The sequence below is a fragment of the Eumetopias jubatus genome, unplaced genomic scaffold, assembly GCF_037043125.1.
Source record: "Eumetopias jubatus isolate StellerSeaLion01/CBP00866 unplaced genomic scaffold, mEumJub1_p1.0 scaffold_10, whole genome shotgun sequence".
Classification (NCBI taxonomy): Eukaryota; Metazoa; Chordata; class Mammalia; order Carnivora; family Otariidae; genus Eumetopias; species Eumetopias jubatus.
The window spans coordinates 13,503,210-13,642,908 of NW_028274816.1; the positions used below are offsets into that span (position 1 = coordinate 13,503,210).

Below are 139,699 nucleotides of genomic sequence, written 5' to 3' on the forward strand. Positions count from 1 at the left end.
ATGACGCCCTTGGGAAGTAAGAAGTGTCTCGGAGTCATTGTTACTTAGTCATTGTTTTCTTTAGTGTATAAAGCTGGAAGTGAACAAGGTGTGATTTATCTGATTGAAGCAGGACCACACAGAGAGACGAAATTCAGGACCGGTGTCAAGACGCCTCGTGAATCTCATTTTCTATTCTATATGCAGACCACCAAAGCATCTCTCTTACTAAACAGAAGCCCAACGAATCACTACGTAGCATTTTTAACAAAAAGATGTACCATACCTTAGAACTTTATGCTTGTGATATTTTCAGGCAGCCTTAAAAAAAAAAAAAAAAAAATCTATGGAGGTTCAGATGCAATTTTTCAAGTTTGTGAAAATTCGGTTAGGAAAGAAAAAAATCTAGGGGCACCTGGGTGGCTCAGTCTGTTAAGTGTCTGCCTTAGGCTCAGGTCATGATCTCAGGGTCCTGGGATTAAGCCCTTCATGGGAGGCACCCGGTCCCTGCTCAGCAGGGAGCCTGCTTCTCCCTCTCCCTTTTTCCCTACCCCCTAGCTTGTGCTCTCTCTCGCTATTGCTCTCAAATAAATAAATAAAATCTTAAAAAACAATCTAAAGAATTTAGATTCCCTGGAGGCAGTGATCTTAAACTTTGTTTTGTGTGAGGAAAACAGTCACATAAAATTAAGCTCTGTGAGAGAGGTTCTGTGATGATTTCATTTCGCTTTTTTCCCCTCGATGAAACATTAATCCCCAAATCCCAAATTGTTCTCCCCTTAGATGTCATGATAAGTAACCCACTTTTTATCTGCTTTGTAACAAGCAGAAAACAATAGTACTGAGTGATCAGATGGTACAAGGGATTAGCAGAGAGGTTAGCCATAAGCTTTAGAGGTTTATACCTGTAGCTCCATTAGTCTGAAATGGGGTCCCCTATCGGTGGAGACAGGAACCCTGTTAACCAATTAATTCAAGGCAACTACTGTGACATTTCCTTGGTAATTGGTGGTCCCAGCAGAAAGGATAAATTGTAAATAAGCACAGAAATGAAACCCAGTTTTCACTCATCAAGTGATTCCCTACAGATCAGTTTCATTGAGATAAATTGCCTTATAAATAACGACAATGCAAACTTACACCCGATCAACTGAGGTCAATTTCTGTGTGTATTTGTGAGGGCGTTGTCTTTTCGGTTACTGATGGAATTATTTTAAAGCACTTACTAACATGCTCAGTGGGTACATGGTGGTACTTCAAGAATCTGAAAGTCAGTATAGTCTTTTAAACTACAGTTACTACCCTTTGTTTTGTGAAGGACACAAAATTGATGCTTCTGGAATAGAAGATGCTGGGTAGAGGTGGGTAGAATGAGGTTTTCATGTTCCTTTACGGTCCGATGTTAAAATTCCAAGGATTTCCAATGGTTCACTCTTGTTTGTAACGGGAAATTTCTAAAGGGGGAAACTTCATTAAAGGAGAGAGAAATTTATTTTCCTCCTTCGCTTAGCAATGAAAATCTCTGAGTAAAACACCCTGGGAAAATACCAGGACACACCTGAGATTTGTGACTTCTTTTAAGAATGAGTCATCTGTTGTGCGGGCACTCAGCAAGGCATTTTTGATCTAGAAATTCATGTGCTTTGGTTTCGGGAAATTTCCTGTTATTTCTCTCTGATATTGTCCTTCCCTCCATTGTCTTGGTTCTCTCCGGAATTCCTTCGGATCGTTTTTTGGAATTCCTAATTTGATTCTCTTTCTTTTCTAGGTATCATTTCTATCTTTTTGTCTTTTTGTTCTGGCTCCTGAGAAATTTCCTCAACTGTACCTTCCAATCCCACCTATTGATTTCCCCCCTCACATTATATTTTTAATTCCCCAGAGATTTTTCTTGTTTTTGATATTTATTAAACAGCATTCCAAGCGTGCAATTGCATCTCATCTCTCTGGGACTACTAATTATAGGGTCTGGGTTTTTTTTCTTCCTTTCTTTTCTGCTGTCTGGAATTGCCTGTTTTCTCTTGCTTTTTCCCTGTTTGCTTTGTGTTGGTATCTATTTTTCAGCTAGAGACTTCCTATTAGATTATTCTTGACTTTCTGTTCATATTTAAGGATGGGGCACTACAAAGGCAATTGGAAATTGCTTGTGTGGGTGGAGCTTGTGGTGGAGGATTTCCTGCCCCGGGGATGGAGTGGGACCCGGACATTTCACTGGAAAGCCTTCACTGCAGGTTTTTTGTTTTGTTTTGTTTTGTTTTTCATTTGACAGAGAGAGAGAGGGAATACAGGCAGGGGGAGTGGGAGAGGGAGCAGGGAGCCTGATGCGGAGCTCGATCCCAGGACCCTGGGATCATGACCTGAGCCGAAGGCAGACGCTTAACGACTGAGCCACCCAGGCGCCCCTTCACTGCAGGTTTTACTAGGTCCTTTCTCTTGAACTGGTCAGTTTCCCCACAAGTGAATAGTCCTCTCTCCCACTAAGGTTGGGTATAATCCTGACTGTCAATATTTTGAGACCTACAAGAGAGAAAGAAGCCAGAGATCTCATTGCTCTGAGTCAGAGTTGCACTTAGTCCCCATTTGGGGTTCCGAGCCTCATCAGCCCACACCTCCGCGCCAGGTCTTTCTATGTCCAGATTTTTTGATGCCTTTTGTCTGATGTTTTTCCTCTTCTATTATTTTTATCCTTATCGGTTTTTACTTTTTAAACCCTTTACAGTCATTTCTTCCCCCCCCCCCCCCAAAGATTTTATTTATTTGATAGAGAGAGCCAGTGAGCGCAAGCGGGCGGAATGGCAGAGGGAGAAGGAGTAGCAAGCTCCTCGCGGAGCAGGGAGCCCGATGCGGGCTCGATCCCGTGTCCCTGGGATCCTGACCTGAGCCGAAGGCAGACGCTTAGCCGACTGAACCACCTAGGTGTCCCCTTTACAGTCATTTCATTCGGGTTCAGGAAGGGATGAAAATAAATGCGTATGCTTAAGACTTCATGCTTAACTAGAAGTCCGACGACACATTCCTATTTTACTTTGAGAGGATTAGTGCAAAGCACATATATTAGGAGCAATAATTGCTCCATCAGCTCCAGGGTGCCCAAGTGGGAAAAAGTAAAGAAAACACATGTGCCAAAAAGATGTCTACATTCCACTTGGAGTGGTGGAATATCGATTCTAAGTAGACTGCGCTAAGTTAGATACATATATTGTAGTCCCAGAGCAATTTTTAAAAAAATTTGTAGAATAGTTCCTTGAATAGAAAACTAGAACTTTTTTGTATAGAACTAAAACTAGTATGTCCTAGTATATAAACAAAAAAAATCTCTTTGTATACAAGAACTATACAAAGAAATATAATGAAACACCCAGTAGATAAATTGAAATAGTATATGAAAAGTATCTAAATAACCTAAAAGAAGGCAAGGAAGGGCAAATAAAGAAACAAAAAATGGAGAAGACAAACAGAATGCAGGTAATAAAATGGTAGACCTAAATTCAAAAATATTAATAATTATCTTAAATGTAAATAGTCTCAGCATACCAATTAAAAAACAGAAATTGCTAAATTGGAGTTTTAAAAAAGATCCAATGATATGCTGCCTATAGAAACCTACTTGATGTATGGTGGTATTAGGTATATTAAAAGCATCAAGATGGAAAAATATATACCATGCTAACAAAAAGCTGGAGTGGCTATAACCAGATCAGATAAAGCAAATTTCAGAGCAAGGAAATTACCAGGGATAAAGAAGATGGACATTACATAATGATAAGAGGGTCAACTCACCAAAAAGACATAACAATCCTAAATGTATAGGCACAAATTCACAATTATCGTTGGAGATTTCAACATGCCCCTCTCAGGAATTAGTAGAACAAGTAGGGCAGAAAATCATCAAAGATGTAGAAGTGAATATTACCATCATTCAAATGAACCTAATGAACATTTATAGAATATTCCACCCAGTAACAGTAGAACACATATTCTTTTCAAATGCGCATAGAACATTCACCATGATAGACCATATTCTGGGTCATAAAGCAAACCCTAATAATTGTAAAAGAATTTAAATCCCTTAAAGTATGTTCTCTGACCATATAGGAATTAAAGTAGAAATCAATAGAAAAATACCTGGAAGATCTCCAAATATTTGGAAACTAAACAACACATTTTTAAAAATTTTATTGTTATGTTAATCACCATACATTCCATCATTAGTTTTTGATGTAGTGTTCCGTGATTCATTGTTTGTGCATAACACCCAGTGCTCCACGCAGAACGTGCCCTCTTTAATACCCATCACCAGGCTAACCCATCCCCCCACACCCCTCCCCTCTAGAACCCTCAGTTTGTTTTTCAGATAAACAACACATTTCTAAATAATACATGAATCAAAATGGAAATCTCCACAGAAATTGGAAAATATTTTAAACTGAGTGAAAATGGAAATACAACAGGGGTGCCTGGGTGGCTCAGCCGGTTAAGCATCTGCTTTGGGCTCAGGTCATGATCTCAGGGTTGTGGGGTTGTGCCCTGCATCGTATTAGGCTCCCTGCTCAGTGGGGAGTCGGCTTCTCCCTCTCTCTCTGCCCCTTCCCCCATTCGTGCTCTGTCTCTCTCTCAAATAAATAAAATCTTAAAAAAAAAAAGAAAGAAAATGGAAATACAACATAGGAAAATTTTGTGGGATGGAAGAAAGAAGTGCTTGGGGGAAAATGTATAGCATTAAATCCTTCTATTAGAAAAGGTCTCAACCCAAAAAGCTAAGCTTCCACCTTAAGAAACTAGAATAAGAAAATAAATCCAAAGCAAGCAGAAGAAAATAGTAAATTAAGAGCAGAAATCAATACAATTTAAAATGGAGAAGTGATAGAGAAAGAACAATAAAACCAAAAGCTAGTTCTTTGAAAATCTCAATAAAACTGGTAAACCTCTAGCCAGATGGACAGAGAAAAAGAGAAGACAGAAATCACCAATATCTGAAACGAAAGAGTAAATATAATGAAAGACTTTTGCTGACATTTAAGGGATAATATTAAGGAAATATCTCAAACAACTCTACACACACGTTTGACAGCTTAGATGAAATGAACCAATTCCTTAAAGCCACAAACTACCAAAACTGACCCAAGAAGAAATGGACAGACTAAATAGTTCTACATCTGTTACAAGAAATTGAATTATAGGGGCACCTGAGTGACTCAGTTGAGTAAGTGTCCACCTCTTGGTTTCTAGGCAGGTCATGATCTCAGGGTTGTGGAATTGAGCCCCACATTGGGCTCTGCGCTCATCGCAGAGTCTGCTTGTCCCTCTCCCTCTGCTCCTCCTTCTGCTCCCCCTGCCCCGCTTTCTCAATCTCTCCCTCTCATAAATAAAGTCTTAAAAAAAAAAAAAAAAAGAAAGAAACTGAATTTATAGTCAAATCCTTCTGGAAAAACAAAACAAAACTCCAGGCCAAGAAGGTTTCACTGGTGAATTCCACCAAACATTTAGAGAAGTTATAACACCAGCTCTTCATAATCTCTTCCATAAAATAGACCAGAGATACCTCCCATTTCCTGTTATGAGACCAGCATCACTGATACCAATGAGCCCAAGATTATGGTATTAGTAATGCCAGTAAATTTTCATTTATCATAAAATCCATTTTCTAAAGATATGTCAAAGCTTTACTTAAAAGGTAGAGTGGCACAGGCCCACCCTCCCTCTGTACTGTGTATCTTTCTAAGGAACTCTAGAGGGAAGCACATATGATCCTTGGTTGTTGCCAACTTCCCCCACAAACAGAGTGAACTTGAAGTTCAGGCATCACCATCCCTAAGATGCCAACCCTCCCTCCTTGGGAAAGCTTCCTTCCTTCCTTCCTTTTCTTTCTCTCTTTCTATCTCTTTCTCTCTCTCTCTCTCTCTCTCTCTCTCCTTTCTTTCCTTATTTATTTTAGAGAGAGAGCGCATGAGCGGTGTGTGTGGGGGGTGCACAGAGAGAGAGGGAGAGAATCTCCAGCAGATTCCCTACTGAGTGTGGAGCCAGAGACTCTGGGGCTCGACCTCACAACCCTGAGATCATGACCTGAGCCAAAATCAAGAGTCCGACGCCCAACCAACTGAGCCAACCCAGGCTCCCGGGGAAAGCTTATTTCTGAACCTTGCTTCTGGTCCCCTGACTTCAGCCTGGCCTCCTGAGATTCTTCTCTCATTTTTCACTTCCCAGAATCTCCTAGGACCCCTTTCCCCCCAAACTTCCTTTCTCTCCCTTTTCAAATTTCCTAATACTTAACAAGCAGAGAAATTTAGTTTATTTGAATCTCAGAGCCTCATCGCACAACCTGAAGGTCCGTCAATAGAATGTCCCCAGGATGAAGAGCACTTTACCCCTTGGTGAAGCTTTCTTTTCCCCAGAATTCAGAAGCCGCTGAACAGGTTTTAGGTTTTTGTTTTTGTCTCATTTGTTTTTATTTTTCACTTCCTGTCCCACTTCAATAGTAGAAAGACATGCAATGTAAGTTTTGTGCACTACTCATTGAAAAATAAAGTGTGCAACATGACAGCCAGCCTTGTCTTTCTCTGGGGTTCTGCCGTTTATTTTCTATTGTTTACTAGTTCACAAGCACACCTTTTTTCTACCTCTCACTCCCTTGAAAATTTCAAGAAAAAAATATAATTGGATTCTCAAAACAGACTTAATGTCCATTTGTATCAAGACAGACAAATGCATTAAAAAATTTACGAAGTATTCTTTGGTTTTATGAAAAAGGCGATAACAAAAAGGCACTTTTACTTTGCGTTCTTACGGTTTTAAAACAATATATAGGACCATGACCACCTCCCAGTTAGAGTTCCTTCAAGCCATGGCTACACTACAGTTTTGTGCTGCGGCGGGCAGCAAAGATCCAAAGAGGAGAGACAAAGCCTTTCCAGAAAGGTCTTCACTGAAGACACTTACTTTCCACACACCCAAAATAGTTTACTAATGCATTCTCTCTGCTTATTTTCCCTGCTTCCACTTCCAAGTTTGAGAAAAGGCTTGCCCTCCCTTCCCTAAAAATTTAGTTTTGCAGTTAAAATGGCATGAATGATTTTAGCTGGGAGTAAAAAGGGTAGTAGTGAAAGAGGTACAAATTATCTTCTCACCAAGCTTTCAGAAACTCCACCAGAGGGCTCATCCCTCCCTACCAAGCTGCCATAGACCCCAAGATTATGTTGTCTACGCTGGCCTTAGAAATCCCCTCATCCAGTTCCCCTCCCACACCCCTTGAGTAATAGACAGCGATGATGGGAGGCAAGCTGTGTAGATAACTAAAAACCCCGAACTACTGGTTTCATTTCAAAACACATGACCCACAAAACAACAAACAAACCAGCCACGAGTGTGGCAGATGAGGGCTCCTCATGCCTTCCAAGAAAATTACATAAAGACAGAGGAAAGTGTAGAAAATCAAATTGGACATACCAATGAAATTAATTAGGCATTGGCACTCATCGCCATGATCAACCTTCTATCTCAATGCCCCTCCCTCTGATTCTATCACCATGAAACCTCCCACACTAGTTTGTCAGTCTCCTACATCACATGGGGTTGACCTGGCCTGGAAGCTCAAAGAACTGTGGACCAGGGAGTTGGCACTTCCCCAGTGGACACTGGTGACGCAGCGTTCACGTGGTCTGGAGGGGTGGGAGAGCAGAAGGGTGCCATGTGAGCAACCTAACCTTTTCCTACAGGTAAAATCGTCTCAAGCTCGGGGCTTTGGAGTCCTGGTCAGTGGTATGTACAGGCCATCAAAGAGTGAGGACGAGCTTCTTGGGTGCAAATCCTCACAGGTTGGGTTTTCTCAGAGGGCCTATGTCTGGGAGCTTTTCTGTTATTCCTTCTGTGTCACCTTCTCAGAGAGACCTTCCTTAACCTCTCTTTCTAAACTAAGAACTTAGTTAATGCACACAGGAATAAAGAAATAGAGCCCACACCTGAGCTGAGTTTCCTCCTTTGTCATGGGGAGAGCCAATGTTCTCCACAGACCTTCACTGAGCCCCCATGATGTGCTGAGAGAGGGGCTCTGGGGGTGCAGCGGGGAGCCAAAGAGGGGAGCCGAGGTGAACCTTCCTGGCAGGAGAGGATGCCAGAGGATGAGAGACAAAATACTAAAAATACCTGACATGGAATAAGCCCTCGATAAGATTAATAGGAGCCTTTATTACCTCTTAAAGGAAACCCTGAGCTTGGAAATCTACACAACTGAAACAGATTATCTTGTGCTTAGAACATCTCAAGGGTCCCCATTTTACCCTGTTTCTCCTCTTTCCACGCACAGCACCTCCCACCCCCATTCTCACCCCCTGGACACATTTGAAATACAATTCCGTTCACCAAACTTCTAATTTGGGGTGCCAAGTGAGGTTAATAGTAATAATATAATTAGTGCTGGAGGAGGGCCACAGGAAACCAGGACGGTTCTGGACAGGGAGATGCTCTTTTAAAAAAGAGTCTTTAAAAAGCCCCTCCGGGGGAAAGCAGCAGCTCAGAGCCTCCTCAGAGCAGTCCCCATCAATTGCCCCAAAAGTTCTGCCCCTCCAGCTATAGGGAAAGGCCCCGCGACCCACCAAGTGGGCCACTTCAGGCTGGTCTTGGTGGCAATGGGCCCAGGAGAGAGAAATAACGTCCTCAGCCATTGGTGGCGGTAGCCAGAAGAGAAACGCTTTGGTGGAAGCACAATTTGGACAACTAAAAGGAAAACATCAGTGGCATGTTCCAGAAGAGGAAGGAGAGGACAAAGGTGGCCTGGAGAAGTCTGTTTGTCCCTAATTCTAATCAGGCAGTGCTGGGAGGGGGGATGGGGTTCTTGATCCCTTTTATTGGGGGTGGGGGGACTCTCTACAGGAAGATTTTCTGTGCTTTAACTTGGAATGCCATTAAATTGTCTTTCAGGGGCACCTGGCTGGTTCAGTTGGAAAAGCATGTGACTCTTGATCTCAGGGTTGGGAGTTCAAGCCCCACGTTGGGTATATAGATTATTAAAAAAGAAAAATTAAAATTTTTAAATAAATTGTATTTTTAAAAAGATTTTATTTATTTGAGGAAGAGAGAGAGAGAGCATGAGCGGGGGGAGGGGTAGAAGGAGCGGCAGGAGCAGACTCCCTGCTGAGCAGGAAGCCTGCCCTTGCCCCCGTGGGGCTCAATCCCAGGACCCTGAGATCATGACCTGAGCCGAAGGCAGACCCTTAACCAACTGAGTCACCCAGGTGCCCCTAAATAAATTGCATTTTATAAAAATAATTTCAAAGATGTCATCTAAGTAGTACGTGCATTTAATTAAAACAATTTTGTCAATGCTTTGTAAGTAATTCAAGCACTAGACTTGTAACAACCCTCTAAGGATATTGGTTACAACCCGGATCACCGTTTTCCAAAGAGAAGACCGTGGGTTCCACGCCCAAGACCTCTCTCCAACATGCCTTCCCCTCCCATCCTCGCTGCGCTGTCCCCAGTCAGACCGCCACCTGGCACTGCCCTGTGACTCCGGGTTTCCTGGCCTCCGACCCCCCATGCAGCTGCCAGGGGGCTCCTTGTGAAAAGCAGATCTGTCCCAGCCATTCCCTGGACTATACTCCTTCCTGGGCTGTCCCGCCACCTCCAGCATCAAGGGCACATTCTAAGCATAACACCTGTGACAAGGCCTTCAGGGTGCGTCCCCTGCTTCCAGGATTGCCAGCCATTGCCCCATGCCCTCTGGGCTCAGCCACAACCTGCAGCTCTCCAGCAAGCCTCTCCACCTTCCCCCATGCTCTTCCCTGTCTGGAAGGTTCTGCCTCCCGTTTTCTCAGCCTACAAGCCCCCGTGTCCTTCAGCCTCAAAGGTAATGTCACCAAAATCTTCTTTTTTGTTTTTTTAAGAGTTTATTTACTTGAGAGAGAGATCATGAGCAGGCGGGAGGGGCAGAGGGGGAGGGAGAAGCAGACTCCCCGCTGAGCAGGGAGCACCCCCTACCCTCCATGGGGCTTGATCCCAGGACCCTGAGATCATGACCTGAGCTGAAGGCAGAGGCTTAACGGACTCAGCCACCCAGGCACCCCCCAAATCTTCCCTTTAAATTCCTCAAGCAGCTGGTTGCAAATTCCTCCAAGTGACCCAAGTGTACTACAATCCCCTCTATTATAGCATCTTTGATTTAGGATATGCTTTTTTTATTTCATTTCTGAATTTCCTAAGAGAATGTGAGTTCCTAGAAAGTTTTTTTTTTTTTTTTTTTTTTTTTTAATTCCCTGTGCCTAGCATTGCGCAAAGCAAAAGGTAAGTATGCAGTAGCTTCTTCCTGGATGAACGAGTGAGGGAGTGGATGGTACCCTGCAGGTGCCACAGTGCTCTTTCTGCAAAGCGAACCCGACCGCCTCTCTCTCTGAGCCCGAGCTCCTCCTCTGGTGATGAGTTTACAAGGGAGCTATTAACAAACAAGAAGCAAACAAAACAAACAAAAACGAAGTAGCCGCAGAAGTGGAGACGTCGAGGGGGCTCTGACAAATTACTTATTTGCACTGAGTTTCTGTTTCCTCATTTGTGAAACACAAGTGTTGCCCGGGTGAGCTCTGAAGGAATCTTCCAGTTCTCAAATTCCAGCTGGCGGAGCTCCAGGAACCACAGTTTCCCTGAGGCCTGGCAGCTATAACCCGAGTCTTAGCACCATCTAGTGATAAACAGGCCCAGTAGCAGCGGGGAGGAAGGCTGGGGAATGGGGACCATATAGGCACAAGAAGGAAACCCCGAGCTTAAATATTTTAGGAGGCAACAAGAAATTAGGTCAAATGTGGAGTTAAACCAAGAGGTCTAACTTTGAGTCCTTTCCCCTGGTGATGGGATAATCAATAAGCCTCGGAACATGTGAGCAGCAGCCAGTCAGGATCCTTAAAACATGAAAAAGGCAACAAAACAACTCCTGTGGGCTAGGGCCCTCTTGTTCTTTTTATTAAGTTACTGCTTGCTGTCCCAATTAAGTCTTTGCCTTGGCAGGAAAAGTACTTTTGAAGAACCTATGGTGTGGAACTCTAAAAACCCCAATAAAAATACAAATTATTCAATTAAGAGTTTGTATGTATTTTTCAAATGTCTTTTACCTTCATCAGAGTGTGATAAGAAATGTGAGGGGCGCCTGGGTGGCTCAGTTGGTTGGGCGTCTGCCTTCGGCTCAGGTCATGATCCCAGGGTCCTGGGATCGAGCCCGGCATCGGGCTTCCTGCTCGGTGGAGAGCCTGCTTCTCCCTCTGCCCCTCACCCCCTGCTTGTGTGTGCACGTGCACGCACGCGTTCTAACAAATAAATCTCAAAAAAAAAGTTAAAAATCCAAATATGGCCAACTAACATTATAGAAAATATTAAAGACAATTCTGAGAGAAGCAAAACAGTCACAAGAACAATAGTACCTACATCATGCTCGTGCACAAGTTCCCTTAGAACTCACCCCAACATTTCACCAACCTGATCTTTCTTTTCTAAATTACCTTCTGGTCATCAAGAGCAAGACTCAACCAACCAACTGAAGAAATAAACACAGTTTAAAAAAAAAAATAGAAACCTTACTGATGGAGGATGATGCTGAATCTTTGCCGTAGGCTGTGTCCCTGTGGGCCGGGCTCCCCAGACAGCCTTCCGGGCAAAGCAAACCGTGAAAAGCTGCTTTATAGACACGTGAGGGAAGCAGGGCCTTTGAGTGGGGAGCAAGACTCATCAGCCCTACATTTAAAACAGCTCTGAAGGCAGAGCCCATTGGAGGGCGTAATCACATTCGCAAAAAATAACCAACATCTGCCGAGCGCCTGATTCTAGAAGCCTGTTCTTACACATCTTCCCTCAATGGGGTTTGGTGAAAGCCCACTCGCCGCTTATTGACCGGTACCTACTTACCTCACTGATACGCAGTAATGAGTATTACCTGACCCCCAGAATCCATATCGTATGACGTTGAACCCAGGCCATTCCACCGTGGTGACCGTATTTTCCAGACCCAAACTGAGGCCACTAGCAAGGACAAGGACGTGTGTGCACACAGATGCAGAGGGGAAGCCGGGGCTGCCGGTACATCTCACCTCTGCATCCCTCCTTGGGAAATGTATCATCTAGACGTGTCTGGAAAAGGCAAAAATGGCACACAGAAAACCGAGTTGGCCTTCCGACAGGAATCAGGATGAAACGGGTAGGATTTGGAGGCAGCTTTGAAGAAAAGGGGTGAGTGGCTGGGCGCAGTTGGTTCAGGCATTAGCAACATAAAGGAATGTAACAGGAGTGATGGACTCAGGAGGCAGGTCTGGGCCTGACTTGTACATTCTACCTCCCATTGAACATAGGCCCTAACCTGTAAGCTTACTAGAGGTACCTCTTTTAATTCTAATACAGTTACATTAAAGATGATGTGTTCTACTTGGATCAGCTCAAGTTTACCTGACAAATTCAAAAAGAGTTTCACACATAGAGGCTTGGAAAACAGACTCCAAATAAATAAAAATTTTAAATTCTAATAGTGCCCAAATAGGTGCCCAGAGCATGGGAAGGAGGGAGGAAGGTCCATTAGCTCAGTGCCATCATCAGCTTCCTCATAAATTCCAAATACGGGAAACCCTTGCAATTAATTTCATGGGGATTTAACATATATTAGGTGATTGTGAACGTTACCTTCCCGACCGGCGGCCTTTGGAATGTAAATGTGTTCTTTATTCTCCAAACGCCCCCATTGTTTTCCTCCCGGTGTTCCATTTGGAAACAGTGTATATCGGCAGATGTCACGGTCGTTACCTCTTTGTTGATAAGCATGCTCTGCTAAGAGGTTTTTATAAGAGTCATCTTTCCTGTAATGAATACTCAGCGATTCAAGCCCGTCTTTTCAGCTTGCTGGATGTAAGTGTCCCTTGATTAATGGACCTGTCAGCTCAATCAGCGGCTATCATACCACAAAGCCTCAGCCTGAAAAATGTCACTTCTTATGCTGGTTGTCCAAGCACGTCTGGTGTACAGGCATTTGTGCACCAACCGGACGTACCTAGGATTTCATTTTGGGTTTGGTTAATCATAAGGGAAGGTACGTTAAAGTAGATAATTGAATTATTTAATGCAATCGGAAGAATTTCTTTTGTTCAAACAATGGGCTTCATAGGACGGCGGGGGGGGGGGTGTTTTTCTAGTTTTTCACTTCTGTCAGCTGAACTGCTACCTAACCATTTAAATCCATATATAGATCAATATAAACAACATTCGTTTTTCTTTTTTTATTTCCTCCATTCTGCCTGGAGTTAAAGTCTTGCAAGAACAGAGTTGCTTGGGAGGAAAAAGAAAATCAAGTCCTTAAATGAAATTATTCTGCTTAATAAGTCAAAAGACATGGAATCAGTTAAAATTAAGGCTGTATGCTTTGAAAGTCGATTTTTCCATATGCTTTTATGTTGTTGGATTCCATTTCAGTGTGGGAATCGGAGCTCTCGTATTATAAAGGAGCAGAAGTATGGGCAACTCCATTTCTAGATAGACAATATTATTTTTTTTCTAAAAGATTTTATTTTATTTTTTAAATATTTATTTATTTGACAGAGGGAGACACAACAAGAGGGGGAACACAAGCAGGGGGAGTGGGAGAGGGAGAAGCAGGCTTCCCGCGGGGCAGGGAGCCCGATGCGGGGCTCGATCCCAGGACCCTGGGATCATCACCTAAGCTGAAGGCAGATGCTTAACGACTGAGCCGCCCAGGAGCCCCCAAAAGATTTTATTTTCAAGTAATCTCTATACCCAACGTGATCAAGAGTCACATGCTCTAACGACTGAACCAGCCAGCACACCTAGATAGACAATATTCTTGAAAAATTATGTAACTGTCTGGGTAGAATAAATTTCAAGGGGATTATGAAGACCAGCAGTCCCAAAGTTATAAAACGGTGGACTAACTCAATGTTTTCCACACTATAAGTAAAGAAAAGTACCAGATGCCATGCTGGGGCCCCAGTGAAAGAAGGAAAGCAAAAAAACACTTTCTTTCAATGTCTGGGGGGATAGAAATATAAAATGTAGGTCTCAAAAGAAACAAGGACTAGAGTAGCGTACATAACTATAAAAATCTAAAATGGTCTTAAATAATAAGAAAGGGAATGTAAGCCTTGAGCCAGGATAGCTAGACACAGCATCTCATGGAAAGTAAACACAGGGCTGGCGGAGGCTGGATCAGCCCCGCCAAGCTCAAGGGCTAGAGGACAGGGATGCAGCAGGGACATCTAGGTCCTCCTATACATACCAAATTCGAGCAACATCAAGACTAATGGTCAAAAACCCAATAAAGAACTGAGGACAGCATAGGGGCGTCGAGGATGTCATTCACAGACATTCGAATGACTTCGAGTATAGCGGTTCTGCACTAAGTATAAGTAATAGGGCCCTCAACTGAATACAGTAGAAGAATGCTCATTGAAGATACTGCAAATACACAGCTTACCGGGGGTGTGAAGAGATTTACACATGCTTTCTGCAGCAACCAAAGTTTATGCTAAAATAAAACCTTAGAGAAATCCATAAAGTCTCTGTAGCTGACCACTTTGTTATTTTGTTACACTGTTCTAAAAGAGCAACTGTCTCTTCTGCTAGATATTCCACAAGCACCAAAAAGAAATTGCCAAGGAGAACAACTCCAAATCTACAAGCACACAGAGCACCGAGTACTGCTTGCATTCAGTGCCCTACCATTTGCTGACTAATTAAGAGGAATATTCTTATTTTCTTTCATATTAGGAACCTCATGCAGATACTGTTAGGCTCCTGCTGTTTCCAGTGCCCTTTGGTTTCCTGGCAAGCCAGTCTGAGAAATTCTGTGATTCAGCAAACCTTATTCCTGGTTTCAGTTTACTGTCTTTGGGGTCGTTACTCACATCTGGAAGAATTACCCCAGGTTGCAATGGATAATTCAAATCTGGATCGCACAAAGTTTCTAATCTCCTTGTTAGTCTTCAAAAATTTCTTCTCCACGGCTATCATGTAATGTTCCTGAGGGGTAATTTAAAAGGGGATCTAGCTGTATCCTCAGTTCAAGCCTTTCAAATAAATGTAGTTTCTGAGAGAATGCAAAGTATTATCTTTTGGTACAAACACTTGTGGCCCGTACTCCTTCCTGGCAGCTTTCTTCCCTGGTAAGTGCTGTTCATTATAAATTTGCCCAAAGTGATCAATATATTTTCCTCCATAGAACTGAGGTCAATCTGATTTTAAAACCTTTTAAACACTTTAGGCTTATCTGTGGAAGTTTCAGTCCTACCTGAATTATTCTTTTGGACCTATCTGGAAACACTTCAGGTTCTTTTTTCCCCCTTCTTTAATGAGCGAAACGTTTTGGTTTCAGAAATTTGGTGAAAGGTGGGGTTGACCAACGCAGTCTATATGCACATTTCTATATACATTGCCTATGGGGGAATTCAACTTCCCTGGATTTCTCCGGGCTCCGGTAAAAGCCCTCGCCTCCGGAGACCCTTCACACGGCATAATGATTAGATCTGTGGTCATTTATCTACCTAATTGCTCTTCTCTGAAAGGACATGAAGTTCGTCTTATCTCAGGGAGGGAGAGGGCCAAATGGCTCCAGCCGGACCTACAGCCCTAGGTGAAGCCCCAAGGTGCCGGAACTCTGCAGTGCTCTCTGTAGGTAGATATTCATATCAGAAGGAATGAAGTCCCTGAACTTGCAGACTCTAGGAGGGGGTAAAAGCAGAGACCCTGGGGGCCGTCTAGCTCTTGGAGAGACTATTTACATACCAAAAGGATGGAGTTAGGTTTCAAACCCATTTGGTATCCAAGCAGGCTTTCAAGAAGGAAAGGGACTATCTGCCTCCTTCCTCTTTATTAGCAAAGAAGCATTATTTTTTCCTTGCATAGGACATTTGACCCCTGGCCAGCAGTAAGATCTGGGGGACGTGGGGGTGGAGGTGATATACTTATTTCTATTTAAGGCAATTGATAAGAAATCTGTCTCCGATCCAGAACACCTTGTCTGTACATTCAAGATACAATTGGTAACAATGAACATGAAAAACCAAACACTGACAGACTGGGTGATCAGACTGGGGTGCGTCCTTTCCCTCCTTCCCCACCAATCACAAACAGCTGTGGAGGGAGGGAGTAAGGTGTCCAGTCAAAAGCCTAGTCCTGCCTTTCTAGGCTGGAGGGTGCCCTCTGGTGCATTTGGTCTGCACTGAGTGGATTGCCAGATAAGATAGAGGACCCGGTTAAATGGGAATTTTGGATAAATAACAAATAATAGCATAAGTATATCCCAAATACTGCATGGGCCATACTTATGGTTAAAAAAAAATCCTTCATTCATTCTTTATCTGAAATTGAAATTTAACTGGACATCCTGTACTTTTATTTGCTAAATTTTGCACTCTACCCTGATGACAGTGACCTCCTAGAGTTGCCAACAACTCATGTCCATTAAAAGAATAAATTTAAAAGGGCCCTTTTCACGAAGGGGGCCTTTCTCTTTGTTTCTGGAGGGATGTTAGAGGACATTGTGCTCAGATACAGAATCTGGTCAATGTTGACATCCAGAATTATGGGCTGAATGTGTCTCCCCACCAGTTCCTGTGAAGGCCTAACCCCACCCCGTGTGGCTGTGTTTGGAGATGAGGCCTCTGAGGACATAATTAAGGCCAAATGAGGCTGTAGGGGTGGCGCCCTGAGCCAATAGGAGGAGTGACCTTCGAAGAAGAGACAGCAGAGATCTCGAGCTCTCTCTCCACACGCACAGAAGAAAGGCCTCGCAAGGACGGCGGGAAAACAGCTACCTGCACACTAGAAAGACAGCTCTCACCAGAAACCAACCCTGTGATCTCAGACTTTCCAGCTGCCAGAGCTGTGAGAAAATAATGTCTGTCCTTCAAGCCGCCCAGTCCGCGTCTTGTTATGGCAGCCTGAGCCGACTAAGGCACCATGGGCACAGTTAGCTTCTCAAGTCTCCACGGAACCTTCCCACAGCCACCCTGGGCGGGGGGCGGGGGTGGTGCTGGTATTTCTCCTGGCTCAGAGATACGACTCCCACGGCCTGGAAAACGGTAGAACAGTGCTCAGCACATAGAAAGAAGTTTTAAAAATATTTAATGAGGGCGCCTGGGTGGCTCACTGTCAAAATAAGTAAATAAAATCTTAAAAAATATATATTTAATGAGGGAAAGTTACCCAGCTGGGGTGGCACCGTGCGTGCGTCTGAGGCCGAGGCGGGACAGTAGCCTTCGGGCTCCTCCCTCTTGGCTGTTTCTGTCTCTAACCCAGGGATGCCGAGTCCCTGAGGATAAGTCCCTTTGCCAGTGTAGGTTTGGATTTCCTCGTCTCTAATCTGGCTTTACTAATTCCCATCCTGATCAGCTCACAGCAGGATGGTGGATGCAACTAGTTGAATGCGGAAAGCTCTCGGAAAACCATAGAGCCCGATCACCTGTGTTCTGAGCCTTACCTGTAAAAGAAAGCAGTGAGAGGCAGACCAGTCTAGGGGATCATTCAAGAGGAGGGTCTGTCCCAGGGACATTTGCTGTTGTGTCCTTCTGCAGGACAGGGAAGGACGCTGGATGAGCCTGGGGGGAAATGCCCCTTGAGGCCCACATGCTCTTTGTGGGGTAAAAGCACTGCCTCCCACTGGGTTTCCCATCCCCAGAGAAGCATTTGAATTTGATCTTGGTCCAAACGGCCTCCTCTGTCCTCCATTCCTTCCTCTGAAGTTCTCTTCCTGATGTTTGAATTTAGAAACCACAGGTTCGGGGACCAAAGAATCACACCCAGAGTGGGTGGCCTAGATCTTGAATTTTAAACAACAGGGGAACTCCCAGAAGTACTTTTGTCTGCCTCAGTGAGCAACAGAAGCTAACTCGGGCCGACTTCAGGTGAATTTATTCAAAATACACAAGGTAGCCTGTGTAATTAAGGAAGAGCTGAAGAGCGGGCCAGAAAGCACAGGGCACGGACAGTCGCAAAGACCTGAGCGACAGGAATGAACGGTGCGTGTGGCCAGGGTGTTGGGGCTGTGATACACCTGCTCCCACTTTCTTTCTTTCCCTCCCCATCTCATCACCCTCCCAGCTGGTTGTTTTCAGCTGCAGGCAAGAGGTCGTGGCTAAAAATGCCTTAATAATAAAGGTATTTCAAGGGCACCTGGGTGGCTCAGTTGGTTAAGCATCCGCCTTTGGCTCAGGTCATGATCCCGGGGTCCTGGGATCGAGCCCCACATTGGGCTCCCTGCTCAGCAGGGAGCCTGCTTCTTCCTCTCCCTGTGTCTTGCTTCTCCCCTTGCTCATTCTCTCTCTCTGACAAATAAATAAAATCTTTTTTAAAAAAGATATTTCATTGTCTCACGGAACAAGTATTCTGGAGATGAGTGGTCTGGGGTTGATGTCACGGTCTACATCGCTGATTCTTTGGCTGTTCTATCTCAAAATGGCTGCTGCCTCTACAGATTATTCTCCCCCCGGTATTGCAAGCAGGAAGAAGATGGGTAGTAGAAATAGGGATGTCCCTTTTTATTAAGGAGGCCTCCCATCACCCTTCCCTTTATAATTGGTTGGAACTGGGTCCCACGGCCACCCCTAGCCACAAGGAATGCTGGGAATGTGAGCGTCTGGCATAAGTCATCAGAAGAGCAGTGACTGGCTTACACCAGGGCTTCATCTCCTGGGGTTGGGCATATTGGTGCACAAAACTAAATCAGGGCTCTGTTAGCCAGGAGGAAGGCGCAGGAGTTCTCATGATTCAGATTCCCTGGAAAGAGAGCCAATGTGCCTAGCTTGGGTCACCATGGCTGAGTCCCGATGCACGACTGAAAGGTACTACTCAAGAAGGAGCGGGATCCTGTGGCTAGAAGAAGGGAGATGAAAGCTGGGTGCCAAAAGCATGTGTCTCTACCTCCCTGTCGTTTGGATTTTCCAGATATCAGAGGGGATTCCAGCCTAGCAAGACTCTGTAATTTGTGGGACCCAGTACAAATAAAAATACAGGAATGCCTTATTCAGAAATTATTATGAATTTCAAGATGGTGGCAGCAGAGCGTGAAACACATATGGGACTCTTCTGACCACATGTGGTAAGCCTTAGGTAGGGTCTGTTTTTGTATGCAATTGGATGAAATACATTCGTGGATGGTGGGGAAGGCTGTGATCTATAGTTACAATTCATGTATGTCCAGGTGCTTGTGCAAACTCTGTTAAAGAGCAAAGAAAGGGGTGATCACACCTCTTCTGTGTGTATACTTGGCCAGAGGCAGAATTCAGGGCAGAGTTCTCAGGGAGCTTCCAATGTACCCCAATCGCGATCGTCACTGTGGCCATGTGCAGTACAGTGTATCATCTGTGTCTTCTAGATGAGGTTGTTGGGGCTCAGAGAGGTTCATGGTCATCTGTGGTCCATGGTCAAGCTAGAATTGGAAGCTGGGCAGTCTGAATCCAGAGTCCATGTTCATCAGCACATTCTATGATTGGACAAGTCTAACGGAGTTGGGTCATCATAAGCAGTTGGTTTGGTGAGACCAATAGGGTTTGACCAGACGTAAGGGGGCTGTTTTTGAGGGTCTTCGAGTCCTAGGGCCCATGGAGAGGTGTGTCACAAGGATGTCCTTCCAGCAACAGGAATGCAGGATGGATGACAGCCCCAAGGACGTCACTTGCAGATAAGAGGAGCCTGAACCAGGAAACAAACTTAGTTTTCCTCACCAAAGGGTCTGTCACACACGGTCAATTTCTGAAATGAATCCACAAGCCAGGAACATTTGTCTAAACACTTTAATTAAAATGCATTTGTAACAGGATGAAAGCCAGCATCTAAGTACAGTGTTCATGTTTGCTAAGAAAACAGATGAAAATATTCCCGGTAGCCAAACACATTTTGATAATGAAATTTTACACAGCTTCTTGGTTTTAATCTTATTTAAAATATTTATATAGTTAAAAAAATAGTTTGCTATTCATTTTCTACCACAGTACAGGAAACGTGGAGACATTTGAAATCGGTACAGATTCAAACACATAAGTAAAGATTCTCTTTCAGCGGCAAAATTATACTGTTCTGAGCTGCGCCACCCGTGCCTTGGTGACTAACCAGTCCAATTCTATTTGGAGAATAACGCTAGCCTCAAGTTCAATTTATCTGCAATCCAACTTTCGTGAAAGCATCAAGTTTAATGAAATATCACAGTGAAGTTAAGACACCGCTAATCTCATTTCAAAATCAATTTTCTTTCCGGGACAATTCTTGGGAACCTCAAGAATCTCTCGCTTCATATAATAAGCAGTATATATTCAAGGGTTGGTATCTAAAAGAATGAGTGTGTTCATATAGAAAAAAAAAAGATTCCTTATAAAATAGGCTCTCACAGCAAAGGGGCCTTTGAAATATTTTGCCATCTACTGCAGGGTAATACGTGAGCTTTATTGATATATCTGAAATCCTTGGCTAAAGATGGAAGCATTCTCTATGCTTGGATCTTAGAATACGTAGTGCAAATACGAGTATGCTAAATGGGGATGGTGAAGACAAAAATTAGCCCAAACTTCCAGACTTCCCCTATTTAAAAACAGTGCTTACTGCATGAAATTATGTATAAGATTTTTGTGTATTGCAGCATTTTTTTTTTTTAACAGCATGAGATTGGAAACATTGCAAACGCCTGTCCGTGGAGAGCAATTCAACATTATGGTCCTTGCATACAATGGACCAGATTGCAGGCATGAAAAATCAGCACGCCCTTGATGTACTAAGAAGGGAGGATCTTCTAAATCAAATGAAAAACAACAGCAGCTCTAGTATGTTACTATTTGTGTAAAGAAGAAAAAAGAAGAAGAAAAAAGGAAGGGTACAAGGAACTGATGTAGTGGTTTGCTTCCAGGAAGTGGACCACGGAGGTTGGGCACCAGGGGTAGGAGAGATCATTTTACCTGGGTAGCCTTTTGTACCCATGAAAATATGTTATTAGCTATTAAATTAATAAAAGCTTTTTAAACGGCTATAATCATGCCGCTCATCATTACATTCAATGTGGTGATTACTCAGATCATGTGGCATGTCATCAACTAGATAAATCTGTTACCCTGGGATTTGGAAATGTTTAGAGCAGCCTGGCAACTCTCATATTGCGTCATTTTTTCACAGGGGAAATGAATGTTCTGCTTTTAGTCTGATGGACAAATACACAACATTTGCAAGCCCTCAAAGGCCCCTGTTGCAGCGCGGCAAGGTCCTGTGATTTTATATAAAGTGGGCAGCATCTATTGGAATTCCGGGCCTTTTGTGTTCATTGTTGCTGGTGGAAACAAATAGCCCAACACTAGTGTTTGTTGTTAATCACCCACTGCCCCAAGAGCCATTAGGTATGCAAATAAAATCCTCCCAATATTCAGTGACTGAATGACTTCTCCCCACCCCACCCCCCTTTTATCTTGAATCATTACAGCAACATGACTTGATCTGGAGAAACTTCAGGAATGTCAGTGGTGTCAGCTGTGGTTTCTGTCTCCTAGGAGTAATGGAAGTTGCTGCCATCATCTTTATAGCAAGGGTGTCAAAAGCAAGCAAGCATGAACCCCTGCAGACCAGACCTGAGGGACGGGTAGGGGTGCCCAGAATCGCTCACAGTTACCGTGGCCAGTAAGCCCACTTCCATTTTATCTGTTCTGAGATACTGGCATCGGACTGGGAACTGAATCCAGCCTGGGGAAGATCCGTGCTAACCACCCTAACCAGCACAAGATCCCTAAAGTGACTGCCCAGCATGGATCATCAGGTCAGGTGAGCTGTAATTTAGTCAATTTAGTCAAATGTAATTTAGTCATTTAGTTAAATGAACAGCACAACTGTACTTTCTGCTCTCAAGGTTTTTTTTTTTTTTTAAAAGTAACCTCTACACCGAACGTGGGGCTTGCACTCAGGACCCTGAAATCAAGAGTCGTATTCCCCATGGGACTGAGCCAGCCAGGTGCCCCATCTGCTGGCAGGTTTTCTATCCTTGAAACGTGGGAGATGAAATTCAAACATTCAGTAATAACCCTTTAGCCGCCAACAGAGCTTCCCAGGTGTTGGAGCCTCGTTCTCTGCTCTGCCTACAAACTTTTAAAACAGAAAAGAATTTTGTTCTTAAAAATCATAGTTGGGAGAGGTAGGGTTCTCAGGTGACGGTGGGAAATTAGGGACACGAACACTACATTTGTTGACTTAAAGACCAGCCCTGGCAGAAGCCGATGCCCGGGCAGGAATGACGGACTCTCTGTGCCCGGGGAGTCTGGGCCTGCGCAAGCTGGGCGCGGGGCTGGGCACCGGCCTGGGGCGCGGGGAGGACGCGCCTGCACCCGCCCCGCCGGGGAGTGGCGCGCAGGGGGCCGACTCACTCGGCCTCCTTCTCCTCCGGGATCTCCACCGACAGGATCTGCTCACTGGGATCCGGGCCCGGGCTCATGCGGATCCGCACTGAGGGCTCCTCGGGCCTGGCCTCCCCCTCCCCGCCTTCCTCCGGCTTCCCAGGGGAGGCAGGTGGCGGAGAGCACGGGGTCGCAGGTGGCGGAGAGCACGGGGTCGCAGGCTCCGGCGTTGCGGGCTGCTCCGGGGCGGCCGGGCCAGCCCCTCCCGCAGCGTCTTGCGAGCTCTTGGCCTGAAATCCGGAAAGGGTGATTGGTGAGGCAAAGAACGTCTGAGAGTTCTTGGAGGGGTCTTGAACACCTTCCCATTCCCCTTCTCAGACCCCCAAGGAGGAGGATGGCAGAGGGCCCAGGGGTGCAATCTAATGGGTGGGAAGTGGGGGATGGGAGCGGCATCAGGATTATTCCGTAGAAACAGAGTATATTATGGAGAAGTTTAGGGATTAAAAGTCCCGGTTGGATTTGGTGGATATTTTCGGTCTCCGTTGATTGGCCAGGCTAGAAACCAAGTGAAGTTGCAGGTTCAAGCCTGCCCCTGAGCTATGGAGAGAGGAGAGGCTGTGACCAGAAGGGAGCGCCAGCGAGGACTTTGCAAAGCTGAGCCAGCTGCCGGGTCCCCCCGGGCTGCCCCGTCCACCCCGGATACCAGGGCTGGATGCTCCTGGGTGAATAGAAACATTCTAAGCAAACAAGATAAAGGCTGAGATGGCAGAAGCAGCCTGGCGCCCTTTCTGGAAGGTCTCAAAGGTGGAGACCCCCATGCCCACCCTCATGCCCCAGAAGAATGGGCAGGGTACCACTGGCATTCGGCTGGGCTGAGCCCCCATGTTTGTGGACTTGGTGGGGACTTCCAGCCTCCAGGCTTCTGGGTTCCTGTGGACACTGGCTGTAGTCTGTGCATCAGTAAAAACCCAAGCCTTTGTGGATACCCGTGGCCTCTCCTGCCCTGTCTGACCCACCTCTGCCTGGACATAAATGGGAGGGAGTGGCCCCCAGAGGGGGAGACCTGAATGGTCCATAGCTATCCGAGACCCACTTGAGATAGTGGTAGTGAATTTAAAATGAGAGCCGTCAGCATGCTTCTGAGGAAGAAAGATCCCCTGAAGTTTGCTCAAATCATAGGGTGTTGAAGGAAGGGAAGTGGGGTGGGGAACCCCACTCCTAGAACCCAGGGCAACTCTGGGGACCTGTCCCTCCCTCTGTTTCTGTGTTCCTGCATGTTCTGGTGCACCTGTTCTGCCTTTCCCTGTCTGTCCTAAACTCTGACAACACACTTCCAGGGCAGGTGCCCATTATGGGACTTCCAGAAGCATCCTGCTATGAACGGAACCAGAAGAATCATGGGGAGGTTGGTCAGGGGCTTTGCCAAGTTCAAAAGGCTTTTAAAAAGATATCCAAGGTATCCTGCTTCATCTCTACATCCCCATGGGGCAACCATGAGTAATCTGGGTCTCAGAATGCATGAGGAGCTTCCCCGGGTCACAGAGCTGGCCGTGACAGAGCTGGGATTTAGACCCGTGTCTTTGGATTGTTATTTCAGAGCTCCTTGCACTCTGCCATTCTGCCCTGATTATTCTGAAATTGCTTTTTATTAGAACCCTCATACAAATTTAATTCACCTCTCCAAGCTGCCTGGGTGGAGAGCTAATACTCAGGAGAAATAAGCCCCATTTCAGATAAAGCCTTTCACCGTCCTGAGAACAGTCTTGGAGTTCATGTACACTTATTTCCACGTAGGAGCCAGCACTAAAACCCCAACCTGCTGGCTCGACCTTGACCCTGGCACTTGGTGAGCCAGGCAATCCTGCCTGTCCTCTGTCTGGGGCCACGGGTGGCTGTATATTGAGAATATCTTGGAACCCTGGGTAGCTTTGATGTCACCTCCCGGACTCGAGATGTCAAACGATCTCCAGATGGGTCCCCTGGACTCTAACACCAGCCTGGATTGAGACTGAGTTCCCTGGGCTCCTTTGAATTCTGTCGTGTAGTCTGCAGCACCCTCCCTGCCACCGAGCTCCTGCCTACCCACCGCCCCCCTTCCTAGCAGGTTCCCTGAAGGACAGTCATGAATAGTCATAATTAGTGCAATCATTCTAATTGGCATTTTCAGCATTAGTCACAGAAAAGAGTCCCAGAACTAATTTTAAAATTCCCTTCAGATTTCCGAGGGCGGGGACAGTTGGCACTGTGCTGGCCGGCAGGGTTTTTTCTCTTCAAGTCTCCTAAATTGTCACAGACACAAAGATTAAATATGAGAACATCACGGCCATCCGGGGAGAGACCTTCCCTGCCCACTGCTCCCACCTCTGCAACAGCACAGACTCCCCTCGGGGAAATGGCCTCCCTCAGCCCAGGGACGGGCATGGGAGCCTGGCCTCCCCCAGGGCTCCACAGTGAATGGCTCTGGAAGTGACACGAGATCCGATTCTGTCCAATGACAGTGAGCCCTGGGACTTTTGCTGGAATCGCGGGGCAAGAGAGGCTTCCGGTGGGCATTGCTAAACCAGGAGGTGGCGGTCCTCGTGCTCTTGCGATCTGAAGCCATCCTCGAGGGAAGCGGACATGACAGGATGGCAAAACGAGTCCCACTGGCAATATCTGAGCTTTTGGATCCAGCCTTGCCTAGACTTTGCAGCTACTTGGCCCAGTCGATTCCCTGTTCCCTTGAGCTAACTTGAGCTGGCACGGTGACCTGCATTTGTCACTTGCCACCAAAGGCGTCCCGACCGATAGGAAGGAGGGGGAGACATTCCCTGCAATGAAAGGTGCACAGTCCAGGCTCTGGCATGAAGTTGAAATGGGGGGGCGGGTGGCCGGTTCCCCACTGTGTTACCTGTTCCAGCAATTGTTGCTGCCTCGAAGCTGACTCCAGCTCAGCGAGCTCCTTGAGCCGGGCCCTCAGGTGGGCAAGCTTGCCAGCTATGGCCCCCTTGCTGCCCATCTTTCCTGCTGCGGCCAGGGCGGCACTGAAGAGCTTGGGCGTGCCTGCCCGGGGAGGCAGGATGAGCACGCTCTTCGGCTCCTTGGGCTTGTTGTTATTTCTCAGCATGCACCTGAAAGAAAGCAGCACCCGCGCACATCACAAGTGTGCTCCGGGAAAGAAGAAAGGCCCGTCTGTGGAGGACTCTGCTGGAGCTGCGTGCTGGGGCCGGTCGTTCTGGCTAACAGTCTGTGAGCAAGCCCAGTGTTAGGTGCTTTATGCACAGCATCTCAGTGAAGGATCGGAACAACCCCAGTGACATGGGTCTTATTGTCTGGACCTTATAGGTCCACGCCGCAAGAACCAAGGGCAGCCACCAGTCAACAATTAGCTGGGAATGGAGGTCCCCAGTCCTACAACCACAGGGAACTGAATTCGGGTGACCACCATGTGACCTTGGAAGCAGGCCCTTCCCCAGGGGAGACTTGAGATGAGACTCAGCTCTGGCCAGCACCTTGATGATGGCCTTGGAGCAGACCCACCTAAGCCATTCCAGACTTCTGACCCATAGAAACTACCTAACATGTAGTAATATTATTATGCAACAGATAACCGATTCACACTTTGTCATTTAAATCCCACAGAATCCTTACAGGGAGGCCCCTATTTTTCTCCCTCATTTCAAATAAAGATACGGAAGACCAGAAGGGGTAAGTAATTTTCCCAAGGTTACACAGTTAGGAAGTGGTGGGTGCAGAATTAAAACTCAGATCTAAAGGCAGTATGCCACCCTGCTCTGTAAATAAGGCTAGAATCTTCCATCAAACAGAGCCCCAGCCTTTGATAGTGAATTGTTCATGCTACAGATATGTGATGCGTGGTTTGGCTCAAGAACAAATGAATTTTGTCTGCAGTCTAGTGGGCCTGGACTCCTAATTGGCAAATTCATTCATCAGGGCTCCAGCAAAACTTGTTTGTTTAAAAATGAGGACATTATTGGCTGCTTATCTAATCAGAGGCAATGGATTTAAATTGTGCATATTGATATTAATTGGCCAAGACTTGCATTTTCTGGCTGGGGCTCCCCCAGGAGAGCACAAACATGATAATTCATCAGAGGCCTCTTCATGCCTGGCACCATCACCTGTGTTATTCAGTCCATAATTCACAGCACGACAGTCTGTGGGAAAGCTCAGCGTGGTACAAAAATGACACAAAAGAACTCTCTGTGGGACCTGTGCTGATGGCCAATGGCCATCTCTCTTCTGAAACATTGTGCTGGCTTCTGGGACATTGGATTCCAGAGTCAGGAAATTCAGCCTCACTTTCAGATGACATGTTTTCCTATAAGCAGGATCGCACGTTCATCCCTGAAGAGAGTGGCATGCCCCATTTCTTGGAGTGGCCAAGACAGAGAAAGCTGAGCCCTTCACGTCTCTGGGGCCCCAGGTCCCCGATCTGTAAAGTGAGGAGTTGAGACAGAATCCCACACATGGCTTTCACCAGCTCAGACGTCCCCAGGCCCTGTGGTCCTCAGACCTTATCTTCCCTTTGATGGGCAGAGTTCCCGCATATTTCCCTGCCTCTGTCCTGAAGCTTGCTTATCCAGGGAACCTGGCTCTCTGATGAACCATGCTAGAGCGCTGGCCTCAGGGCCTCTGTGCTGCAGGACCCGGGGGCTCCTCCTCGTTCCTCACCTTCTCCAGCATCTGGCTGCCAGCTCACCGAGCATGGTCAGCAGCCTCGGCGGGATCCTAGCTGATTTGCCAACCCCTCACCTAGCCTAGCCAAAGGAGTGGGTGGTGGCTACAAGCGTGGCTTTCTTGGGCCTTGCTCCTCATGCAGGGGGAGGAAGGGAGGGCAGGGAAAACTGGCCCCTGCTCTCAGACAGAAACAGTCGATTCTCAGTATTCGTGGTAGTGTCGTTCTATAGAGTCCCTACAAATCCTGAATTAGCGAATACCGAAACCATTGCTTCTGGCGGAAATACAGTTAGGTTTCTGGTGAGCCTCTCATGACAACATTTCAGCAACTGATCAATACTTGTGTGTGTTTCTGTTTAAAGACATCTGATTTAATATACAGTTGATTCATTGACATCGAACTCACGACCCACAGCTCTATGAGTCATGCCTGAGCGAAGCTTATCTAAGCCACATGTCTTCTCTGTAAGGGACATTCCAGCCTCCTGGCCCTTGGGAACGTACACAGCACCTCAGCACCACACTTTGGGGCCATTTTAAATAGCAAATTTGCCAACGACAATCACAGAAATGTGAAAAATGCGGTACTAAATAGACCACGAACAGACTCTTGTTGTCAAGTGTTCAGATGCTTCTGGGCTGAAACGATAAAGCAGAGCGTCACCTTGGTCAACTTCTGCTGGGAATGTGCACTTAGGGCAACTCAAACTTCTCACTGCTGTCTCTATGCACGTCCGCGTATTACTGGGGATGCCCATGAGTGCTGATTTTGGGGTTCCAATACATTTTAGTGAGTAGGTGAATTGCAGATACAGAATCGCAACTATGTGAATCATGAGGATTGAGAATACTTCCCTGCTCCTCGGGAGAGTCAGGGGAAGTGGGCAGAGTTTGTGAGAGAAGTTCAGACAGATCAGTCTTTGGAAGGGCCCAGTAACTTCCTTAAGAGCAAACAGGTAGGTTGAGTTATGGGGCAGCTTCCTTCCTGTGTGTATTATGCTCTAACCTCAACACAGCATCCACTCACCTGGGGTTGCCAAAGGGATCCTGTGAAAACCTAAGTCACCTCAAGTCACCAGTCTGTGTAAAACCCTACATAGCTTCCATCTCCCTCAGAGCAAAACCCAAAGTCACTTGCAAGGCCTCACCTACAAGGCCCTGCCCAGTCTCATCCCCTAGATTTCTCCCATCCCGCATCAAGCTACACTTACTTTCTGGCTGGTCTGCACACACCCCGAGCCTGCTCCCCCACAGAGCCTTTCCACCTGTGGTTTGTTCCCTCTGGCTGGAATGCGCCTCCCTGCAAGCAGTCCCACCCACTCTTTCATTCTGTGCAGGTCTCAGCTGAAACGCCACGTCCTAAGAATGGCTTTTCCTGACGAACCGCTCTCAAGAAACTCCCTCCATCACCTCCGTCTCCTCAATGTGGCTTTTTGTTTCCCTGTAGCCCTGTCCCCAGCTGACACACCACAGAATCGTTCATTTCTCCACGGTCGGCCTCCCCTATTAGAATGCCAGCTTTATTTGGTCCCTGCTGTGTCCCCAGGGCCTAGAACTATGCACTCAATAAATGATTGTGCGCGATGAGTGAATGTTGTAAGTTTGTGCCCTTTATCATGACCTCTCTCGGTGCAGTTTATTTATGGTGTCATTTCATAGAATGTGGTAGAAGATAGGAATATGCGGAAAAGGCATGGAGGAAAATCCAGATATGTAGATTTGAAAGGCTTCAACCAATGGGAAAATTACAGAGAGGATTTAATGGATAAAGAGGAACAATTATGATTGTGAATATTCATTGAGCTCTCCCACCTGCTGGTACCCTGCTGGAGACATTCGCACACACGCTATTTTATTTAATTTTCCCAATAACAAAGTAAGGGGTTAAAATACCCTTATTTTACAGAATTGCAGAAAACCGAGACCAGAGAAGTTAAGTAACTTTTCCAAAGCCACACAGCCAGTACCTCACACAGATAGGGTGTGAGCCCCACCAGCTTCCCAAGCCTGCTGTGGATTTTCTACCACAACCAAACTGCCTCTGTCACTCAGCTTGAAACCTGATCCTAAGGGTCAGAAAGCAAAAGCCTGCTTCTCTAAAAAGTTACCCACTCTTCACTAGTACAAAATACAGATGGCACAAGGTTATTCGCTGTGGCACTGTTCATAATTGCAAAATATTAGAACTCTAACTGCCCATTTACAGGAACACTCTGCAACTGTCAGAGGAACAAGGAAACTGATGGGTCTATGGACTGAGAGAGAATGTTTTCCAGGATTGGTTGTCAGGTGAAAAAAAAGCGAAGTGCAAAAGAAAATCTACAGTATGCTACATTTTGTGTAAGACAGGGAAAATAAAATATTCACCGATCTGCCTATTTTTGCAAAAGGAAACACATTAAGGAAGCAGCAGAAACTAATGAGCCTGGGCTCTTGTAGAGCCAGGGGTAACAAGTGGGGGAAGCTGGGACACTTCTCCGGGCACACCATTCTGTTGCATTATGACTTTTGGTACCATGCTAATGCGTGACATAGTCAAAACAACAAAAAATCAACAAGGGTTGGGGCAGGAGGAATCATTAAAAAAAAAATGGAGTGCAAACCGAAACACACGAGCCTGGGTACATTTCAAATGAACAAACAACCACACCCAAGGGAGGCAAAAGAAAATGAATCCAATTAACTCTGAACACACACTTACCTCATAGGTACTTAGGCTAAAGACAAAAAGAACAGCACCAAATACTAAATTCTGCTGAGAAGGCTTCCCCACCACCCCAGTGCTTTGAGATAGCAATTCTGAAATCGCTTTGTCTGTATTGTAGGACTGAATAAATGAGTGAATGCAATGAGGGCAAATAGATCCAAATCTCTCAGTGTTGGAGAAGGAATTTACAAATAGGGAAAAGGAGAAGATTTGAAAGAACTCTGTGGTGTTAGACTGAAATTGTTAGATAGATACAGATGGAAAAAAATAGATGTTGAGATATATATACTTATATGAGTGTATATGTATATTTGCATTTGTATATATAGGGGGGCATGCAGGTGTGTTTCCCAGGTCTGTCCACTCGGAAGCCTAATAGCACCCTAGTAGCCATGAGCACACATAGTGCTCAGATGTTGGTTTCTAAAAACCATTCCCACCTGCAAGGAATTGGGCTCCTTGGAGAAATGGCCATTCCCAGGGATGTGGCAGGAAAGTCACAAGATGAGCCCGGAGCATCTTATTGTGCTTGTAAGCAAGGAAGTGCTAAACTGGTTTGGGTACATAACAAAGAGCCACAAGGGCCAGCCTAAAGAGGTCCCTGCTGGCTAAATCTGGAACAATTTGAGCATCAAAATAATGATTATAACATTATTATGGAACAAAAGAAATCCACATTGATATAGATAAATGAATAAACAAATACATGGGAGAGAAGAGAAACCTCTTCCTCACAGTAGAATGCTCCTAATAAATGTAGAACGCACGATGAAATCAGAAAAATCACCATTTTGCAACCATGATGGCAATCACTGATTTAGCAAGGAGCCCTCAGTGGATGCTGAACATAGAGAGTGAAGGTTTGATGGGAAACAGGAAGTCTAGATAGCCTCAGACTGACTCCCTGCTAATTACTTATTAATTACAAGTAGAAAAATGTTAACTTCGGCATGCAAAAACCTAAACCAAGTGATCAAAGGGAAAATCATCAATACTAGGAGAAGCCAGCATCCCGTGCCTCTCGGTATGCTGTACTAAGAAGAACACAACATCACTTTTTTTTTTTTAAAAAGTAGGCTCCATGCCCAACGTGGGTCTTGAACTCACAACCCTGAGATCAAGAGTCACATGCCCTACAGACGGAGCCAGCCAGGTGCCCCCCCAACATCACTTCTGAGAAATTCCTGCCCCCATGCAGAACCTGAAGGTAATCATGAGAAAACATCAGAACATCAGCTAACCCTAAGTGAAGGGACATTCTACAAAATAACTGGCCTGTCCTCTTCAAAGAAATCCAAGTCACTGAAGTTGGAAAAAGGTTGAGGTGCCATCCCAGATCCAAGGAGACTGAAGATAGGAGGCTATGTCATGAAACAGGGGGTCCTACACTGGATCCAGGAATGGAAAAGAAGACAGGAAAGGCTATAAAAGGCATGATTGGGACAACTGGCCAAATTTGAAGATGGATTGGGAATAACAGCATGATTTCCATACTGAATTTCCTGACCGTGACAAAGGTATTGTGCTCGGTAAGACAAAGGTTTAGTCCTTAAGAAATGTGCACTGAGGGGCGCCTGGGTGGCTCAGGTGTTAAGTGTCTGCCTTCGGCTCAGGTCATGATCCCAGGGTCCTGGGATCGAGCCCCACATCGGGCTCCCTGCTCGGCGGGAAGCCTGCTCCTCCCTCCCCCGCGCCCCCTGCTTGTGTTCCCTCTCTTGCTGTGTCTTTCTCTGTCAAATAAACGAATAAAATCTTAAAAAAAAAAAAAAAGAAATGTGCACTAACATATATGTGGATTTTTTTTTTTTTAATAAAAATACGTACCTGGCCTTCTTCCGGAGTAACTTCTGAGACTCGGGATAATGCACCAAAATTTCATTGAGGTCCTTCTTGTCCAGAATGAAGAGGTTGGTAAACCCGTGGGCGACCACATTGGCCGTGCGCCGATTCCCGCCCCCAACGGCCAGCAAGCTGGGACGGGGAAGGGAGGAGGTGAGGCCTGGCAGGCTGGGGTTGGGATCCCACTAAAATGTCCCTTTCCACCCCTTGCCCGGAGCACAGTGGCGGCCCCACACGGGCGAGAGCCGAGGCCCACCCTGCATATGTCAGCATCCACAGCGGCTTACTCAGACCCACCAAAGGGCCCTTGAGGATGAGGTTGTCCCCTCCCCCACTGGCACCCCTCCCCCCAGCTTGGGCCCAGGTCCGCTCATTTCACCCCAGCTCCCCAATGACCTTATTTCTCCAAACACGGATCCAGGCTTCAGTGTCACCAGCACAGCCTTCCCGTCGGGGCCACCCAAGACCTGCACCTGTCCTGCCTGGATGATGTACATTTCTCGGCCTATCTCCCCCTGAAACAGAGAAGGGGTGAGCCCCCTGCTGTCGCCAAAAGTGACCACAAAGGCGGCAGGGCTGGGCCCAGAGGCTGCTGGCACAGCACGGAGCAACCTGGGCTGGTGTCCAGCCCCACCACCGACTCGGTGTGTGGTGTGGAGCCAGTCACTTCCCCTCTGGGGCCTCAGTCTCCCCATCTGTGGCTTGGGGAGAGTGGCCACCCCTGGCCTGCCTAACTGACAGGATTCTGTGGGGAGTTAGTGGTGTGATGGAGAGGAAAGTACTAGGTAAGCTAGAAGGCACAGCTGTAATGGCATTTTGGAAATTCCCAATTATGCACGCCAATGGAGGGTCGGGGGCGTGGAAAAAATTAACAATGGTTCATACAATACATTGATACCTGTGCCTAGCACATGTCACTTCAGGAGCTCGGTAAGCGTTTGCTAGCTGAAACAGGAGTGGTGACAACATTGGTAATGAAGTCCAGCTGTTGTGCGACATTTTTCTGTGCGAGGCATTGCTCTAAGTGCTGGGCCTGCTTAATCCTCCACAGCTCTGGGGTAGGAACTCTTTGCCCCAGGTCGCAAAGCTAGGCCACGGGAGAGCAGGGATTTGAGCCCAGACAGTCTGGTTCCAGACCTCATGGTTGCTGTGGGTTGAACGCTGTCCCTCCCAAACCCATATGTTGAAGTCCTCATCCCCAGGTGCTCAGAATGTGACCTTCTTTGGAAATAGGGTCACTGCAGATGTCATTCGTTAAATTAAGATGAGGTTGTACTGGAGTTGGGTGAGCTCCTAATCCAATATGACTGGTGTCTCTATTAAAGGGACATTTGGACACAGAGATGGGCATAGCAAGAAGACGAGATAAAGTGACACAGGGAGAGGACAGCCATCCATATGCCAAGGAGAGAGGAGCAGATCCTTCCCTCACAGCCCCGAGAAGGAACCGACCCTACCGACACCTTGATCTTGGACTTCCAGCCTCCAGAACTGAGAGACAATGCATTTCTGTTGCTTAAGCTGCCCAGGCTCTGGTCCTTATTTAGAGCAGCTGTAGCAGACTAATGCAATGGTCTTAAATCCCAAGTTAAAGCAAACGAACGAATGAATGAATGCATGCATGAATAGCTTGCTTTGGACTGCAATCAGAAATACCCAGTCTGGGGCGCCTGGGTGGCTCAGTTGGTTAAGCATCTGCCTTCGGTTCAGGTCATGATCCCAGGGTCCTGGGACTGAGCCCCACATCTCACTCCTGCTCAACAGGGCGTCTGCTTCTCCCTCTCCTTCTGCTGCTTGCTCATGCCCTCTCTCTCACTCTTTCTTTTAAAAATAAATAAAATAAAATAAATAAAAATTTTTAAATAAATAAATGAGATCTTTTAAAAAAGAAAAAAAAATACCCAATCTGCCATGCACCTTCCAATCCTCATGCCCTCACAAGCCCCCGGCTCCCTGTCCATCACATCTGGCATGTTTATGTTTTTGTTTTTTTTAAGATTTTATTTATCTATTTGACACGGACTGAGAGATAGTGAGAGACAGAGCACAAGCAGGGGGAGTGGCAGGCAGAGGGAGAGGGAGAAGCAGGCTCCCCGCTAAGCAAAGAGCCCCAAGCAAGGATCCCGATGCAGGGACTGGATCCCAGGACCCTGGGATCATGACCTGAGCCAAAGGCAGCCGCTTAACCAACTGAGCCACCCAGGCGCCCCATATCTGGCATGTTTAAAAGGAGAAGAGCACGGATAGGTAAATTGATGACTCTGGATTCATTCAACAAACGTTTCCTGGGCACCTCACAGAGGCATGAGCTTCTTAACAGACAGGAAGAAAGTTCCATGCCCCTGTTTCTGTGTCCAATTTGACACGGGGCTGAAGGGTCTAGAGAACTCACCCTTGCCTCACTAACCAGCCTTGGGGTGGGCAGCGGGGGGCATCCCAAGGGTGTCTGAGCAAGACCATCGCTGCGCAAAACTGGACAGCAGAGGGCGCCATTCACACTTGCTCATCAAGGGCTCACTTCAACGTCCCCCTGCCAACTCCCACCATCTGGTTCAGTCTTCCTCATTTGCCAGCAAGTTCTACATACCCCCAGGGATAATAAGAGCAGCAATGGCACCTGACTCTGTAGGCACAGCTGATTCAGTTTTCACAACCACCCCATGAGGAAGTACCGGCAACATCCCTACTTTACCCATGAGAAGAGACTCAGAGAGGGCAAGCCACTGCCCCAAGGCTGCACAGCGAGGAAAGAGCCCCAGTGTCAGACAAATCATTCTATAGCTCCTAAACCCCTCTTGGCCTCTAGGACTGCAGCTTTAAGTTTTCAACCATCTGTAGCCTTGTTTCCCCATTTCTCTGGGCTCTCTGCTTCTAGAAACTTCACTGCTATATAGCATACAACTTGGAGATGGGGGCCTTCTTGGGCTGAACTTTCCTGAGTCTCACAGGGGTTGCTTGGGCATTATTTTCAGCCCTGTACACACACCCAGCCTCAACAGCTCAGTAACAAGGGGACTGAAATCTGAGTTCTTGACATTCTGCCCAAACTACTCACTCCAGGTGACCCTGGTCTCACCTTACATCCCAGGGAATGGGAGCAGAAAGGGCCCTCGACACTTTGTAGCCCCAGGTTCAAATGCAAATATTTTCCAGGATCAGACGGGCGGTTTAAGGACTGAAGGGAGCCTGGTATGGGGCACTGGGGAGGGGTGGGGCCTGCGGCATCAGGAGGGAGGGCGACGTCCCCCTTCAGGGGCAGCACCTTCTCCACCCCAGCTGACTCTTGCTATTTGGGAAAGTGGAGCTCTGTTTTCAACCAGAAATCTGGATTTTTATGTGAAACCTTCAAATTTTTAAAGGCTGGGGACTACTTCAACATTTTTTTTAAGATTAGGGGGAGAAAAAACCACCTAAAAAACCATGAAACAGTGTATGGGCTGGCCCCTATGCGAAGGCCATCGGTTTGCAACCTCTGACCTAACCCAGCCCTTCCTCTGCTCCATTTTCCTGATAGAAAGACCAAGACCCTGGAAACAGTTCCATCAACACAGTCAAGGCCCCACCTCTCGCGAGGCTCCTCACTTTCCTCTTCTGGAAAGTGGGGCTCCTCGCCCTGGCTCCCCTGGTCCTGTGTCAAGGGAACAAAGCCTGATGGCACACCGGAGTGCAATGCCTGGAGCTGGACAAAAGCTCCTTGTGCCAAACAAGCCGGGAGCCCTGGGGGCAACTCATGGGTGCAACATCTCCTCTCCCTCCGCAGCAAGTCTGCTCTCCCTGGGCTTGCCCTCCTGGGCCTTCAGAGGCACCCGCTTCAGCCCAGCTCCTGGCCGGCAGGTGCGCTGTAAATCCCAGATGGCCTTGCAGCTGCCTGGGGCTACCCACCTTCTTGCACACGTAGTCGTTGGGCAGGTAGACGACAGAACGGAGCCTCTTCAGCATGTCAAAGATCAACTGTCGGTCACAGCCCTGTCCCCAAGAGGAGGGGGAAAGAATGCCCGTTTAGAGGAGGGTGGGGGCTTGGGGCTCCCCAGAACCCCCGGGGGGCGGAGGTGCTGGGCGGGCTGTACCTGGAAGAGAGCCACTTTGCTGACGATGTTATAGTTGACGTCGATGGCAAGGTCCAAACGCATCTTGTCTGGAAGCTGCACCATCAGTTCTGACTCGTCTGCAAAGGAGACACTGACAATGATCAGAGGCACATCCCGGCCTCCATCCCCCGCCCCTACACATGCACACATGGGGCCCTGGCCACACCATTCCTCTGCCCCTCCAGAGCCACGCAGTATTGCGAGAGTCCCCCCATCTGGGCTTTTCGGATGCTATTCCCTCTGCCAGGGAAAACCCTCGTGTACGTCCCTGGTTAACTTCTACCCATTCTTCAGAACCCAGTACTAATGTCACCTCCTCCAGGAAGCCTTCCTTTGAGATCCCTGCACCAGCTATTAGGTTCAGCAGTCTCTGCACTATGTAGCGCTGATCACACCCCTTATGGCAATGGTCTGTCCGTGCTAGTCTGCGCTTCTCACACTCTAAGAATGTCAGCAGGGACTAGAGTATATCGAACACTGTTTTTACAGAGTGCTTTACAAAGATGATTGTATTAAATCCTCCCAACAACCCGACAGGTGCCCACTACTATCATGCCCACTTTACGGACAGGGAGGCTCGGGAGGGCAGGGACTTGCCCATAGCCTCGCAGCCCAAGGGGAATGGAGTCAGTACCCCACCCGGGCCGTGGGGCTCCAGGGCCTGTCCCTGAAGAGCAGGGGCTGAGTCTGTTTTGTCCATGACGGGGTCTGCAGTGCCCAGCAGAGAGCCTGGCATGGAACGAATGTCGGTACCAGGGACAGGAAATGCACTACCTTGACCCCCAATCCCAATGCCGCTCCCACTGCACCACAATCACTTATGGGCTCAAGAGTGGACCTGCATGACCCCGGGCAGGTGGAAGCCCTCTCTGGTCCTTCATGTGTGCCTCTGTGGACGGGGGCAGTGATTCAGATGTCACAGGGCTGTCCCTGGAATGGAACGAGGCGATGGCTGAGGGACCATGCCTTGTACAGAGTGAGTGAGCCAGCAAAGGATACCAAGGACGCCTCCACCCCTCGGCTGTCCACAGCTGTGACAACACCCTCAGCTCAGGAGAACTTGGAGCTGAAGTGTGGCTTCTTCAAGGCCAGAGGGAAGCCCGTGGAAGCAGGGGGGCCCTTGAATTAGCTGAGAGCATTGAGGGGCCCTAAGACACAGTGCCAGTGGCCCCCGGCTTGTCAGGGGCCCCCCGAATGATGTCTAAGTTCTGAAAACAAAAGTACTAGCTCCCAAAGATAAAAAAAGAGAGAGACTGGGGGCGGGGGGGGGGGTTGCGGCAGAAATCATGACTTAATTAACATATAAGTAGTATGTTCACATTTCATTAAGGGTTCCATTTAGAATTCAGGAAAACATCACTACATTTGAAAACAGTGCACAAGTAAGATTCTCCCACTTCACGGGAATCACTGAGCGCATCCCATCATTGACAAGGAAGCAGAAACAGTGGGGAGTTAAACGCATTGTTGCGGCCAAAGAATTTCAGAAGAAAAGCATAACATCGACAAATTTACAAAAAGTTTATGTGTATGGGCACGTGGGTGGCTCAGTCGGTTAAGCGTCTGCCTTCGGCTCAGGTCATGATCCCAGGGTCCCGGGATCGAGTCCCACATCGGGCTCCCTGCTCAGTGGGGAGTCTGCTTCTCCCTCTGCCTGCCACTCTCCTGCTTGTGTTCTCTCTCCCTCTCTCAAATAAATAAATAAATAAAATCTTTAAATATATGTGTGTGTGTATGTATGTTTACGGAAAGAGAAGGAGAGAGAGGGTCTTCCTTCTGTCCTGATTTCAGCCGTACTTCCATCTCTGATGGGGATGCATTTCAAGGGAGGGGAAGGGAGGGGAGGCAGGGAGTCCAGAAGACAAGGCTCTCAAGCCTTCAGGGGTCTCCTGACGGCCCAGCTTGGGGCACCGCATGGGCCTCCCTGGGTGCCCCTCACTTGAATATGTTGGGGCCACAGCCGAGAGGCCCCAGTGCTCAGGACCTCAGGGACATGGGTCAGAGGCAGGGCCCTGGGAGGAGGGGGCCAGGGGATAGCTGGTGGCAGCCGCAGCACCTGTCTTACCCAGCATGCCTTGGGACTGCCAGGTGTACTCGTACCAGGTCTTGACCCGGTTCTGCACGGAACTGGGGATCTTGTAGAAGTTCATGTACTTCACGGTGTTGTCCATGCAGCTGCGGTAGTAGGCCTGCCCAGCTGTGGCGGCCCCCACCACGTCTCTCATCTAGGCTCAAGGAGGAAGCATCAAAGGGCAGAGTGGGGCTTTGGGGGGGGGGGTTGTGTCACAAGCACGTGTACTCTATTCGGACTAGGGGTGTGCGAGGGAGGGGGATCAGGAGAGAGGGAGACCCACGTCCACACACAGAGAAGGTTGCCGATGGGAGAAAAATTCTGCCCCCAGGGTGGACGCGGGACGGAAGGAGTGAGGCTGCTGAGCGCAGCCGCCCACGAGGAGGAAGTGCCTCGCCGGGCTGGGCTGCCTCTGGTGCGGCCTGGCCCCTCGGTGCCAGAGGCCACTTTGACCTCACTGGAGGACGTGTGAACCCGGTAGCGCTCCTCGGGGCAGGACCCAATTCTGAGGCCACCTGACTGGCCTCGTGCATTGATTAGAATAGGAGATGCATCCCTGCACATTAGACACCCCCAGGGGTTTCTCTCTGAGGGAACAGCCCAAATCCCCAGCCTTTGCAGAAAGCCATTCAGCCCAGCTCTCCAAAGACATCCCAGGGGGACCCACTTTCCAGTGGAAGCAACCGTAGAGAAGAACAGGACCTAGACCTCCACCCCCATCCCCTTCACCCAGCAGGTCCCAGAGCTCCAGGCTCCTGAGTCCAGGTCCCATGGTGTTTCCTGGACTTAGTCCGAAACGAATGGCCACAGATGATGACATTTCTGGCAGCAGTGGGAGGGAGGGGGTCCTGCAGGCAGGTGGGTGGCAAGTCAGACTAGTGACACAGCTACCTGTCCGATCATCACAGAGAAAGCGAAGACACCCGTGAAATAGTTCAGCCCCTGGAAGACGATTTCAAAGAGCGTTCTGGGGTCAGGCAGCCCACCAATGGTGATGAGGGTCTTCACAGCCCAGTAGTAACAGCGAATGTAACTAGAGAGAGAATAGGAAAGAGACTTCGGTCAGCAAAGGCCCCCCCCCTTGCTGAGCCTGGGTGGCCTGGCTCTAACAGATGTGCAATATGCACATCTGTTTCTACATGCAAGGAAAACAGCCTCACCCCCACAGAGCATGCGGTTTGCAGAGTGTATTCATAGATGCAGAGGCACGTTGTCACCTCCATTTACAGATGTGGAAACTGAGGCTCCAGGAGATTGCTAGAAAGACTTGGCAGGAGGGAAGACCAGGGTTTTCTGACTTCTGATGTCTGGGATCCCTCAATATTCTTTCAATTTCCACTAACTTCCCTTTGTCATCCCGCCATGTTAGTTCACGGAAAGCAAGAGTGACACTGAACTTGGAAGATATCTCGAGGACTACGTTTTCTGACCCTCTCCCTTGCCCAGACCTTTTCCAGACAGGGAAACTGAGGCCCCAGAAGGCAAAGGGAACACTCATGGTCACCAGTGGGCCAGGTCCAGAGCTGGGATTAGAATTCAGTCTGTCATCTGCTTCTGTTGAGTTGTCACCCACAGTTGGTAACGTCGCTCCGCGGGCGCAGGAACCAGGGAAGGGAGGTATGGGCCCAGGAGGGGCCCCGAGCTCATCTCATTATCACAGAGAAGTAAGAGCCCCTCACACATCTGTTCGCTCCTTGAGGCTGGGCCCTCCCAGGGGTCGGCAATGAGTGAGGTCAGCAGGGCTCGACGACAGGACAATCCCGGCTGGCTTTCCTGTGCCTTCCTGTCTTCCTACCTGGGCATGCAGGAGGCGTCCAGAGCCTGCCCTGGCCCCAGTGTCCTGATGCACCCGCACTTCTGAGGTCCTTGCTCCGCTCCAAAATCAAGACCATCATCCGGCTGGCAGCTCATCTAGTCTGGGGGTGACCCCAAGCAGGCCCTCGCCTGGGCTCTGGCCACCGCTATTTATGCAGAGTCATAGTTAGCACACGTGATCTGGACCGGACTGCCTGGGCTCAAACCCAGCTCTGTCACTTCGTCACCGCCTAACGTGGACAAATTACTAATCTCAGCAAGCCTCGGCTTCTTTCTCCTAAAAGGGACCCGGCAGCAGCACATCCTTCACGGGGAATCACAAGGACAAAATGCGGCACTAGAAGAACGCCTGGGACATGACGGGCTCTCAGTCAATGTCAGCTACCAGAGCCTTCTCTGTCGCTGGTACCGGCCACGTGCCCCCAGTTAGGGAACAACAGGCTCACCCGTGTCCCCAAGAAGCTCACCGTCTAGTGGGAACAGGCAAGAAATCGTGCAGAGAGCACTGGGAGGGGGAGGCAGAGGTTGGTGGGGGCTCTGCCTCTAACTACTGGGGCTGGCCGCTGGACCACCCTGCACCGCATTCCCACCTGGTGCCTGGAAACCTCAGGACGGCGCGGGCCTCCCCCACAGAGCCCCCCATCATACTGTTCCTGGCCACCAGAGGGCGTGCAAAGCAGACTGAAGCGGGGACGGAGCTGAGCGCTGTCTGGGAGCGGAGTGGGTGCTCCTGGACTCCCAACAGAAAGGCGACAGGAACAATGACCCCAAACCTTCCCCCAAACTCCTTCTGATTGGAGATATTCTATTGGCATGGCATGTCTTAGGGGCCTCCCTGAAGTCCTCATGTCTTCCATGCTCCTGGGCCTGTGGGGACCCCCCGCACGCTCCAGGCCAGGAAGAAGCAGAACAGCGCGAGGGACCCAGGTACGTGGGAACTTGGGTCCTCAAGCCCCTGGGCCAGAGCAGACACTCAACAAATGGTCACTATTTTGAAAGTGATTATTACCCGTGATATTGGACTTCTGGGTGGATCCTTCACTCTTTGTGCTTTTTTGCACGTATTGGGGGTTCCCTGCAGGATCTTCGTCTGGAGAAGAATAAGACTGCTAAGACAGCATTCCCCCTTCCAAGTTGCTGCAGAAGGAAGTCCCTGCCCTCCCCTTCCCTGCTTGCCCTTCCACCGCGGGCCTGCCCGTGATGGGTGTGCCAGGCCCAGTCCTGGGACCTGGGTTCTCAGCTTCTTGGGGCACAAACCCCTTTGAGAACCTAAGGAAAGCTAGCAAACTTCCCCTTAGGGAGGCCAGTGTGTCCTCAAAATTTAGCTCCACTGGGGCGCCTGGGTGGCTCAGTCGTTAAGCGTCTGCCTTCGGCTCAGGTCAGGATCCCAGCGTCCTGGGATTGAGCCCCGCATCGGGCTCCCTGCTCCGCGGGAAGCCTGCTTCTCCCTCTGCCCCTCCCCCTGCTTGTGTTTCCTCTCTCGCTGTCTCTCCCTCTGTCAAATAAATAAATAAAATCTTAAAAAAAAAAATTTAGCTCCACTTTCCAGGAGGGTGGTGGTGGGACCCCCGTACGTCTCTGGATCCCGGCTTAGGAACCCCTCTGCTGGTACGCTGGCTTCCCCATAAGAATGACCATAGCTAGGACATGGTCACTGACTCCTGTCCACATGCTACACACAGGAGTTTCTCATTCCTCACAAGAAATCTGAATGTAATACTATGCTCAGGCTGTAGAGGAGAAACTAAGTCTCAGAAAGGGGAAGGGCCTCAGCCAAGGTCACAGAGCAAGTTTTAATGAATACCTTCTGTGCGTCCCTTCCCGGGATTCCTGTCCCTTAAGCCTGTGCCCTGGCTCTCCAGGCTCACAGCCCCGACCTGGACCCCAGGTGCTTCTGCTGCCCTTCCCGCACCGCCCTCCCTCCCCCGACCACACCAACCCTTCGTCTGTCGCTCCCCCAACTGGTTCCTTGGCTTCCCCCCATCCCTCCAACCCCTCCTTCCCTCAGCCATCACCAGCAGAGTCATCTTTCTGAGATCCCTCTAGGTCCTGTCATCTTCCTCCTTCCAAGGTTTCGAGGCAAGAGGTCAGAGGGGAGCTGGGTTATCTTTCCATACCCATCCGACCTTTAAAAGTATGGCAGCCTATGGGAATGCCCTGTAATTTCCCACCTACTCTTCTGGAAACCGAGAACTGCTCTAAAAAAAATAGTGTACTAATGACAATAATAATAATTTTTTTTTAAATCTTAAAAATGTTCAGATCCTTGGCCAGGCCATCGCCCTTTAGGAATTTATCGTGAGGAAACAATCAGGCCAGAGGACAAAGATTCAGATACAAAGATGTTCACTGCAGTGTCACGCGTCAGACTGAGGAACTGGAAACCCCTCAGTGCCCAGGGATGAGGCCATAATTAAATAAACACTGGCCTCTCTGCACGGGGAGGGCATCAGTATCGGGGGCTTTTTTAAAAAAAATTAATAATAGGCAAATATGCACGATATCATCTTATTCTATATCCCTGTGGGTGACATATTTTTCCACATTTTCACATTTCTAACATTGGGATGGATCTTACAATCTATGGGTCCACTTATTGTAATATTTCTTTTTTTTTCCCAAAAAGCTGCATTGACTCAATGCGTCATAGAAGGAACTGCATCTTAGAAGCGAAGAAATATAGTGAAGAATGTTTCTGATCCTTCTTCAGTAATCAGAATAAATAGATATGAAACAAAGAACAGCAAAAAAGAACCCTGTACTGGCTCCCCATTGCCTAGAACAATGCTGTTATCCCATAAAAATATGATGCGACCCACCTACATAATTTAAAATCTTCTAGTTGCTACATTTTCACAGTCAAAAGAAACGGGTGAAATTAATCTCAAAAACAATCATTTGTTTTAGTGACCCAAAATATCAACATTAATATCATTTCAACACATAACCAATATTTTAGGCGTCAGTAATAAGGCAGTTGGCATGTTTCTTCATATCTTCTGAACCTGTATTTCACAGCTCAGTCACGCTGCCTCTCAAGCACTTGGTGGCCCCCCCGTAGCTAGCGGCCACGTTATTGGATAGTCCCCGCCACCACCCAAGATGGCTCCCAGAGCCCTGACTCCGCCATTTTGCAACTCCGCACCTTTCTTCCGGCTGCTCCCTCCCCCAGAGCTTTCTCTGCCCCTTCTCTCCACCTACCAAGGCCAAAATCAAACGTGGCTTTTTGGAATTGACCTTCCAGTGCCACCTTCCCCACACCTCTCCAGCACCAGGCAGAGGTTATGCTGGTTAAGAATGCAGCCCCGGGTTCAAATCCCAGCTCCGGAACTTATGGGCCAACTGTGTGACCCTGGGAAGTGACTTCCCATCTGTTACCTCCTCTATACAATGGGAATGATGATAGTGCCTATCTCGAGTGATGACTGGAAGGATTAAGTTACTATGTTAAGTAGTTAAAGCAGGGCTAGTTACAGAATAAGCGTTCTCTAAGTGCTTGCTGCTATGATTAATAGTAGTACCACTGCCGTTGTCATTACTTGAGCCTGTCCACAACGTATGGCAGCTGTCTGGATTGGCCAGTAGGTTTCACCTCGTTTTCCAGCTCCCGCATGGCTAGTGATGCCCAGGGAGCTATGCTGAGAGTGTGCTCTGGCCTCCTTCCCACTTGGCCGTGTCCACGGGGTAGAGGAGTGGAGGCACATGGGAAACGAATGTGCCAACTCTACTAGGCTTTAGGAGGCTGAAAGGATCTTTCTAGCAAGTCTTGTTCCTGTCTGTGCCCCTCCGTGCCTGGTACACGGCGGGTGCTCAGGAAATGTTAGCTCAGTGAGGACACGGAGACACGGTCCTCAGCCTTCCTCATGTCAGGGGTTCCGTGGGAGCGAGGCAGCCTCAACAACATGCGGTGGCAATGGTATCTCTTTCTGGGACTCTCAGTGAATTATAGCCCCAGGAAGAGAGTGTGGCTCACCTGTTTCCTATGCCATCGTAAACCCAGTGAGTGGAGCCGATGCCCTGATAGGCTGACGCCCAGTAATACAGACATGAGTTCACATGTAGGCTGTAGAGCAGGTAAGCCGTGGTCCTGATCACCCTGCAGAAGAAGGAAACGCATGAACAGAGCGGCAGGGAGGGCGGCCATGACCTCTCACCCCAAGGGTTGGAACTGCAGGGAACAAGCCCACCTTCACCTCCCCTGACACCCGCCTTGGACATGCCCCTGGTGGAGCGTCACAGCCCTGCCCCGCTGCCTGGCAGGATGGACACCTGGCAGACACCTGGCAGGATGGACTGGGCCAACCGCATGCTCTGCGGAGACTTCACCAACTAGGGACGGTGGCGTGTGAACAGCGAGTTGTCCAGGCCAGGGGCTGGGAGGGCCCTGAGTTCCATGTGCAGACAGTGCTGGGGCAGTGAAGGACAGGAAAGGTCAGCAGAGGCTGTATCCTTGGAGAGGGCCGGGGAAGGGACGGACGCGTGCAGGGAAGGGTCCCTCTGTGAGTGACATGGGGAAGCTTTGTCCCTGCGTGTGGCCCGGCTGGGCTTGTGCCCCACTCTCCGACATCAAGAGATGGCCCACTGTCCTGACAAACACCCCCCCAACCGTGTTCGAGCTGGATTGAGGGGCCCAGTTCCCTGCGCTGAGATCAAAATGACACCCGGCTCCCTGGAAATAGCGGTGAGCCATGCATACGAACCTCTGTATGCCCTCCTCACAATTGGGGGAAATGGGACATTCCTGGCTCTCTAAAAAAACAACATCCCTTCAGAGGAGGGCCAGGAAGAGGCCTGGCTTCCGGTAGCACTGGGGCCCGCAGGGCCAGAGGAACTTGAAAGGGGAAGAAATATGAGTAGAGAACGCCTTGCTCCGTTGTTGCTGCGAACGGCCCATGGCGTGTGTGCGTGTGTGTCTCACCTGTAAATATAGGCTTTGCTGAGGATGGATTCCAGGCGGCTGTTAAACTCGAAGAAGGCCAGGTACTGGGAGGAAGAGCAAAGCATCAGGACAGCCCGCCGTCGGTGGGGTGGGGCGCCACCCTCCCCTGTCCCCCAGCGCGGAGGCCTCTTTCTGCAGCGCCCCCCAGAGGAGGCTGGACAGTGAGCATTCAACATCAGAGGTCCGGAGCCCTCTGAGGGGTGGGGGCCAGAAACTCCATTTACCAATCCACAGGAAACCGTGACCCCTCTTCCCACAGAAATTACACGTAGTCCTGTTCTCACAGTTTGCCGATGTGTAAGGCAACTCCTTAGACCTCTCGAAGCCTATCATGACATTTTCAGGGGTACACACATCTCAGGTTAAGGACCCTGTTTGCCACGTTTACTTATAAAGGAAACCATTTTATAAAGAAACAGCATCCTTACCACCCCTTACGTACATCCTTCAAAGGCTTGTCTATAATAATAAAAGTATAATAGTACCTGCTCTTCTTTACTGAACACCTTTGATGACCACACTTTATATTCATTACCTTCTTGCTTATTTACACGCGAGGTGCATGGTAGCATTCTCCTTTTACAGAGAGGACATTGGCACTTCGTGATGCTGAGTCACCCGCTCAAAGCACACAGCTGCTAAGTGCCTGAGGCAGGATTCGAACCCAGAGCATATTCAGAGCGGCAACACACCGCACACGTGTTGTTGGACATTGGAGAATGACTGTGAGGGAAGTTCCCCGAGCCATGGGCTGGTCGTCCTCCACGGGGTCCTTCTGAAGTCCCTCCAGGGTTTATATCGGATGCAGGGGGCTGTGGGCTTGGATCTCCCTCCCCTGAGGCTCAGAGTTGTGTCCTGAGTCGCGCTGAACACCAGATACGGATTCCATTGCTCTGGGGGGCGGGGGGAGGCTGTAAAACTCGGCTTGTGGGTCCACAATTGGTCTGCCAGGAAAACCCATTTGAGGGATCCCAAGTGCTCTGACTGGCTGTCGACCCTGGTCACATTACAAGGATCACTGCCTGGTCTCTCTTTTACCCTGTGTCACCTTCACGGGGACACCGGCTCTGCCCCAGCGGCAGGAAAGATAGCTGTCATGACACTGGGCAACAACCAACAATGAGAACAGGTATTGGGCTGCACGACCAAATCTATCCCGGGTACTTCCTGGCTCCTGTGACCTTGGGCAAGTCACCCAAGCTTTTCAAGCCTCCGCATCCCCATCTTTTATTTATTTATTTATTTTTAAAAAGTTCCTTCTTTTATTTTTTTTTAAAGATCTATTTATTTATTTTGAGAGAGTGAGAATGAGAGAGAGAGAGAGAGAGTACATGAGAGGGGGGACGGTCAGAGGGAGAAGCAGACTCCCCGCTGAGCAGGGAGCCCGATGCGGGACTCGATCCTGGGACTCCAGGGTCATGACCTGAGCCAAAGGCAGTTGCTTAACCAACTGAGCCACCCAGGCGCCCCGCGTCCCCATCTTTTAGACGCAGACCATCATAAAGCTGAAGTCCCTCTGTTGTGTTTCTGTAATTACTGAAAGCATAGACCGTGGAGGCAGACTGCTTGGGTTCCAACCCGGACTCTATTCTTTCCTACCTGTGTGACCTAAGGCAAGTTACTTAACCTCTCTGGTAAAATGCTGCTATTAACAACACTAATCTCTGTTAAACTGTGGGGTTGAGGAGTACGTACTTGTAAAGCTTCTGGAACAATCCCTAACACACAGCACAACGAAGAAGCTCTAACACTTTTAAGGAACTTCCCATCCCCCCTGGGGCCATCCTGATGCCCCACCCCCACCCCGCCCCCGCTCCCCAGTGCTGCTCAAGGCAGACATCAAGATGCTAGTGCAGAGCACGGGGGAGCTGAAGGCCCTGGATGGGAAGCCTACCTTCAAACAGCGGGGTAAGCGCAAGAGGGGATTCACACCGAACTTCAGGTAGAGCAAGTCCAAGGGCAGGAGGCAGAGCATGTCCATCTGAAATCCCAGTGGGACACCACAGTGTATAAAACAGGCAGCCCCCAGGGGGTTGGGAGGTAAGGGGAGTGACAGGGTCTCTACCTTCCCTGGAAGGGTGAGGTCAGAATGCCCCAGGAGCGGGCAGAGAGCTCCTTTTTACCCACAAGCCTCCGTTTGCCTACCCAATGTCATTCTGGTGGGAATGACATCGCACCGGCCCCAAAGCACCCAGGGCCCCCAGTAACACCACCTTCCAGGACCCGGCGGAAGCTTGCACCCTTGGCACACACCTTAAAGCGATGAGATTTCAGGTAGTTATTGCGCATCTCCTTCTTGTCCGTCTGAAAGAAATGGAATATTGACTGTGAAATGGCCCGAAAGCTTAAAACCTGACCCGGTGGGGAGCAGCATGGACATCCCTGCAGAGTTTCCACCTTCCTATCAGAGTAACAGCCCTGGGGACAGTGGAGCTTTGGTGAAAGAAAGCCTCAGGGTCTGCAGGCAGTGAAGCTGGACCTCTGGGAGAGGAGGCTGGACCTCCTGGGGGAGGGGGGGAGTTGTCCAAGCTCATCCGGCTAGATTCTGATTTCCTAGCTGGAAAGTCAATATTAGGCTCATTCTCTTAGCACGTGGGTCTTACCTGGACCATTTGCAACCTGGTTTACTGAGGAACCGCCTCCCGCTCTGATCAGGCTGGGGAAAGAAGCTGCCCAGGGAACTCTTTTTCCTCTAAATTGTATTAGAGACACAACCCCAGCCCGCCTGCACATAGAGGAGCAGGCCCCACCAGTGTGGCATTTTGGAAAGTGACCTGCACAGAGAGATAGGGACTGGGCCCTCTGCCTTCGCCAAGTCAAAGTCAGAACTCAGTTTCCTCCCCAGGAAGTGGGGCCTGCACCAGGGCACAGGGTCTGATGCTGATCCAAGCAGCGCACTCTTTGCAGGACCCCCCACCCCAGGAAATGCTGTTCGCCCACAGCTCCCATGCTGACCGCTCTGTGGACACCAACTCAATCCACCCTCACTGCAACGCTATGAGGTGGGAACAATGACTCCCCCCCTTTTATAGATGAGAAAACTGAGGCTCAGAGCGGGGATGCAGCTAGTGGTCGTAGAGCTGCGATTTGAACCGGGTCCACCTAAGGGTCATTCTCTGGTCCTCTTTCCATCTTTAATTCTGTCAGGTGCTACAGGAGCCATTTCACCCATGAGCAATATTCGTGGGTGTAATTTGAACAAGGACGGGCACACACGCCCGAGATCTTGCTCCCTTGTCTTGTCTATCAGAGCAGACTCCCGAAGGCCCTGCTGCAGGGCCTGCCGCCCACCCCCGGCCCTGCCACCCGCCCAGGACTCACAACGATGTCTCCGCCTCTGACAAACTGCAGGCGCAGCTGGAACACGGTGATGTCCAGGAGGTAGATGAGGTCACACAGGTAGTCCATCAGCAGCCAGAGGAGGATGTTGTCTGGCGTCTGGTAGGGGAAGGCCCAGCGCACGGGAATCAGCCAGCAGTTCCAGTTCCAGGCCAGCACCACGAAGAACAGCCACAGGACGTACATCAGGTCTGTGGGGAGGGAGCGAAGGGGCAGGAATGCGCTAGAACGGCCGTCGGAGGAGGGCTCCTCTCAGGAGCATCAGGGTAGGGCTTCCTTCTTTCCACTAGTCTCTTCCTAGATGTGGCACTTTTGTAACAGGAGTATGTGTGTGTGTGTGTGTGCCTGTGCGCTTGTGTGTGGGCATGTGCGTGTGCTTGTGTGTGTGCATGTGCCTGTGCATGTGTGCTTGTGTGTGTGTATGTGTAGGCATGTGCCTGTGTGCGTATGTGTGCATGTGCGTGTGTGCTTGTGTGTGTGTGCGTGTGTGTGCGCATGTGCGCTTGTGTGTGTGCGTGTGTGCATGTGCGTTTGCCTGTGTGTGCGTATGCATGTGCGTGTGCACGTGCGTTTGTGCGTGTGCGCGCGCATATGTGTGTGCATGTGTGTGTGCTTGTGCGTGTGTGCCTATGCGTGCGTGTGCCTGTGTGTGCGCGTATGTGCATGCATGTGCGTGTGTGCCTGTGTGTGCATATATGTGTGCATGTGCGCTTCTGTGTGTGCCTGTGTGTGCATATGCATGTGTGCCTGTGTGCGTATGTGTGCATGTGCGTGTGCATGTGTGTGCGTATGTGTGTGCATGTGCTTGTGTGCGTGTGTGCCCGTGTGGTGTGGATGTGTGTGCATGTGCGTGTGTGGTTGTGTGTGTGTGCGTGTGCCCGTGTGTGTATGTGTGCGTGTGTGCATGTGTGCCTGTTGTGTGTGTGAAACTATCTCTGATTTAAAAATAAATCCCTGCCAGGCCCTAATAAACCAGCGTACTCAGCAGGGGGGACGATGGGGGCATTATTAGATAATAGGTAGCTAACTAGAAAACACTTTGCTCTCATTCTTACTGAAAGAGTTCCAAAAATGTCTTTCCTACTTCAGTAAATACACAATAGTAAATAACGCCTAGAAGATGGACACACAGACGGGTGGAGGGATGGATGGGTGGATGTCGTGGGTCACGTGGTCATTTTAGAGGCCCAGTGGACAGCAGGGTTGGCATCTTGTCCCCGCAGGACTTGTGTGACCCCAGGAAGGTCTCTCTGTGGCGCCCACCCTGCCTCCCTGGGGAAGGCACAAGGAGAGGTCGGCTTAGAAAGGCTGGGAGGTCCTTCGTCAACTGTAAAGTGCCGTGCCCATAGGACGGGTCGTCATTCCCGAGGAATAGAACGTGTGAGGGGAATTCACTTTAGATGTCACAAGAATTTCTGCCCTTTTCTGCTCAGAGCAGCAGCTCCAGGAAGGGGCCCGCAAGAGCAGAGTAGAAGGCAGCCTTGGCCAAGAAGCAGGGCTCCCGGGTCTGCCACTAACTAGTCGTGCCTCAGTTTCCTTGTCTGTAAGGTGGGGGTGATGGTAGGTTCCTAGTCGGGGGCTTTTTGCTTGTTCGCTCCTGACGTGCCCTTGCACTCCCCCCACTTCTCCCGCTCGGTCTCCTGCCCTCGCAACAATACGTGGTGGGGGCAAGGCCCGGGCCCACCCAGGACTCACTGGTCAGCGGGTCGATGCTCTGGGGAAACCGGTACATCTTCCACGGGCGGCGCTTGAACTTGCAGCAGAGCATGTCACAATAGTGGTCCTCGCCCTCCTCCTCCTGCCCCGGCCCGGCCGGCTTCACTGCCGGGGCCGGCTCTGGGGCTTTCTTGGCCGGGGCTGCGGGATGACACCGGTGACCATCTGACCCAGCCCTGAGGCTCGGGCAGAGGCTACAGAGAGAGGCCAACCAACTACAGACTCTGGACCTGGAGCCGAGGGGACCCTGGCGCCACCCCCAAAGCTGCAGTCAGCTCTGCGTGCGGAAACCAGGGTGCTCTCCACAGCAAACCCCACGGCGCCCAGCCGGACACTCTCACCAGCTACTGGTCTGGAACTGCTTCTCAGGAGCTACCCAGAATGAAGTGTTTCTGGGCAAGTTAGGTGTTTCCAAAAGTCTGCTTGTGCGTCTGTGTTTGGACCCCCTTGGTTCTCTCGGGAGGGCTGGGGGCATTTCCTACCCCAGACCCCTGCCACCAAGGGCCAGAAACCAGGGAAACCTTGCTCTGGGTTTCTCAGAGCAGGAACCTGAGCTCCTTCATCTCTGAAACAAGACACTGAAGGGGACCACAGCCTCTCTGTGCATCAAAGGCGATGGTGTTGGTGACCTAGAGAGTGACTTTTGTAGGTTCGATACGTTTGCGTTTCTAGCTTTAGGACTGTGGATCCAGACCCTGCTAGGTCCGTTGTTGGCGCCCTGAACTCTGAGGCACAGTCCTCCTTTGGAAACCCTCCCTGGCAGGAGAGCACTTCTCTCATTTCCTCTTGGAATTTTGAAAGCAGGAAACTTTCAGGTAGCCCCATGAGATTATGGCAAATGAGGCCTCCGAAAAATAAGACTGAAAAAAAGTGGGGTGTGGACGCCATCTGTGTGTAAGTCCATGAGATGCCCCCCAGGCTGGACCACCTGCCTGCTAGTGGGAAAGGCCCAGAAGGGTCGAGGAGGGTACGTGCCCTGTGGGAGTGGGAGCCAGGTAAGATGGGATCATCGGTCAGAACTTTGGCCGTATTCCCTTCCCTGGTTCCATAGCTAAACCTGTACATACAGGACCCCAAAATCCAGACAGTGGGGAACTTGGCTTTTCCCAAGCACCCCAACCATTTCCTTGGGGGTACCCTCACCATGAGTTTACAAGGGGCTTTAGGGGACCCATTTCTGGCAGGGTGAATCTCTGGACTCACAGGGCTTAGGGCTCTCTTCATCAGAGGTGACGTCAGGGTCGATGAGCTTCTCCTTCACCTTCTCTGTGCGCTCCTTGAAAAGCTTCACCAGCTCCTGGAGCCGGTAGTTGATGAAGATGCTGTTCTGGCTGGCCGCAGACACTGCGCGGTCCTGGCCACTGTGGACACACCACCCGGCGCTGGGGCGGGCTGGATGGGGCGGGACCCCTGTGCCCCCCGGGCCAGAACCAAACGGCGTCCGTACCCCACCCAGCCCGAAGGAGGCAAAAGCTACCCCAGTTTCCTTCGGCCACCAGAAACATCAAACCCACTTTAATAGGTCCTAGGAGGAAATTCAGTCTGGGGCTCACACCTGGGGGCCCAGCTTTTAGAAAATGTACCACGCAGGATCTGATTCGGATGGGCAGTTCTGAGAAAACTTTGATCCCACTTGCGATTTAGGGGGAAACTCTTGGAACTCAGGTCAGGACTGTTAGCCCCAGTTTGGGGTTCCCATGAGATTCGTGTCTGGGACAGATCAAAGAGCAGACAGGGCTACGCTTCTGGCTCAGGAAATAGCTGATGGAAAAAAATAGTGCGGATACGTTCTATATCCTTTTAAATTATAGGAGTTTAAACTGTATGCACTCGCAGCGAGAAAGACAGATGGACAGAGAGACGGACAGAGAGAGAGAATGAATGTGAGTCTGCCCGGCGCTCCACTCACGGGGCAAGTGCCCTGGGTGGCCTGGGACAGGCTGTCCTCTGAGCAGCGTCACTCTGACCATCGTGCTGAGCTGAGTGCATACGAGTGTTTTCACACCTATTTGTTTTCAGACACGGGGGCACCGGAACTCAAGCCAGCTACTCCCCTGGTGCTCACTTGCTGAAGCAGGCTGGGGACAAGCCGTATGGGGGTCCCAACAAGAAAGGGCACACAGGTATGGTGGAGACGCTAGCTGCTCACCCACATCTGTTCCCTCCCGTGGGGAGTGGTCGCTGGGACGCAGACACCCAGCGAGGGTGGCCGGGCGGGCTCCCAGCAGGGGAACATGAGTGGACTTGCTACACGCATCTCTGGGCCCCTTGTCTGAGGTTCTGATCCAGCGGGTCTGGGCTGGCAGCTGGGAATCTGTACTGTTAACAAGCTCCCTGGGTTCAGATCCCTGGCGGTCCTTGTTTTCCTCACTCCTGACCCTCTCAGGGGTTTAGAGCCGGGAGCCAACCTCTGCCCGTGGGCCAGGAGCCTCTCCTTTACAGCAAAGCCCCTGTGCGTTCTGCAGACTGTACAGAACTCCTAGGCCAGCCAGAAGCAGCCTGGGCAGGAGACCCAGCCCCGTCTTAAAGCTCAGAGGCTGCTGGCAAAGTTGTGGTGGAGGGTTCTAGAAACGTCCATGCTCTCCCCCTCAACCCCAACCCCCTCCCCTTGCCTGCTCATCCCCACCCAGACTTCCAACTCTCTGAGACCCCAGAGGTGGTCCCTACTCACTCAGTGCCCTGTGGGCTGGACTGGTCCAACCAGGCAACCACGGGGGACTCAGCTGGTGACAGTGCCTTGAGCTCTTCAGCCTCATCATCTCGGGAGGGCAGGCTCTTCCTGCAAGGACACAGACATGGAGGGGCCTTCAGCGAGGGCAGAGGCCACAGGGGGAAGTGAGCCGACCTCGACCCCTGCAGATCAGTCAGAGCTGAACCCTGGCGGGGGCGGGGGCAATGAGACAGGGGGTGTTGGTGCTGCAAAGGGTCCTCACTTGCCCGCAGGGAGACTCAAAGGGAGAAGAGAGGGACACAGCCCTCTCTGGACCTCAGTCTCCACATCTGTTCAACGGCCTAGTGTAAAAGTAACAACACTGACTTGGTGTCAGGCAAACTTGAGTTTGCATCCCAGTCCTGCTTCCTACTAGTGTATGATCTTGGCAAGTGACTTAAACTCTCTGAGCCACCTCAGTTTTCCCATCTGTAAAATGGGACTAGATTTACTCAACTCATTGAGATACTCAGGACTCAGTGGGGCCTCAGCTTAAATGTTCTGCTTTCCCCTCCCAGTCCCCAGCACACCCTATCTGAGGAAGGAAGACCAAATCCTCCCCGGGCTCCCCTGTCATTCAGTGCATGTCTGCCCCAGGACTGTGCATTCGGAGCCATTGGAGTCCTGGCTGATGGTGTCTGGGTGGGAATCCACCTGTCATTCTTCCCATCCTCAGCTATCGCAACTCAGGATCCCAGAGGCTTCTAGAGGGATACAGATGGAGGGATGTGTAGCACTTGCCTTTATTCCAGAAGGCTCTGAAACTATCCTATGACCTTCTGCCTACTCACTGAGGACGGCAACACTCACGGATTCACCTCCTTCACACTCTAATTAAAATTCCCAGCCGCGAACACGGAGACCAGAATTTGCACAGGTGGAGGACCCAACTCGGTCCTCTTGCGCCCAGCCTGGTGCCCTCTCCTGAGTCAGGGTGCCATCTCCTGCCCAAGACACCAGAGTGTGGAACTCCATCAGCAGCTAGGCTCCCACAGCCCTGTTTTGCGTGCAGCCCTGTGCTGAGTGCCTTGCACGAATTAGTTCGTTGAATTCTTCCAGCGGTCTAGTAACAGGTGGTGTGTCTACCCCCATCTTACAGTATGAACATGGAGGACTAGGAGTGTGCATTGGCTTACGTCGAGCCTCCCATTGGTAAGTGGTGAGCTGGGATTCACCCCAAACCAAGGCTTTAAGCTTTTTAAGGTTTAAGCAAACCTAGCCCCTGTGCCCCTCTGTCAGGGTCTGTGGTTTCCATGGATTTCTGGTGCCTATCAGTTGCCCACAATGCTCATTCCATCCCTGACCATAGGCAGCCCCATTGGCTTCCCAAGTCAGGTATCAGAATTCTCCCCTCTCAGGGCCAAGGAGGCTTAGGTAGATGTTCCCCTGGTTTCTCGAAGTCATGTTCAACTTAGAGCTCTCTGGGACAGTCTTGTTTGTTTGTTTAATTCCTTGTTCATTGTCTATCTCAGCCCCGTGAGAACATCCGCTCCAAGCGAGTAGGCCCCTGTCAGACTTCTCCCAGCACCCAGAGCAGAGCCTGACACATAAAGGTGTTCAAGAACTGTTTGTGAATGAATGACTGAGTGAATGAGTGAGTGAGTGAGTGAGTGAGTGAATTAATGATAAGGACAAGAGGAGCCTTGCCCATAAACAGAAGGCAGAGGGCGTGGATTCTATCCCCAAGGGAGCCTACTCCCCCTCTCTGTGCCCAGATATCCACCCCCAACCCAGCCTGTATAAAGAGAACAGAGAGAGGTAGACCAGACGTCTGCAACAATATTGGCTCTGTTTTTTTCTGCTGTGTTCCGCATAGCTCGATGAATGAAACAAGAGGATTGATGGGACAGTGAGCTATGTTGCAAGGCTAGATGAGATTATGACTCTTTTCTTCACATTAAAATCAGAGAGCCTTCAGTTGGCCACATCTAGCTATCTCTGTTACAACAGGCTTTTTACCTTGGCTGAGAAAGTCCTCAGGGACACATGGATGAGAGCAAAGATTAATCAAGAAAAAGGAACTATCTCCTAATCCAACCACCGCAGGAGAAGCACTGGCAGCTCCCCTGCAGCTTAAATGCAGTCATTCACAAAGCAGTGTACCGCACTTCACAGTTTGCCTACAGCTGTATGCAAGACCTCTCTGTTACCTGGCTCAGGTTGTTCAAAACCAACTCTAATCATGTAACAAATTTATATCAAAAAGCATAAAAATGTGCACAGCCTTGACCAGGATTCCCACTTTTCAGAAAGGAGCCCAAGGGCAGAGAGAAGCCCAAAGAGATGTCCATAGCTCCATTATGGACAGTGCCCAACAAGAAAGTATTTGTTAAGTTCATTCTGGCACATGGAGCTGGAGGAATGTCAGATCTGGTCTCAAATGAAATGTGGTCCAAATCACCCATCCAGTTAAAAGCACACAAAAGCATGGGCCCATAGACAAGGTACAGAAGAGAAGGCAGTAAAATGAAATCACTACCTAGTGCAGTGGGACAAGGGATGCTTATTTTTCTAGTGTTTTTTGGTATCTCCATTCCATTATTTTAATAATAAAACAAGGGGGTGAAAATTAGCCTTGTCACATTTATTACCCCCCTCCTATAGTTGAGGGTACTTGGGAGAGGACTTCCTTGGAGAACTCTTTAGAGAGTCCTAAACCAGAGTTGAGGACTAGGAAGTGGGACCATAGTCCCAGTTCTGACACCAGGTCACCGAGTGACCTTGAGCCGGCTGCTTTCCCACCCTGGCCTCAGTCTCCCTTTCTAGCAAATGGACAGATGGCATGGTGCTGTGAAAAGCCCAAGAGAAGCATAAAAGGTGACCTTTCAGTCCCTGCGGCAGATCCCGGGACCGAGAGGGTGTCGGATTTGGCAGGAGAAGGTGGTGGCGGCTCAGGTGAGGGTGGATTCTCCACGATGAGGGGGTGGCTGTCCGCATCAGCATCTTCCACCTGCACTTCCGGATGCTCTTTTGTAGCAGGCACTTGGAGAGAGGAAGGAGAGGACAGTCAGAGAGAGAGAGAGAGAGAGAGAGAGGCCAGGTCCCAAGGGCCTTGCTCCGTTCTTGATAAAGCCACAGAAAGCATGTCTGGAGGGGTCTCTGGCAGCCCCACCTCCCAATGGGACCCACGGGAGAGCTCCATGCAGGGGGTGCAAGAATGCAGAGCCCGGGGGCCTCCGAGGGCCTTGGCTGCCCCAGACCCCAGCCCAGGGGCTGCAAAAGAAGCCATAACACCATTGAGGCCACAGAAGTTCCTGAGCATAGCCTGGAGTCCAGCTCTCCCAAGCTCTGGTCTTCTCGGGCCTAGTGAAGCCTCAAGGACTTGGGGTTTGGCGGGAGTGGGGGCGGGAGCGCGGCAGCACCCAGAGAGGGCCGGGGGAGGCTGGGAGAGCCCAAGTCTGAGGGCCTGGCCTAGCACAGCCTCAGCTGCTTCCCCTCGCTGGGCCTCAGTCTCCCCATCCCAAGGCAGGGGTGACAAAGGCACACAGCCTCACACTCTTGAAGGGCCTCAAATGGAGACATTGGGCAGTTTCTTGCAACCAAGGATAACAGCCTGTCCTTGGAGTGTGTGTCACCCCTGTTTGGGAATCTGTTTGGGTGTCTCCTTATTTCCAGACCCGCTGGGAGGCCCTCAAATCCATCAACCCAACGCCTCTCCTGACCTCTGAGAAGCCTGGTGCCGGGTCCCACGTCCCAAGGACCAGGTCCTCCCCGGCCAGTCTGGGGTGGCCCTGCCTCGGGCTTCATCACCCACCCCCGGGGCGGTGGGACAGGCCTGCCTGAGGCGACGCTCAGAGGATGCCGAGGGGCCAAGACAGGGCTCCCTCTCCCGGCCACACTGGGGTGGGACCACTCGCTAGCAGCCGGGCCCAACGCACCCAAAATGAGGAGAGGGAGCATTCTGAAGCCCTTGGAGATGCGACTTTCTTTTTAAATGGCCATCATGGGGAAAAAGCCAGCACTTCGCAGAATGTGGCAGAGGGAACCTAAGCGAGACCTTTGACCATTTGTTTTACCAAGCCTTAAGCCCGCAGAGGAAGAGCATGAACAGGAATGGAGAAATTTCTAAACATTTAAGGAACAAGTGTTGCCAGACTAACAAGAGAGATACCCCCAGGCTGTGGAAAGCAGGAGAGAGCGTGAGGCACCGGGGCCCTCACCCTGCTTCTCTGGGCAGGGTGAGCTCAGCGCCCCAGACTGCCCCCAGTGTGGCCCCCGGAGCCTCCGTGAGGCTGTGTCAGGGAGCCTGCGAGGGGGCAGGTGCTCCCCCACCCTGCCTCACCCTGAGCAAGACTCTGCAACCTCCATCGCCCCCAGGAAAGAAGGAAAACCCCTAAGCCTGGTGTTTCATTTTTATAGAATGAGAATAATATTATGAAAAATCAAAGAACACAGCATGACTACATTGGTTGAGAGAAGAGTCATATTTACGTAGAGCACGTCCTATGTGCCTGCCTGCCATTTGTTTCACCAAACTCTCAGTGCTTTATATAGATTAATTCTTCCCCCCTTCCCGGCCCTTCTAGAAGGCCACTGTTATCACTGTCCCCATTTTGTGGATAAACTGAAGCACAGAAAGACGAAGGAACCGGCCCACAGAGCCAGGATTTGGACCCAGGCAGCCCAGCTCTAGCACTTAGCCTCTTCCTTCGTCCTGAGGTTGGTGACCAGCTCGCAAAGAGGCCTCCATTTAAACAAAACCTCACTCGGGGCCAAGCAGCATCACTGAAATGGGGATGGTGTTCTTCTTACATGCTGCCCTGCCTTATCCGCAGCATCTCACATCACCGCCGGTCATACCACCATGGCTGGAGCAGCCCACTGTCCCAACATGGCCATGGGACTATTTCCCCAAGTGAGCATCACGGTCCCCATTATGGCCTGTGTGTGTGTGTGGGGGGGGGCTCCTGGGGACCTCGGCACAGACAAGGCAAAGGAAATGTGGGACGAGAACATTCCTCCCGTTTCAATTCTCTCTAGATCCTGAATGCACAGAGACGAAGTCACAGCCTGGTGCTCCCCGGGCCCTAATGCGTCTCAGACACAGCCTGATTCCCCTTTGGGGCTAAGACGGCAGGTCTCCGCTGGGAGCCTTCAGGAGGTCATCACCGTTCGCCGAAACAATCAGCACGACTTTGTTTTTAGTTCATTTGCAGTTGTTTCTATTTATGCCTTCTATTTATGGCAAGCGATGCTGCTTTCCCACTGGAATAGTATGGTAAAGCTTCCTGATTGAATAAACTTAATTAAATGTAAAAAATGAATCCACTGAAAGAAAAACGGCAAGCCAATAAAGGTAGAATTGGTATAGAATACAGCAAAACTTGAGAAGGGATCCATGGGGGGTGGCGACTGGGGGATGCTTGGGAGTGAGTAGATGCAGGGCTTGCCCAGAAGACCGGGCCTGGGGGTGTCAACCCTTGTGGTGGGGTCGATCACCCCCACTCTGTGCCTATTGCAAGCTGGGAAGAGAGGACGGCGGTGGATCTATTCTCATGACATGTTCAGTTCTGCCTGTCTACTGACCTCACAGGCAACCTTGCACACTATCCCCCCAAAACAAGCAAATGAAAAGGGAAAGCGAGTGGGTCTGGCTTGAGTTAAGGCAGAAAGGGATAGGGGCTAGTCCAGAGGCACTCCACTGTCCCCGAGCACTTGGTCATCAGGAAGCAAGCAGCAGGAACCCGAAGACTGTCACAGGGACCTTGTCACAACTAAATGGATCCAGACAGGCTCTCCTTCTTCACTGGCCCCTAAGGCTATCTCTCCTCCTGGTCTGCCTGCAGACACCTGGGGGCCTCTCCTTTCCTGAAATGGGATTTGCTGGGCAGATATCAACAATCCTCCCAAAGTCCAGCTCCCAGAAAATCCTCAAGGTCTAGGATTCTGTCTGAAATGGGTCCCCACATTCCTCTCTGCCCCATTCCCCTCAATTTATTCTCTTCCCCCACCCGAGTCTCTTGGCCTAGAGATCTTAGTAATTTGTTTAAGCGAGGGTGTGACTGACTAGCTGTAAAAAAAAAAAAATGATGATCTGCAGAATGCAATGTTTTACCCAAAGAAATTAATTGCTAATTGTGGGATTTTAGGCACAGAGATAAGCGGACTAATACCCCTTAAGCCAGCACAAAGCAAGATGAAGGCATTGACCAACAGAGGAAGGGGGTTGGTTTTCCAGGAGTTCAACTGGTAATCCCACACCTTGACCATGGCACCCATGCGAGGAACAGCCCAAGCCATGCAGAAGCCCACACCACAGGCGCGAGCATGCTGGGTGCACAAGATCACACTACCTAGACGACGGACGGAACTTCTGGTCTCCTTGGCGAAGCTGGAGTTGGACAAGGCCGTCCTCCGAGAGGTGAGGACAGGGATGCGGGTGATTGAGGGGCGGTAGCTGGGCACATTGGGGAGGTGCTCCGCCAGGGCTGGGGGAGCAAGCCCTGGGGCCACCTGGCCAGGTGGCTGGTCCTGGACCAGGCGATTCAGCTCCACATCCTGGCCTGGTTGAGCCATGCTGCTGGGGCCAGTGGGGGTCAGGCAGATGTGGGAGCCTGGGGACTGCAACCAGGAACAGAGGGTTGGGGGAGGCAGGGGAGGTGGGCTCCTCCCCACTACCACCAACTCAGACCAGCCCGGGGCCCGCCTGCCCTTGCAGCAGCTGCATCCAAAGCCCAAACATCATTCGTGTCCCTGGGGTCAACATCGAAAGCATCATCAGGTCATGTTGGCTGGTCTACGTGGTAGCTCTGAGGGACAGCCCCGGGTCCCCCAACTTCTTGTGCTTTCTCTGTTAACCAGCCACTGGTAGCATTTCCCACCTCAGACAGAAAAAGTTAGAATCAGGGGCGCCTGGGTGGCTCAGTCGGTTAAGCGTCTGCCTTTGGCTCAGGTCATGGTCCCGGGGTCCTGGGATCGAGCCCTGCATCGGGCTCCCTGCTCGGCGGGGAAGCCTGCCTCTCCCTCTGCCTGCCGTTCCCCGTGCTTGTGCGCTCTCTCTCTCTCTCTGACAAATAAATAAATAAAAATCTTTAAAAAAAAGGTGCTTCTCAAAGACCAGGTGGGGAGCAAGGTTGGGACACCTGGAGTCGGGACACCTGCATCCAGTCCCGTGTCAGTCGCCGGCTGGCTGGGACATGAGCACCATGGTCCCCATTATGGCGTCCTGCCTCAGGGCCACGCGGTGTTGGGTACCTTTGACACATTGTCCCCTCCTACTCTGCCCCATGCCCTGTGTGGCAGGTACGACTCTTGCCCTGTCTTTCTGGATTTGGGAGTCACAATTAAGAGAGGTCACACACCCGGCTCCAGGTCCCACAGGAAGGAGGAGGGAGGAACCAAGAATGAAATGCAGGTCTGCGCCCTTGACCGCTCAGCCACATCCTGCCCACTTGGAGCCTCAGGTTTCTCATCTATAAAACGGTCTGTCTGCCTCAGAGGGTGGCTTGAGGAACATGGAGGCCCAAAAGGTCAGGGCTCCATGTCTGTCTGTCTCAGGCTCCCCAGCCTGGCTGTGCTCGGCTCCCTAGCCTCTGCCACGCCAGCCCTGGAGCTCTCGGGTTTGCGGGTGGAGGTGGTAAATAATAGCAAAGTGCGTGTGCTGGGTACAGCCTGGGGGTCTGGGCAGTAAGGAAAAGCTCATTGAGACACGTGGGGTCTAGGACGGGCCCTTAGCAAGCTCGGGTTCCAGTTTTCATTCAGAGATGCTACATTTCAGCCAAACCGTCTCCAGATGGTAGTCCAGAGAAGAGCGGCAGGAGGGGCTGACCGGGAGTGGGGTTTCCACAGGCCTAATGGAGTCCCAGGAGCCTCCCGTAATTCCCCTGGGGCCCTGAAATACATCACCAAGCTCTGATCATGTGGCCCCAAGACGCAGAGGATGGGTTTCACCTGAGGATGAGACAGGTGTAGGGGAGTGGGGACGGTAGGGATGGAGGGAGAGGGGCTGAGTGCCCTTGTCCCCAGGCTGCCCCCAGCCCGAAAGTATCCTCAACGCTCTGACCCCGCCCCCCCCCCCCACCACACACCTACCTTCGGGGCTGGCAGTCACGGCCTCCTCCTGCAGCTCCTACAGACAGGAAGGGGGAAACAGAAGGTGGACCATCAGGGCTCCTCCTCGCCCCAGGCCAGCCCAGACCCTGCTGGGAGATCTGTCTTCAAGAGTCCTCTCGGGCCCCGAGTCTACTCCTTGCCCTGCCTGACTGGTCAGGCCCTGCCCCCCAACCTGCTGGGGCCTCCAGGGAGGCGGCCCCCACCGTGTAGAGGGAGGACACCCAGGAGCCCAGCGCCGGGACTTGATACAGATAAAGGGGGGGGGGTGTGTTCTCACGTAACTCTCCCCGCCTGGGCGCCGCACTCACAGTGCATAACTGTGTGGGACGCCCTGGGGAGGGGTTTTCAGCCGCATTTTCCAAAGGTGGCCACAGAGGCCCAGAGTGGGGAGGTGACTCGTCCAGGGCCACACAGCCACGTGAAGGCTGGCCTGCAGGACAAGCTGCTCCCCCCGCAATGGACGTGTCACCCCAGGCCCTCGCTGAGCCCACCTGACCCCGGGTATAAGCCAGGTCCTGCAGCACCCACCACCCTGCTCCCCTCTGTCCAGGGGGCATCTCACCAGCTGAAAATCCCCCTGTAAACAAAGTAGACAAAGCCTACCCAGGCCTCAGAGGTAATCTGCTCATACCTGGTCCGAGGCCCTCTGGGGCTGGGTCCTGTCTACTCCGCTCGAGTCCTTGCCAGCCTGTTCCACCAGACAGCTATCCAGCAGGACACTGTGACCCCAAGGGGGAGGAGGAAAAGGCCAGTGTCAAGGGTGTTAGACATTTCCCGAGCCCCGCCGGCCGAGAGCCAGCCCATGTGTTGGGAGCTGGTGCACAAAGGTGGCCAAGAATAAGGTCCTCACCCTCAGGAGGTTCCCTGCACGGGGCAGGCAGACCACGATTGTGTCTAGGAAGAAGGCCTGCCCATCATCAGGGACGGTGAGTTGACCATGAGGCATAGGTGAGGAACGGTGTCCAGGACAAGGGAACAGCATGTACAAAGGCAAGTGTGGTGGATGGTTCGAGGAACCGTCCTCTGGGGGGTGGGACCAAAGAGCACTGGATAGCGTTCAAAATGTACTCCCAGCATTTGCCCTCTGCAAGCCTCCAGGCGACATTGGTGACACAGTCAGGGCAGGGAGTATGAAAAAAGTGAGGCCCAGAGAGGTGATCTGACCTGGCTAAAGTCACACAGCAGATTGTCTGCCACCACACAGATCTCAAATGCAGGCCCTAGTTCTTTCCAGGCCACGAGACCAGAGCCACACTTTGGCTGCTGAAGATTTCAGGGGTCCCTGGCCCAGGCTGCAGACATACACGGGTGACAGGGACCAGGGGTGCAGAGAGGAGTATAGCCAATTAAAGAACGTGTACCCATCTGAGTCGGCAACCCCACTTGGCTTGGAAAAATCTGATTTTCAAGAGGAGCCTGAACTACATGTTTTAAAGGTAGAATCTCCAATCTTCAGATGCTGATAATTAATCCAAGTTAATAGACTCATAGCAATATGTAGATAATCAAAAGAGCCTGTCTGTAGGTTAAATTGGGCCCTTCGATGCCCGTGTGGCAGCCTCTGGGTTAAAATGGTGACTCAGAACCAGGGGCCGATGGGACTTACGTAGTTAGAATTGGATCCTGGGTCCTAGCGGCCCACACCGCCCCACAGACCTCTGTCAGCGAGGCTCACGGCAGTGTCTACCACCCAGAAAACCCGGATTCACCATCTCCTACCCAGAGGGCCAAGCTTCAGCGCTCCCAAGGTGGGTGAGGAGGTGGGGGACAGAATTGCAGCCCTGGTCAGTTTGGAGCCAGCGGCCTGGGAGCGGGACTCAGTCGGTGATCACATGGTCACAGCAGGCCCCATCCTCACCTAAACCACCCTGCGAGCCTGGGGCTGCGGCCGGTCCCGTTCCATCTCAGCAGTGGAAGGCATAGATGGCCCAGCCACAGTCACATGGCTGGTGTGAGGCAAGCCTGGATAAAATACGAGTGTCTCTGACCCCAAGGCCATGTCCGCAATACTTGGCTGCCTGTCTCCAAGCGGCCCCATGTGACACGGGGGAGTGAGACAAGTGTCTTGAGGACCCGAGCACCCAACCCTCTTCATTTCCCTTCATCATCACATAGCTATTTCCATCGTAAGGGGCCTCAGATGTCAGGGTCACAGTCCCCACCCTGCCCAGGAAGAAACAGATTTTCATAAAGAGATTCAAGTCACAAAAGCAAGGGCACATGATGACTTTCCGGGGGCCTGTGTGCTTTAGCCTTTGTAGGCCCCTTTGTCCTTAAAAATAAAAATTAGATTTTGTGACTGCATTTATAGAAGATTCAATATTACATATATTCTCTTCCATCGAAAAGTTCCCTTTGGGGTCTGACGTTAAAAGAAATTAAAATGTGCTTGAATGCCCTTCCCGGTTCTCAAAGCACAAAGGCCCAGGGCATGAACATCTGCAGCCCCATGCGGGGCTGCCTAGGGCCTTGCTCATTCCAGAATCAGGCCATGACATCTCTGGATGGCCCTGAGCACGTCACTGGGAAGCCCTCAGGCTGCCTCTGTTTGCCCATCTGTCAAATGGGTAGGACTTGCTCAGCCTGTCCAGCCGGACTTACTTGAGGGAGGTCAGAAGGGCCGGTGAGAATCTCATGAAAAAGTCAAAAAAGGCTTCCCATGTCTGGTGTCATTCCTGATCCTCCACCTCTCGACACTGAGAAGCAGTTCTCCTTGTGTGGGGCACCAAGGGTTTGCTTTCCTCCCAGCTCCGCGTGTGCCAGCAGCGCAGCCCTGGACGTTCAGGGGACCGTGTCTGAGCCCCAGTTCTCTCGTCTGTGAGACGGGATGAATAACCGGTGCCCAGAGGCTGGCATGGATACCGAGTGCTATGCAAATGGCCACTGTTGTCAAGATTGCTCTCGTCATTATTATTACTAATAGTAGAGGGGGAAGCATCCTGCCAGGTTATGAATCACCCACGTGGATTGGGGAACATCTTGCACAAACATCTCCAGCTATCAAGACACCTAGTGAGCCCTACCATGGCCCTGTCAGCAACCCCAGGGGCTGCTTTGGGAGCTGTGTACCCAACGTCATGTTGCCCCTGGTCGGCAATGTGCCCAAGGCCCCCTCTTGCCCAGCCCAGAAGTCGCAGGCCAGCCACTTCTAGAAACCTCCCCAATCCCAGGGATTTCCAAGCGGAGGATCAGACAGATGGGCTGAGGTGGGCATCCCGGAGGACCTCCCTAGCTGGTTATCCGAGTTAAAGGTGCAGGGAGTAGCCAAGAGTTGGCCATCGCGCTCTTTGTCCCCCAGGTCACCTGGCAGGCTACACCCCTAAGCTAAAGTCCTCAGCACACTCCTCACCAGGCACGCCAACCCTGCAAGAAAGAAGGGGAGCCCTTAGGAAGAAGCAGCCACCTACTTGGGTCTCGCTGTCTTTGCCGACAAGAATGCCCATGATGCAGGAGGTCAGCTGGGGGCGATGACATTCATCCCAAGCCCCGGGTCGGGTGCGCACAGGGAGACAATTGGGAGAGCCCCAGCCCAGCCCCAAGCCTGCCAGGCCAGCTCTGGAGCCAGTGTGGCTCGGGTCGCCGATGAGCCACTGATCCTTCCTGCTTCTAATCAGATTGAGGGGATGTGCAGGGAACTCTGCAGAAATGTCCCCAGGGAGGCCAGGTGGGGACCAAAAGGCTGCGGTTGCTAGGAAAAGCCGAGCTGTTGCCGGCAGAGACCAGGTCGCTAGGCGACCGTCTGCCTGTTACCAGGGCCCGCGCGCGTCATCAGTAACCCCTGTGCCTCTGCAAAGCCGGCCAAGAGCCTCCCCCGCCCAGCCAGTGACAGCCCAGTCCACCTGCCCGCGCCCAACGCCCTCTGGCCCCAGCCCGGGCATCTCTCACTCTCTCACCCAGTGCCCTCGTCCCGACCTAGGGCCCCAGGCCCAGAAGTTCCCTGAGTTTGAAACTCTGGATAAACATTTATGTGAATATGTGCGTGTCTGCAGCATTTGTGGGTAACTATATACATGTGCTTGTGTGCACGAGCATGCGTGTAGGGCGTGCAAGTGTGTTATCAGTGTGCCTGTGTGTGCACATGTGTGAATACATGGGTGCGTGTGGGTGTGTGCGTGTGCATGTGTGCATGCTGCGTGTGGGTGTACCTGTGTGCACACCTGCACATGACCCAGCATGTGTGTCAGTATCTGGGTGTGGGTGTGTACGTATAGTGCAGATATGTGTGTGTACCAGGCAGAGAACACGTGTGTAGTTGATGCGTGTGCATGTGTGTGAGCACACTAACTCGCTGGCCTCCGAGGTGGAAAGCAGACGGCTGATGGGGCTACACTAACGGGGCTGGGCCACACCTAAGTTTTCACCCAGGAGAAGGGGTGTCACCTGTCAGCGAGAGCAGCCTGGCTCTGGGAGACCCATACGGCAGAATTCAGACTGCGTTACAGAAACCATAAGGCAACACGCTTATTTTTGGTGCAAGAAATATTTTCATAAGTCAGAGGTGTATAAGGATGGGATGGACAGCCCTCAAGAGGTTGTGAGCTCCCCGTCACTGGAGGCAAGCAAGTAACTGTGTGGCCTCCTGCTAAGGATGAAAAAAATTGTATGTGAACTAGGGAAAGATGGACTAAAAGCAGAAGCCACTGAGCAGGCCTTCGGCCCGGAAGTCCGGTGTTGGTCTCATGGTGTAACAATATCCTGCCTGGGACTGGAAGTGACCCTCAGTGGGGATGAGACCATCGACGACCTTTGATGGGGTGCCCACTGCAGGCCAGGCCCTAATATGCCCCCTACACAGCTGGCCCTGCCACCACTCTGCAGGGGCTGTGAGTGTCCCCGTTCCTTGGACGTGGAGGCAGAAGCTCTGTGTGGTATGCACCTGCCCAGGTCACTCCGCCAGGCGGAGTGGAGCCCGTGTCTCAGGCCAGGGAGGAAGGGTGCAGGCCAGGGGACACCACAGAGGGCCCAGTGACAGGGACAGGAAATAAAGCAAGGGACAGATTAAATCAGTCTGGCCTGCCCCCTGATAACAGCCTCCTTGAGGTCTCCCTGCCTTAGTCTCCCCACAGTGCAGCTGCCAGATCACACCACTCACCTGCTCATGAACCTTCAGTGGCTCCCCATTGCTCCTGGGAGAGCAAGTCCAAGGCCTTCACAATCTGGCCCCCTGCCTCTGAAGCACCGTCTCCCCCCGTGTCCACCAGCTGCATTGTCACTGTCCCCGGACATGTGGGCTGCTTTTGAGGCTCTCTTCGAAACCCCCAGGCTCTACGCTGTTCTCGTCTCCCACTCCCCTCATTGGCACGTCTTCCTCAGGCCTTTCTGGTTCCTCAAAACTCCCTGGTTCTGATCTGGCCTTTGGGCCTCTCCTCTCTCCATGCTGGCTCCCCCAGGGTCTCCTCCAGCCCCCTGGTTTCTGGTTCTGCCTATGCGACCAGACTCCTGCCTTTACATCTCCAACCTCTTACCCCCAGCTCCACACTCAGGTCCAGCTGCCTGCTCTCCATCTCCCCGTGGGTCCCCCTCTCTGTCTGTCCTTCTGTCCATCCCACATTGCCTAAAATCTTCTCCCTCTTAGCGGTCTTTTGTAATACTATTGAAATGTTTGACATAGAACATGGTGTAAATTTTAGATGTGCAACACATCGATTTGATGCATTTATAGATTATAATATGATTGCCACCATGGTGACAACACCTCTACCATGTCACATAATTATCATTTCTTTTTAGTGGTCGGAATAATTAAGATCTAGTCTCTCAGCAATTTGATGATTATAACTTTTAGTGGTTTCTGATCGCCATTCTTTAACCATTACCTTAACTGACTTCTCTGTGCGTTCCTGTGAAATCCTTATGGATTGGGGTGGAGAATCAACCATTCATGAGCAGGACAGAAGCCAGGGTGGCCTTCATGGTGTCAAAAGCCCCCATGGGACCGCTGTGGGGGGGGTGGAGGGGGACACAGCCCTATGTCCTGGCTCTGTTCATGGTAGGGCTCTGAACCCACTGCAGGGGCCCCTTCACTCCTCCAGCCATGCGTTCAGCTGACATTTACTTGGCGCCTGGGATCTAGGGACATGGGAGTGAGCGCTCAGACAAAACCCCCCACCCCCAAGGAGGCTGCGTTCTAGTGTGCGTGCGTGCGTGCGCGTGCGCGTGCGTGCGTGCGCATGCACGTGCGTGTGGGAGGCTGTGAAGTGGTGGGCCATATAAGTCCCAGGTCATTTTGAGCACAGGGGGGACCCCCAGCCTCCCCAGCCTCTTTGGTCAGTGCCCAGCAACACACATCACAGAACAAAGGAAGGAGTACCCCCCGCCCAGAAGCCCGCTGCCCCTCACTGTAACCCCCACCCCAGGTCATCCTTGAGGGGAAGATGGAGAACACAAGCGCCTTACTTTGGCTCCTCCTCTTCTTCCTCCTCCTTCTCTCCATCCTCCTCCTCAGCTTCTCTCTCCTCTTGAATCCGGGGCAGTTCCCTGAGTTGAGGTCAGAAGCAGGAGGTGAGCCCACCTGCAGCTCCACCCCAAGTCCAGCTGCTGCCCCATTTTCAGGAAGATGTTCCGCAGCCCCTGACACCAGAGCTGAACGTCTCAACCAAGACTTGACCCGGGGAACCCCACCTGAGCAGCCTTGGGCTCCCTCTGGCAGCAAGGTCTCTTCACGGAATGGGGGGCCCGGCCCAGCCCCCACTGTCCTAGGGGCAACCCTGGGTCAGCCCCTGAGCCCCTCTGGGCCTCAGTTTCCCCACCTTTACAACGTAGGCCATGGGCCTGAGGACCTGAGACCTCCCAGCCCGAGAGGCCATCGCCAAGGTCACTAGCGGGAACAAAGATCGTGATGTCCCTATGGAGGGCAAGTGGGCAACCATTACCACTGCCACACGTTCCCGTGACCCATGACCCTGTAGCCCCCCTTCTGGAAATTTCTCCTGCACACCTACTCACGTGGCTGTGTAAGGACATCCGTGCCAGAGTGTTTGTTGCAAAATTGTTTATGATAACACAATTTCAGAATCATAAATGTCCACCCATAGTGGGCAGATTAGATCAATTCTGGCACATTCATGCAATGGAAGATCTCTCTATGCACTGAAGGTGGAAAGAGCTCAAGGTATACTGTTGAATGAATAGAACGAGGTGCAGCTAGGAGGAGTGGAGGCGGGTTTGAATCCTGTTCTATTCCCTTTGGTACCTTTGGGATTCTCTACTGTGTGCCTGTTATCTTCCCAATCATTTGTTCCGGGGCTTTCTCTGGCTCCCACCTGGGCATCTTCTCCACAGCCTCATTCTCCTCTTCATACGCTGGAGCCTCCTCTGGGCCCTGCGGGCTGGTGCCACCATCCTGATGCTCGTCCTCCTCCCAGTGAGGGTCAACCTCTTCTAGGACGAGATCAGGCTCCTCTTGGCCTCCGGGGAGGATGCAGACTGCAGGGGACACAGGGAGCGGGGGAGAGTGGGCTTGGGCCTCTGAGTCCGAGGGACCACATGGGGGGCCTTGGCCATCAATTGCCATGATATGAAAGATCCAGGTTCGGGGTCCGCCTTGGCACGCGCAGGTGCACGGTGGCCTGGACTGTACCAGGGGATGCAGAGAGAGCCTGCCCCCGGCCTGTTCTCTAGATGCCGCCCACTGGTGACAGCATACTACATGCTCCTAACCTCAGCTCCCGCTTCCAGGAGTCTTTCCCTCCTGGGCCTAGAGGCTCCAGCTTCCAAGGGGATTGACTTTCTGGTAGAGGTGGTCCGACCTTCAGATACAAATTGATCATTTGCACTATTTCTCCATGTACCCAGGTCCCTGACAATGCAAACAGTGTGGGGCTGTGAGCTCGCCAGAAGTGGGCATAGGGGAGTCTCATCAGGAACCTAAGCCCCCCAACAAGCAAGAGAAAGGGGGGAAGTGGGGAGATTTGCCTGGATCCCAGACATTCCCAAAAAGCTCCAGGTCTTGGCTGGCCCTTCAACCAAGCATGAAATTATGAACAGCGACTTTAAATGGGAGTTGGTCTCACACTTTATCCTGTGACCGGGAATTATTGCTCATGGTGTAGAAATAATAATAATAATAATAATAATACAATGGCAGCTATATTTATTGAGCACTTACTATGTGCCTGGCCCTGTACTTAGTGACATACATGGATTAACTCAATGAGTCCTCACACCAACCTTTTGAGGTGGGAATAATTGCTACTCCCCATTTTACTTTCCCTCTTTTATGTTATTCCCCATTTTACAGATGAGAAAACTGAGACCCAGGTTAACACCTTCCTTTACAGGGTGCTTCCCCTGTGCCCGGCTCAGGGTTGTCTGCTTTCCGAGAGCTGCATCTTCCTGCTCCTACCTCTAGCTCCCAAGTACAGACATTATCCTGCCTCACATAGGAAGGGCCAGCCTGCCCTCCAGGAAAGTCCCCCCACCCCCCGGCCACACATCCTGAACTAGCTAGCCTTTTCCACGCTGGTCTTGGCTCCTCCAGGCCTACAAACACCCCTGGGGTCTGACCAGGGAGGGTCTTCCAAGCGTGGTCCTGAATCCAGTGGTGAGGTACACCATACTCATCATTCTAGAACATTGTCCAGTCATGGTGCAGCATCTCTGCCTTGAGCAGCCGTCTGGGGTGCAAGTCCCCACCTGACATAGCAGGGAACATCCAGGGTGCAGGACAACCTCTGGCCCGTGAGCCCATTAGCTTTCACAGCAACCCTGCATGGGGAGAACAGTACTCTCGCCATTTGATAAACCACAGGGCCAGCTCAGAGAGGCTGAGTGACTTGTCCAAGGCCACACAGGATATCGGAGGCATTGCCAAGTCTCCTGACTCCCGATTCCCTGGTGTGCTATTGCAGGTGATAAACATGTCCCCGTGAGTGCCTCCCTGGCATGGGGGTCTCTCCATAATGGGCACTGGATGAGCCCAGCATTTGGGTTCTGAAGAGTCAATGCCATCTTTGTTTACATCCTGGCTTTCTTTTTCAACCCTTTCTTTTTGGGTACTCTTTAGTGAGTAAGCATTTTACAAGATTTTCCTCCTTCCATGGCTGTGCCAGGCCTGTGAGCCGTGCCCTATACTGTCCCCATGTTACAGCCAAAGATTCTGTGGCTCCGGGAAGAGGATGATGGCCACGGCACTGGGCAGGAGGGGCGGGCACAGGGTTCTCTGCCATGCTGACCCAGGGGCGGGGTTCCGAGACCCCCTCTGTAGGCGTCCGATTGATTCATAGCTCTCCTGGCTTTTCCAGGGCCCCACCCTTGGGTCACAGATGGGGCCACCGAAGCACTGTGGGTGCTCAAGCTCCCATGGAAACCCCTGCTCCATTCTGGGCTGAAACTTTGCTCCTGAAGTCCCTCATTGGCACGCCACCTCCTGGCCAGCATCCTGTCTGCCAGCCTCGGATGTCCCTCAGGGCAACTGAATGGGGTTCTGACTCCAGCAGTGCAGGTCATCAGGTGCATCTGGGGAAGGAGCTCCTGTTTCCAGGATCAGCAAACAGGGAGGCTGGGGGCATGGATCTTAGGCCAAGGCCTGGGTTGCTGGCAAAGCCCAAGCTCTGGCTTATCCTCTCTGGCAGGCCTGGGTCCTAGATGCTTTGGATGTGGCCCAAAGATCAAGAACCTTTGCTTCGATTGCTTCCTCTGCCTCCAATGCTTGCTCAGCCTCAGAGGAGTCTCTGTGAAGTCCTTCCTCTGCTCAACCACCTTCAATGGCTCCCCATTGCCTACAATCTAGTGCCCTAAAATCAGGCCCCAGCTTTTCTGGTTTTACCTTCTGCGTCAAGAACTCAGGATTCATGGAAGCACCCACCACTCTCCTTCTCCCACCTCCAGGCGTTGGCTCACTTTATTCCCTCTCCCGCATTGCCCTCCCCTCACCACCAGTTTGGGACCTCAGGGGTCTCCAAGTCAAAGGTCCGTGTGGCCAGGGAGATGGTATATGTGGGTGAGGGGGAGCGTGCTCCCCGCCTTCAGGAGGCAGCTGCTGATCAGACTGTCCTCACGAGCACGGCGCGGGTCCGTCAGAGCTGGATAGTCCCCGTTTTTGAGAGAAACCAGACTTTTCCTCTGCAACGCCACCTCATTTTTAGATGTTGGCAACTAGTTCTAATATTGAAAATCATTCCGTGCCCCAAACATAGACATCTGTGAACCTGCTAGGGCCCAGGGCAACCGGCTCGGGATCCCTAGCAAACTCCTCCCTGCTCCCCCCACACCACAGGCCACATTAACACCCCCATCTTTCGAACCTGAGGACTCATATTAGCTTCACCCGAAGCAAGGACATCATGCAATCACACCTGTGATGTGCCAATTTATGCTTTTTAATGTCAGTGAGGGCATGTGTTGCTGTCCACTGGTGGACTCCAACTCTTTGAGGGACAGAACACAGCCAAGCCTAAGGGGATCCTCTTCTGGGAAAAAGCGTGTCCCGTGGGGGCACCGGCTGGGTGCCCGGCCCCATGCTGAGAGGCGACCTCTCAAAGAGAGTCCTCTGCGGGCTTTCCCACAGCCTTCTGGTGGGAAGTCCTCCTGCTGTCTAGCCTGAATCCCACCGGCTGCCCTTGGCCATCTTTCTCCTTGCTTCCGTGGAAAGGAGCCGGCCTTTGTCTCCGAGAGGCGGCTCTGGGACTGGCTCCCCTCGCCTTGCCTGAAAGCGTGGGGAGCGGCGGGGGGGGGGGGGGGTCACTGTTCAAGCAGGGTGCGGGGTCGACAGCCTCCTCTTCCCCTCCCCTGCAGGTCTTCAGGGCACCCTTCTTTCCTTCCATCCATCCATCCGTTTGTCCATCCGCGCTCTCCCAGGACCCCATTCTGTCTTGTTTCAGAGGCCACCCGCTGCCGCCACGCCTGAAACAAGACAGAAAGGTGGGCGGCTGGGTGGGCAGGCGGAGGGAATGAATGAGCAGGTACGTGAGTGCGGGAATGGGCAGGGAGGCTGGGGGCAGAGCCGGCAGCCGGGGAGGGCACTTGGCCCCCAGCCCCTTGGGCTCACCCCGCAGCGTGGGTTGAACAGTGTCCCCCCCCCAAAACATATATTCAGTTCTACTCCCTGTGACATGTGAAGGTGACCTCGTTTAGAAACAGGGTCTTTGCAGATGTCATTAGTTAAGGATCTCAAGATGAGCTCGGCCTGGATTTAGGGTGGGCCTTACCTCCCTGGTTGGGGTCTTTACAAGAGAAAGGAGAGGAGATTGGAGAGATAAGAAAAGGCGGGGACCGGAGGCCGGCCGGAAGCCTGTAGGACACGGAGCACTGCCACCAGAAGCCGGGAGAGAGGCCCCGCACAGTTTCTCCCCAGGGCAGCAGGAAGCAACCCAGCCAAGGCTTCGAGTTTGGGCGTCTGGGTCCCGAGCGCTGGGAGAGCACATTTCTGCTGTTTGCAGACGCCCGGTTGGCGGTCCTTTGCTCCGGCAGCCCTGGGGTACCAACACACCCGGTTCCTGGCCCTGGAGCCCCCACGCCCACCCACGCCCCACACGCTCCGTGCTCGCGGGGAGGCCCCGTCAACAGCTGGCTGAGCACCCGAACCCCTTCCAGGGGAGCAGAGAGGAGGAGAAGAGGGGGCCAGGGCTTCTGTCTTTAGAGCTCTCCGGGGCCCCTGCTCCAGGGAACGTTTTCTCCACAACGGCTACCAGGCCACATGGACACCCTTTGCCACCCCATGACAACTCGCTCTGTGACCTTGGGCACATCCCTGTGCCTCTGCCGGCCCCAACAGCCATATGGGGCTCACTGGTCTACGCAGGGTCTCCACGAGACCAAGCAAGCTCTGCGCTGAGGCCTGCCCCCCCACAACGTCTCAGTATCATACAAATCCCATCTCTTCCTGCAGCCCCGCGGCCAGACCCCAGCTCCGCGGTGGCCGGCCCGGCTGCACTCCAGGCTGCGGTGGCCATCCTCACCCGCAGGGCGCTCGGAAAGACCACCATCAGCCTAGTGGAGCTAGGGTGGACAGCCGGAGGACACCTAAGGCCCAGGATCTGAGGGCCCGTGTCCAGGGTGGAGTAGGGCCACTGCCCACAGGCCCTGAACTCTGCTCTGCTCACTTCTAGAACGTATCACAGGCCTGGCACATAGCAGGCCCTCTGTGACCTTTGTGAATGAATAAAAGCCCTGCATGCCACATGCTTTTCCTGAGGCCATGAAATGAAGGGAGGACAGATTTGGGACCCTGGCTTTCCCCGCCCGGCCTCCGTCCATCCCCTGATACTAGTGCGGGGCTGGGATAAAAGGCAGCACATAGCTCCCCATCCCACCCATAGATGAGGGGAACCCTCCTGGCTCAAGACAGCCAGAGTTGGGGCGCCTGGGTGGCTCAGTTGGCTAAGAGACTGCCTTCGGCTCAGGTCATGATCCTGGAGTCCTGGAATCGAGTCCCACGTCGGGCTCCCTGCTCAGCGGGGAGTCTGCTTCTGCCTCTGACCCTAACCCCTCTCAAATGCTCTCTCTCTCTCATTCTCAAATAAATAAATAAATAAATAAATCTTAAAAAAAAAAAAAAAAAAAGACAGCCAGAGTTTATGGGACCTAGTTCCCCCAGGGAAACCCCATGCCTCTCCCCTCCCCCCTCACCCAGGGACTCTGCTTAGCCCAACCCACTGGCCCAGGGAAGCAGTGGGGGGCTCTCTCTGGGTGCTCCCAGAGGAAGGGGGTCCATCCAACTTGGCCTCAGAACTGTTTTCTCTGCACAGAAAGTGGAAGGCAAGCCTGGTCCCCCGCCACGTCTCTCCTCAGCCCCTAGGAGGGGCCTCTAGCCACCATCTGGCGCTGGGCCAGGCTGACCTGAGGGGAAGTCTGCAGGGCATGGGCTCTCTCAGCTCCAGGTCAGGAGGCCCTGACTGAACCCCCCAAGCAAGTCCAGGCCTGGCCGGCAACCGGCCCACTGTGCGCTCAGACCCAGCCACCCTCCCCGAGATGCCCATGAGGACCCACGAAGTTGTCACTTACTCGTCTGCACGTCACACATTCCAGGGGAGTCAGGCTCCTGCATGAGGGGAAAGGGGGAAATGACGTGTCTCCTCTCCAGCCTCCCTGCCCCCACCACCCCTCCCAGCACACACAGAGGCAAGAGGGTTTCCCTCATCCCCTGCCAGGACACCCACAGAAGGTCCCGTTCCTCCCGGCTTCTCTCCGGCCTGTTTCTCCCCTCCTGCCTCAGAGCTTACCCCCTGCTCCAGGCTCTCCCCTCCCTGGATCACCACTGGGTTCCCCCCACCCAGCTCCTCTGCCTGGCCTGGGCCCCCTGCCTGAGATGCCTGCCTACCTACCACTCTCTTTGTGGGGAAAACCTCCTCCCAGCCCTCCTGGAGGGGGGGTGCCTCAAAGCTCTATCTGCAGGAGAGGCCTCTCCCCACCAGCACCACACCTTCCCCTGCCCCAGCCCTGTCGTCAGGAACCCCTCTGCTCTGTGAGGGCATCTTCATGGACACAGTGTTCCTGCCACCAGGCCCCTCTTTCCTCGTCTTGGAAAACTCCAAAGCTGCATTTCCTCTGCCACCCGCAGAGGCCACTTGGACACAGAGCCTGAGGGCTCAGCCTGCAGGGAAGAGGGCCCTGAGGCTTCTTGTCCACCTCCTGTTGCAGCCAGGACTGGGGCCCAGGCCTCCCGCCTCCCAGTTCCAGGTGCTGCTGTCAAGATACACAATTGTCTCCAAGGGAGAAGGGCCAGGTGCCAGGTCCTTTTTTCTTTTTTTTTTAATAAAGATTTTATTTATTTATTTATTTAGAGAGAGCATGAGCAGGGGGGAAGGAGAGGGAGAATCTGAAGCAGACTCCCTGCTGAGCTCGGAGCCCGAAGCAAAGCGGGGCTCAATCCCATGACGCTGAGATCATGACCCCAGCCGAAATCAAGAGTTGGCCGCTAAACCAAATGAGCCACCCAGGCGCCCCCAGGTGCCAGGTTATTGGAGAAGGAAAGAGGTGACAGAGGTCTTGCTCCCTCACCCACCCATGTTGGAGTTCTAGGTTCTCAGAAATGCACCCAGGGCCCTCTGCTTTCCTGCAAGCCCCACTTCTTTCCAGAACATTCCAGGCTTCTATTGTCTCTGGGCCTTTGCGTATGCTGATCCTTTGCCTGAAGGGCTCTTCCTATACCACCCCCCTTCACTTTTACCCACCCCCATCCTACTTCCCCATCAGGTCTCAGCTTGCAAGCCACCTCCATCAGAAAGCCTTCCTTCATGCTCCTGGGGAGCTCCTCCTCTGCACCCCACATCCTCTCTTCCCTCCATGGAAGCATCTCCCCCACTGACTGTGACTCCTGGTTAACAAGGCTGGGCCAGCGCCCCTCAGCCCTGTGGCCAAGGTGCCTCAGAGAGTGTGTGGAAGAAGTGCGGGCCGAGCAGATGGGCCGGCTACATGGGCTACGCTCCCGCGACAGGCTCCCTTCTTCCTTCTGTGCCCCGCCCCCAGACCACCCATCCTTGTCTGAGCTCCCAAGACCAATGCCCCACTCTCCCAGCCCAGCACAGACCTGCTCCCCAGCCTTCCCGTGGAGCACGGGCTGCGGCAAGGCCATCTCCAGCCTGTGCAGGAGCCAAGCCATCAACCTGCATGAGGGAGAGAGCAGGCCATGTCTGAGCGGCAGGGCTTGTGGGGAAACTGAGACCAGGGTCGGGTCCCTCCCACGGCAGACAGCAAGCCCACCGGAAGGCAGACCAGAACCCAGGTCTCCAGCCCCAAAGACCATTGCCCTCCTCCCTGGCCTCCCTAAGCCAACCTCTGGGGTACCGCTCTGACCCCAGCAGGTAGCTCAGCAGCCCCCCACCCCACGCTGGAGGTGCATGCGGGTCTCTCCCACAATGCCAGGCCAGGAGCATTTGGGGACATGTATCCTGATTTTTAAGGCATGCATCTTTCGGCTCAGCAACTCCAATTCCTCAGATTTACCCCCACAGATTTACTTGCACGTGAGCAAAATGGTGCCCGCACAAGGCCACCGAGCATAGCAAGAGGAGAAACAAACCTAAATGGCCAGCAAATGGCTAAGGAAAAGCTGGTGCAGCCACATCATGGGGTACTTGGCAGCTGCTGAAAGAATGAAGCAGGCCCATGTGTATAAAACCACCTCTAAGAGACACTTTTTGGTGAAAAAAGCAAGAGGCGGAGCAGTACAGAGATCTTGCTGTTGTCTGGTACATGTGTTTGGCTAAAGGAGAAATGGATTCCGCGGCTTGTGTGTGCATACAGAACATGTGGGGGGACAGTGGCTGACGGGGCTGCCCGGGGAAGGGCCCCTGGGAATCCGTTTAAATTTCCCCCGGGGGGCATATGTTTCATTTTAAAAAACTAGTTTGGTGAAGTGTTGGGTGTGGGGCTGAGGCAAAGTACTGATCCTGCTCCCCAGGAAAGGTGTAGCATTTGGGGGGCTCACCTGGCGGGGTCACCGGGGGGCAGCGGGGCGGAAGCCTGGGAGCTGGGCTGGGGTTCTGAGGTCAGCTCCTCCTCGGTTTCCAGGGGGCCAGCCATGGGGATGCAGGGGCTCTCCGGGGCCTGCAGCACACTCTCCGTTTCCAAGGTGGGTTCTGGGGGCTCTACGCAGTGGGGAGAGCAAGAGTCTAAAGAGGACAAGGCAGGGCTCCATGCGACCCCTCATGGGCACCGGGGGCCAGATTCGAGGCACCAACGCATGACTGAGTCGGGAGCCCCTTGGGTCCACTCCAGCCACCCCTCTCATCAGACAGACATGGAACCGAGACCCAGGAAGCTCAAGGCACTTATCGAAGACCTCACAACACCTTCCCACACTACTGGCTTCCCAACCTGGACTGGGGAGGGGTTCCAAGGCCCACCACAACAGCCCACTCCCAGTGAGCCTGGGTGACGGCTAAGGTCCTCCCCCAGGGTCCCTCAGGCCCCAGTTGCACCCCCAGCCCAGCCTGTGACCATGCCGGGCAGCCCTTCCCAGGTCCCCTCCCTGTACCTGGGCCCAAGGCAGCATCTGTAGGCTCATCTTTCTGGTCCTAGAGCAGAAACAGGGAGTGGGGTGACGGAACAAAGCAAGCCCTGTGCATTCCCTCCCCTGCCGGCTGTGCCCAGGGCAGCTGGGGCAGGTGACAGGGGGCTTCATCTGTCCCTACGAACCCCCTTGCTTTTTGCAGTCACTCCTCTCCATCAAGAACCCTCCAGGGAGGCGAATACCCCCTCTATGTGTCCCAGGGGGTGGGGATAGCCTGCTGGGTCCTTCCTGGGGCCCCAGAAAGCCTCCCAGGTGGTCATCTGCCTGCTTCCCCTTTCCCTTGACTTACCTTGGAGGTTTTGGGGGGCTGAGGCAGCACTTTCTCCAGATTCTGCTCAAGCCACCTGAGCAGCCAGGGCCCAGACCTGCAAAGGGGCCAGCGGTCAGTGGAACAGCCGAGTCACACTGACCTGAACGTCTGTTGGAGTCCCAGGTTTCGACCAGCCCTTGCTCACCTCTGCTCCCATTGTGCACAGTGGAGACCTTGTATTGGATACTCTGGAAGGGCCTCAGGTAAGGGGGGAATCTTCAGCCAGCCTCAAATTCTGACCCATGGCTGGACTAGGCCCAGAACTACAGGCCCAGCCCTGGCCACCTGGGCAGCAGGTGAGGAATAGGGGCTGCCTGGGAACCTGAATGCTGCATGGGGGGGGGTCCCCGTGTCTGGCCCAGACGGGTCTGGCTCCATGGGTCCGGGAGCGGGGCAGTCACACAGGGCCCGATACTTAGAAGGGCCCAGTTTGGGTTTCATGCTCTTATCACAGTCTTAAACTTAAATTTTTAAAAAAGATTTATTTATTTATTTGAGAGAGGGAAAGAGAGAGCATAAGCATGAGGCGCAGAGGCAGAAGGAGAGAGACTCTCAAGCAAACGCCCCTCTAAGTGTGGAGCCTGACACAAGGCTTGATCCCACGACCCTGAGATCATGACCCGAGCCAAAACCAAGAGTCAGACACTCAACTGACTGTGCCACCCAGGCACCCCAAACTCTTATTAATTTTTTTAAAGGAGTTTTGCCTTTTAATTTTGCACTGGGCCCCACAAATTACATAGCTGGTCCTGGGGCAAATGGGTCCCAAATCCATCTGGCCTCCAGGCAGCCCCTCCGTCTTCAGGGAAGCTCCATGTTCCCAGGGGAACCCATCCCCCCAGGTTTGGCCCAAAATATAGCTGGCAAATCTTCTGGGGGCCTTCATCCCTAAATTGCTTTACTGGTCTTGTGAGTCAGCAGAGTGGCCCTGGGAACCCCTCACCTGGGCAGCCTCCAGGAGACAAAAAGAAATAAACTGTGAGCTAGAACAATGAGTGAATGAATAGAGTACGTTCATTCATTCATCCCTTCTGTGCTGAGTTCCCTCCTTATGGCAGGCACTGTGCTGGGCACCGGGGTGCAACAGCGACGAGACAAAAACCCCTGCCCTCAAGAACCCAACAGTCTAACAAATGAATAAGGGAAGGGAGGAATGAATGGGGTGAATAAAGATGAATGCAGAGATTGCAAACTGGAGGCTTCGGGCTTATTTTGGGGGTCCACAGGGCTCAAAAAACTTTTCAATTAGTTGGCAACAGCTAAAAATCAAGGATTACATAAAAACCTAAATTTCTAGCTTCTCTTGGAAAACTGCAGGATTGGCCACCTTGGGCCTGAACTCCTCCGAGGCAGAGGCAGCGGGAGCTGGCAGGGACCCTCCTGGACAAGAACGTGGGCTCCCCTGTTTGCCATAGCCCTTACCCAGCTCGCTTCCCTCCCTGGCAAGACAGCTGCCCACCTTGGTCAAGTCTGAGAAGTCTGAAGCTATTGCCAACTGGGAGGCCAAGCTGGGTACCTCTATGTCCCCCACAGTGGTCCCGGGCCTGCCTCTGGGCTCCACATGACACCCACGTACACCAGCCCATCTATGAGAACTCATCCATGCCTCCTCCCCGTGGCCCCTCACGTGGGGATCTCCCAGAAATCAGCACAACAAACCATGGGACGCACAGGGCCCTTTGGCTCCATTTTATGGATGAGAGCAGGGAGGTCCAGAAGAGATGAGAGGCAAGTCCAATGTCACACACTGAGGTGGTAGTGAACCTGCTTCTGAACCCAAGACCCTCAGTTCTGGGCACATTGTTCCCCCCAACTCACACACTACACATGAGGCTCAGGGGTTCCCAAACCAGTGCTCAGGGATGGGGACTCACCCAGTGTCCTGGGCCCCAGGGGCCTCCCCGAGTCCGTCTGCAGGAGAGAGGAAGGTGGTCAGCAGCAAGAAGCCCGCCTGGACCCCCTCCTCCGGTCAGCCCCGCTCAAACCTAGCCTGGAATCTGGGGCCAGTCTGATGAGAGTCCCCCGCCTGTGGGCTCTCTGCAGGGGCAGGGCCCATCCCAAGCTCCCCCAGTGCCATCCCCGAAAAGCCGCCCTGCCTTCTGGCCTTACCTGAGCCCCCAGTGCTGCACTGCCCAGATGTCTGTGCTCCTGCCTGCCAGGACAGATGGTCACATGAGGACAGAGAGCCCAGACGCAATGGCCTCCCACCCCGCCCACCTCGGCTCCCGGCCCCGGAAGTACCTGAGCAGGGGCCTCCGAGCCAGCAGCAATGCTCTGCGCTGGCCCGCTGCTGGGGACGGGCTGTGGGATGACCTTCTCCATGCCCTTCTTGAGCCAGCTCAGCACCCACCCGCTGGAACTGCTGAGGGACAGAGATACAGACTCACCCGCAAGGTCCCCAGCCCCTCCCTGGTCCCAGGGGGCCCTCCCCAGTGTCCTAAAGAAATCGGTTTGAATCCCAAACATCTATGTCCCCAGTGTGAGACTTCAGATATGCCACTTTCCCCCTGAGTCTTGTGTCCAACTCTGGAAAATGGGGAACACCGACCCTTGGAGAGGCCAGGTATGTCCAGGGCCATCCTGAGCCCACCCCCATCAGATGCTGGGTATAAAGCAGCCAGGGAAGCATCCTGCTTCCCCCTGAGCCTGGCTCCAGGGGTCCCCTCTTATACAGGGGTTGAGGGTTTCCTATGGGGTGTTTCCTTGTGGCTGAGGCTGGGCAGCCTCAATGGGAGGGTCACAGACTCACTGCCTGAGGCTAGCCCCCCACAGGTAGGCTCTCTTGGATAAGTGCTAATGGTCTAAAATGAGCCAACTTTGAGATGTCATCAGTTAGGAAAATGGGAAGCTCTGGCCACACTGGATCTGCATTTCTCCCAAGCACTGAGAACACTCTGGCCCCTACTCACTGTTTCTCTTGGTCCCATTGTCCATTTGGCCCAGGAGATCCTCCCTTCAGCCAGTTCCCAGGATGTTCTGGGCATCTGGGCAGTTGTCTGTGAACGACTAGTGACCTGAGAGCAAGGCTAGTCCCCACCCCCAAGGGGCTCCCTAGTTTTGGGGGGAAGGGGGGCTGGCCCCCAGGAAAGGGGAGGGTGGTGTGGTACCTGTTCACTTCGGGAACCATGGCGACCTGGACCTGGAGGGATGTAGGCAGAGTAGGGACAGCCTCCCGGATTTCTGGAAAAGAGTCCCCCATACTTTAGATCTGGAGCCTCAGAGTTGCCCGTTTCTACCCTGCTAGGAAAGTCAAGGCAGAAGCAGGGGAAAGGGGAGGGCCCCAAGGGAGTCAGAAGGCCAGGGTTCCAGCTCAGCTCAACTAAAAACTCCCCAGGAGCCCAGCCCTCAACTTCTCTGAGCCTCGGTTTCTTGTCTGTGAAAGGGCCCGCCAAGCCTGTGGACAGGTCCTGAGGGGAACACGCTCCTCCCCGCTGCCCGGCCCGCCGACCTGGGCTTCCGGCACTCACCCTGAGGGTCTGCGTCGGCTGCAGCCAATTCCTCCCCCTCCAACGGCTCTTCAGCTGGCTGGAAGGTTCAAGCAGGACCACGTAAGCCCTCAGTGAGACCAGCCTGGTTCAGGCAGGGGCAGCGTCTGACCCACCCGTGACAGACCCCCTCACCCCACAGGCCCAAGCAGCTCTGTTCTCACAACCGTCCCTGTAAATCCCGGCAGCTCACTTTCGGCTTGGGACGCTTCCTTCCTCACGACCCCAGGGATCCCTCATCCAGGGCTGGGCCCTCACCGCACCCCCCCCCACCAAGGTAGCCCCTGGGCCTATCACACCCCCCAGGAAACTGCCCCGCTCCAGCGGGCTGAGAACAGGGAGGAAGACTGGAGCAAACTGAGGGGGAGAGGGAGGGAGAGGACCCCCGCCCCACCTAGGCCCCGCGCCAGAGCTCTCCCTCTCCGCTGGGCCAGACCTTCCATCCCCCTCCAGTAGCTGCGGGGCATTCAGCACACCTGCCGCTCCTACTGCTGCGTGCACACACGTGTGTGTACAGACGTGCATGCTCACCGTGACGTGTAAGTGTGTGAGCTCACGTAAATTTGCACACACGCACAGACACGGGCATACCTGTGCACACATATGTATACATGCAGTAACACGGAGATGGTGTGTACACACATAAACAGACACAAAACCAAGTGTATGCCCACACATGCGTGTGTACGTGCAAGACGCAAAAACCACGTGCGTGTACACTTGTATGTGCATGCACACCCCACCGCACGTGCGTGTGCACACGGGCACATGCGAACATATTCATATGCACATGTGCACACATGCAGACGTACACATGTGCAGATACCTGCAAGTATCAGACACAGACAAACGTGTGCATATGCACAGACATTTGCGTATATACAGATGCCTTTGTGTACACACACGCACATACACATGCTCAGTCACATAGACATATACACACGTACACACACTGACACACACGTATTCATAAGCAATCCTTTCATGTGTGCATCAACACACATGCACGTAGACAAACATACATGTGCGTGTATACCTGCACACGCAAAGTTCTGCGTCCGAACATGCATAGATGAGCAGACATGCACAGATGTACAAAGTATGTACATACACAAATATGTGCACACACAAACACATGAATACATCCACAGACTCAGAAACATTTGCATACAAACACACATAGCATGCCCCACATGTACCCAGAACCACAGGGACACCAATGCATGTGTTCCCTGGGGGAACTAGGTCCCATACACATGCATGTAAATAGTGTGTGTGTTCACATGCACACAGTTTGCTAATGCGTATGTACGCACAGACATACCACTAAGGACACAGGGCATGCACATACGTGTACACGTGTGTGCGCATGCGAACACTATGCACACGAACCCTATACTGGGGTAGTCACTGTTTCCTGAACGTGCCCTGCACTGCCCAGGACTCGCCCTTCCTCTGCCAGGCACGCCCCACTGCTTCATCTCCAGGCACACTGGGCCCAGCCCACCGTGTCTGGGAAGCACTCCCCTGCCAGCTTCCACTCTCCAAACTTAAGATGATTCTCTCCCCCCTCCGAGCTCCCCTAGTTCTGTCTGGCACACTTGTTTGGCCCTCCCGGGAGGGGAGAGCTGAGCCCAGTGTTGGAGTCCCTGCATTTCCTCATCACCTCCGTCTGCTGGTAGAATGACCTGGCCGGTACCTGTCTGCTAACCCCTGGGGGCGACGCCTTATTCAGCCTCATGCTCCCAGCAGAGCGCCCAGGCCTGGCATCAATTAGAAGCTAAATCAAATCTGTGTAATTGAGCTTCTGGGTTAGTGGTCATCAGGCTCCTGAATGGATGGGAGGCAGAACTGGCAAGTTTGGATGAGCTGGAGTCCCCCTGGGGAAGGTCCCTGGGGGGTAGCTGACCCACGCTGAGAATCCCCTGAGCCACTAGGCCCGCACACCCTCCCTCAGCCTCAGGCTCTTACCGGGCATTCGTCCCCTCGCTCAGCCTCCTCGGGGGCATTTTCAGGCTCCGGCTCCACCTCTGGCTCTGGTTCTGCCCCCTCCTCCTCCTCCTCTGTCTTGGTCTTCTGAGGTGTCCCTGGGGGCTGAGGCAGCACCCTCTGGACCCAGCTCAACATCCTGACACCTGCAGGAGACAGAGTCCTTAGGCCTCCCCAGAGCACCCACCATTGCTCCCACCACTGGGGGGCCACTTTTGTGGGTCACACCTTTCCCTTTTCTCTCATTCAGCTTTCCAACATTTCTACAAATTATACCTCCAGGTATTCACTTGATAGAAATACTCAGGCAAAAAAGAAAAGAAAAGAAAAGAGAAAAGAAATACTCAAGCCAAAAACATGTGTATAAAGAGGCTGGTCGCCACAGTGTTATAGCAAAAAAATGAAAAGCATCCAAATATTCATCAGTAGGACCCTGTTTATTAGAAAATACGTAAATGTTCATTTGTAAGAGAGACAGGTATTAAATTACAATACATCCAGTAATGGAATATTATGGAGCCATAAAAAAAAGTGGCTCTATTTGAACCAGTACAGGAAGATGTACATGCGCTGGATGCCAGTCATGACCAAATCAGTTAAACTCTCTGTGCCTCAGTGTGCTTGTCTGTAAAATGGGGATGTTACAGAACCTATCTTGTGGAGAGGATTGTGAGGATAAAAAAAACCAATACAAACATGACGGGCACACACTGGAAGCTTAATAAATGTTGGCTATGACTATTATTTGGTGTCAAGCAAAAAAACACCAATTATAGAATGTATCATGTTCAGCATGATCCCAAGATAAATTTAAAAAAATACATTATGAATAGCATATGAATGAAAATATTTTAACATAAACATTAACCTATTTTCATGATTTAAAAACATTTAAGATGATAGTCACATCCCCTTTTCAAGATGTATTGTCCTACCTTATTTGGGTCCGGTTTCTGGCATCATTTCCCTTCTGGGGTTGGGGGGCCTCTGCCCTTCTGACTAAACCCTTGCGGGTTGGCCCGGCCCAGTGGGCGCCACACAGGTTAATATGTGCAAACTCTCCCCCTCGAAAGGGCCCTTCTGAGGTGATGCCCAACATGACAGAGGGCCTCTCTGTCCCTCCTCTGCCAGGGACCCTGGCCCCACGCTGAAAAGGACAGGCAGAAGGCCCAGGATCCCTGCCCCAGTGCCCAGCTCCCCACAGCCCCCGGCCATGCTGCCTGCCCTTCTGCTCACAGCCCTGACTTCTGTCCCTGCTCGGGCCTCAGCTGCCCAGCTCTCCTGGGAGAGGCGGTGGTGAGGGGCAGAGCTCCGGGTGGGAAATCAGATCTCTGACTCAGCGTCAAAAAGGTGAACCTGAGCCAGACGTGAACGCCTCGGGTCTTCCATTCCCTGTGGGGTGGGGGCAGAGACCCAGTGATTTCCAAGGTTGGGAGATCCCAAGATCATATGTTTAGGAAAGCCGAGTCCACCGACGAGGCCAGCCCCAGGCAGCCCCATGAGCCCAGACGGAGCTAAGTGTCCTCCACCCCAGATCACACTCATCTTCATTCTCCCCACTGGCCACCAGCCTCAGGAAGATAAGCGCTACCACTGTACAGCTAAGGAAACAGAGGCACAGAGAGATCAGTAGACTTGCCCAACGCCACACAGCCGGTAAGTGGCCAAGCTGAGTCACACTCAGGTCTGCTGACCTCCAGATGTCCCACATCTCCCCGTGGTATTGACATGTGCTCAGGGTTGGCTTCTGCAGGCCAGTCCTGCAGACCCTTTCCCAGTGGGCGGCACTTCCGGTTTGTATTTCTGAACCATCTGGAAATGACCAGGGAAGCCTTCCCCATTCCCAATTTTTCTTCTTCCCCCAGACCCAATCATTTCCTCCCACATGGATATATTTGCACATCCCTGCTGATTCCACATTGATAAGGGAGGCGAAGGCGAGAAGAGGGAGCTGAGAGCCCAGGGTCACTATGGTGCTGGGACCACCAGCCTTTCAGAATCTTCTGGGCAGCTGGTGAAAACACAGATTTCCAGGCTCCCCTCAACCCTCTGCGGGACCGGGAATCTGCATGTCACAAGCTGCCTTGAGGATTCACTGGGGTTTGAGCCCCACAGGCGGAGAGGGAGGCTCCAGGTTTCCAGCCTTGCCCTATCCTAAATGTCTTGCTAGAAGGAGAGCATGGGGAACCCCACCAGAAGTCCCACCGAGCCACCACTTCATCCTGACTTACCTGCTCAGATGCCGACCACCAGGCAGGAATTGCCTTCTCCCCGCCACCGGCTGCTGGTCTCTCAGACACAAGGGGGGATTAGCTGGCAGCAGCGGGCCGTGTGCAAGGGATTAGAAGGTGCCCAACAGGGGTGGGGAGGTGACGGTGGAAGACAGGAGCTCCACGGGCAGGCAGCCAGCGGCAACCTAGGCCATCCAGGGGCCAGCAGGGATCTAGGCCCCGGGGGAGGAGCCCCACTTGGCCCTGGTTGGAGCAGCATGAGCTGCTAGGGGACCCAGGGGACCACACACCTTGGCCAAGCCACAGAGTGGCCAGTGGGAGAATAACAGCTTTGGGTCCCTGTGTGAGGGCAGTGAGGTGCTGGGGGCGGGGGGAGTGATCACACGGGGCCCTGCATGAGTGAGACTTGGCCTATGCCCCCCTCCCTGGGCTGAGCAACCTGGAGGTAGCAGAGCCCCTGGGGAGTAGGCAAAGTCAGATGTGCCTGGGGGAAGAGGAAGGGGCTCTAGGGTGAGGAAAATGAACAAACTTTGGCCATACACAGTTGGGATGACCCTCATGTGCTTATATATGGAGAGAAAGAAGCCAGACTCAAAAGACCCTGATGAGCCGTACAGACAAAGCTCAAAAGGGGCAAAACTAGCCCGTCTTGTCTCTGGCTGCAAACATACGTAGTAAAACGACCAGGCAAATCCGTGGTGATGTTTTATAGCCAGAAAGCGGTTACCTCTGCAGGGGGTTGAGATGGGGAAGGGGTATGTGGAAGCTTCTAGGGGCTGGCAGAGCCCTCCCTGTTTCTTGCTTTCTTTAGCTGGCACCAATTTTTTAAAAACAACTTATGAGGTATAATTTCTATGCCATAAAATTCGCCCGTTTTTAATAAAGTGACTGAGTTAGGCAATTTGCACCACCCAGTTTTAGACCATTGCCATCGCCCCGATGAGACCCTTCATGCTTGGTGGGAATCGCTCCCATCCTCAGCCACAGCTCCGGACAGCCACCAGTATGCTCTCCAGCCCCCCAAATGGGCCTTTTCTGGACATCTTCTATAATGGATCACACAACATGTGGAGTGTTTTTGTGTCTGATTTCTTTCATTTAGCATAATGTTTTTGAGGATCACCCACATGGAACCATGTATCAGGACTTCGTTTCCTTTAAATTCCTGAGTATTCCATGGGGGAGGTTATATCACAGTCTATGAATCTACTCACTAGTCAATGGACACTTGGGTTGTTCCCACCTATCGGCTATTTGAAATCATGCTGCTGTGAACATTTGTGCACCAGCTTTTGTGTGGACATATATATTTTCAGTATGCTTGGGAAGATTCCTAGGGGTAAAACTGCTGCGTTCTGTGGTAATTTTATGTGCTGTGTTTTATGAAACTGCTAATCTGTTTTGCAAAGTAGTACCTCTTGTCTTGGCCTGAATAAGAGAATGTGGGCTCTCGCCTTAGAAATTAGTAGTTACATTATATATTTACACACTTGCTGTATTTTGTTGTATTTTATAACTTTAAAAGACTTAAAAACAAATCGGGGGTGGGGTCGTGAGTAGAGACAACTCTGGGAGAGTTTTCTCTAAGGGGTGGGGCTCGGGGTGCTCTCTAGGGGGGCTGTCTGGAGCCCTGGAGGTGGAACAGCAAGGGAGCCAGATCCTGCATGACCCTCCCAGAAGAGGTCTCCCAGGACCCAGCAGTCTCAGCACCTGGGCAGGTGTCTGTGGAGCATATGCCAACACAGGCATATAAGTTAGACTCTCCCCAGGTCGCCTCACCTATGGGGCCCAATGTCAGTGGTTGTGACCAGGGTGGCGGGCAGGCCCCAGGGCTTTTGGGTACTGGGCTTAGGCACTCATGACCTCTCTTTCCTGGGAAGGAGGGAGGGAGGCTGCAGGCCTGCAGGGGCCCAGGGCTAGAATATCACCTGCTAATCCCTAGCCTGCTGAGGCCACCGCTCTCCCTGATCCCTTTATGCTGACCCTGGATACTGGCCAACCGCTAATCGCCACCCTTGGAGACCCAAGGTCTGGGAGGCAGGGTAGTGCCCTCTTCTCGCAAGTCTGCAGGACGGCTCATGGTCTCCCTACATGGCAGGGCCTAGGGTCTTGCCTAACATAGAGCCTTGAGGCCCAGAGAGAGACAGCGACTAGCCCAGGATCACACAGGATGCCCTGGCTTACTATGGCATGGCAACCTCCAGGGTGGCTTATACTAACGCCCAGGAGACAGCAACTTTCAGGAAAGCCAAAAGTGGGAGCCAGTGCACAACACCCCAGGTAGCTGGCTCCTCTCCTCAGAACCAACAGTTGCCAGGGTTGCTGAGGAGTGGGTGCCCTCACAATCAGGCGGCAATGGGCGTTGTCTCTCTGCAGAATGTTCCTTTATTCTCCTATTGTGTAAGGCACTGGGGCCAGTCCATTTCCCTGCCTCTTCTCCCTACTGAGCCGTCAGAAGAGCAGGAAACCCTCACAGGCCTGTGTACCTGCAGACCAGGTAGCCGCTGTTGGGGGGGTCAGGAGCAAGGAGTCCTTTCTCCCCTCTTCTCCCTGCCCCACGTCCCTGTCCTCCCTGGGGAGGCCCACCCCCTGAGACAGCTTCCCTAGGCCCAGTCCCCTTACCCTCTCCCTGCTCCTCCACGGTCCAAGGTCCTCGTTCCTCCTGCGCACCTCCCACTCACCTCCACCTCGCACGTCTGATGGGGTCACGCAGAAAGGAAGCAGACTCAACAAATTCTCACTAAAGTTTCAATGACCGACAAGCCATGGGAATAGCCACTCTTTAAAGGGAGGCGCCGAGCGACCAGCAATGCTGTTCGAGTTCATATCTCTCATGCCTCGCCCCTTCTCTAAAACTTGCCTGTGTCTCCCTGTAGAATTTTGAGCAAATGCCAGATACTTTAGCTAAGGCCAGAAGTCCATAATTAGCTACCCAGAGCCAAACGGAGCTAAATTCTGAACCCACCTGCGCCTGCTGCTTCCCGATCCCGATTTAAGAACAGACTCCCATGCGGCCACTTTTAGACCGCTCGGAGCCACACACACCCTGTCCTGACCTGTCAGGGCCCTGAACACATTGTGCGCGCCCGCGTACGGGGGTGGGGGTGGGGGGTTGACTCTGAATGTCCCTGACACCGCAGGGGGAGCCCCCAGCCCTGGGTAGTAGTGTTGGACGAGTAGAGAAATCGGCCCCGGCCAAGGTTGTGTCACCCCACAGAAGGGTGTTGGGTCGGGGTGTCTCTGCTCCTCTAGCCATGGCCCGCACCATCGACCTGGTGCCCTGGGACGACTGCTCCATGCAGGCGTGCGCGTCCCCCGCCATCCTGCTGCCGCTGGAGCCGCCGCGCAACCAGCTGGCTGGCGTGAAGCAGCAGCTCTACCACCCAGCCCTGCCCAGCCTGCGCCGCATGGACATGGACTCGGTCAGGGCCTGCCTTTCCGACGAGCACTGCCGGTCCACCACCTACTGCCGCAGAGGTCTGGCCACCGGGCTGCCGCTGGCCACCGGCCCCCTCCGGGCCTTGCGGGGCGGGCGCGGGGGTGGGGGTAGGGGGGAGAAAAGCCGGGAGGGGGGCAGGGGTGGGGGTTGGGGGTGGGAACCTGCCCAGGTCTCAGCCTCCGCTTCCTTATCAGGGAAATGGGGTAACAGGGCCTGCCTCATATTATGCTGAGATTCAAACGAGCTGGGAGAATAGGGGAAGGGAGGGAAAAATAAAACAAGATGAAATCAGAGAGCGAGACAAACCGTAAGAGACTCTTAATCACAGGAAACAAACTGAGGGTTGCTGGAGGGAGCGAGGTGGGGGGCTGGGGGACCTGGGTGAGGGGCATTAAGGAGGGCACCTGATGTGATGAGCACTGGGATGTTACATACAGCCCACGAATCACTGAACTCCACCTCTGAAACTAATAATACACTCTATGTTAATTAATTGAATTTAAATAAATAAATAAATAAATAACAAGCTAAGAGAAGCACTTAAAGTCATGCCTAGCACAGAGTACACGCCCAACAATAACCTAACGGTGGTTACTAACAGAGAGAGAAGTGTGCAGATGTCGCGTAGTAGGAGTGATCATAAAGCGACAGTGACAGCTTCTGCCCAATCTGCTCTCCACGTGGAAAAGGAAGAGAAAGACCCTCCTCACACTCCCCATGAATGAGAGGTAGACAGGAGAGTCTTTGGGGTGAAAGGGCCACATGCACCCAAGGAATAGCCCTTCATCAATTGAGAAGCATGGGTGTGGAGATGGGGGTGCCTGTGAATGAATGAATGAATGAATGAATGAATGAATGAATGAATACACGTTCATTTCAGCACATGTATTAAGCACTTGCTTTGTGCCTGATGCTGCCCCAGAGGGAGGGAAACAGAGACGATAGCATGTGCAGGGCCCTGGAGGGGAAAAACTGCCCCAGGTGCTGGGGGAACTCGAGGGGTTTGGTTGGGCTGAAGGACAAGGTTGGGCAGCAGCAGGAGCTGGGGTTGGGGACCAGGGCACTGCCACTAAGCTCAGGGAACTTTGGAGGCAAAGGGGACCCTCTGAAGACTTGAAGCAGAAAAAGAGGTCTGAGCATCTGGGGGTGGGGAGGGGGTGGAGGATGGCTCAGAGGGACGAGAGGTGGATGGGGGCTGGGGGGCGGGTATGACACTGGGAAGGACCACAGTCTTCAGGAAGGAGTAACATTGTTTCAGCCACTGGAGAGGGTTTGGGAAGGTATTTAGGAGATGAAGTAACAGGATTTGGTACCAGTGTGGGTGAGGGGCAAGAGTGGGAAGTCTGGAATGATACCTAGTTTCCAGCTCAGGTGACAAGTGGGACGAAGGTGTCAGAGACTGTATGGAAATTTCCAGAGGCCCCACGCAGAGCCCTGTAGGGCCTAGATGGGAAATGCCCGAGGTGGGTGGGGAAGCAGTGAGGAGGGAGGCCCCCACACCTGACCCTTTAAGGGGCAGCCGCCACGGGGCTCCGGCTAACTGCTGCGTGGGCAGGCTCAGCACGATTCTCCCAATTTCCTGGGTTCTCTTGGAAGCCAGGAATCTAGGTTTTTAGGGACAGCTCTTGATTTAGATATGTATTTTTATTGCAAGCTTAAGCCTTTAATAAAAGTAATAGAGTCACAGGTTCAAAATTCAAACGCTGTAACAATGTAGATCTTAACATCTCCCTCTGCCATCCCCCACTTCTGCTGACTTACAGGTAACCTGCCAGTTTCCAATGTATCCTTCCACTGTTTACTAATGCAAATACAAACATAAATTCTTTTGCTCTCCAACTTTTTGTTATGAAGATATTCAAACATAGAGAAAAGTTGAAAGGATAATACTATGGACACCCAGTGCCTTCCACTTGCTTCAGTTAATCCATTACCATATTTGATTATTCTCTCACACACACACACACACACACTCACACTCTCACACACACTTCAGCAAACAGTTCCCAGCGACAACAACCTCCCATATGACACAATACTATATGATCACATCTAGGAAAGTTAACAATAATTCCATAACACCTACTCTTCAGTCCATATTGAAATGTCCCAAATGACCCCTAAAGATGTCTCAGAGTTTTAAAATCCTTCCAGAACCAGGCTGCAATCTAGGATTGCACACTGTAACTGGTTGCTATGTATCTTGTTTTAGTCTGAAATAGTCCACCCACTTTCCATTTTCCAACTGGAAAATTTCCAATTTTAATATCGGCTTTTTAGAGTTCAAAATACTTATGTTGTAGATAGTCCTACGTTGTGAATCTGAGTATTTCCTTACAATGTTGTTTACCTCGATTGTCTTCTGTAAACTAGAAACTAGGTGTAGAGGCTTGGTTAGCCAGATAAAACATTGGTGGCCAGAATCTTGCACAGGGGATGGATGCCATGTTTGCCCTAACGCTTCAGCAGGAGACACGTAATGTCATTATCCTGCTGTTCATGATGTGAGGTTTGATGACCTGGTTAAGGTGGTGGCCTGGAATGTATCTTCTTCTCTGCCTCCAATCGCCTCAGTTTTAGGCGTTAAAGCAAAAGGGAGCATATACTCTTGCACACCTTGGAGGTTTCGTATGGAGAACTGCCTCTATTTATTTTAAGTAGCTGCCTAGTAAGGATGTATCACAGTGTATTTAACGAGTCCTTTAATGACAGACACTTGAGCTGCTCCGTCATTCTCTGCTCCCAACAATGCTGAAATGGGTAGATCTTTTACCCACATCATTTCCCAGTTGTACACCTGTAATGTGGGATAAATTCCCAGAAGTAGGACCAGAGGGTCCGAAGGTATGTGTATTTATACTTCTGATAGTTAATGTCAATTGCTCTCCGTAGGCTGGAACCAATTAATAGCCCCTCCGGCAATATTACAGCAGTGGCCCTGTTTCCAATAACTGCACTAACTTTTGGATTGTTTCCAATCTGATAGGCAAATATTGGCATCTTAATGTAGTTTGAATATGCATTCATCTTATTGTGAATGAGGCTGAGTGTCTTTTCATATGTTTTAAGGACCATCAGCATTCCTTGTGTTTGTGTGTGAATTACCTATGCATACGGCTGGCTCGTTCTTCTTGTCTTGTCTTGATTTCTAGGAACTCTTTAGGGAAATTGCACCTCATCTGTAAAATAAGTGGAAATACATTTTTACCATTTGCCCTTTGACTCCTGTCAGTTTTGCCAAGCAGAAGTTTGCTTTTTGTAGTCAAAGTCCTCAATCTGCCCTTTATGGCTATCAGATTGTGAATGAGTTGATATGGCCTTTCCCACCCTAAGGTTATAAGGGAATTTACATGTTTTCCTCTAGGGTTTTTATGGTTTTGTGTTTTTTACATTGAAATCTTTGATCTACTTGGGGTTTATCCTGTTGTAAAAGTAAAAATCTATTTTATCTTGGTTTGTTTTTTTTTTTTAAGTTGTCAAATATTTCCAGGAACTTTTGGAGAAAGGTCTCCTGAGGGGGCCCACGATGGCTGGTGGAGGAGACACCTCTTCTCCGCCTCTCCCTCACTCCATCTCTTCTTCAGATGACTTTGACAATGCCCACTTCACACTTTTGGGAGTCCCCAACAAACCCCTGCAGTGCTTGGTGAGTGTCCTTTGCTCCTGGCCCCGGGGTTTGCTCAGGGGAGAGGTTGTGAAGGTCCTGCCCGCTCCCAGCCCCAAGCTCCCAGCCCCAAGTACCTCGGGTTCTTCAGCTGCCTGCTTGGGCCCCTGCCCCCTTCCCATCTCCTTTGCGGGGCTTCAGGCTCTCTGCCAAGCGCCTGGGTCGGAAGGGCCAAGTTGTCAGCCCCAGGCTACAGGATGGTCTGGGTCGGCCCCCCAGGCTTCTGCACCTATCACAATGCCCTGACTCACATCACCCTGGCAGGATGTCACGGCGACCGGCCAGAGACTCCGCAACAGGTGCCGCGAGGGAAAGCTGGTACCCATCGTGCCGGGCATCAACCGGGTCGACTGGCCCTGCTTCACACGCGCCATTGAGGACTGGTCCCGCTTCGTGTCCTCGGCCGGCGAGTTCAAGCTGCCCTGCCCGAGCAAGAGGGGTCAGTCTACTGGGTCCGGAGGATGCCCTAGGGCGGGAGAGACCCGCAGCGCCAACTGTGGGTGGAGGGCATGGGGGGGGCGCTGCGACAAGGAAGGCGGGGAAACCAAGGAGCAGCTGGGGCACTTAAAGCGGGCAGGACCGAGATGGGCTGAAGGACAAAGACGTGGGTCTCGTCTTGGAGTGGGGGCAGGGGCCAGGTCCCGGCCCGAGGGAGCCATTGGGCGGAGGCTGAGCGCGGGGCGGGTTCTGGGACGGGTGGAGCAGGGTCTAGAAGCGGGGCTTGTCCTGGCGGGGCGGGGCAGGCGGGACTGGCTGACCCAACGGGTGTGGGCGTGGTTCGATCCAGGGGCGGGGCTCAAGGAGGGCGGGGGCGGGGCTTGTTCGGGGTGGGCTGGGGGCTGGAGAAGGGCGGTCTTTCCGCAGTCGAGAGTTTCAGTGGCTACGCGGTGCGGTACTTGAAGCCGGAGGTGACCCAGAACTGGCGGGTAAGGAGGGCTGTGCGCTGACCTGTTCCTGGGGACCAGGGGGTCGGGGAGGAGAAGCTAACACGGGCAGCGGGGTGGGGAGAGGGCACCCAGAGCAGGGTTTCCCGGTCCCCAGGGCCAAGATCTCTGGGAGAGAGCGCTGTGGCGGGCCGGGGCGGGGGGGGGGGTGGTGGTGTCAGTGTCCCCCCCCCCCCGGCTCACGGATCCCCCATTCCTCTGGCCCGCGCCAGTACTGTCTCAACCAGAACCCCAGCCTGGACCGCTACGGACAGAAGCCCCTGCCTTTTGACTCCTTGTAAGTGATGCCACAGACCCCGGGACCCCATACCTGGAGGAGGGAGGATGGGGTCTTGGCCGCTTTCCTCCGAGCACCTTTAGTGACTCTTGAAAGTGTGAGACCCGGGAAAACTGCTGGGTTCCAATACACCACAAGGAAATTGCAGTTTCAAACTGAATAGATGTTTAATCAAACGGAGCATCCTGTCGTCCAGTCCCTGGCAACCCCACCTTTCGGAGTGGAGGCATTAGGTGGGACCAGGGTGGAATGTAATCCTTCTGGTGGGATGGCGCCTCCCGAGATGGGAGTGAGGTTCCCGGAGAGGGTCACCATTCCCCACCTCGGGCTCACCATCCTCCTCCCTTTTTGGCAGGAACGCCTTCCGACACTTCGGCTCAATCTACAGGTAGGGGAATGACCCCACTCCTGCTCCGCACCCGGCCACTCCTCCGTCGGGCTGTGTCCTGGCTGCCTCTGGGCTCAGGCAACTCTCAGACCCCTGTCCACCCCGCCTCGAGCCAAGGGATCGGTACCCTCTGGGTGATATCCAGGGGGCCGACCTGCTTCCCTCCGGAGAGATCCGTGCCAGGCGAAAGTGCAGCCTACTGGGAGATGGGGGGAGCAGAGTGCATGTCCCACCCGATTTGGCTCAGACTAGGCCAAAAGGAGGGGGGCTTACCAGGGAGGAGAGCAAGGGCTGATGGAAAGAACCAAGAACCGAAAGTCTGCCTTCCAGGATGTGGATAGGTGGGAAGGGCTGAGGCTCCTGTTTCCAGCAGGAAGATGTAAGGTTTTCAAGCATCTTCATCTTTCAGCCCTCTCCCAACTACCAGGCCCCCTTTCCTCCACCGCAGCAGTACCACACTCCTGGATGTCCCCCAAAGCACCAGCACAACCAAGCATGCCACACTTTTGCTGGTGCTGTTTCAGGGCCCAGGTGATCCTTCCTTCTCTGCCTGGAAAATTCCTCCTCACTCTTGAAAGCCCAGCCTAGATGTCCCATCCTCCTTGAAGTCTTCCCTGAGGCTCCCTTGAAGCCTCTCCCCTCCAGCTCAAACCCCCTCGGGTTGGTCCTCCACAGGTGCATCCCTATCTGATAGCACGTAGACTATTGCGTTATAATAAGTGATGGAAAGTTTGCCTCCTCTCACCCACCCTGTCCACACACAGGGGAAAGCTTTCTATTTTACTCTTATATACTATTATATAATGCCTGCCAGCGTAAGTGCACTAAATGTTTGAAAAATGAGTAAAGCGGGGCAGGACTGGGGATCAATGAGAAACAAAGATGAGGCAAACTGGAAGGGGGTGATTGAAAGTCAAGCAGAGTCTCTGAAAATATATCATTGAAAGGAAATAGGGAGCCACTGAAGGCTCTTGAGCCATAGAGAGATAGGATGGAAGCTGTGTTTTCAGAGCTTCGAGGACAGGAAGGTGGGTTTGGGGGACAGGCCTATAGAAGGACAGCTTGATTTTCCCCAGGACACCCTGGAAGCCCCTGCCTCACCCCTGTTTCTCTCCACAGTCGTGTCAACTATCTGACCCCCTGGCATTAATCGATGAAAAGGAAGCCGAACCTCAGGCTGCTGGACTATGCCACTCAGGTTCTCCAGCAGGACAGAGGGTATATGGTGGCACCACTCATTTCCCTATGAGTTCGCCTGACTGGAAATAAATCTAATAATAATAAACCAGGTTTCTCTCTCTCTCTCTCTCTCTCTCTCTCTCTCTCTCTGTTGCAGGGATTGGGAGAGAGGTCAGTACCTCAGGATGATGCTCTTACCTTTACCTGCCCCCCCTGGAGGCAGGTAAACTCCTGGAGGAGTGGGGGGGGGGGGTGCTGGAGAAAGATGTTTCATGACCCCAGGTGAAGAGTCAGGGTCTAAGCCCCAAGGCTCAGCCGGGGGTGAGGTGTAGAGTTAGCCTGGGAATTGGGTTTTCCCTGTGCCCCTGTCCCCTGCTCGCAGACCCACAACCAGGCCCCCTCCACCTCAGACTTTGAACTCGGGCCCTAAAGAGAAAAGAGGAGGTTTGAAAGGAATTTTAGACACTGCTCTCAGAAGCTTTTACCATACCAGTATACTCTGGGGGCTTCCCTGGATCTGGCAGGCTCTGGTGGGCTCAAGGCAGCCTCTGGGCGTGGAGCAAGAATCACCTACTCCCTCCACAGAGCTTCAGGGCTAGCCCTCACATCTGTCCACCAAACTACAGAAAGGAAAACATGATGTCCTGGGGATAGCCATGGGCTCTCCTGGGCCAGGTCCGGAGTAAGCGCACTCAACGGGCTAAGGAAGACTGTCTCTGGCATGGTTAGGGGGAGCCGGGACCAATGCACAGCTCCCTTCCAGATAGCCCGCCCGCATCTCACTTGTGGTCAGTCTGCAAGGACAGATCCCAGCCGGGATAAATAGCCACCAAGCTCTCAGACTATCTGAACAAGAGCCCTGCAGCTAGGGTCTGGCGCCTCAGGGATCCTTGAAACTTCTGAAATCATGAGCAAAACTGTATGTGCCCCCCACATACACATTTTCCCATGGAGAGGCTCCTTGTTTTCATCTGATTCTCAGGAGAGTCAGTGCCCACACAGGTTAGGAAACCTTGACTTACAGCTTCCCTGTCCCCTTCCACTAATAATTACTGAGCACTTACTACATGCAAGCTAGGTCTCAGGTGGAAGGAATTTAAAGAATAATACCAGGTTCTTATTTCTGGACCCTATGTTACACTATTCAGAACACACCGTCATGTGACTTATTATCTCCTCCATGCCCCATATCCCATAAACACTCTGAAAAGTGACCAGAACGAATGCTATCCTATATCACAGATGGGAAAACTGAGGCCCAGATCAGGAAGAAGTTCACTTTGGCCACACCCAGAACTCAGGACTCAAAGCAAGTCCCAGCACTTGACACAGTGTTCACATACAGTTTGCGCTCAATGTCGTAGAATAAATTATTTCCCAGAATGGGAGGTCTTTTGTTCAATCTTGGTTAAAAAAAAGAAAACAAGGAGACAGCTTTATCGTTGTCATCTGATAATGCAGACAGAGCCTGCCTTACAGACTCTAGGCTGACTTTAATTTCTTTTAGGGGTGGAGGTGATGGTTACTATCCTAATATGGAGGTGAGGGACCATGGTGTCTGTCTCTCTGTCCTCAAGGGTGGGGTTCTGCTGACAACAGAGTAGGAGCATGGGGAGGAGCAGATGGGGAGTGGTAAACAGATCATGGAGCCCCTTCTTCCTTGGGGGCCTATCGAGAAGGTATCCAGCTTCCTGCCATTTCATGCAGGAAGAAACCCTTTCCTCCAAGCCCAGCGGGCAGTCCACCTTGCTTGAACCTCAGGAAGTCCCTGGCAGAACCTCTTGGGGTATCAGAGCCACATCTTGCAAACCTGAGTGCCTCCTCCAACATGACAGCTCAGAGAAGGGATATATCTGCCCAAGGCTCCCTTCACAGCAGGGATGCTGGAGTCGAGTCCTGGCCTGTGTGGGCCTGGGACAGCCCGAGAGCATGCCTCAATGTACCAGAGGGAATCAAGTGCCTGGGTTTTTTTTTCCTGGCCCTGCTTCCCTGACGCTGAATGACTGGGCAAGGCCCTCCGGGAATTTGGCCTAGCAGACATTTGAGGCTTACCCGGCCCCATGCTGGGTGCAGGAAGGACACAGACCAGACGCCCTCCCTTCCTGGGAGGTGCTCCCCGTACAGGAGGAGGAAGGCAGGCCCAGCTGATTCAAACTTGAAAGCAGAAGGTGAGAATGTGGGCACACCTAGACCACATTCCTCAAGCCCAAGACACTGAAAGGTACGGTAACCCACACCAGCAATGTAATTAGGTTCTTGCTCACCAATTGTACACTGAATCCTGACTCCGTAGACCTAAAAATGTGTGTCCAAGAACAAAGCAAATGCAGAGTGGATGAGCATTAACAAGCCTGATTCAGTATGTACTTTCTTTTTTTTTAATTAATTTATTTTTAATTAATCTCTATGCCCAACACGGGCCTCAAACTCAGGACCCCAAAATCAAGAGTCCCATGCTCTTCCAACTGAGACAGCCAGGCACCCTACCACTTTCTATTTTTTAAGCGTAAGATAATGTATTAAACACTTCTCAGACACCATGAGGTGGGTGATTTTAGGCCCATTTCATGGGTGATGAAATGGAGGGTAAGTGCCTGGCCCAAGGGCACACTGCTGGTGATTGGCAGAGCTGGGACTTGAAGCCAGCCTACCTGACCCTTGAGCTTGAGTAGCCACCACATGCCACTGCCTTCCTGCTATGAGAGAGATACAAGCCAAGAGTGGGGAGGAAACCAGAGGGGGCTTCCTGGGGGTGGGGACATCTGATAATTCTACACAGAGGCCAAGAGATGGGAAGAAGCCCTACTCCCACCTAGCCTGGGCCACTGTCTCCTGGCCTCAAAGTCTCCTCAGCCTCAGGGGACTCTTTACTCACCATAAATAGATCATTAGAAATCCTCCCTATGGCCACTACCTTGGGGACAGTCCAGCCTCCATGGCCTCACCCACAGGTCTTCCTGGTCGGTCCCCCAATCCACATCCCTGGCCCTGGGCCTCAATGCATTGCCCCGCACAATTCTCCCCCCCAGCCTCCTTGCTATTCTGAACACCCAGGCTCCTGTCTGCGTCCTCACCTTTGTTCAAAGCCTTCCTCCCCCCGAAAATGCCTTTCCCATCACTTCCAACCCAAACTCCACCGTTTCTCCCAGGCAGGCCTCTCTCAAGTGCTCCCTCCCCACCCGCCCCCACCCCCACCCCCACCCCCACCCCCAATCTTCCCCGATACTACAGAACAAACTCCTAGCCTCTGGCCCACAGCTGGCTCTAAGGAAATACTGCACTTGGAGGCTCCCTTTATCTCTCTGAGTGAACACAGGGGCTCAGGAATGGGGCCTGGGGCTGCCCAGAACCCACACACAGATCTAGACTAAATGAAACAACTACTACAAAGTAACAGTTGTGTTCATGACAAAGTAACACACCAAATACATCCTCACCCAGGGCCTGGGGCTGGCAATGGGGATGGATCAGGGGTGAGGTGAGGGTCAGGGAGGACTCACATGTAAACTTTTGTGCTAAAAATCAGAAGCTTTGACATTTCCGACCTTACCTTTTGATACACGAAAACCTCAAACCTCTCTCCTCTAAAGTTTTAGCTGCATGCCCCGCAGCACCAGCTCGTGGATGAACAAAGGCAGGAATGCAGACCTAGGTTGGGGAAGCACACACAGGGAAGAGGGAGACCCCCGTGCGGACCCCCTATTCCCACCCCTCCCGTTGACCTCCTTTTCAGGGACCTGAGGAGGACTGGGCATTCCGGGCCTGGAATCTTTGTAGATTTGTGACAATCAATAGCAGCCAAGGCTTTTCCTGGAGGCATGACCTTCAAGGAACAAAGAAATCCCCCGTTTGAGGATGGGATGTGGAGCTTATCACAGGCCAGCCTGGCCCAGCCTGGGAGGCCCCGGGGCCAACGTCCAAGGCCGGAGCAGCCGGGGGGCCTGACTGAGACCTGCTCCGGAGGAGGGAATGAGGTAGGGAGGCGGGAGGTCAGGATGGAGGACTGGAGACAGACAGAAAACTTCCACAGAGTCGTCTGAGGAGGTCTCGGCTCTTCCTGGAGCCGCCTCTGCGCAGATGGGGACACAGAGCCCGGCGGCTTTAATCCCTCAAGGAGTCGAGGGCCCACCGGAGGGCTGGCCGCCCCCTCTGCCAGCTGGTGAAGGGCTTTCCCGCCCCCTGGCCAGACCGGGCGCCGGCACCGGGCCCAGCCATTGTGCCCAGCTTCTTGGCCCACAAAAAGTGGGTTGGAACCAGAGCCCCAGGCCTCAGTGGCCGGAGCTGGGGGCCTGGGAGGTTCAGAGCCCAGGGCTGACCCATCCCCTCTGTGTGCTCCCCACCAGGCCAGCCCCCACGATTCCAGGCCTCCTTCACCACCAAATGCGTGGCCTTGGGCAGCCCCAGGACTTCTCAAGCGTCAGCCCAAAGGGAATACTACTCATGTCTGCCCTGCCCTGCCCTCCTGGTAGGAGGCTCTGACCAGCGGGTGGAGGCGACAGGGCTTATGAATGGGGTGTCGGGGTGGGGGTGGGGAGAGCCCCGACATTCAGAGGGAAGTGTTAGGGCAGCCCCCTCTGGCCTCTGACCTCTGACTGTTCTGCTCTCCCGAGTGGCCACGACGTGCCCAACCCTCCACAAAGACCATTGCACTGTGCCCTCACCCTCCCAAATTACCAGCTCCGAAGCGGGAAGCTTCTGTCCTCCTCTGTCTCTTGATCCTCCCCAGCTCTGGTTGTCGTCCCGATGTCACGGCTCACCCCAAGGTACCACCTTCTTCCTACGTGTCAGTGGTTGGGGCAAAGCACATGATTCCCCAAAGACTAAAGGAGGTAGAATACTACCTCCTTTTACGCCCCGCGTCACAGCGTCCCAAGTCCCCTGGTGAAAATGCTCTGCTCTACAAGAGGGAGACTCACATCAGCCGTGGGACGCAGGAGGTTGTGGGGGCTCCTGGGCGGGTGGGTGGGCGATGTGGTCAGCCGCTCAAGCCAGTCTGCGCCACTTCTGTCGCTTACAGCTGAAGCCAGACTGACACAGGAAGACCACAGGCTGGAGGCCAGCGGAGGCAGGGAGAGGAAGAAGACACAGGTTGATCCTGTCACCCTCCCAGAATCAGAGTGTCAGGTCTCTAAGGGCCCTTAGAGATCAGGGTCAAGACCTCTGCTTCAGATGGGGAACTGAGGCCCCCAAGAGGGGCAGATAACAAGTGCCTGGGGTCACTTTTTATCAAAAGGCTAGGACTTGAACCTGAACATCCAGGCTCCACTCACTGCCCTGGTTGGGGCGCAGCCTGGAGCCCAGAGGCAGAGGGCCAGGTGGGAGCTTTGTAAGAGGAGAGGATGGAGACAGAGCAAAAGCATGTCACTGTAGGCTCCGTGTGAGCTCAGCCCCGCCGGGGCTCCTCCTGCCTCATGCACATGAAGACCATTGAACATTCGCGAAGGGCAACCTGAAGCTATAAAGCACCAAACACACGCCAGTGCTTTCCAGGAGTCTCTGCAAGGTGTGTGGGTTTTGCCTAAGGTCACTCAGCTAGCAAGGAAGGCAGGATCGAAGCCTGGCACGGACACGAGGGGCCCTGGGCGTCCTCCGGCTGGCAAGTGGACACCTGCAGGAAGGGCCCACACGGCTCCTCAAGGGAGGTCCTCCCAGGGGCACACACAGAGGAAGTAAGTCCCCCTTAGCCTTTCCACTAGCTGTCTGCACCCAGTTTTGAGCCCCCCTGTGGCATGGGCAGCTCCTTGTCCTCTTGACTTTCTACCCTCCCCACCCCCACCTCCGGGGCAAGGTGCTGACCACCCTCCCCTGGCCTGGGGAGGCTGTTTCTCCCTCTCCCCGCCTGCGCCCCTGCCTTTGAGAAAATGGAAGGAGCCTGAGTCACAGCTGGCCCACTGGGGGCCTGGGGCAGGGAACGGAAAGGTGGGTTGGAAGGCCAAGGAGGGAGGTGGCTGGCTGGACACGCAGATGGATGGCGACGGGATGGGGTGAGTACAAGTGGGCTGAGAGCAGGCAGCCCTCTGGGGCAGGGAACCTGGCTGGGGCCACTGCTGCTCCGGGCAAGCCCTGGTTTCCCACGGGGGCGGAGTAAGCACTCATGCTTACCAGGCCGGGCTGCGGTTTCTCACCATCCACAAGCTGCGTGTCCCTCCCAGCCCAGCTCCCTCCCGCCGGGGCTGCAGTGAGAACTCCAGCAGGGCAGGAGACCGCAAGCCTATCCTCTAGGGCCCCGAGGACTGTCAGCACCTTCACAGCTTTCCCCCCAAGCCCAGGGCCTCCATACAGAACGTCATGAATCCTCACAGCAACTAAGCAAGGCAAGGGAGGCAACTGAGTCCCAAAGAGGTTGAGTGACTTGCCCAAAGTCACATGACCAGAACATTCAAAACTTAGGATTTGAACCCAGCCTCACGTCCTGATCCCAAGCCTCCCACCAGAGCCTGTACCCCTCTGTCTCTCCCTCCATGCCCCGTCATCCCCCAGGGGAAGAATGACCAGAACAAGCAGAGCTTTGGTCTGTGATGGTCAATGTCTTTACTTCTAAAGCATACATTGGACTCACTATATATTAACATCAAAAGGGGCTATCTAAAATGGAGTCATTCTTTTTAAAAATCCAAATTTTCACATTTTTATATAAGATCCAAAATGACATGAAATTAAACTATACAATGTTATGAACAGTATAACAACTGCTTTTAGAAAGCAAAAGGAAAGGGAAAAATTTGCAGTTGGGCCTGTTGTCGGCCTGGGTTCCATGTCTTTTGAGGCATTGTGACTGAGAGCCAGCACCGAGGGGAAGGACCGGCCCCTCTCTGCAAGCACAGGAAGGGAGCCGGGTCCCATAGAGGAGGAGGCGGATGTGGGCTGTTCAGCCTTCCCGAGGTGGGAGCGAGACAAGGCCCTCCCTGCTCCTCTGGGCCCTTGGTGCAAGCACTGATTAGTCTTTCCAGACCCACGCCTAAGGAAGGCTGGAAGAGGGCAGGGCAGGGGCACAGCTGGGTCCACAAGAATCATTTTGATAATAAAGGTCCTTCGGGCTTCCCCAGGGGGGCCCCCACTGGCGAGTGATCTCAGTCAACTCCAGGCACCTACCAGCTCCCTTAACAACCCTCTGCCCTGGCCTGCTCCCTATTGCCCTGGACACCCTTGACTCCATGAGCCCCGGTGGGCAGGCAGAGACCTACAGGGACCCCAGGAGGACCTCAGAGACAATCTCTAGCCTTGGAAGTCACTGGATAATGTCCAGGCCATCTTGGCAGCTCAAGACCCCGGGGTCCAGGCCAGGAGCCAGACTGACAGGGAAGGTTCCCAGGGGCTGGGAGAGCACTGTGGAGTCAGAGTCCTTTAACACCCCCACCCCCACCCCCACCCTGGGTGCCCAGGCCCGGTCTTGGCCCAGAAGGAGAGCTGGGGCAAGCTGTTTGGAGTCGCGCCCTTGACACTTTGGTTCACACATTCAAGGGGGAGGACACTTGTTTGCATCCACTGGTAAGACCGTGGACTTGGCCCTGCTTCCTCCCAGGCACCAAGGTGGTCTAACAATCCCCTTCTTTCTCATCAGTAGTTCGGTCTGGCCGAGAACACATTCCCCAGAGCTTGGAACCATGCTGCAAAGGTAGGAGGGGCACTTTCCGAACAGCAGGATTACACCTCAGTACAAAAGCTGCCTTTCCTCCCTTCCCTGTGGAGGGCACTGTCCCTGGCTGAGTGTGTCACACGAGAGCTTCTCTGCCTCCTCCCTTCTAGCTGGGCCGGTTCTCTGCAGGCACACCCAGCTCACAGAGGTGCAGCCGTCCTGTATGTCTCCCTGGCGGAACCCGGGAGGCCACACCGCCCCTAGCTGGAGCAGAGAGGCCTGCGGCTCAGCCTCGCCGACTGCCCTCCTGGTCCCCAGGACTACATCACAAAGCTGGCCTGCTCCCTCAAACGGCGACCTGAAGGAGGATGCCCTACATCCGGCCCACCTATGGGATCCAGCCCTTCTCCCAGGCCCGACCATGACCACCCTCTTTCCTAACCAATCTGGTTTCTAATTAGGCTGAAAAGTTTGGGAAGGTAGGGCTGGCACCAATCCCTCCTTGGGGTCGAGGGAGGCCACTTGACTTCCAGCCTGGTTCCAGGGCCCCAGAGAAAAGGGAGGCTGATGGCTCTCAAGTAAAGGAATCCTATAATGGAAAAGAGGTTTGTGGGATCAGGGCCAGCCACAGCAATCTGGCTCCCCCCACCCCCTCCCTCCAGGCCGGTACCAGGAGCGCCAGGCACCCCCACCTCCCCTCCCCCCCACCACGGCTGCGCGGGCGCCCTCGGTCCTCAGACCACCCAGCCGGGCGGCGGGGGTGGGGGGTGGGGGGAGGGCCCAGTTGGCCGCACGCGGGCCGGGCCCCGTGGGGACCGCTCGGAGGTGCGCACTCAGGGCTGCACTCAGGGCCGCACTCAGGGCAGGCAGGCGGCCACCTGGTAGGCGCCCTCGGCGGCGGCCGCGGCGGCGCTGTGCTGGGCGCTGTGCTCCTGCAGCAGGGCCACGTCCAGGAAGCGCTCGCCGCACCACACGCACTTGAACTGCTGCTCGCGGGCGTGCACCCCCTGGTGCTTGTTGAGATGCTCGCGCTGCTTGAAGGCCTTGTCACAGCTGGGGCACTTGTAGGGCTTCTCGCCCGTGTGCACCCGCCGGTGCCGCTGCAGGTCTGACGCGTACTTGAAGCGCTTCTCGCAGTCCGGGCACTTGAGCGGCTTCTCGCGCGCCGGGTCGCAGCGGTGCTGCACGAACTCCGAGGACGAGAAGAAGCGGCGCTCACACAGGGTGCAGCGCAGGGGCTTCTCGGCGGCGGAGCAGTGCGCCAGCTGGTGCTTCTGCAGGGCCGATGCCCGCTTGTAGGCCTTGGTGCACACGGGGCACTTGAAGGGCCGCTCGGCGGCGCCCGGCAGGCACTTGTGCCGCAGCAGCTCGGCCGACTGGTCGAAGCCCTTCTGGCACACGGGGCACTTGAAGAGGGTCTCGAGGGTGTGCACGTGCTGGTGGTAGAGCAGGTGGCTGGGCTGCCCGAAGCCCTTCTCGCAGAGGCCGCACTTGAAGGGCTCCTCGGGCTTGTGCGTGCGCCGGTGCCGCATGAGCGCGTATTGCTGCTTGAAGCCCATGGGGCACAGGTCGCACTTGAAGGGCCGCTCGGCGCTGTGCGTGCGCTCGTGCTGCCGCAGGTCCGACGGGCGCTTGAAGGCCTTCTGGCACTCGCCACAGCGGAACGGCCGCTCCCCGCTCGGCGTGCACGGGTGCTGCAGCAGCTCCGAGGACTCCTTGAAGTGCAGCTCGCACACGTTGCAGCGGAAGAGGTGGTGCTCGCCCGAGTGCGCATACATGTGGCGCACCAGGTGCGAGCGGTGCTTGAAGGTCTTCTCGCAGACGGCGCACTTGTACGGCCGCTCGGAGCTGTGCGTGCGCTTGTGGTGCACCAGGTGCGAGGACTGGCTGAAGCTCTTGTCACACAGCGTGCACTTGTACGGCTTCTCCCCGGTGTGGATGCGCTCGTGCCGCGACAGCTCCGACAGGTGCTTGAAGGGCTTCTGGCAGATGGGGCAGCTGTAAGGCTTGTCGGCCTGCTCCGCGGGGGCCACGGCCGGCGGCGGCGGCGGCGGCGGTGGCGGCGGCGGCGGCGGTGGCGCGGGGGCCGGGGGCAGGGAGGTGGCCGCGGCGGCGGCGGCGGCGGTGGCCGCCGGCTCGGCCGCCTCGGCCGGCTTGTAGGTCTTCTCACAGATGGAACATTTCACCAGGCCGCTGGCGCCGCTGTGCGCACTGTGGTGCTGCGCCAGCGAGGTGAGCAGCGAGAAGCCCATCTTGCAGACACCGCAGACGAAAGGCTTCTGTTCGGCCTGCACACACTGGTGTTCCAGCAGGTCTGTGGCCTGATGGAAGATCTTGAGACACTGCGTGCACTGGAAGGAGCGGTCGTGGCCCGCCAGGCACTGGTGCTCGTGCGGGCTGGACAGGTGCGCCAGGTCGTGACCACACACGCCACACTTGGGGCCCGGCTCGCCGGCTGCCTGCAGGGGCGCGTGCTGCGGGGGCTGGAGGCCGGGGTCCGGCTGCAGGAGGATGCCGTAGACGGCACAGCCCAGGGGGTTCTCAGCCGAGCCCGGGGGCAGCGCGTGTTCGGCCAGGGCGGGTGGTGGCTCGGCGTGGTGCTGGGGCTGCGGCGGCGGTGGCTGCTGGGGCTGCGTCTGCGGGGGCTGCTGCCAGCTTTCTGACATGCTTGGGAAGACGAAACAGGGCTTGGAGAGTAAGGGCTTCAGTTTCCCGCCGAAGGTGATCCAGCCCAGAGAGAAGCTGCCCAGGATCAGGGATGGACAAAAACCTCAGACGAGGCACACAAGGGGTACTGGTCAGACGGCTGGCGGCATTAACCAAGACGAACTGTCAGGCTCTGCCTACCGGAGGCGGGGCTCTCGAGGGCAGAGTGCCCGGGCGGGGGGTGGGGTGGGTGGCGAGGCCAGAGGGGCTCTGCCTTCCCCGATGACTGGTTCTGGAGGGAAGAGAAAAACGGTCAGCTTGACGCCGAGATCCGTGGCTGGTCCCTGGGCCCCTCTCCCCGTTCTGCCCACACTCGCCACACAGCTGCCGCATCAGGGAAGAGAAAGGGGTTCAGGGCTGGAAGACCTGCTCTCTTCACACACAACCAAAGAAGTCTGCTGGTGGCTCAGCCCCTCCAGCAAAGACAGCCTCCCGGCTCCCCAGCCTACTGCCAGCCCTCTGTAGCCAGCTGTCTCACAGATAAGGGTCTGGCATGATCTGCCATAATACAAAGAAGTCATAAATTCTGCTCATGCTCCAAAGGAAGAGGGAGGCCCATGGTGTCCAAACCGATTTCAGCAGCGTAACTTGTTTTGCAAATAAAATTCTTACTTGGAAGCCCAATATGTTATTACATAAAAGCAGAGAGGCACTGGTGGAGGACACCCCAAGGCCTTCGAGCTCCCTTCCCCCCGCTGCCCTGAATCTCAACCCAGGACATCCCTGCTCAGGGTAACAGCCTGCTGAGACCGAGAACCAGACCTCCCAGACCTGAGGGCCTAAGAGCAAACGGCCTCAGGCAGCCAATATTTAAAACAACTACAGGAACCGAGGACCATCTCAAAAACCTGATTTTGTGAGGGGCTGACCCACATCCCTCTCAACTATCCCCTAGGCCCTCTTTCCTGACCACGTGCCTGTTCTTCCTCCACCCAACAGTTAGGATGGCCTTGCGGAGACCTGAGCCAATGTATGATGGGGTACCGATGATAGGTCCATAGACCCACCCAGCCTGGAGGGCTCCACAGCAGAACATCCGGGCTCCAGTTAACTCCCAGAGCACCCAAAACTCCTAAATCCTCTGAATCTGACAGTGCCAAGGCCCGCAGGAAAAAGTGGGCAATCAGGAGTTTGCCTCGGCAATGTGGGAAATAACATCCTAAGCACAGAGCATTTCTCCTCTTCCCAGGACCACCTGGAAAAGACAACCTTTCCAGAGGCAACTCATTCCCTTGCTCCAAGTCTCTAACATTTTGGGTAATCCACGGAAGGGAAAGACCACCCAGCCCAGGCAAATCTCTAACTCACCACTTTGTGGCAGCAGAAGGTAATGAGAGCGAGAGGGAGGAACTTTTAGAATTACATGCAACCCACTTTCAGGTTTCCAGTTCCTCTGCCTCAAACATTGAAAAGTTTCTAAGTTTTCTCCTGAGGGAAAGAGGAGAAAAAAAGGGGATGCCTTCACAGGCCAGCCCTGCCTCTAACTGTTCTGCCAAAGAAACCTGAGAGTCAGGCGAAAAACTGTCACCCACAGCATCTTCCGGGAAGGAATGAAGGAAAGGAGCCACTGCTCGTAGTGGAATCAGCAGGTTGCATGAACAAGCAGGTAGGAAGCCTCCCCAGGAAAGAGGGAAGAGGGGCTACTCTGAGCGCAGTCTAGGTCCGGATGAGCCAACCCAGATGAATTTTTTTTTTTTTTTTCCGGTATGAATGGCTGCCAGAACCAGGGTCCTGGATCCTGGGCCCCCAGCTCAGCTGCCCACCCCTGCCCACTTCCAGGAAGGTGCGACCCGGAGGCCTCTCTGATCATTCCGCAAAGAGGAGAGACCAGGGTAACGGAGGCAAAGGGAGGCCCACCCCCTGCGCCCCACACCAGCCCTTCCTCCTCCCTGGGAACCCGAATGAAAGGCGATCACCTCCCCGCCGGCACTGCCCGCCAGCCTGGCTGGGCTGCCTCCTGTCAGCCCTCACCAGGAACGGCCAGGCCGCTACGGGCCGGAGCGCCGGCCCCGCGGGCGATTGGGCCCGAGGAAGGCCCCAGAGCCGCAGGCTGGGCCCGGTTAGTAGCTACGCGCCCCGGCTGGCCTGGGGCCGCCCCAGAGCTCAGGAGGCCGCCAGGTCGGGCCGGAGGTGGAGGGGGGGGAGGTGGTGGTGGTGGCGGGCGGGCCGGCTGGGGAAGGGGTGCGGCGGGCGCGGGAGTGGCCCCCAGACGCAGCCCCGGGCGCCCCGCCGCTCACCTGCTCCAGGCCGCCCGCGGGGTCAGGCGCGGGGCGAGTGGCGACCGGCTGCTCTCTCGGCCGCCCCTTTATTCCGGCTCCAGCGGCGGCGGCGCGGCCTACGCGCACTGCCAATCCCCGGCCTCGAGTAGCGGCGGCGGCCGGCCCGGGGGCGGGGAACTGGCTAGCGGCGGCCGGAACCGAGGAAGCGACGTGCGTGGCCGGGATAGCGGGGCCAGGGCGGAGGAGCGCCGGGAAGGCGGGCGGACGGACCGACGGCCTTGCAGAGACCGGCGGACAGGCGGGCGGCGCGGGGGCCAGGGAGGCGGGGCCGGGGGAGGAGCGGCAGCCGGGGCGGCGGCAGCTGCGGGAGGAGCGGGCGGCACGGAGCGAGGCCGCCCCCTGCCGGGGACCCCGCGGCCGGGCCGGGTCGGACAGTCGGGCGTGCAGGGTGGCTCTCCAGTTGCCTGACCTGCACGCCTCAGCGGACCAGGGAGGGCGCCCGGCTTCCGACCAACCTGCTCGGCCTTGGCGGAGGGGGCTCCCCCCGCAACCCGACCTGAGACCCGACGCCCGCGCTTGAGAGGAGGGGCCTCCTAGACCCTCTGATCTTCTGGAACTGACCCGCTTCTGACTGCTCAGCTTGCTCTTAGGAGACGGGCCCCTGGAGCTCGGGCTCTGGACCGGCTTGAGGAGGGGGCTCCCGGACCTCTGATCCCGTCCGGGCCTCGAGGACAGGGATCTCCGCTGGGTCTAGCGCGCTGACCGCTGACCCAGGGACCGTCCGTGGCTAGGAGGTCTGGTCGCGGATGGCTGCTGACAGAGGAGGGTACAGAGAGGTCAGGGCCCGGAGCGATCTGTGAAATGGGCACACAGAGGCTAGGGGTGCGGTTCCGGGAGGCGCCAGGTAGCCGTCAAGGCGCTGCGAGCTGGCAGGCAGCGTGGTCTGGGTGTAGAGTCCCGCCCGAGTCCGGCGGGGCCCCGCCCCTCCAGGCCCCGCCCCGAGGCGGTGCTTCCCCGGGCCCCGCCCCCGGGAGGGCACTTCCGGCGTAGCCGAATTCCGGGTGCGATCGCTCGCGGCTACGGGCTGCTGTCGTGGAGGAGGCCCCATGAGTGCGGCGCCCCTGGTGGGCTACAGTAGCAGCGGCTCGGAGGATGAGGACGAGGCCGAGGCCGGGGCCCAGGCGCGGCCGGGGACTGGAGGCTGCCGGCGGTAAGGAGCGAGGAGATCTTTCTGGGGAGGCTGCTGGTTCGCGCGACACCCCGACGGAACCCGGGCGTCTGAAGGGAAAGGGGCGATGGTGCGGAGCGACTCTCCAGGGAAGAAAGAGGGGTACAGCGGAAAAGGAGAGTCCGGAGGACAGCCCTGGACACGGCCCCAGAGTGCCCCCACCTGGCTAGGCCAAGGTTAGGAGGCAGGAAACGTGGGCTCGGGTCCCCCCTCCAGCGCTGGCCGCCGCCAGGATCTCCTGGCGCGCACCACAGCACCACCCTAGGTCTGTTTCCACATATGGAGGGTGTTTTCATCCATCCAGTAAATGCTCATGGAGCACCCGCTCTGCGCCAGGCTGTGACACTCGGCAATGAACGAAACGGTCGAAGTCTGACTTAGTGGAGCTGCAGTTCTCAAGTGCCACCCCTGGTGCTTTGAAGAGTGCCTTTCAAGCAGTAGTATCTCTGTTGATCTCACAATAGCTCTGTCAGGTAAAGTACACTTTACAGATGAGGAGACTGAGGCCCACAGAGTACACATGACTTGCTCAAGACCCCAAAGCTCGGAAGCACTTGTCCACTGTTCAGGGAATGTGACCTCTGAACAACACACTGCTGCCTGCCCAGTTGTTTCCCATGCTCCCAGCTAAAGTCAGCCTCCTGGGGCTGTGGGGAGACCCCAGTGAGACAGTACTGGGGAAAGAGCTTTGTGGTTATCTAAAAGCTGCTTCCAGCACCTGGTGGGAAATTGATGCGCACAGTCACCCTGGATAAGGGGTTATGACTTTTGCTGTAGGCACAGAGGTGGAGAATGCCAGGAGGCTAAGTGTGCTCATTTCCTTTTTCTCTCTTGCAGTACCCAGAGCCCCCTTCCCAGCCAGAGGTTGCCGGTACCCGACAGTGTGCTGCACATGTTCCTAGACACCGAGGAGGAGCCTGAGGATGACCGGGAAAAACACGGGGGCCGGGTGCGCACCTTCCCCCATGAGCGGGGCAACTGGGCCACCCACGTCTATGTGCCATGTGAGTAACGTGTAAAGGGCGAGTGACTGAGATTTGATAGGTGCCTCTTGATGGGAGGAAGCTGGCCCCAACCAGGAGGAACAAGCCAGAAACCTTGACATGGATGGTAGGAGAGAGATGGACTTAGCAGAGAGAGAACGAGTTTCAAGAATTGGGGAGTTTTTCCTGTAAACCTGTTTTCAAAAAGTTTCGAATTCGTTGCCTGAAATATTTTTTTAATTAACCCTGGGTATAATGTTTTCCCACTCATGAGGTGACCAAGGGAGGGTCTAGGGCAGTGTCAAGGCCATCCCGGAGTGTGGCTGCAGCTGGCAGTTTATTCCTGAGAGGGCCCTGGGTGTGCTGGGGCAGGTCCCCCTCCCGCCCCTACCAGCCCCCATGAGTGAGTGGCAGGCAAAAAAATGCCCAGGCGCCGGAGTCAGACCTCACTTCACTACCCAGTGCTCTGGGCACCCTTTAGTAAGTTACTGGACTTCCCAGAGCTTCAGTATCCTTATCTCTAAAATGGGGATTATAGAAATCCATATATCCTAGGACTGTTGTGAAGATTAAATCAGATCATTTGTGTCAGGCTCTTAACACAATACACAGAGTAGGTGGTGGCTCTTAGTATTTTGTGTTCGATCAGGTCAACTCTTAGAGCCTCCATTTCCCCATCCACAGAATGAGAATGATTCTCTGTACTGCCTACTCACCAGGGCATTGGAACTAATTGACTAACAGACTGGGTGTGAGCAGACCGTTACCCATGCAGCTCCAGTCCCACATTTGGTTAAAAAAAAAGAAGAAGAATATGTGAACATACAGTGGTGGTCATTGTAGTGTTCTTCGTCTTTGTGAAAAATTAGGAGCATTCTAAACATTTATCAGGAGATTCTAAACATCTAATAGGTGACTGATAAAGGAAGTGCTGTTGGTGATTATGGATTACTGTGAACCTATGATCAGCTTGTCCTGTGCACTGAGAGGAAGCTATCCAACATGTAGCGTTACATGAAGAAAGTCAGTGGAAGGGACACCTGGGTGGCTCAGTCGGTTAAGCTTGTGCCTTCGACTCAGGTCATGATCCCAGGGTCCTGGGATCGAGCTCCACATGGGGCTCCCTGCTCCGCGGGGAGTCTGCTTCTCCCTCTGCCTGCCGCTCCCCCTGCTCATGCTCTCTCTCTGCCTCTGACCAATAAATAAATAAAATCTTTTAAAAAAAAAGAAAGAAAGAAAAAAGCCAGTGGAAGAACAGTTTGAATGGTACACTCTCATTTTTTCAACAAATAAAATGTATACACGAGGATATGCACTGAGAAGAGGCTAGGGAGATAGGCATCCATCTCTGACAGTCTTGAAAGTGGGGTGTATGCCCCCTGGGGGAGAGGTCAAGATGATCCATCCAGAAGAAAAGTATTAGAACTTCTTTATATATCCCTTTTTATCTCATCTTTTAATTTTCTTAAATTTTTTATTTTTTTTATTTTTTAGAGATAGAGGCACAGCAAGAGAGGGAACACAAGCAGGGGGAGTGGGAGAGGGAGAAGCAGGCTTCCTGCCGAGCAGGGAGCCCAATGCAGGGCTCGATCCCAGGACCTGGGATCATGACCTGAGCTGAAGGCAGATGCTTAACGACTGAGCCTCCCAGGCGCCCCATCTCATCTTTTAAAAGTTTCTGTTCTTGGGGTGCCTGGCTGGCTCAGTCAAAAGGGCATGCGACTCTATCTCGGGGTGATGAGGTCGAGCCCCACATTGGGTGTGGAGATTACCAAAAAATAAATAGACTTTAAATAAATAAATAAATAAAATAAAATTTCCATTCTCGAGAGTGTACCTTTTACAGTGGACATAATTTTGTAACATGTACATTTGTAACTTATAAATAAATACACGTTTGTTGCACATATGCGTGCAAGTTTGTTTGACTAATGGCCCAGGTGATCACAATAGTTTGGAGACTGCTCGATGCTCTAGGTGATAGGATTTTGGGGGGCCCTGCTTTCTCCTTGGCATATTTCCTTTTTTTACTTGAATTCTTTACAATGAGCATACGTGTGTTACTTCTATAACCACAAAATCATATATTAAAATAGATAGAGCTAGGCTGCTTTCAAAGTAATTTTCCCCCAAAATCCAGAGTAGTGAAGGCCTTTCTCGGCCTTCTGGGATTCTTCATTCAGCCACACGGCCCTGGCTAAGAGAATGGCCTGCCCTCTCTACTCTTCCCTCCAGATGAGACCAGGGAGGAATTCCTGGATCTGCTGGACATGCTGCTGCCCCACGCCCAGACCTATGTTCCCCGGCTGGTGCAGATGGAGGCATTCCACCTCAGCCTGTCCCAGAGCGTGGTGCTGCGGCATCACTGGATCCTCCCGTTCGTGCAGGCTCTGAAAGACCGCATGGCCACCTTCCCGCGGTGAGTGCCCGGCGCTTCCTCTGCCTCTCCCCTCGTTTCCTCCTCTTGGCTCCTCTTCCTGTCCTAAGCTACTGTGGGGGTATAGGTGTGGGGTATGCTACCCCAGCCAGCAGGCCAGACCTGAGGGTTAGAACACTGAACATCTCCTGGAGCTGCCAGCCGTATACCCCATCTTGGGCGACTTTGGACAGGCCACAGAAGCTCTGGAAGCCTTGTGTCCTTACCTGCGGGCAGGTCCTGGTAGCCACCTCCAAGGGGACCTATGGAGATTGAATTGAGGCAGGCCCCGGCTTGGCAAAGGATGGGAACTGGCCCCCACCTCTGGTTTAGTCTGCTAGCCTAGGACTTCTCCTTCCTCAACTTTGCATATCTCTTCTTTCTACCAATGTGCCTTTCCTCCTACACTTGGCCAGGTCGAAGCCCTGCCCCTTCCTTGAGGCTCTCCAATTTGGCATCTCCCCCAGAGTTCCTCAGTCCTGGGGATCATCCCATGCTGGGGCAGTTTATACCCTCGTGCTCATTTCATGCATATCCAGTCCTTGGCCCCTTTGGAGCCAAGCGCTCGCAGGCCCAGGAATGCAACTTCTCTCTGAATACCCCACGGGTCTTCTCCAGATGCTTTGCTGACTATAGGCATCAAATGGATGTTTGTTGAACAATTGAGAAGAGAGAGGGATCCTCTGAGTGTTAGTTCCAGAAGGAGCCCAAGAAGCCATTCAAGGTGGTGGTTTTATTTGCAAAGCCCTTGGTTCAAATGAAGTGTTACCCAAAAGCCTGGATGTGTAGATGTGTAGGAGAAAAACAGAAGTCTTCCAGAGCGCAAGCCCCACTCCCACAGTGCGGGAGGCCTCAGGCCCAAGATTTCCATAGATGCACTCTGCCCAGGTAGGGAACTGCCCATTCGGTTCAGCCCTTTCTGGGGGCCAGAAGAGGAAGGGACTTGCTCCAGTTCAGTCAGCCGGAGAAATCAGGACTATCTCCACCTCATTCAGTGCCCAGCCCACCCCACCACTCCCGTTTTTTTATCATTGCTACCAAATTGACTGAGCAATATGTATATTAGTCAGGACTCCCTTGGTCACAGATACCAGAGATCCAACCCAAAGTGGCTTAAACTGAGGGGGAATTCATAGGCTGGTATAACTAAAAAGTTCAGAAGTCACGCTGGCTTCCTGCATGAGTGGATTGGGGTGAACAGAAGATGGCACCTGACTCACCGTCTCTTAGCTCGGCACCTCTCTGTGTGGGCTTCCTTCTCACAAAGACAAAGAAGGCCACCGGCAACTTGGGGCTGCCAGTCCACCAGCCTAGGAAGCCAGCCCTCTTTTCTAATAGCTTCAGCAAAAGTCACAGGAACGACTTTGATTGGTCTGACTTGGCTAATGTGCTCTTCGTCTGTGAGTCCAGTTGGCAGAACCCTTTCCCCTTCTACGTGAGGATGTTTCAGTTGCCGGCTTCCAGCTCTGTTCTCTGGGTAAAGGTGGGATGTCAGCTGTGTCTGGGGCCACCGACTTTGGTAAAAATGACTTATCATCGCACTGCATGCATCTGGGCGGCAAAGACCATGCGAGAACGAAACCTCTGGTGGGAAGCCATGGCGCTGGGCTCCTCAGCGTGCAGTGGTCCTTTGACTGGACAAGTCCCTTGCTGGGACCTCTGCAAACTTTGCCCACGGGCCATTGCTAGAGATAATGGTCCCTGGGGAGCCCAGATGTAGCTCATGCTCTTGCTCTCTGTGGGACCAGGAGCAGCGCCTAGATCACCAAGCTGGCTCCCCTTGATGTTCCGCTGCTAGTGCGTGTGTCTCCTCCCCTGTGTCCTGGAGAAAGCCGGACTAGGTGGCCTCTTTGGGTTTGTTTGGTTGAGCCTGTGACCAAGAGTGGGCAGCAGCACACCTTCGATTCTGTTGCTGCAACCGAGGGAATGCTGTGTTCTGATTGGCCAGGCCTGGGTCAGGTGTGCCCCCCCGAGGGGGGGGCAGCAGGGTAGAGACCCCTCCCCCAGCACAAAATGGGGGGAGCAGCCCTCCAATACAAGATTCCTGGGAGAAGGGGGGTTGGTTGGTGTCTTAGCCAGGGTTCTGTGAAGTCTCGAGTAGTGGCTACTTCCCGCTCACTAGGTCCGATCAACAGTGTCAACATCAATGTCATGGACCAATGTAGTGTCTTGTGTAAGCAAAAAGTGATGAGACCCTGCAAAATAAATGATGGCGTAGGGCTGGAGACGATCTACCCAAGAGGCAGGGCAGTGAAGGCGTGTTGCTGGCCTTGCCTGCTGAAAGCCCACTGACCCTGGGCCTCGTGGACGGGGCTGGAGAAAAATGAATTGCCAGGCCAGTAGCCACATTCCAGGAACCAGGGGCTATGTTGATCTGCTTGAGCAATAAAACCACATCTAGAACACCAGCTGCAATTGGGGTCACCTCTTGGTTAAGCTTCTTCTAACCTGCCGCCATTCTCTTCCTGTCTAGTTCACTTCTGCGAACACCGCGACAATTAGCCAGTGCCCTAGGCCTGCCCGAGACTCTGCTGTCTACCATGGTAACTACACCCGCCTCTCAGCTCGGGTGTTTCCAGCTCCCTCACTGGAGCCACCTGTTGGTTTCAGGCAACTAACCCAGCAAACTGTGAGATCCCCTCCCTAACTCCTCAAGCTGTGGCATTCACGCTGGATCTCTACTTAGTGAGCCCATATCACGAAATTCGGCCTGATCCAACTCTACGATGCTTGCACCACACCTTTAAAATCTATCCCCACACACGTTCCGTGGATTTCTGCTCATGTAGATTAGAAACTGAGGTAGTAGTTTGGAGCATGGCACATCTCCTCACGAGTCACACTTTGTACCTCATCTTAAGGGGTCTGCTGGGACTTTATAGGTCTAGAAGCAAAAGCGGGGAGCACGCCTGGGTGGCTCAGTCCGTTAAGCGTCTGTCTTGGGCTCAGGTCATGATCCTGGGGTCCTGGGATCGAGTCCAGCATTGGGCTCTCTGTTCAGCCAGGAGCCTGCCTCTCCCTCTGCCTCTGCCCCTTCCCCCTGCTCCTGCGTGCACGTGCGCTCGCTCCGCTCTCTCTATCAAATAAATAAAATCTTAAAAAAAAAGATGAAAAAAATAAAATAAAACATCTTTTAAAGAAAAATAGAAGCAAAGACGGGTAATGGGGGTGGCTCCTGAGGAGACTCGCCATCCTCCTGCAGGGCAACTGCCTCAGTGCCAGGTGAATCCCCTCGAATGGAGGTGGAAAGGCCCAAACCACTGGGAAAGAAAGCTCGTGAGAATTTAGGGGCTCAGGGCGCCAGCTTCATCAGGGCTTCCCACACGTCCCCCTCCCAAAGGATCCCAGTCTTTCCCAAGCAGTGTCCTTACTTGAACTGCAGCAGCCGCTCAACTAGTTCAACTTGTGTAATTCAGCGGATCACAGGATGCGGTTCTGCCTTGGAGTTTCTGCAGTTACAGCCCTGAGGCTGTGGGGCAGGAGGGTCTCCCTTAGGGCACACCTAGAGGTTCCTAGGTCCCTGATGCTGCTTGAGTTGGGAATTCGAATCCCTGAGCTCACCCTGTTCTTTTGCCACTTTGTCCAGCGACATTAAGAGCAGCCAACCAATGTCATTATATTCCATAGTTTCCCCCAAATTGTTTGAAAGTATCATACAGTACTTAGCTCCTTCTAATAAATGGTTGACTGAGATCATGCATTGCAGATATTGTACGCATCTCTATAATCAGTTCCCACGTGGACTACCAGCGCTCACTTTTACTACTAGAAACAGAGTCAGTAGTGTCTTTGAATCTAATCAGAGAGCCAGTTCCGGAAGCCTCCAGAACGGGTTCAGAAGACTCAATCTTAAAATCCTGGTTTAGAACCACTCTCAGTACCCAAATCTGTGTTGGGTTCTCCAGAGAAACAGAACCAATAGGATAGAAATAGAGACAGAGGTAGAGATACACAGAGATTTATTATAGGAATTGGCTCACACAGTAATGAAAGTCGAGAAATCCTACAATCTGCCATCCTCAAGCTGGGGAACCAGGAAAGCCGGTGGTATCATTCAGTCTGAGTCCAAAAGCCTGAGAATGGGGGTGGGGGGGAGATGACTGATGGTGTAAGTCCCAATAGAGCCTAAAAGCCTAAGAACCAGGAAAGTCAACGTCCAGTGTCCAAGGGCAGGAGAAGATGAATGTGTCCGCTCAAGCAGAGAGTAGGAGTGCCAGTTTGCCCTTCCTCTGCCTCTGTTCTGTCCAGGCCCTCACTGGATTGAATGATGCCCACCCAAATTGGGGAGGGCCATTTGCTTTATGCCGTTCACCAATTCAAATGCCAATCTTTTCCAGAAACATCCTCACAAACACACCCAGAAATAATGTTTTACCAGCCCTTTGGGCATCCTTCAGCCCAGTCACGTTGACACATAAAATTAACCCTCACAGTTGGGCACAAACCTCCAATGTCCACTTCAGGACGTTTGTCAGGTCCCTTGCAGAACTCTGGGTAAACTTGACACTTGACCAAGCTCCTGCTGGTTCCGTCATCCCTTACATTTTCCCCAAAAGGGATGCATTAGGAGGCCGAAGACTGACAGGGAAGCCCAATTTGACTGAGTCTGAGCCCCAGGACAAGTGAGATTCTACCCAGCGTGCTGGGGTGTTGTGTTCCATCATACAGAACCTTGGCCCGGAGGCCGTCAATGATCATTTCTTGCAGTGGGATTTGCCAAGTTGGTCCCTCTGAGATCTCCTAGTGTCTCAGAGAACACAAACCGGAACCAGCCAGAATGAAAGCAGTTACCTGACGACTGAACTTGATGGGCCCTGTGTAACTGATCTGAGAGATGGGTGGGTACATGGATGGGCAGGTGTTTCTGCCCCATTTCCACACCAACAGAAACCCACTTCCCCTCATTAAAGCATCATAGGTGACAGCAAGGGCTTTGGAATCAGACAGACTGAGGTTAAGATTGTGGCTCACCAAATTCAACTTCACCTAACCTCAGCTTCCGTGTCTGTAAAATGGGCATAGTTAAAGTGTCTGCATCACAGAGTCACATGAGGATGCCCTCAGCTCAGGCCCTGGCACATGGGAAATGTTCATCTGTTATCACCTTGATGAAGAAGACTTTCTCAGTTCCCATCGGTAAAATTAAAATAGTCTCAAATTGTTCATTGGGATGAACTGCTATTAATAAAAATTTTGCTAGCATCTGAATGAAGCTATGTGTTACTGCAACTGGGTGATTATGTAAGGCCTTGTCCAGCTCTAATATTTTAGGGTTCAGTTATACCACCTGTATAATAGGGTAACAAAATGAAGTGTGCAGTGAGTTAACTGTATTTTCAAAATCTTTCTTTTTAATATAAACTTTTTTCAGATTTTTTTCCTCTTATTATTCTTCCTGAAACGTGGTCTTTCCTCTTCTAAATTCCAGATTCTTCTTTACCGCCAACCGGGTAAAGATTTATACCAATCAAGAGAAAACCAGGTGAGTCTCCCCATCTGCCCCCAGTTTGCTTCCAGAAGATTCTCTGGAGTAAAGACTGAAAGGGTGCTTTGCTTCCAGCCTTGCCTGCCCCATTTTTTTCTTTGTTTGTGTTCTAACCAACTCTATGACTACAAAAGCAGCTATTCCCAAATCTGAACCTTTCATTAAGAAAAATAACTAGAGGAACATGGGGGGAGGGGGGCAGAGATAGAGAAAAACATCTCAGTAAAATGAACAAAAGCCTGCCACTGGAAGAAAACATGGGCCCCTGCCCAGCTCCATCCCCACTTGAACATTTAGCTCATACCATCACCTCCGTGACCTCTCATTTCCACGCTGTCACACGCCTGCCCTTGATAGGTCCATCACTGGGCAGTCATGAGGCGCCAATGAGGCCAGCATGTTCCAGCAGTAGTGGAGTGGGTTGAAGCTGGGAGGTGAGGGATTAGAGATAGTGACAGTGGGCAAGTCATCTGATAAGTTTCACTGAGACCAGGAGGGTGTCTGGCTGAAGATGTGGGCTCACAGGAGGGTCTTTAAAGATGAGGGAGCGTGTTTGAGAGCTGAGGGGAGGGTGGCCGGTGCCCAGAAGCCACGTCCCCAAGAGAAACAGTCCAGACTCAGGAGTCATGCGACACTGGAGAGCAGGGCCGCAGAAGCTTGGGGGTTGTAGACACGTGGCAGGGGCACATGAAGAAGTTCCTCAAGGATCGTGAGCCCCCCGGGAAGGAGGAGAGATGTGTGGTTAGGACTGGGGAAGGAAGGTTTAGGGACAGAGGAAAGAGCCAGCTCAGAGGGCAGGCAAGTGAGGCAACCAGGAGAGGGGGGAGAACCAAGGCCCCCTGACCTGCTTCCTGTGTCCTGCCCTGCCCCCAGGGCAGATGGTTTAGGTTCTCAGGGGCTGCATCTCATGCTCACCTTGTCTCCACTTCTGCCTTCCCCAGGACCTTTGTCGGGCTCGAGGTCACCTCCGGGCACGCCCAGTTTCTGGACCTGGTCTCGGAGGTAGACAGAGTCATGGAGGAATTTGACCTCACCACTTTCTACCAGGTAACAAACAGCCTCTGCCTCTCCATTGGCCTGCCTAAAAGTGGAATCAAACCATCCTCGGAGGAGCCCTTGTTAGAGGCAAACTGAAGAGCCCTCCAGAACTTGCCCCCGTGAAGTGTCCTGAAGGCCAGCCTTCGGAGGACACAGGCCTCCAGGAGAGAGGGGAGCGGAGGGGCCGTGGCAGAGTCAGGTTCAGCCCATCGGAAGTCCAACGCTTCATAGAAATCTCGTTTTATCTTCAATATGTACAAGATTTACCCATTCTGCTCCATATGGATCCATGTTCATCTCTTTTTTGAGAAGTAGTAGTTCTCCCAAATTTTTTTTAGTAAAATTGACACACCAAGAGGAGCGCTAGCTTTCCGAACCTTCCTGCACCTCACCCTGCCCCATGCCCTCCGGGGGTATTTGACTCCAAACTGAGTATCAGGTCCTTAAAGGGCCCTTGGTTTTGCTTGATATATTCTTTTAAAGCCTTGCTGAGGCATAGGAGTGTGAGTTTCAGTGGAGATTATTACTCATAATTTTAGACATTTTGGTTTTTGTTCATTTCATGTTAGAAAGTATGTCATCTATTGAAATGTTCTAGATCAGAAAATAGAGCTGGAGCCTGCGTTCTCATCCACGTCCCAGATTTAATGACTGTTAAGGGAAAGCCTCTGGAAGCAGGACTGTCTTAGTCAGCTGAGTCCACCATAACGAAATACCCTAGATGGAGTGCTTTAAACAGCAGATATTTCTTTTCTCACAATTCTGGAGCCTAGAAGTCCAAGATCAAGGTGCCATCATGGTCCGTTTTTGGCTCAGACTCACTGACTGTGTCCTCGTGGTGGAAAGAGAGGAAGCCAGCTTTCTGCCATCTCTGATACAGGCATGAATCCCATCATGAGGGCCCCCGCTTTGATAAACTCCTCTAACCCTAATTATCTCCCAGAGGCCCCATCTCCAAATACCACTGCATTGGGAGTTGAGGCTTCAACATAGGCATCTGGCAGGTGGGGAGGGGGGCAGGTTATGGACACAATTCAGTCCATAGCCGGGGCCAACCCAGAGCTATTTTATCTATCTGCGGAGGGTGCCTGGGATCAACACTGATCAGCACTGAGAGTCTAGTCTCTCCTGGAGCAGGCCAGGGCTCCAGCAGGGATACCGCGACAAGGGTCACAGACCTCCTGTCACGTCTGGATGGGCCAAGGCATCCAGGTGACCGCCTGCCTCCCTGCTGTTCTTCCACAGGACCCTTCATTCCACGTCAGTCTGGCCTGGTGTGTGGGTGACGCGCGTCTCCCCCTAGAAGGGCGGTGCCTACGGGAACTACAGGTGAATTCGCGGCGGGAGCACAGAGGGTGCCCAACGCCAGGAGTGACGGGCCGCATGTTAGGGAGGGGAGGGGGAGGTTTGCCTGCAGGCCCTGAGGATTATGCGTGCAAACCAGAATCTGGGGGAGGAGACCCCCATCGCCTGACCTTGCTACTCAAAGGGCAGGCCCATGGCCACAGCCCCGGGGAGCCTATTAGCAATCCAGACTCTTTGGTCCCAACCCAGACCTAAGAAATCAGAATTGCATTTTAACAAGATCTCTAGGGATTTGTGTGCACGGTAAAATTTGAGAAGCACTGCCCTACACCACTGATCTGAGAGAATGCTGTAGGCCTCTCCTGAAGTCCTAGCCCTCCGCCCAGAGGTTGAAAGTTCGGGTGCCCAGCAGGGCCTGGCAGGTGTGAAATGTGCCATGTGTAAGGCACATCCACCCCGTACCCTTCCTGCTCTGATAAGCAGATGAGATGGTTCACTTTCCCGTCAGTGCCTTCGGAGGAGCTGATACTCCTTCACCGCTGGGAGAGTTTAGAGTGGGGAATGTTGCCATGTAGGACTGTGGACCAAGTGTCGCTAGCACTTGTTTTTCAAGGGAGACCGGAAATCCAGATTTTTATGCGCAGTCTCTCATTTTCAAATGTTAGCACTAATGTGAATTTTTTTTAAACATGTTGCAAGCCAAGCAGAGTGTGTGCAGGAGGATAGAGCCCCTGGGCCATCAGTAAGCAGCCACTTCTGCTCTTGGCCTAATCATGCTATGGGGGCAAAGAGCCCTGGTTTTGGGCTCCAGCAGACCCGATCCCAGTTTTTTCAGGTTCTGAGTGTCCATTTCCTCCTCTGCACAGTTGGGATGATAGGACCCACCTCCCCAGATGGCAGAGCTGATGAGACAAGACACCTAAGCGCAGAGTCTAGGGCCTGCACGGCCCTCAGCCTCCCTGCACGGTGCCTAACTCCTGAAGGAGTTTAGTAGGCTGGGCTTGTTCGCAGTGCCCTCTGGGTCCCTGATTCCCCTAATGCGACTGTCCTTTCTCGGCTCGCGGTGGAAGAACATCGTGGATGAGTTTGAAGACCCCGAGATGGTGCTGCGTGCCCACGCCGAACAGGTCCGCTGCAAGTCTGGGAACAAGTTCTTCTCGATGCCTTTGCAGTGAGCACGAGAGACCCTCGGCCCTGGCCCCTCTGCAGGCCAGGCAGAGATGGAGAAGCCTGCCCCAAGCCCTGGGGAGGCTCTCAGCCTCCCAGCGCACTGGGAGGCCTGGTCTGGAACGCAGCCACTGCCCGTCCTCCCTGGGGGCTGGTTCAGGCTGGTTCGCGCCTGGCTGGTTTGGGTTGCAGGTCTGGCCCTGGGGTGTGTGGTCATTGTCAGGAATCACCAGTAGAGGGCAGCCTGGGCTTCCTAGTTCTAGATCTGTGGTCTGTGGTCATGCCACACACAAAAGAACGTCAGGGTCACCTCAGCGAGCCCACCCAGACTCAGCCAGCACCCCCACTGTAGCCCCGCCAACAAACTGCCCCTCCCCCACCCCCTCCTCCCATCAGCGGTTGGCATTTGGAGGCCGTTGGCCTCCATCAGGGCTCTTTAAACCCTCATGCCCTGGCTCTTCCCCACTCGCGCTGAACATTCGGTGTTTTAATGGGCCTGTCACCCTCCCTCCCTGAAGCACATCGCTTTTATTTATTTATTTTTGGTCTCCCCCTCCAGTGCCAGCAGAGGCCATCTCAGGGCCAAGGTGGAGAGTGCTTATTTGTGCCTCTGCCTCAGTTTTCTCCACCCCTGCCTCCCACTCACGCCCAGCCATGTGCCTGGGGAGCCGGGAGCAGATGTTTCATTTTGGCCTGGCCGGTGGCGGCTCTAAGCCAGCCCTCCAATGCTCTGTGACCTCTGGCTTCTCGTCGGCTTTCCCAAAGAGGCGGAGCGGCAAGGCCTTCCCCACGCTTCTCTCTCCACCACCTCCAGCCGCCTGCAGCGGGCATTCTGAGGGGGGCTCGGAGAACAGGTCAGGGGGTGCCCAGGGCTTTTATTTTCCATCAAGCCTTCACCAGAGCAAAAGACCAGTCCCCTCCAGTTGTCATCTGCATCTCTGGTGACAGAGAAAGATATTTTTATGTGACAGGTTTCAATTACGTTCAAATAAAAATTGCGGTTTTAATTTTGGATTTTGTTTGGGACTGCTGTTCAGCTAGGTGACAAGACGACTGTCCTCTGCCTGCACCTTCTCCCACGTACCTCACAGTGGGGGGGGGGGACTCTTGGGAGTCCCCGTTATGTTTCTGAGGCCGTGAGCGGCATTAATGGTGCCTCAGTAAAATGACGGTGGGGTCACCGGCCTGCCAGGCCTGCACCCCAGACAAGTGGCACAGACCATATCTAGCCCAGGGCAGGGCCTATGGCAGGGGGTGGGGGGGAACCCCGACTCCTCATCGGTGTAAGCACAGACATTCAGACCTGACACTGCTATAACACGTCCAGAGTACTTTCTAGAACCATTTCATCTGTCCTCCCAGTAACTCCCCCCAAAAAAGTAAACCAGGGAGGAATGAGTATTCCACTTATGCAGAAGAACAGCTTAAATGCCTTCTCTCTCTGGTCCACCCTGACCTCAGTCCTGCCCTGGGGCTCCTGGTCAGGACAGCTGTCCCCCACCTCACCCCAGGCCTGAGGAAAGGGGGCCCGTCGCTCTGACTCCCCCTCTGCTTCCCGCACCTCTGCGCTCTCTGAGGCAAGCTCCCAGTCACCGCCCAAAGACACAGGAAATCACGTTCCGTACCTGGTTCCCCAGCCCCACTGCACTCATCTGCTGATTCAACTCCAACCGGGCAGTCAGCGGTGCCTATGGATTTTGAGGTCACGCTGGAAAGGGAGAGGAAGCCTGTCCTCCTTCCTGGCATGCAAGGAACACAGCAAATGTGCCGTGCAGCCAGCACTGAGGGCCACCAGCTCTGTGTCAGGATGTTTGGGGGCAGGGGCGGGGGGGGGCAGGGCGTGCAGAGAAGGATCCCCATCCCCAACGCAAGAAAACGTCACCCAATCTCCTGCAGGTTCCAACCTCAGCAGGGAAGCCAGCCCCCACCAAGGCCCGCTCTGTCGGCCCAGACCACCTGATTTTCCTCATCAGGGGCACTGGCTCTCCCCGGGAGGGCAGCACCACCATGAACAGACCCAGGTGGAGCGACCGGGCCAGTCCCAGCAGAGTCTGGATGGAATTACAGTGCGGCAACGCAGGAGGCTGGGGGGGGGGGGCTGGCGGGAGCCCAGACCCTGAGTGTGCAGCCAGAGCCGGGCTGCCCGCTCCCCAGCGCTCTGCCGACAGAGCAGAAGCCGCTGGGGCTCTTCCATAAGAGGAGATGTGATCGGAAGGCAGAAGACAAGCCCAGCGCAGGCCGGGGTCCCACCCCTTGGCAGGCTTGGCTCGGAAGAGAAAGATGCTCCTGATGGGGATTTTATCACACCAAAGAGAGCACAAAATCCACACATGTGGCCCGGGTGTCCTCAGATGTTCCCTGCAGGGCAGGGAAGTGATCTTCGAGGCCGCCTTGGCCCCTTTCCACCTGGCACTCTTGACTCTCTGCACGCCTCTCCAGACCACCCCAGCTTTGTTTCCAAGGAAGAGGGACATTACCTCGGCTTGTTTGTTTATTCCTTATCTTGGTACGGGAGCCTGAGGGGTCCATGGGAGTGGGGTGGGTGGGTGGGTGGCAGCCAAGGATGGGGGTGGGGGCCCTGGGCCTAGGTCCAACCCACAGCACCTGGCTTTTATGAGGGACCTCGGCGCCTACCTGAGCCAGAACCCCCCTTTTACCAATGAAGAGGCAAACCCAAAGAGGGCAAACAACTTGCTCCAGATTGTCCAGTAAGTCAGTGCTGAGGCAGGCCCCCTCCCCCTCTCCAGGCCTGACTTCTAATCCCCACCTGTTTGTACAACCCCTGACAACACCTCAGGGACTCAGAGCAAAGCTGGGCTATGAAACCACGCATCTGTGCTTTGACTCAAAAAGGCTCCAAGAAAACAAGAGGGGCGGGGTACGGGTGGGGGTTCTAGATGAAATGATATTAGCGAAACTGGGTAAGGTTTAATGCAGGGTGACTGAAGGCTAGGGCCCACAGCGGCTGTCCTGCCAGTACCCTCAGGCCTTGGGTGCTGGCCAGACCCCGCAGAGCCACACACTCCCATGATGGATGGGTGTACAAACCCACCTAGGAGCCCAGAGTTGCCTGCAGGGGCCCAAACCCAAATACTGGGAGCTTCAAGTTCAGGTCACAAGGGATGCCTCCTCTTTTAAGTAGGATTTACCCCAGAACAGGAACCTCTAACAGACAGAAAATAATTACCAAGCTGACCACAGGCCTCTAAGAGCATTACTCATGGTTCTTGGGTCCCTCTCTTGACTAGAAACCTCCTAGACTCAAACTCTTCTTTTTATTTTTTTTTAAGATTTTTTTTTTTTTTAAAGTAATCTCCACACCCAACGTGGGGCTTGAACTAACAACCCTGAGTCCCAGGCTCTACGGACTGAGCCAGCCAGGCACCCCTCAAATCCTTCTTTTTAAATTGACCAATTGGCGATAAATACCGTGAAATACTGCAGGGTGTTCAGTTAAGCCAAGACGAGCCTGTTGTCCATTTCTGACACCCACTATACATTTCAGAGTAAAAACTTTAGAAGTCTACCCTGCTTATCACAGTGAGCACCAGTGAATGTATAGAATTGTTGAATCACTGTGCCGTACACCTGAAGCTAATATAACACTGTGTTGTCAACTATACTTCCATTTTTAAAAAAAATTTAGAAATCCATTTCTCAAATGAGGGGTCCCACAGAAAAGGTAGTGGAAATGGATAAAATTGTCCCCACCTTTTCCCTGAAGAACTGAGGCCCCTCTGCATACTTGCTGCTAGAATCTAGTTTTAGCAAGAAACCTACTAAATCCGTTTAGTGAGAAATCCCCACCCCTGATAAATCTGATCAAACTCCCCATCCCCACTACCCCCAGGTGATACCCAATCGCCCTGGCCTGCCTCCCCCACCCCACCCCCTAGCCACCTCCTTGGCTACAAATTCCCCCTTGCTCTGGTTGTATTGGGGATTGAGCCCAGGTCTCTACTGGAGTCTCTTTCCCTATTGCAATAGTTTGTGTGGGTTTGGGGGGTTTTTTTGTTTTGTTTTTTGGTGGGTTTTTTGTTTGTTTGTTTTTGGTAAAATCTATCCTCACTGCTTTAACTTCCCTCCGACTCTGTTTCTCCTTAATGGTTTTTGGTGCTGTGACCCAGAGCTGAACCGGAACCACCATCGGACTCACAGACATGACAACCAGGCTTCGCGGTGTCCACCTAGACCTTCTGTCTCCAGTCTCTTTGCTGGGGCTTGAGTATCCAATGATGAATCCGACTCCAGAGCCCATTGCTCTGAATAAACGTCCCCTGAAACACAGTGAGGATTTCGATTCTTAGGATTCTGGGTATACTCTAGAAGCTGGGTCGAGCCCTAAGCAAGCAGCTGTTTTTAAGAAGCTGTGTTAGAGTCCTGGGTAAACAGAGGCTAGGTGAGTCCTACGCTTTTCTGATTCAAAGAGGCTAGTCTCTGTAAGGAACAGAGGCTGGGTTAGAGTCCCAGATATTTCTGTTCATAAGTATAAAGGTACCGTTAGTCAAGAACATGGGAGCTTTTCAACCCACTGAAAGCTCTCCTCAAACTCCTGCTGACAATATCCTTCTAAGGCCAAATGCTGTCCACTTTCTTTCTCATTAGCAAAACTTTACTAAAAACTCTCTTTACAGTGGGCCCTCTGGGGGGCTCTTGGGATATGCCCAAATTAGTCCACCTAAGGGGAGCCCTCGGGCCAAAAGGAACAAAATTCTCTGATGCACAATGCTCTGCTTAGTTCACTCGGTATGAAGAAACCAAAAAGCAACTAAATGATTCAAACCTCATTCAAACTACAGAAGTTCTTCAACAATGTCTTCAGAGAAACTGTTCTGACTCAGTAAACCCCCTAGAACCCGTCATAGCGCCCCGATTTCCCCTTGCAGTTCTCCTTCATATCCATCCCTCTCTCCCAAAATGTCCTTCACCAACACCATGCCCAGCCCCTCAACTCCCTGCAACTGGAAGGTGCACCAGACCCCCATCTCTTGCAGATGAAGCCCAGGGTGAGACCCCCCTACCCGTTCTCAAGCCAGGCTGACAGAAGAAACGCCATTTAAACCTTGGTCTCAGTCAGAATTAACACGTCACCATCGAGGACTTTCCTGACTCCTGAAAGAAAAGGAAAAGATTCACTAGATACTCTAGGATTGTTCTGGGAGCATGCTCTCCAGATTCCCTGATTTAGATCAACTTCTCCACCTATGGTTTGGCCTTGGGGATGCGTCCCTTCGGTTTGGAAAGGTCAAAGGAACACCATACCTGAAGACCCTCAAGGGTACCAGACGATGTCTAACTCCCATTAGAAAATGAGGGATATAAGGAAAAAAAGAAAAATGACTAGAAGCCATTCTTTAGGTCTCTCTCACCAAAATTGACTGGTCATGGATTCAAAATTAAAAACAAAGATGAAATGTGTCTAATGATCACCGTCAATTAGAGACAACAGGAAGGAGCTCTCGGGGCTGGAACTGACCTTCCAAACAGCCGCAGCTCTGGCCACGAGCTTTGGAAATGGTCTCAGAGCAGAGCTCCCTGACACATTCCAGAGAAATAATATTAACTGGCACAACACAGACATGTCTAAGCGCCAGACATTAGCCCAGCGTTACAAAGATGGTATTTCAAAACCATTGGGAATAAAGAATGCAAGCTCATGGCATTGCAATTAAAACAGCTAGGAGGACCTGAGAATTTTCATCTATGGCAAATTCCAAAATCACCGTCTTCCATCAATCAAGACACTTGCTGAAATTGAAGAAAGAAGGATGTTGGGCCTGGGAGTGCCAGGCCTCAAGAGGAGGGAAAAAACCCGAGTCCCGTCCTCACCAGAAAATTCTTGACTCTCCTCCTAGGAAGTAAGAGTCCAGTGCCCTCAACTGCCACCAAAGTCACAAGGGGGAAATAACCATACACGTTTCAAGGGCACCCCACCACGCTTCTCACTGACTCCAGGGCAATGTGTCCTACCCTTAACCCCACCTTGTTTCCCGGCCCCCTTCCTCGAATCACCAAACTTTACCAGTGGTGAGTTTTGATAATTTACTTCATGATCTACCTGCCTCTGTCTCCACCCCTTAATATTTCCATGGGGCCTCCTGAAGCTCAGCGCAACTTCCTTGCCAGTTCTGCTGATCCAGAAGCCTGTTTGGAAGGAATCTTCCCATGAGTAGGAGATAAAAGTTTATCAAGCCCTGGAAAGTCTCCTTCTACAGGTCCCTGACTCCTCCCCTCCACATCTACCTCCCCTAACACTCTGACTTCCCTGGGGTCCTCTGCCCCCTTCAATTAACACCTTCCTCACTGAATATTTAAATCACCTATTAGGATTCTCTCTTCTTTTTTTTTTTTTAAGATTTTATTTATTCATTTGAGACACAGAGATAGAGAGAGAGAGAAAGCATGAGCAGGGAGAGAGGCAGAGGGAGACGCAGCCTCCTCACTAAGCCAGGAGCCCGATGTGGGGCTCGATCCCAGGACTCTGGGATCATGACCTGAGCCGAAGGCAGACGCTTAACCATCTGAGCCACCCAGGCGTCCCAGGATTCTCTCTTCTTTACGGACCAAAAAACCTGACTAATATGGACGCATAGAGATACAGAACCCCTTAAGGTATAAATAGATGTTTCCATGTGCCTCCCCAGGATTTCTCAGGATCATTTAAAGTCAGAAGGACTGGAGGGGCCCCACCCGATAATCCAAGGTTTATTAGACAAAAAAACTTCTAATCCCCACTTCTAATCTATGCAATACTCCCATTTTGGCCATTAAAAAAACCAAACGGGCAAAAACATCAGCCCAAGATCTGAGAATCTCTTAACAAAATTATTAAATCCATACTTGCCTTGGCACCTAATCCTAACACTATCTTGTCTGCCACTCCTTCGAACCCCAGTACCTCCCAGTCCTCCACTTGTGTTTCACCTTGTGTAGAATTCCCCTTCATAAGGAATCCCAATACGTGTTCTGCTCACCTGGGATAGCCACCAACACGCCTGCACCGCTGTGCCCCCAGGCTCCACTGAGGCACTTCCCACACACCTTAAATGTCAGTTTGAGGGGCTTAAAATTCCCAGGAGACTCCACCTTAATCTGATGCGTAGATGACCTTCTTCTATGTTCTGACAGTTATGGCAACTCCTCTTGGACACGGACTACCTTCCTAAGGCTTTTTAGAAAGAAAGGGCCACAAAGTGGCTGAAGACAAAATTCAGCTAAGCTGTGTGTCTGATATCTGGGTCACTGTACTTCGGCTGCATGTAAAACTATCTTCACAGACCAAGGCTCCCCTGTTTGACATTTTCCCCTCCCTGAAAGAAGAGGACAACAGATAGGCATTTGGGGTCTTGGAGGATATTGTAGGATGTGGCTAGACCTACATTCTCCTGATTGCCTCACCCCTCTGTGCCATGACTAAGGAGGCCTCCCCAGATGCGGGAATCTGGGGTCCCCTATCCAAAGATGCTTTTGAGAACCTTAAGGGCTCTCTCTCCACTTTCACTTCCCACACTTACACTGACCAGTTACTCCCTGCCTTTTTCTTTGTGCATGAACACAAGGGTCATGCCCTCAGAAGCTTATTGGTCACCAAAGATCTCAGCCCCGTGGCTAAGGCATAATCCCCCTTGCCCATGAGCCATGGCTACAACCACCAAACTTGTCCCAGCTGCCTCTGATTTAGCATTAGGTCATCTGCTGTACAGACCCTATTGCTTAATGGAAACACATAGTACTTTTCTGCATCTTGACTTACCTCTCATGAATCTTACTACTCTCCCCCCTCACATCGCTGTATGTCACTGTCAAAACTCTGTCACCTTGCTTCCCTTACCCACTAATGGGATGCCCCACCATTGTGTCCCTAACACTAGTCCACGATCCTGTCTTAGGCTAGATTCATCAGAACCCCCCCATACACACTGACCTCACTCTTCATGTCAATGGCTCCAACCTCTGAAAGGAGGATGGGGCCTTCCAGGATGGATACGCCACCACTGATCAACACAAACCTCTAGAATATTGAGCCCTGCCAAATGTCAAATCAGCCCTGGTTGCTGAGTTAATTGCTCTTATTCGGGCTTCCGGTAAGAGCAGAAGGAATAAAGGTTAACATGTGTACTGAAGCTGCTACACCTTTGGGGTAGAACGTGACTTGGGCACGTAAAACAGAGAGGATTCTGACAGCAGCCAGTCCCCCCAGTCAAAAACAGACCCCAAACCGCAGAACTTCTAGAGGCACTGTTATTATCCCCGTAGACTACGATGGTAAAAACTGAGGGACACGGCACAACAAATTCAGACGTGACCTAAAGAAACAGACTGACTGGTAAGTACGCTACATCAGCAGACTCCTCCCTGCCCACCCCAGAAATCCAAGGGTTTCCAAGCCTTGGGACTACACCCTTGCATCCCGCTTTCAGGGCCTAGACCCCTGGTGGGATTATTCACCTGCCCCTGAGAGAGCACTATTTTAGGACGACTCCTCAGGCAATCATAAAAGAAATCCACATGGCGCAAATGGTAGCTTCAGACTCAGGAAGAAATGGATGGGGAAAGCTGGATGTTTAAGCCATTCAGATAGACTTTGGAAACACCCAGATGGCTGCTCCACAGTCCCCAAGTTCATCTCTAGAGTGTGGGGCTTATTCAACACCACTCTCACGGAAAAGGACAAAGTGCAGGATATAGGAGACAAACGGTAGTTTGGACTCTTTGGCTTTTATTTGGACCAAGCGGTCGCCCCTTGCCTCAACGGCCAGAAACAGAAGCCTGGAAAAACCATAAAGGTGCAGCAAGGAAGGGAAGCGGCTCGCCCTCCACCGTGTCAACCCAGATACTTACCCCTTGCGAGAAAACCCCGCACCTATTCCAGTCCATCCTCACAAGGGTCTCGTCTTTTCCATTGTAATTTTACCACAGGCCCTTTTCCAAGAATGAGCATTTATCATCACACTTACCTAACCGGCACTAAATCCAACATAAAAGCCCCAAGCCACGACAGGGTTCCCTGGAGATCCCTCATGGGAATGAAAATGTCCCCACGGCACCTCCTACCTGGTTTCTCAGACCCAGCCCAACCCCATAGAAACCACCTCCAGACACAGCTTCTCCCCCATCCTCAAAATTAGCATTCTCTGGTTATCCTCAGCCACCAGATGGTTATTTTTATGACCCCTGGCTAATTCCTGATGGTTCTGACTTTGTCTGGGGAACCCACGCTTCTTGGTTGTCCCCTGCCAACCAGACCAGCTCTTGCTACCTCGTCAATCTTACCAAATCTTTTCATCTTACTCTGTTTCCTGCAATCTTCTTGCATTCTTAAATTCTCTCTAAAACAACCACCCCCTCCCTCAGGGTCACCTCGCTCTCACTACAAGAACAAGAGGTATCCATGACATCCCAGATCCTCCGAATGGTGATCTCCGTTCCTGGGAAGGCGAGGTAGAAAAAACAGCCACAAAACTGGGCCTGCATTCCATCCAGGATCTCTCGACTTTTGGGGGAAAAGTTTGCCACTTTTTTGGGTACCATCCCTAGGAATTTATCACCTAGCTCAAGAAGTTAGATTCCACAACAGAATCATCTACTCATTGCTGAAGCCATTCACCTTGTCCCTAGATAATATCACCGTGGGCCTCGAGTCAGTGACCGGCCAACTACAAGAAACCCAGCGAGCCATTCTCCATATGACCCTGATTACAGAAGGGGGCACTTGCCCAGTTGTCAGAAGTAACTAGTGCATCTTCAACTCCAACAAACTACCAGACATCTTTGCCATAACCAGGAAGGTTCGAGAGGTGAATGAAGAAAACATTTCACTGCCATTCTAACTCACACCGCCAAGGAAGGATAACAGGTCCTGAGACTTTTGGTAGATCTCTGAAGGTCTGTGAAGTTGGGTACACATATTGATTCCGTCTCTAGCGTCCATCTACTTTTCTTCAAGGTATTCCTCTCATTAAAGGTCTTGTGTGTCGTACAGAACAGCAATTATCTATTGTCACCAACCACATAAGGAATAGACTTACGTTGTTCAGAGGAAAGAAGAATTTCTTTTCTTCACTTGAGCAAGGGGGGAGACTGACAAAGATTCTTTGCTTGACCAAACTTTAGTCAGGATCCCCCTGAACCTTCTCCCCAAGGAGGCCCTTCTATGTACTTCCTTCTAGAATCCAGTTCAGCAAGAATCCTGCTAAATCAGTTTACTCAGAATTTCCCACCCTGAGATCTTATCACGTTAGGCATCCCTACAACCCCCAACCCCCACAGGTGATATCTGATCTCCCTGGTCCACCTTCAGCCAGAAGCCCCCCATCCCCACCCCGCTCCCCACCTCCCACTCCACTTGCTTCTTGGCTATAAATCCCCCCTGTTCAGGTCGTATTTGGAACTGGGTCCAGTTCTATAGTGGAATCTGTCTTCACCTACTGCAACAGCCTAACCTGTTTTCTTTCGCAGTGGTCTTTTTCCTTACCTGCCAGGTCTCTGAACATGCCATTTCCAAGCTCAGCCGGATCTCTGGCGATTTCCAGGAGGTGAGGCGGGCTTGTCCACCGCAGGGCTTACTCTAGAGAAACCTGCTCTCAGGTAGGGAAAGTTCCCATTCCCAGTGCTGGGAAGTGGCAGAGGAGAGGAAAGGTCTCCACCCTCCTGTCCTCCCCACCGGGTCTTCACCTCACAACCCTGGGGCCCAGTCGGTGGGGCCAGGACCGCTGTCCGTCTGGATTCACAGCCTCTGCGGACTTTAGACCGGGCCCCTGCCACCCCAGGCCGTCCTCATCCACGCAGACGGATCTTAAGCTGCTCCTGCAATAGGATCAAATCTAGCACTTTCAGCTCAGCTCTGTGGAAGTTTTGCCCACTGGCCCATCACTTTGTGGAACCACACTGTTACATTTCACTTGCACAAAACAATGTCCTCTGCTTGGACAAAGTGTCGAGACAGCAGAAGCATACAGGATCCTCAGCAGCCCTTTGCCCCACATTCCAGATAAGGACATGGAGGCGGCAGGTAAGTGGCAAAAAGTGCAACTGCCTCCCTCTGAAACCTGTGCTCTTGCCCGTGCAAGGTGCCCAACCTGACTGGGCAACTGAGGAGGGTCACTCAAGGACCAGTGACATCCTGAGGCTTTTTGAAAAAGCCCCCGGGGCCAACAAGCCGCTAGATTTTTATCTTTTTTCCCCCCTAAGACAGGACACTTGGGTCCCTCTTCCCTCAGCCTCCCTTCCTGCCCTCCACTGCCTTAGTATCCCTACACACCCGCCAGGTGGGAGAAAGAAGAGTCTTTCTTCCTCCTTGCTCCCTCCCTCTCTCTAGGGGGTTACTAGGAAGGGGGGGGTGTCAAACCCGCTCTCCACAAGCACCGAGGGAGTGACGGGGGCGAGCTGGCAAGGACTCCCTCCTTCTGGGAAGAGTAAAAGGGCCGCTCAGTCAGAATGCACCGCCGGCACCTGCTACCGAGAAGCCCTCCCGCTGAGGTACCGCCGCTGGCCCCCGCCCGGGCCGGCGCGCGGAGCGAGCACTGGCCCTTTAAGAGCGGCGCGCGGGGAGGAGGGCTGGGAGCGCCCCGAGCTGCGCCGAACTCGCGGGGGACGTCGGGCGCCGGCTCCCTGGCTCGCTCACTCGCTCCGACCGGCTCCCTGCGCCTCCTCCCGGGACTGCGCGGGGACCCGGGCCCGGGCGGGCGCGGGGCGAGCAGAGTCCCCGGGCGGGAGGCGCGCGCTCTGGGCAGCACCCGGCCCCGGGCATGGACAGAGGGAGCTGGGCGCGCAGGGGGCGCCGCGGGACCGGGCGGCCGGAGCGCTGAGCCAGACAAAGGCTCAGGAGTTGCGCTAGCTTTCGGGAGCCGGGCCCCGGGCGCCGAGGCTGCGGGACCCCGCGGCGGGCGGCTCCGGCCGGCCACCTCCCCCCGTGGGCCGGCTCCGCGCGCCCGGACCTGCCCTGCCGGCTTCTCCTCGGGCGTGGGAATTTGCCGAGGGGACCTAAGCGGTTCCGGCGGGGACAAGAACCGAGAGGTCTGCCGCGCGCCCGCCCGGCGGGGAGCCAGGGAGCGTCGCAAGTTTCCGAGCCGCGTGCGGGGCCCCGGCGCCGGCCAGCGGGCGAGCCCTGCGTGCAGCGCGCCCGGCCGGGCTAGGCGCCGAGAGCATGGGCAGCGACCGGAGCGCGCCCGGACGGCCGGGCTGGGCGGGCAGTCTCCTCGGCGGCCGGGAGGCGGCGGCGCGGCCGCGACTGCTGCCGCTGCTCCTGGTGCTTCTGGGCTTCCTGGGCCGCGGCGCGGCGGCGGAGGACGCAGAAGTCAACGCCGAGGTAAGGACCCCCTCTCGCCCGGCTCCTCCGCGGCGGGCCGGGGGCTTGCGGCGGGGGGGGGGGGGGGGGGCGAGAGGGAGCCACGCCCGCGGCCTGGGGCGAGGGGTGGAGGGCGCGGAGACGAGCCCCCGTCCGAGAGATGGGGGGCGGGGAAGAAAGGGGCCAGCGTAGCTGCCCCTCCCCAGCTCGCCCTCTGCGGCGCACCTCATCCCAAATCCTGGAGGGTGTAGGACTCGCGCCCAATCGACCCCTACGGCCCTGCCCGGGTCACTGATCCGCCCCAGCCCGGGTCCCGGGAGTCGCTTCTGCTGCCCCCAGCCCTCGCTCCCCTCCTTCCCTCTCCCCGCGCGGCTGATTCCTCGAGAGTCCTGCGGGCGCGCCGTGACGTACCCTGCGAATGGGGAGGGGGCTGCCCTGGGGGGACCACGGGCGGAGCGGGCAGCTCTCCCGCCTCGGTAGCCTCTGGTCTGGGTGACAGCGAGCCGCGCGCGGCGGGCCGGGAGGTGGGAAGGGGTGCGAACCTCCGAGACAGCAGTCTCGGGTTGCGGGGCGCTTTGGCGACTTCCTTGGGCTCTTGCGCGGAAGCCGCCCCGTGGCCAGGTGGGTCCGAGAAAGATCCTGTCTGCCCCCGGCGCTTTCTTCCACTAGCGCCCCTACGCCGAGGCCTGGGTCGGAGAGGGCAGACTCCGAACGTGTTATCAGGAGCCCGCCTGACGTCCCTCCGGAGCCCCGTCTCCGGATCGGTCCCGCTAGTGACCAGGCGCGGCCTTCTGGGCGCAGAGTGGGGTCCAACCAGCATCCCCACCACCACACGCCGCCTCGCACGGGGTCGCCCAGCGCGGTCCTCCCGAGCACGGACAGTGAGGACGGTAGCTTCGTTGCCCCAGCAAAAGCTGGGTCCCTTCTGTCCAGACTTCTAAGACCCGACTCCCTGCCCCGGACTAGGAGAAGGGTGGGACTGGGCAGGAGTGAGGGGGTGGGAGGAGAGACGCGCCTCTGTGCCAACCCCGGTAGGCTCGGGCCTCGGTGCCCTTGGGCGGGCCTGGAGCCTCCTGCAGCCCGGGCTGTGGGCCTGAGTGCCTTCTATTTGCAGCCGGGCCGGCGCTCCCTCCCAGCCCCCCGGCGGCTTCCCCACCTCCCCCGGCAGCCTGGGAGATTTTTCCGATGGAAGCCTGCCCTTCCCCGCCCTACTTTTAATAAAAGCATGGAGGAAGGGCAGGGAATTCCTCCCGGCTCAAGTTACACCTCCCATCCAGTTCCCCACCTGCTCTGCCCTCCCTCCCTGGCCTGGCCAGGGAAAGCTGCGGGGAGCCAGGCCTTGGCAGGAGGTGGAGTGGGAGCCCAGCCCGTGCCCAGTCCAGCTGCCCCCTCATTTCACACCGGTGGTCAGGCAGGGGCTTATAGGGAGTTCCTGCTGGTGGGGACTCCTATCCAGGTACTGGGTAGAGAGTGCTTATTAGGCCCACCTGCTACTCTGGAGAGGGGGAGCCAAGGACTGCAAGTCATAGAACCACCCTTGAGGAGTTTACAATCTATTTAAGAATGGCATCTGTGGGGGCACCTGGGTGACTCAGTTGGTTAAGCCCTTCGGCTCAGGTGATGATCCTGGAGTCCCAGGATCGCATCCTCATCAGGCTCCCAGCTGAGCAGGGAGTCTGCTTCTCCCTCTGACCCTACCCCCATCCCCCACCCCCCCACCGCCACTTATGCTCACGCTGTCTCTCACTTTGTCTCTCAAATAAATAAAATCTTTATTTAAGAAAAAGAATGGCATCTCTGCACAGCAAGCAATATATGGATCAAGCTCGAATTTGGTGGCCATGCCTGTGAATTGGCATCCTGGATGGATGGGGTGCTGGGACCTATAGTTGGAGGGGCTTTACTCTCTTTCCTTTGCTTCTGCTCCTCCATCACTCCCCTCCTCTCCCAGCTGAGGGAGTACCCATAGCCCAGGGCCTGCACCATCAGCCCTGAGTACCCACAGACCAGGGCCCTAAGCCAGTGGTGGCTCTGGTTAGAGATTTGTGACTGGCCTGCAGGCTGTCTCCTGGGGGAAATCCTGGGTTGGGGCATTGCTGGAGGAGACTCTGGAAGGTAGAGTCTTGATGTTGGCTTCCAACATCAAGGTAGGACCCTTGATGTTGGAAGCCAAGGTAGACAGAGGGGTAGAGACAGGTGGACTATCCCAGCAACTACAGTTGGCTTTGGGGCACAGGCTGTTCTTTGGAGTCTGTCAAGTCTGTCCAGATTTGGGCCCAAAAAGTCAAGCAGCTTCAGCAACCAGCCAGGAGGCCATGGGAGAACTGTCCCCAGATCCCCCAGCACTCACGGCCTGTGCTGAGGCCGACTCAGAATGGCAACCCCGCAGCCCTGGGAGAGCCCTGCCCTGCCGAGCGCTCGGTTCTGGCCCCTTTGCTCCTTGACCAGATGCTCCCTGCTATCCTCACCGCTGCCCAGCTGGGATTTTGACTTCTGCCTGAGGCCAGCTATGGGGGTTGCTGTGGTCACCACTGCCCCCCACCTCGGATTAGAAGACTGAATTTGGCATACTCCCCCAAATTCATAGGTTGAAACCTGACTCCCGAGGCGATGGTATTAGGAGGTGGGCCTTTAAGAGGCGATTAGGTCATGAGGATGGAGCCCTCTTGAATGAGATTGGTGCCCTTATAAAAGCTGCCCGAGAAAGCTCCCTTGCCCCTTCCGCCATCTGAGGGCACAGCAAGAAGTAGGTAGTCTGCACCCCAGAAGAGAGCCCTCCCCAGAACCCAGCCGTGCTGCCACCCTCATCTTGGACAGCCGGGGCCTCCAGAACTGTGTGCAATGCATGTTATAAGCTGCCCAGTTTATGGTATTTTTGTTATTGCGGCCCAGACAGACTAAGACATTTGGCATCTTCCATGTCATCCCGAGGTTGATGTGGCTCACACAGCTGGCCACTCAGGCGGGGGCCGAGCCCCATGGCCAACTCTGCTTTCTGACCTGGAGATGTGGTCTCTGAGGCAGCAGAAGCAGAGAGGGGTTGGGGGCTGTCTGCTTGGATGCCCTCCACCACACAGGGTCCTAGGAGGACCCCACAGATGAATGTGAGGACCTGGGGCCGTGCAGGTGGCGGAACACTCCGAGCCTGCGGCACCCCATAGGTACCTTCTAGCTGGAGGAGCCCCCCTGAATCAGGGCTCCCGTGAGGCTGCTCCCCAGGAGGACACCAGTTCTGGGGATGCCTGGAGACCAGTGGCTGTGGACTGGGCCCTTTGGGGGAGGTAGCCCAGATGTTGCATCCCCAGGCAAGAACAGCATAGGTATACAAGCTGGGCTTGGATCAGAGAGACAAAGAAGGGCGCCTCTTACCAGATACCATGACCCTGGTGGGAACAGCAGGAAATGAGCAAGAAGACCCAACTCAATCTCTGACAGCTGGACAGACAGACGAGGACCTAGGTGCCAGCCATCATCCAGCCTGTAGAGATGCTTCCCATCCTACTGCCATCCGATGGTCAAGCTGCCAGAGCCGGGAGGCCAGGGTGTGGAGCAGCTTTCCAGGGCTGGCCGTTAGCCCTGAGAACTACCTTGTCCTCCCAGAACTGATTGCCGCCCCGGAGGGGTGAGAGCCCAGCTTCACGTTGAGCATTTAGGAGCATGGCACCGGGTACACAGGAAGCGCCTGCAAAATGGTGGCCAAGCACAGTGACAATGAGCAGCAAGTAGCATTTGCTGTTGCATGCTGGGCAAAAGGCTGCAGGGTGCCATCCTGTGGGGAGTCTGCAGGGCTGGAGCCAGGCGGGAAGGAGGTTGTAGGGGTGGGGCAAAGCTGCCCTTGGCCGTCCCCCCACCTATCCAGCCACCCAGGCTTTGCCCCGGTGAGTAGCCCTGTCAACACTGATAACGCCTACAGGAGAGTTTCCAGGTGAGGCCTCAAGGCCTAGCTCTCAGCCAGCCCCAAAACCACTAGCAAACAGGACAACTTTCACCCCGCCCCCTGGCCAAAGAACCCATCTGTTTTCCCCTCCAGGTTAAGGCTTGCAGGAGCAGGCTGGTAGGGGGCAGGGTAAAGAAACCCAGGAACTCAGGCAACCACCTCCTTCCTGCTTCCCTGGCTGGACATCCCCCACCCCTCCTACGCCCCCTGCCACCCAGAGCCCCTTCCCCACTGTAACGTAGTGGGGGAGGGCAGCTTGAGCCCCAAATAAGCAAGTGTGTTCTTCTGGAACTGCTAAAATATGGACCGTGCTACCTCGAAAGGTAAAGGATCCAGCAAGGACAGGGGGCCTGGCTTGGTGCCCCCTCTCCTCACTGGCCTTGGTCTACATCATCTCTGCTGTCATCCCTGTGTGGTGGGGAGGGAGTGATAATACTGACTCTGTTTTGCAAGGAAGGAACAGGGGCCTCAAAGAAGCTTATTTAGCCCCCCTCCATCACTCGAAGGCCTGTTTGGCGGACAAGCAGTTGGGACCCAGGGGCAGGTGTCCCTGGGAGGCAGGTTTCTGCTCAGCCTGAGGAGCAGCTTTCAAACAGTCATTAATGCCCAAAGACAGAACGGGCTGCCTTGGTGGCAGTGGGCACCCCATCTCTGCAGGGGTGCAGGCTGGAAGAGTCCTGGGCCCTGCTACGGTCCATAGAGGCTTCAGTGAGGTAGCTGGATTTGACGGCCTTGAGGTCTTCTGCAGACTGAGGCGGGATGAGTCTAGGGCTGGGTTGGGTCCCCTCGCTGGTGAATGTGCTCCTGGCTCAGATCCCCTGGAGAGGGCGGGCCCAGTGGGCCCGGGGTGCATGCTCTGCATCTGCAGGGCCTGTGGCTTCCCAGGACTACAAATCTCTTTTCAGCACTGGCTCTGTGCCGGCCAAGACTGCGAGTGCAGAGCCAGGCAAGGCCTTGGCCTCCTCCCAAGAGCCCACAGACCAAGATACAGAGTAAGGGAGACAAGCACGACAGGGACTTCGCACCATGGAAGGTCCGGGTCTGTCACCGGCAGCCCTGACAAGATGCCTTTTATGCCTGACCGGCAGCCCTGCCAGGGCGTGCTTGGACTGCACGGAGAGCTGGGTCCGATAAGGCGGTGGGAGGGGCCCCAGCCCTCTGAGGCGGGGAGCTGGCCAGGGGAGCTGGCTGTGGTGGCAGCAGGGGTGCTCCCCCTCCCCCCGCCCCTCACAGCTGCTTAATGCACAGCATCGATCCGCAGCTCCTTCTCAGACATACCCTCCCCGTGGGCCTGCCTTGGCATTGCCTCAGCAATTCTGGGGGCCAGCCCTGCTGACACGGCCCAGCACCCAGACCCGGCCAGAGAGGCGGGGGGTGGGGAGGACTAGATGCCCTCCCCCAGTGCTGTGCTGGGCTCTGCTCCTTGGGAGCTGGTGCTACTTCACACGCGGCCTGGGCCAGGAGCACTGCTTGTAGGCTCCAGTTCTAGCCAGACAGCTGTGTGACCCTGGGTGGGCTACTCGCCCTCTCTGAACCTCACTGTCTGTATAATGGGGACAGGGTACTTGTGAGCATTGAATGGGATGAGAGTAAACTGTCTGGCCCGCGGCAGGTTCTCAGCCTTCTGCTACGGTGTTTATGGCCTCTCCTAGGGGCTGGGGGGCCAGGAATCTCCCCTCAGACTCCTGATGGCCCCATGTTTGCTTACCTGGGGTTAGCCACTCACCTGAAGCATTTATACATACTTTTTTTTTAAATTTTATTTACTTATTTGAGAGAAACCATGAGCGGGGGGAGGGGCAGAGGCAGACGGAGAAGCAGACTCCCAACTGAGCAGGGAGCCTGACACGCGGGGCTCGATCCCAGGACCCTGAGATCATGACCTGAGCCGAAGGCAGATGCTTAACCAACTGAGCCACCCAGGCGCCCCACATCTATACATACTTATGGGATGGGGTCTAGAGCTCAGGAAAGAAATGCTGGAAGAAGCCGGGTGGGTAGGTTCTCTCTGCATGGGCCCTAGAGCTCTTTTCAACCTTCCCTGCCTCCCCCTGGACAGTGGCTCTCATAGAGGATCTCCCCCCTACTTTGCTGCTTCCTGACCCATCTGTGCCTCGGTTTCCCCACCTGAGAAACAAAGTTTCACCTGCTTAGCATTATCCCACCTATGGGACTATAGGTAACAAGGAAGAAAAGGAGGCTACTTTTGTAAAGGACAGACTACAGTCACCAATAGGAGCAGGAGGGGCTTGAACACAGGTCCTCCTCAAGTTTGAGACTAGGAGGTTGGTCATGACCTTGGGAATCACAACCCCCTTTTGGCCCATGGCAGCAGAGCATGTCAGCAAGCTGGGACTTTAGGGGTACAAGTAGCCCCTGTCACACACCTGTGCACCCCGATCCCATGCTCTTTTCCCTCCGCGTCCTCACCTTCTGGGTTTGTCACACTCCAGCGGTAGGGTGGAGAGAAACATCCTCCCAGACACATGGGACAGGAAAAGCCCACACAGCCCTACGGGTGGTGTAGACTCATGGGCACTTGGCAGTCAGCCCTGAGCACAAGTCGGCCAGAGTCAGGCAGGCTCCGGCAGCTTCTTCATCCTTCCTCGGGCTCGGCTGCTCGGCCCAGGCCGCGTATCTGCTCTCCTCCCTCACGTGCCATTGCTCCCCGGCCTGGCTTCTCATCCTGGCCATGGCCAAGGGCATTGGTCACCAGGAGACTGAGGGCTCAAGGCTTGGCTGATGCTGACTGAGATGGAAGCTCTTGGCCTCCCTAAGACCCCAACGGTGCTTGTCTGTGGGAAGGAGGGTCCACAGGCACCCATGGGACCTTCCTGGCAGCTCCTGAGCTGCCCCCAGGAGTGAAGGGCCTCTCAGCCCCGTCAGCTCTGCTGGGCTCTGGAGCTCTTCACTGCAGACAGGCCCAGCTCCCCTCCCTTTCCCTCCCCAGGGCCCCAGCCTGAGCCTCCCCCTGTCACTGCAGACACCACTAATCAGCCCCTTGGTGGCCTGTGATTGCGCTCCCTGAGATATTTTTACCTTATGCAGATAGGTGATGTAGAGGCGTCCTCCTCCGCCAGCAGGCAGCTCCACCTCTCCCGCCATCCGCTCTCACTGCCGGAGCTGGCCTCGCACCTCCGCCTTGTCTTCTGTGTCTGCCCCAGCTTCTTTGGGAGACTGCCCATTACGGGCAGTGGACTTCCCACCCTGCCCCTCCCATACACACAGAGCC

The 139,699-nt window shown here is 53.2% G+C and overlaps 5 protein-coding genes across 9 annotated transcripts in view; 3 read left to right on the top strand and 2 right to left on the bottom strand.

Annotated features, from left to right (window-relative positions):
- Positions 1-19,737: 19,737 nt before the first annotated feature.
- CNGB1 (cyclic nucleotide gated channel subunit beta 1) lies at positions 19,738-91,655 on the bottom strand. The gene is made up of 34 exons (XM_088027401.1): positions 91,585-91,655; positions 90,775-90,848; positions 81,982-82,145; positions 79,993-80,050; positions 79,633-79,705; positions 78,767-78,887; positions 78,635-78,677; positions 78,400-78,436; positions 76,505-76,580; positions 76,180-76,219; positions 75,631-75,790; positions 74,731-74,806; positions 73,206-73,242; positions 67,526-67,688; positions 66,660-66,740; positions 60,895-60,982; positions 60,243-60,279; positions 55,034-55,193; positions 52,173-52,280; positions 50,705-50,862; positions 49,481-49,642; positions 47,768-47,976; positions 46,700-46,750; positions 46,341-46,427; positions 44,426-44,490; positions 43,481-43,603; positions 38,584-38,725; positions 37,687-37,846; positions 35,601-35,698; positions 35,416-35,499; positions 31,930-32,048; positions 31,519-31,665; positions 25,198-25,417; positions 19,738-22,597 (listed from the first exon to the last, which is right to left on the bottom strand). The coding sequence occupies exons 3-34, from the start codon at positions 82,135-82,137 to the stop codon at positions 22,334-22,336; spliced, it is 3,603 nt and encodes a 1,200-aa protein (XP_087883527.1). The 5' UTR covers positions 82,138-82,145; positions 90,775-90,848; positions 91,585-91,655; the 3' UTR covers positions 19,738-22,333.
- Positions 86,637-94,092, top strand: SPMIP8 (sperm microtubule inner protein 8). Of its 3 annotated transcripts, XM_088027403.1 has the most exons (8): positions 86,637-86,727; positions 87,483-87,776; positions 91,254-91,315; positions 91,598-91,772; positions 92,198-92,259; positions 92,490-92,554; positions 92,910-92,942; positions 94,062-94,092. In XM_088027403.1, exons 2-8 carry the CDS (start codon positions 87,485-87,487, stop codon positions 94,090-94,092), a joined length of 720 nt encoding a protein of 239 aa, XP_087883529.1. In that variant the 5' UTR covers positions 86,637-86,727; positions 87,483-87,484. The 3 variants fall into 3 exon arrangements, with proteins under 3 accessions (XP_087883529.1, XP_087883528.1, XP_027952767.1); XM_088027402.1 differs by lacking the exon at positions 86,637-86,727 and having other exon boundaries at positions 87,485-87,707; positions 92,198-92,271; positions 92,397-92,554; XM_028096966.2 differs by lacking the exon at positions 86,637-86,727 and having other exon boundaries at positions 87,485-87,707.
- An 8,368-nt stretch (positions 94,093-102,460) lies between these two features.
- ZNF319 (zinc finger protein 319) lies at positions 102,461-106,915 on the bottom strand. Its single transcript, XM_088027404.1, has 2 exons — positions 106,641-106,915; positions 102,461-104,635 (listed from the first exon to the last, which is right to left on the bottom strand). Exon 2 carries the CDS (start codon positions 104,361-104,363, stop codon positions 102,555-102,557), a length of 1,809 nt encoding a protein of 602 aa, XP_087883530.1. The 5' UTR covers positions 104,364-104,635; positions 106,641-106,915; the 3' UTR covers positions 102,461-102,554.
- Positions 106,916-107,676: 761 nt separating this feature from the next.
- On the top strand, positions 107,677-120,335 carry USB1 (U6 snRNA biogenesis phosphodiesterase 1). 3 transcript variants are annotated; one of them, XM_028095994.2, is made up of 7 exons: positions 107,677-107,832; positions 108,688-108,854; positions 111,069-111,252; positions 116,678-116,731; positions 117,676-117,781; positions 119,018-119,101; positions 120,148-120,335. In XM_028095994.2, exons 1-7 carry the CDS (start codon positions 107,729-107,731, stop codon positions 120,250-120,252), a joined length of 804 nt encoding a protein of 267 aa, XP_027951795.2. In that variant the 5' UTR covers positions 107,677-107,728; the 3' UTR covers positions 120,253-120,335. The 3 variants fall into 3 exon arrangements, with proteins under 3 accessions (XP_027951795.2, XP_027951806.2, XP_027951814.2); XM_028096005.2 differs by lacking the exon at positions 120,148-120,335 and adding an exon at positions 119,944-120,141; XM_028096013.2 differs by lacking the exon at positions 120,148-120,335 and adding an exon at positions 113,723-113,792.
- A 12,054-nt stretch (positions 120,336-132,389) lies between these two features.
- The window catches only part of MMP15 (matrix metallopeptidase 15), a 17,601-nt gene continuing 10,291 nt past the window's right edge, over positions 132,390-139,699 (top strand). Inside the window, exon 1 of the mRNA XM_028096800.2 lies at positions 132,390-132,551. Coding sequence (XP_027952601.1) covers positions 132,390-132,551 — 162 coding nt within the window. The remainder of the gene's footprint in view (positions 132,552-139,699) is intronic.

Coding starts and splice junctions, on each gene's coding strand:
- CNGB1 (XM_088027401.1), bottom strand. CDS start 82,137: ATGTTGAGCTGGGTCCAGAGGGTGCTGCCTCAGCCCCCAGGGACACCT. Junction 76,581..78,399: donor CCTGGGGCCCAGGACACTGG/GTGAGTCCCCAT, acceptor GCCCCTTTGCAG/GTCTGGGCCCTGGCTGCTCA. Junction 44,491..46,340: donor GCTTACCCCGCTGTTTGAAG/GTAGGCTTCCCA, acceptor TCTTCCTCCCAG/TACCTGGCCTTCTTCGAGTT.
- SPMIP8 (XM_088027402.1), top strand. CDS start 87,485: ATGGCCCGCACCATCGACCTGGTGCCCTGGGACGACTGCTCCATGCAG. Junction 91,316..91,597: donor ACAAACCCCTGCAGTGCTTG/GTGAGTGTCCTT, acceptor TCACCCTGGCAG/GATGTCACGGCGACCGGCCA. Junction 92,943..94,061: donor CACTTCGGCTCAATCTACAG/GTAGGGGAATGA, acceptor TTCTCTCCACAG/TCGTGTCAACTATCTGACCC.
- ZNF319 (XM_088027404.1), bottom strand. CDS start 104,363: ATGTCAGAAAGCTGGCAGCAGCCCCCGCAGACGCAGCCCCAGCAGCCA.
- USB1 (XM_028095994.2), top strand. CDS start 107,729: ATGAGTGCGGCGCCCCTGGTGGGCTACAGTAGCAGCGGCTCGGAGGAT. Junction 111,253..116,677: donor CGCATGGCCACCTTCCCGCG/GTGAGTGCCCGG, acceptor TCTAAATTCCAG/ATTCTTCTTTACCGCCAACC. Junction 117,782..119,017: donor ACCTCACCACTTTCTACCAG/GTAACAAACAGC, acceptor GTTCTTCCACAG/GACCCTTCATTCCACGTCAG.